Genomic DNA, 144179 nt, shown 5'->3' on the forward strand with positions numbered 1-144179 from the left:
TTCACCTATCAATCAGTATACATTACATCACATTAATAAAATTGCATTACATTGTATAATATCACATGATACATCACTATGGCACTGATTACATTATATATAAGATCAAATAACATTCTGACATTGTAGGCCCAAGTTTAAATCAGATCATATATGATCACATTTAATTATGACTCAGTGAGATCACGTGTGAGAACCAATATATAACACAGATAGAAAGCAGGACCTCGCTGACATATGCAATATGAAAATAAAAGAGCAGCTTCCAGTCAGCCATGGCTGTTTCACAAACTGTATCCTGGTTACAGATGCTTCATGTCACCTGAGGCCTAACCTGGCACCACAGGAAGCCATTTTTTTCCATTATGTCTTCCTGTAAAGCAGCCCAAACCCTGCTCATATATTAAGCTGATATGAAGAGATTACTAATGAGTGACAGAGACCTAACAAGCAAATTAAAAAAAAAACAACAACAATAAAAAACAGGTTTAGCACACAAAACCTGTGATGAATTCTGTGCGTCCTAAATCAGATCCTTGTCTTTGAAATGTTTATTTATTGAATCGTTCTCTCGTCCGAACATTTCAAGACATCCAGGAGGGTATTAATGGGCCACGCTGTTGTGATTCAACCAATGACGAGAACGGCGGGGAAACACTACACAGAGAGCGCCACTGGCAGCATGAATAAAAGGCAGGCAATGCGCGCAGGAGGGGAGGTCCGAGGCCCCGGGTAGGCTACGGGAAAAGGAGGTAGAGGCGGAGTCTGTCTGTGAGCGTATATGCATCTGTGCGCTTCCTCGCTCACCCCTCCTCTTTTTTTCTTTTTTAAACCACCCCACCCCCACCTCTGCTGCCCCCTCCCCCCTTCACCCCCCTTCCCCTCTCCCCGACCCCTCCTCCTCCTCCCCTCCTCCCATCGTGCTTGCCCGCCCCTGAGTCTGGAGCAGCAGCAGCAGCAGCAGCAGTGGAGCTTCACTGCCTCTCCTCGCCTCACAGTGCGGGAATATACCAGCGGAGAGCAGAATGGATACGGAAGGGAGCCAGAGCAGCCTGTCCTCCGGCACGGACAACTCCCCCCACGACCCCTGGTAACAGCCCGAGTCCGTGCGCCCGTGTTTCGCTCGCCTCTCGGCCCGGTTTGAGTTCACCTTGGACTTAAGTTGAGTTCAGTGCGGGGAGCGAAGCCGCGCCGAGACAAAAGACAAGCACGCTGTGTGTGTTGTGTGTATGTGTGTGTGTCTTTCTCTCTATGTGTGGGATGGATAGACTCAGCGGAGGAGACGCAGACGCACCGCTTGCTTTCCGCCTGTTATTTCTCTCTCCCTCCCCTCCTCTTGTTTGTTTATTTTTCTCGCTTTTCCGCCAGAAGGCCACATTGTAACTTCTCTTCCATCATCTGGAAAATCCTCTCCTTTTTTTCCTCCTCCTCCTCCTCTAGGGGATTATAACGGCCCGACTGGCCGATTGGTGACTTCGCAACATGGCCGATGCTTTCTTCTTACTTTATTGATGCTATATTACGCACAGATCCTCCAGATTCCCCCCTTCACTCCACGAATGTGCATGTGTTGTGCTTAAAAGACGCTTTGAGAAAAAAATCTGTGACTTACGGCTTCTGTTTCTCTCATTCAGCAAAATGTTCATCGGGGGTCTGAGTTGGCAGACAACACAAGGTGAGCTGTCCCGCACGCTACTTTAATAAGTCTGGATGAAAGCCTCCTGTTTACTCCTTTTTAAATATAACGTTTGCTCTAATAATAGCTGTGGCGATAACATGCGAGGCTTCTTGAAGTTTTAAGGAGAAACGCGGTGAACAGTTCAAATCAAAGCCTCCTATTCATTAAGGATCAAGCTCTAGGTTTAGAGTCGGGAGACGCAGGAGATTAATCGTGCGCACACGACGACTTGTCTGCCTTCCTTTCCTGTGCACTCGTTACACTCTTAATAACCCGAGGAGGGCATTCAGAGTAGAAAAAAGGAAAAAAACACTAAAGTGATCGATTAATCAGCGTTAAAGCTGGAAGTTGGGCTCGTCATCATGGCCCACGCTAGTGTTGTTGTTTTCCTTATTGGTAGCACTCCGCTCAATTCATTCATTTATTCGAAGAGCCGTGAGCGCAGGCTGACGCACGGGCACAGTTTAGTCTTGTTGCGACGGCCCGTGTTATTATCTCCACTGCTGCTGCTGCTGCTTCTGCTGCTGCTGTGTCAAAACAGCGAGCGTCACCAAGTGTGTAGCTTTGTTTGTGGTCCGCAGGGCCTAATGGGGCTGGTTGTGCTGAATGGCCAAAGAGAGCCCGGTGTAAAAACCTCGGCAGGACACACGCACACAAACACAACGTGGTCCGCCCGACCCCCATTGTCTCTCTTCAGCCACTGCACAGCACACCAGGGCCCTGTTTAGAGAGAGGTCCTTCTCTCATTCCCTTCCCCTTTAACGGTGTCTCCCCGGTGTCTTTGCAGAGGGCTTGAAGGAGTACTTCTGCAAATTCGGCGAGGTGAAGGAGTGCATGGTGATGCGGGATCCCGTTACCAAGCGGTCGAGGTAAGAAGGAGGCGTGTGCGCTCCGCCGTCCTATCACCGGATGCCTCATGCTCTTCCATGCTTTTCCATGAGAGCTGTCGTGAGTTTGCATTCTGATTTTGTCACTTGCGTGTGCTTTCTCCCCCCCCCCGCGTTTTACAGAGGGTTCGGCTTTGTAACATACACAGAACAAGCCGGTGTGGAAAAGGTTTTGGCACAAAACAGACACGAGCTGGATTCTAAAACGGTGAGTTCTTAAACTTTTGAAGTGGATGGTACAACTTGGGCAACTTTTCTTACTCTGGGAGTGTGTAGCCTGTTTCTTCCCCCCCACCCCTTCTCTCTCTCTCGGTGCATTTTACCTCCAACCCTATGGCTTGTAAAGTTGAGGAGTGCATTTTGGAGCCCACACCCCTCCTCCTCCTCTCCTCTTCTGCTCATTTCCCCCTCCAAATCCTGGTTCAGGGCGCCAACATGAAAGCGTTCTTTCTTGGTCTTCATTGCCATGGTTACCTGGGGACCTGAATGGGGTAGGAGCCCCTTTGCAAAAACCCTCACAGGTTTTTATGCACAGTAGAGAGTTCACAAGTTTTTCCCCTTCTTCTTTTTTTCATAGGAAATAGCAAGTGATAAGTTTTTTTTAGTGGCACCTCTCAGAGTTTTTTGGGGGTGGCAAGAATTGTGGGAGTGGATTCCAAAACTGATGGCAGGGAGAAGGAAGACTGTGGGGTCAGAGCAGCTGAATTTAAATAGTGATGTAACTCCGAGATTTGTGAGTGTGTGTCTCTGTGATTTCCCCCTCCTACACTGCTTAAACATGAACAAACAAATGTGGGCAAATTTCACAAACCACTCACCAAACCAGAGGACAGGCAGCACCCTTGTGTTCAGGTAATTCATATTTTTGCGAGAGACAGTGACTTGGGCACGAGTGCGAATCTCTTTGGTTTGTTTTGGTAAGAATCTGAGGCCCACATTTGAATATCTATTAAAGTGTGAATGCCTCTGTCTTGGTAATGCAGATTCTTTGTAGGATTGGCGACTGGGTGTGTCTTTGTCAGCTTGTTGTCTTTCCTAACCACACGTATGCAGACACATACACACAATAGGATCATTTGAGAGTGAAAATCGGTGGCACAGAAAGTCAGCAGGGCCCAGGGGCAGAGGAAAGGTAGAGTTGGTTAGTTTGTTGGAGCAGGCCTGTTGCTGGGGGTGACGCCAGCCTCAGGAGACGGTGCTGTAACTGCACAGCCCAGTGGGATTTATGTCTCCATAACAACTTCTCAGCTATTTTGCATTGACTTAAGGTTTGGTTGATTGGGTGGCACAAAGATAGTGTCAAGTTTTGTCGGGCATTTATAAGTACGCAAGATTATGATATCATGTTTGTTTTTTTAAGTGAGACTCTTCATAATTTAGAAAGTTTAAAGATGCAGTTTCGTGAAATAATCAGACCTTCAAGCACCACCGCTGGAGGTCCTGATATTTATTACAAAATGAGCGCTGCTGCTGGTAATCTCTCCATATTTTTTTTTTATTATTCCTTTTTCACCTTGCTTGGAAGTAGGTTCTAAGAAGCTGCAAAATATTACTCAGTGAGTCATGTTACCTCTTAAAACTAGGTGCTGCCAGAGCCTTTGAGAGCCAGACCCTCTGTATTTGTGTGTGTGTGGGATGTGAACGCTGGTTTTGGACGCCTCTGGTAGCTCAGCTTGGCAGGCCACTGGTGGGGTTAGGCGTTGCCCTATTATAAACCAAAATACGGCATAAGGCTAAACAATAATAATGTTAATGACTCAAATGCAAGGCTGGGTTGCTCAGGTTGTTGTGGCAGCAGTCTGCGGGGGGAAGCGTGCCATGGTACCATTTATCCAACAAGGCGTTTTAAATGGGGGGTATGGTTGCCATTTTGTTGTTCCGTTTTGGAAATTTGAGCCCAGAATTTATTTGTTGCAAATCTCATATTTGCCAAATTGGGATGTATTTTTTTTTCTTGCCTTGCTTGTAGCTTAATTCTCGAAACGCTACACAAAACATATTTGAGAGAACGTTTTTGCATCACACCTGGAGTCTCCCTCTCCACAGTATTGTTTGATCAGCCTGAGACGTGAAAGAGGCATTCCTCACAGGCACGAGGAAGAATATTTGATGCTGTGATGTGTATGCCTTGTTATTTTGAGCTTTGGTTTGCGAGAAAATATGTGAAAGGCATGAAGCGGAGACGGGCGATGTGAAAAGGAGAAAATGCACAGGGTGAGAAGTCAGGTGCAAACTAACCGGTGCAAGGTCCACGCTGCTTGGTTAGAAGCGGTATTAAACATTTACAGTCCTGTTACATCGTGCTAGCTGCCCTCGGAAAATGAAAGTCACAGGTTAAAATATGAAGTGAACTGTTGTAATTGTTCAGTTATAATGCAATAAGGCTGTCTGTTGTGTTCAGTGAGAGGGTCTGTCGAGGTTGTTGTTTTGGTTCGAGGTTAGATTTCCTGTCGGGGGCAGAGTGTGGCCTCGGGGCATTGGTGTGCTGCTGTATTTCCCTGGCCAGAGAAGAAGGGCACAACTGGTATTTGTTTTCTTGGAGAAAATGCTTCACTGGAACCGGTTACGGGAAGAAGTAAAAGACGAGGCCAGATATTCTCTGAAAAGAGACCACTTCTCGCTCCCTCTGTGCGGTGATTTCAGATTTTTAAAAAATTGTGGTGAATTATGGTTTTTGGTGATTAGTGTGATTATTTGGCATTTGCTATTTCTTCACAGGGAACTCTGTCTCTCAAAACGACCCCCTAAAAAGCCCAGTGTAGTGCTGAATACAGGTTACTGAAAACATTTTTAATAGAAGGCACAGACAGATAAGAAACACACTGATTATTTTTATTTTATGTGATTTGTTTTTAGCGCAAGTAAGCTGGAATGTCCTTTTCAAGGTGTTTTATATAGTAGGTGGAAATTGCTGCTTTTAGCACGACTTGTCTGCGAGGCTAAAGAAGTCGTCAGCATTGTGCTAATATAGCCGCTTTCATCTGTAGCCCATGACATATGTTAGCAGCAGCCACTGTGGGCCACAGGCCCCATAGCCTGCAGTTGCTAGTGGTCTAACACCTGGTTAGTGGAGAGTTTAAATGCCAGGATGGGCTGCTCGCTCCTGATTGGAAGATTAGCTGTTAATGCTGACGTGCACGAAACAAGGAGAAGGGGGATGGAGAAGGTGAAGAATAGGAGAGAAGGGAAGGCACTGTGCTGTAATTAGTATGGATCTGTAAAGCAACTAATCGGATTGAATGAAACAAACTGGATTGGGCTCCTGAGGTCCGTGCACGACATCAGATCCGGGATAAAGCTTGGAGCAGCTCTGAAGGTGGAGCGAGAGAGCTCTCTTGTCATGTTAAATGTACACAAACCCCCACCCCCCACCCCACCCCAACAGTAAACACAACCGAGCACAGCAGCCACACGGGTTAGGCGCTCACATAGAGGGTTACAAGCGGTAGGGACGGGGTTAGGTTGGAGGTCCTCATTAGTGAGCTTCGTTAACTAATTACTGTGCCATTCTTCAGCTGTGCAGATTGACCCGGCTGGCCTGAGCCCAAACCAAGTCTCCCTCTTACACTGTGTGCATGTATTGACATGTCAGCCCCTTTCGTGTCCTTGGGTGTTTATAGTTTTTGTTAAGCTCATATTGATTATTTTGTCATAATGACGGTAGCCCGTGGTGTCTTTTTATCAACGTGGTTGCCCTTTTCTTGCGAGAATGTCTTGGAAACTCGGCCAGTGTATCAGAGCTTGAATGTCTGTGTGTATATGCTTGTGTTTTCACCTATGAACTTTGCACGTATGTCACTTTGTATCCTCGTGTTAGCGTTTCCACTCTCGCTGCATTGTTTGGGTGCTTGTGAATGTGTGTGTGTAAGTGTATATGTATGTGTGCCTGTGGGGGTAGCACGGGAGCCCCAGTTCCTCTACGGGCCCATCTGTTTTGTACTCTTTGTCCTGTTAATTAATGAAATCAGAGGGGCTGCCTGCTGGGACTGCCCCACTGCACCACCACACTGGACATGCCCGCTTTCTCTTGGGCTGACTCTGTTTTCCAAATGAATGCCTTCTCTTTCTCTCTGTGCTCTCTCACCTTTACACGTACGCATCTACTGGTTTGACATTTTTTTTAATTTTTTTTCAAAATTTATTTATGCTTTGATTTTTGTTTTCCAGTTTGTAACACTGGTGGACACGCCGCGCCCTGCGAGGTGACTATTGGTCGTAGATTAGAGTAGTCTTAAAAGCTAAAACCACTAAAATCATACTGCAGGCTCTGCTGTCACTATGCTGCTTAGAATGAGCGGAGGTTGGATGTCATGAAGCAGGATGTTAGACCAGTTCATGAACACTCAGTTATAACTCTTGTCTGTCAAGTCTGGGAAAAGCACCTTTTTTTTTCTTTCTAGAAAGGTTTTCACATTTTTCTTGAGTAGTTACGCTTTCACCAGTATGATTGGGAACGCTACGTGGCCGAGCTTCTTTTCAAATGTCAAGCCACCGAAGAGCTATTTCTGAGTGTTGCAAACAGTGACCTGGCTAAGTCATTTCACTTTTTGCTTTGTGGCCTATCTGTCTTCCTTGAGGCTAATCCGCCACTCTGATAGATGCTTTAGTTTTCATTTTTATTATTGCCTCCCTCTGAGTACTGCCAGATGTAGAAATTACATGTTAGATATATTCTGTTACTTCACTGAAGTGGAACGATTTTTTTTAACAGCATGGCATGACAGTAGCTGTAGTAGCACTGCTACAGATATTACATTAGGCCTAACGTAGCCTAGCTGGTAACCTTCAGTATTTTGAAGAGCTTCTGATAATTTACTAGCTGTAACAATACTGTTAATTTGTAAAAATGTGAAGTATGATGGGTAATCTGATCCTAAAATTTATTAGCAAGACTGCTACATCAGTGTGATCACATATCTTGATTTCTTAGGTATTTAATTAGCCCATAAAAAAATCATAATTTGTGTCCCGTCTTCCACCCCTCACCCCCAATTGGTCGCGTCAGATAATTGCCCCTTCTAGAGCCTGGTTCTGCTGGAGGCTTCTTCCTGTTAAAAGGGAGTTTTTCCTTCCCACTGTCAACAAGTGCTTGCTCATAGGTGCGAGGGTCCTCTTGGCGATTTCTCTCTATTATTTTACATCATAAAGTAATTTGAGATGACTGTAATGGTGATTTGGTGCTATGTAAATACAGTTGAATTGAATTGAGTCATGCAAACATACTGATTTCACACTTCTTAAAAGAAAGGCGGTTTCCGAGAAAACTTAACTAATCAACATGCTGCTGGATGAATAAAAAAAAAGACTTGGACATTAGTGCTTGTTTACAACTAGCTTATAGAAACTGATGTTTTTTTCTTCGTGTGTTTACAATGGTGATAACAATGGACAATGTGGCTCGTGTTAGATGTCTGACCGCTGTCATTCTCAGCTCATGCTCTGCCACATGATCGCCTCAAGGCAGCTCCTGCCCTCTTGTCGTGTTAAAACAGTACAAGGCAGGTGGGCTGAACAGAAAGCCCGAGGCAGTGACCTCTCAGCACTTCAGTGCCAAGAGGAACAACGGACATTTTGCCCACGTACGCCAACCGGTGATGTCATTAGGATGTTACAGACGCTTGGAGTTGTTTAATTGTGATAATTATATTGCGCTGTAATATAAATGAGTTTCTTTCCAGTAGTACAGTTGTACTATAACTTATATTCTATTGTTTTTAGTAAACAGTGAAACTAGTGTGTAGAAATTGATGCATCTGAGTTTGCAGTATTTGGGCTGGAATGATGTGAAGAAAAGCTTTGATATTAACTCCAAGTTTATACATATCATCTCTCATTAAATACATTTCAAACATAGACTCCACAAAAACGATGTTTAATTATTTTAAAAACATTTTTATTGAACAAGGTCAAATGCTGCCATGCTGAGTGTGAATGCGCGGTGTGAGTAAAATGAATTCTCTTACTCATGTTCATCGTGCTTGATCACGGCAGTGACCCGATGTTCAGTTTATAAGTCAGTATTATTTGTGACACATTTAAATAAAAATGGCTAAAAAAGCTGAATCATGTAGCGGGCAAACGCACACATCTGTAACACTGTAATGTCACATTTGGTCCACACTGACACAGAAATGCTGTGTTGTCATTGTTTGTGAGCGCGCTCGGTTGTAGCGGATAGTCGCTGGTGGCTTCGTGCGTCCTTGTCACCTTAGTCTTTGTGCGCTGACCAGCTGGAGGTGACATGGCTCTTCTCATCTTTGTGTCCCACTTTAAGGTGTAAAGTCCCTCTGCAATCCCTTCCAAGGACGCTGCAGCTGCATCTTAGTTACACAGCGCTGTGCTCTCGAAGCGGCGGCAAATGTGAAGCACTTAAAGGTCCTCGAAGGATATATGTGTCAGTAGATTTGTCATCAGAAGCAGGGAATTATCACAGGGGAGAGATGAAAGGATTGTTTGAATATTGAACGAACACCCTCCTTTGTGTCGTGCGTATTGTTCACATTAGAACTAATTATTTTAAGCTATTTCACAGGGCACTTTTTACTGCCAATATCAATTCAATACCTCTGATAGCGGCTGTGGGAGACACGAGGGGTTTCGCTTCACACATCCAATTATTAGAACAAAGATGAAACTCTAAGACCATAATACACTACAAGGTCCTGTGACCTAAAAATCATCTCACTCGTCGGTTTGAGTGAGAATAACACGAGATTCCGCACAAATTTAAAATGCCAGGCCGAGCTTTGCATATTTAGCATTATTAAAGGCCAGCTCATTCAAAGCTCATTTACTTCTAATTTTATCTGTAACCTTGACCAATGCTGAGACATTCCAGTGGGGAGGAATATGGATACAGTCAAATCGAGCTAATCCAAAATGGAGCTTGTCAGGATTTGTGAGATTTAGAAAAAAAAAAATCTATGTGTGATATATTCAGAATCTTAGATGCTCATTTTGGATTCAAGACTGCCCCGCTCTGTGTAGTTTGTGGCGAAGATGCATTTAGTTGTGTCTCAACACACAATTCAGAGAAAGTACATATTCCTGTCTCACTGTGTGTTTTGTTCCTTATGCGTGTTTGTTTAGCTGCCGTGTTTGGATTTTCGGGGGCTTGCATAAACAAGGGTCTACTATACATATTCGCGGATTAGCATACGATCTATTTCTGGACCTGTAGTCCAGACTTAGAGGCTCTGTGTTGTAACAAATTCTAGTTAGTTAACAGGGTGATAATTCATTGACGTGCGCAGCGGTTTTTTGAACAGGAACTTTTGAGCAACAAAACCAGAGCAGGTAGAGATTCGGTATCATTGCTGGGAAAAAAAAAATCAAATGTCAGATATATTTTAATATCGCTTTCCTATATATATATTATGTGCATTTCCAGTCCCGCAACCATTCAATGACACGTTTGAGGCTGGATAACTTGTGTTTATGGTTGCCAGCGATCCAAACTTGCTTATGCCGTGTCTGTTATTAGTATGATGGTACTTCCTTTGTAGCCTTACTGCTCCCAAATCCTTAATAAGTCTGTTATTGGAACAGAGTGTGAATTAGACATCTCTGTGGTCTAATTGACCCCAAACATAATAGTACGGAGCAGAACATGTAGTAACGCGTAGAAGGTGTGCAGCTTGTAAATTTCTTTTTGGCAAATGTAGTTGATTATATGTTTCCTGATGACCAGTCGTAGATTATTTATGCATTTGCTGCCTGTTTCTGTTACAACAGAAAGAGTACAGCATTGATATCTATATATTTTTTTTTATAAACAAATCAAATGTATTGATTTATCACTTAAAAAACAACAACAAAAACTCATCATGACTCATCTTTTCCCTACAGATCGACCCAAAGGTGGCGTTTCCCCGCCGGGCTCAGCCCAAGGTGAGTGCACCCTGAAGGAGTTAACAGCAAGGAGGAGTGGAGATGATGTCATGTGTCACCCCTAATAAGGGAGCCCTGGTTGGCTGGGATTAGAGTCAGGCACATGATCTAATTGGAGCTACAATCCACTTGTCCAGCCTGACACCATGACCCTGTGTACACAGGCTCCTGCACTGCCGCCTGTATACGTGCACACACGCACACACATGCATTTTCTGGCTCACACCTAAATGGATGCTTGCACCGATTATTCACCTGCGCACATGCTGCTCGCATGCACACGCCTCAGAGGCCTTAAATTGACATCAATTAGTCTGAATTCCAAGAAGAGCTTTAAGCAACCTTTGAGATTAGACAAACGCCAACCAACACAAAGTGTCTTTATCGCAGGCAGCTAGCACAGACCTAATGTTATTAGTGATAAAAGATACCTTCTTCTTCTTTTCCTTCTGCGCTGTTAGCTGGTGACCAGGACAAAGAAGATCTTTGTCGGAGGACTGTCAGTCAATACCACCATCGAAGATGTGAAGCAATATTTCGACCAGTTTGGAAAGGTAAAAAAAAAGCACAAACCTACTAAATACTTGCAACCATCATGCTTAAGCCTTCACTCTGAAAAGCTGTCTTTCAGCTGGACTGCTGCTGCTCAACCTTGGTCTGACCTTGACTTAGCCTTCACAGATAATACCCATCATATTAGATATATGAGCATTTTAGTGGTTTTTAAGTGGCAGTTGATAGATAGATAGATATGTTGCAAAGCTATATTGTATCAATAAAGGGACAACAAATATCAATTTTTTAATAAATCATTATCATCTCACCTGATAATAGGGGGCAACCTTTTTGCAAGCAGTTGCACTCTGACTGGGACTGACTGGAATCACTCTCAGAGAGGTTTTTAGACATTTGCAGATAATTGCTATTTAATTTATAAATACAGACAGATTGTGTCGGCTCAACTGGCTGCCAGCTGTTTGTATTCTGCAGAACAGGAAGGCTGCTGAGCACAAATGCAATGGTTAAGTGTGTGCAGGCAGCAGACGATATGTGATTTTTTTTTTAAATTTATCACAGTTTATTGCTGTTTTATCAGAAACAGATTGTATATAACTGCAACATTATGACTTATGGCAACATTTGTGGCAGGTTTAAGTGACGGTGTTGGTGTGCTTGACATTAATAACTGAAGTGAGATGCCTTTATCTTATTGGATAAAACAGATATTGGCTGTCTTGAGGACATAATTTGTAGTTGAAAAAAGGGTAATAAATCACAATATATGTTACTACAAAAGCTTAATATCTTATCGTGAGTGAGATATTGTGATAGTATTGTATCGTGTGGGTGTGTGGTGTTTACATCCTCTACTTTTAACCCAGATTTCTTAAGGTGGATGCTAATATTTTGTCAGCATTTGGCTGCTTGCAGCTCCTCTCTTAGTTTTAAGGAAGAATTAGCTTTTCGATTAGCCTAACAATTCATCCATTAACCAACAGTTTAAACTTTTTATAATTTATGAGCGTTAAGGTGTTTCAGAAACATTTCAATCAGTTATTTTTGAAGTGAATCATTTTTCAGTGGTTTTCAAGCTTACTGTTAGCTTCTAACAAGTTTTCACACTATAAGTGGGGAATTGTTGTGTTCAGGTGTTACAGTACTTTGATCAAATTACTTGATAAAAATTGTATCAAATTACTTCAGCTTGCCCGCAATCTGTCCGTGTACCTTCTGGTAGCTGCATAAGCACACCCTGGGGTACCTCTGGTTGGGCTTGGCTGCTCTAATGGACTGCATGCCTTTGATAGATTATATTCATCTACTGACTCTGTCCAGCTAAAAGTTTTTTTTAACTTTCCTTTTAAACTTTTTTTTCCACGGAGAAAAAAACGACTTTTATGGCTTTTGTTTTAAGCATGTCCGTTTTTCGGTTCAAGTCGAGACACCTTAAAAAGAGAAAGCAGACCTATTTTAGGAGAAAAAGTGAAACGAAGGCACGCAGTGAAAGTGAAAGAAACAAATGGTAAATGGTGTGCTGCGCTGTTATACATCCTTTTAACCTTAGCTAGCTTCTTCAGAAGTCCTTAGAGTGGGTTTCTCTAAAGAGTGCAAATATCAAAGAGGGGAAACAAAGAAAATGCTGTGTGGTCATCGGTGGTTCTGCTCCGTCAGCTTTAGCATGACTTAGTTTGTTAGTTTATCTCTCTTGTTGGCTGTTTTTGCTCTTTTCTGATCACATATTAGCATTTCTGGCTTCTGCATTTGGCCTGCTTAGCTCTTTTGAAAGAAATTTGGTGAAAGGCAAACACATGCTGTGGAGACAGATGAGTGGCCGGGGGTAGAGGGAGGTTAAAAAAAAAAAGCAGGAGGGGAAGAGGGAGAGGGAGATGGCAGGGGACTGAAAGGGAAGAAGAAACCCCCCGTGGAGAGAGAGTGGGAGGGGAACTCAGAAAAAGGTTGAAGGGCAGAGGGAAGGAGGAATGCTGAGATAGTAGTGAGGGGCAAAAGTGATTATTAAAGGGGGGAAAAAAGGACCAATCTGATGAGAAATAAGTGTGTTAAATTATCCATAAAGCGTGGCATGTTGGGTTAGTTTTTAGCAAACTACTGTGTGCGCGAATGGAGATCAGCCTTTTCAGTATTAACTAATCAAATGCAACAGCTGCTCCTGTAACAGCCCCCCCACCTTACCCAAAATCAGTACTTCAGACACCCTCCCATCTCACACACACAAACACACACCCTGCTCTAGTCGCTCTCAGCTTGTTGCCGTGGTGACCTGCCTTCGCCCATTGTCCCGCTATAATCCAGTGCTTTTTTTGTGCGTTTCCTTTAAAAAAAAATGTGCGAGAAGTGTGTATTTGCATGAATGGAAAGACGAGCGTGCTCGTGAAAGTGTGACAGTGGCATCGTCGTGGATGCGAGCTTGCATGCATTTGTGCCCATGCAGACGGAGAGCGAGGCTCACAGCCGGCGATCCAGTTGTCACAAACATTAAGTGTGCGCCTCTGCCGCCGTTGGTGAGCAGGACAGTCTGAAAATGAGCATTGCTTCAGGATGTGGGCCTAATGGGTTGGAAGAAATTAACAGCACGAAGCTCCTTCTGCCTCGTGTCTGCCTGTGTTTTCTCTCAGTTGGCCTCTGACTCATGCTTGAGGTATTACTGTATTTCAGGTACTGGTTCAAATTTAAAGAACGCCGTTTAATTCCGGCCCGCGTGCTCACGGAAGACCTGGATTTGCGAGCGTGTGACCCGTGGCACCGATTCAGGTGGCTGTTGTGACATGTGACACGTTTCTCCTCGGTGCACTCGCTTAAAATGGCTGTTTGCAGTCTGTGTGCCGAATCATTTCTCCCCGGTGATTACAGACACTCATATCTAAGACAACACTCCCTCCGCAGGATGAGGGAATATTTGGACTGTTTGGACACGTGAGACCAAAGCTGTATCGTGGATAGCGGCGATCCCACAGTGCATTCCTGCTGAGCGGGAGGTATTTCTTGTTTATTATCTGAGCCTGGTTACAAGGTGCAGGTTTGGTTGGAGCAGGACTCAGTGTCCTGTTTATTTTCATACTGTGGTACCGCCTTGCAAGGAAAACACAGAATGCACTCTGCATTTTATGCAAGTCTTTGATATGTGCCGAAGTTGTTGTTGTTTTTTAGCAAGCCTCTAAGAACACCTAGATAAACTTCACTACTTGGACTAGGGTGGCTGCTTGGTTGTTGACGCGTCAGGTGTTCTGGGCCAACCTGAGGAGTCAGAGGCTTTTGTTTACATGTGATTTCCTAGTTGAAAAAATCTGAGGGCCTCTTGCTAAATGTTCCCAGGCCAATGAGACTGCAGCAGCCATGTTTCGATTAGAAGTCTGAAATGAGGGTCTTGTAATTTCCCTCAAGCTCATGTGGCTCTTTTTTTTTTTTTTTTTTGGCCAAAGCTGAATATAAGATCTGTCCACACACAGAAGTGTGTTTAACATTTCAGGCATTAGCATTTCAGGCATTTTGGGTGTACAGTCAGTTAGGTTTAATCCAAAGGAAATCTCTGTTTTCATGCCTGTTTACCCTGCCTCTCTGTATCCTACACGAAAAGCCCGATGATTTCAAATCTTCATTTTTAAGTAAACCCAGAGAGTAGGTTAGCAAGCAAACGAAGGAGCGGATAGGATGAAAAAAGCAGCATGGACAGGGCAGACGGGAAAAGTTGGGACTCCACTCACCCATGTGAGCTGGCGATTAGAAGGCTTGACTGAACACTTTGTCTGCTGGCCTGTTTAGAGAGAGATGGCCGGAGAGAGCGAGCGAGAATGAAACGAGGGAGGGAGATGTGAGGAGACGGCGGGGAAAAAAATGTGAATGCCACCTTTCATAATCTGGCAGAAAAGTGTAATGGACTTGTCAGCAAACACTTGTTCTTCAGTACAATAGCGGTACGCTTCACTAAAAAGCGGTTATTTTTAATGCCGCTCTCGGGAAGCAGCTCGAGATCTCGGCTGACCCTCGTTCTCTGTACATCTGAGAATGTCAGAACTATGAGAATATGACCTTAAGTTTACTTCGGCTCTGCATGCATGCTGAGTAGTTAGCGATAGAGCTGCTGCTAAGTCAATCTCAGAACTCACAGCTATCCAATCAGATTGTCTTACAGCACCCTGGGCAGTGGACATCGTGAGATCTTCTCCTTATTGGTTTTGGCAAAGGCGAGGGGGGCTGGTGTGTGGCCACAGTCTGCAGATCTTTCTGTTCTCATGGAGGACAATTAGCAGAACCATGTTTGCACTACTATACTGCTTATTATCTGTAATTTTTTTTCTGTTTCCAATACCTAAAATCTCCTCTGGCTGGCAGGGTTTGCTAATCTCTTCCAGAATAGATGTTGCTAATGCTAACAGGAGGACTAGCTGTGAGTGTAACTCTACTCTTATGATAACATGTTGGCCTGCAGCTGTCTACTTGCTGTCCTCTTCCCTGGCTCTCTGCTGTGTCATTGAGTCTGGATGACCGGAAGGCTGGAAGACATGAGGGGGAGAGGAAAGGAGAGGGGAAGGGAGGAGGAGGAGGGGGTTGCAGGATAAAAACTGAATGAAGGACAGCAAGAGGAGCACAGGGGGGAGCTCTGTGTGTGTTTGCGTGTGTGTGTCCCATGCTATATGTTAACAAGGATGAGAGTGAGGAGGGCTGTAGACGCAACCTTGATCCTCTTTGCATATATCATTTTTCACTTTCGTTGGTGCAAACACTTGCACAGGCTTGATCTCAATCAGACGAGAAGGCGTGCATGTGTGTTTTTCATCTGAGATACGTTTTAGAAATCAAATGACCTGCCTACCCAGAGGCCTCAGGCACTCAGGTTACACTGGTTTGGGTTTCAGCACGCGCTGCCTAATGAAAATAGCCATGTGGTAGGGCTTTGGCATATTATATCATCGTCCCCGATAATATGGTTATTTTTGCTGATATAAAAACATCATATCGCGATATCATACATGCTACAGCAACGCCATATGGTCCCCAGTGCGAGCAGCAAGGAGACAGGCCCAGGCATGTCTGACAGCAAGAGCGGTAGCTAGAAAAGCAGTTGCTGCAGCACCCTCCAAGCAAAGCACAGTACTTTGAAAAAATGTGAGAAAATTTGACCCACTAAAGGTGGAAATAACAAACATGGCAAAAACACACCCTTGAGTACAAAGCAGGCTATGAAGCAGGAGGTACTAGCAGCCCGTGATGTGGGACCCAACAGTAAACAAATGACTCAACCGAGCATGCTAGAGCACTCTCCATATGACAGGAAGAGCGAACGGCGGATGGAAATTACTGATGCGGTTACACGGTGTTAGAGCAGGGCTTTAAGCAGCTGATTAGAAAGCTCGACCCTGAGAAACAACAGGTAGAAAACACTTTCATCTTTATTGTGTGACAATACTGTGCAGGCTGCTGACAAGTTGCAAGGTTAAGTTACTGTGGTTACTGTTAAACTAAAGCACGACGCAGTTATTTTATAGTTTTACTTAAATGTCCCAGGGAAAGCACAACCTGGGCTAGTTTTATGCTCACGTTTGAATTTCTGCTGTGTCACTGTATGTACTGCTGTGTCACTACCATTGCACTGTAACGCTCCTGCAGCTGCTGCTGGCACCTTGTTTCAATAGATTCACACTTGTAATTAGGAAGTGTATCATCAGTGACAGCAGCTCATTGGAAAAGAAGGTTGGTAAATGCTCTTCATTTACTTACACTTACAAATGCTGCCGCCTGCAAGCTGCGAGCGTCGATACGAGGTTCAGTCTTCTTTTTAAATATATTGTTGTTTTCTTGAAATAATCATGATATAATGTTGAAGCTGTCCATGCAGTCACGCTCATGTGTCTCTGTTGTTTTGCTGCTAAAGACTGAAAATGTGAAAGTTTTTACTTCCACCTTGATCCCAGGCCTTGGCTTCTCCGTGTGTCTCCTTATGCCGTCAGAAGCTGCTAACTTTCCTGCCAGTGAAGGACGAGGGAGGGAGGGAGGGAGGGAATGGGATAAAAAAAAAGGGGGGGAGGAGGTGGAATATGAATAGGGCAGTGGAGTGAGTGCAAAAAGGAAAGTGGAGGGAGAAGGAGAATAAAAGGAGAGCGTGTTGACAAAAACCTCAGCTCACTTCGTTCTCTACTCTATAATCCAGAATGCTCACTGGCAGGCTTCCTACCTGCCATCAAGACTTTTAACTTTTATCAATCTTTTTATTGCTGTTATTCATCACAGCATTATTTATCAGCCCTTCTTCTTTTCTCTCCAGCCATTGAAATGAGCTGGAGTGGGTGTGTGTGCTTGTGGGGGGGGGGGGGGGGGGGGGGGGTGAATTCTTCTAATTGAAATTCTTTGCATGGTCTCCATGGGAATGGTAAACTTTGCAGAGAGGGAAAGAAAGACAGCGAGGGTGAACAAATGAAAGCAAAAGAAGGGCGAGAGCGGGACAGAGTTTGTAAGAACTTGGGTGAAGGACGGAGGCAGAGCGAAGAATGGGGAACATTCAGCGCCTCTTTTTTTACCGCTGATATATTGCATTTCATTTTATTTTTTTACACGGCGCCCTCTTTCCCCCTGTTTTCCCCGTCGCTCTTCCCCTCTCACCCTTCCATTCTTTTTTCTTCTCTCCTTTGTCACCTGTCACCCCGCCCAAGTCTCTGCCCTCCACCCTCTCCATCTGTTTTCCCCTCTTACTCCCATGCTAAAGAGGGACAATGGCACCCCATGCTGTGTAATGATGTGCACGCGCGCGCGTGTTAAGATGTCCGAGCTCATCTATTCTGTGCTTTGTTCTCACAGGTCGATGATGCCATGCTCATGTTTGACAAAACAACCAACAGACATAGAGGTGCGTACCCAGAGTCATACTCAAATGTGCACCCGCCCGCATTATGTTGATACGCTAAAGTGCGACCACGATGGAGTCATTAGCTCTGGTGATCTAGCTAAAAAAAAATTCAAACAAACAAATTTTTCTTAACGTTGTCTTTCCTCGCTCTCGCCTACTTCTGTTTATACAAAGTCAGGATCTAAGTTAAGACAAGTGGGGAAGGGGGGAGAAAGAAAAGAGCAGGGTGGAGTTAGCCACGCCCTATCCCCCCTCTCCTCCATGATGCTAACACCTTAATTGACAAGCAAGACCTGTGAGGTTGGCCTCAGCTCTTTGGGTTGCACGTTACAAAAGGGAGACATTAAAGTGATCACATGTTTTCTGATAACTGTGCTCGTTCTTCCATCTCATTATAACCACTCATATCCAGAGCCCGTGTAAAGGTGGAAAATTCAACATGCTTTCAAATGTTGCTCAAATGTTACAAGGGTTTCTTTAAGAGTTTTTTTTTTTTCTCTCGCTCTTTTCCAGGTTTTGGTTTTGTTACCTTTGAGAATGAAGATGTGGTTGAGAAAGTGTGTGAGATCCACTTCCATGAGATCAACAACAAAATGGTACGGACGTGAGCTGTAAAAAATATTTAGAGCGTGGTTTACTCGGTGGTGTAGGGATTTGTTCCCAGTGTCCCAACTGCCAGACCGAATCATGTGGCGTAACTGTTGTGTGTCTTTATTTCAGTAGTTTTTTTTTACTAACTCCCTGTTTTCTTTGCTTCAGGTGGAGTGCAAGAAAGCCCAGCCCAAGGAGGTGATGACGCCGACAGGCTCAGCCAGAGGCCGTTCCAGGGTGATGCCCTACGGGATGGACGCTTTTATGCTGGGCATTGGCATGTTAGGTAAAGTATTAAACAAACAGCAAATGCAGTATCTGAAAAAATCACTGTTAATCAAGTGCTAGCACTGACTGACACCATTTTTCTTTACGAAGACAGAAATAACAGATTATGCAAGTATGTGTGTGTAGCTTAGTTTTAGATTGTACTTATTCTAAAAATACTCAAAAAAGTAACAGGAGAATAAACTCAGACATCTAGAATGTGGAAAAACACCGAAACGAGACATATTTCTGTATGTGTTGCTGATCAGAAATAACAGAAAAGGAACCAAATCACAATATTGACTCAAATTTCAGTAGTGCCTTGAAAATGTCTTCTGTGCATTAATTTAGCTGGGAATAGCTCAGCAATTTGAACGCATTTCTTAGGTTTCCTCATTCACACTGAAGGAGCTGCTTTAAAAATTAAGAAATGTCATATTGTAGGTGCACCCTCCGTTCAGAAATATTTAGGCTACGTAAGCTAAACGCCTGCTTTCAATGACGTTATTCTCTGTGATGTATCGAATGTTTAGAGGTCACGGACTGAAGGGCTCCACACGCTGGAGTAAAAATACAGTATGAAGAGATCCTCATTGAGAAATCAAAACCGAGAGCTACATCAGCTGTAGTTTGTGGTTGTTTGATGCCCTCTACTGGCAAATTTCAGATCGTAATACATAATCTCAGTAAGGGCCTGTAAATGTAAGTGACTCATACTACTAGGTCTGGCTCATGTGTAATTCATCTCTAATGACCCCATTTCCCGCAGACGTTAAGCTAATGTGTATGCCTGGATCACCAAGTGTCCGGAGCTTCGCCTTAAATTTCAAAATATTCCGAGGTTGATTAAAATGAACCCCGGATGAGGGAAAGCAAAATCAAATAAATGACCTTAAATCACTCAGTAGTTAATAATAGCCATCTTTACTGTAACTCCTTCGTAGCTGCACTCTGTTGTACAAGAGCAGAGGAAATTAGCTTATAGGAGATCGCTTAGCTAACTGCCACTGCAGCAGGTGAATGTATGACTGCACTCTTGAGGTGGTTCCAAAAATAAACCTGGATAGATCAGATGGCTAGATCTGCCTGTGTGTACTCATCGTGATTTCTGCTCACACACCAAGCAGCCTTCCCTAAAACTCATTTTCTGAGTTCGCCATCATGCTCCTTTATACAGTCAATTAATCCTCTCTCTCTTTCTCTCTCCAACAGGCTACCCGGGTTTTCAGACTGCTACCTACACCAGCCGCAGTTACTCTGGTATCGCGCCCGGATACACCTACCAGTTCCCAGGTACGTCTGCATAAGCCACACAGCTCACTGACTCTCTTTAGGCCTGCAGACAGGGACAGAGTAAAGGCTAAAGGCTACAGGCTGCGGCATGCTGACAATTTTTAACAGTGCGAGGCGAAACATGTATGAACAGCAACGGCCACGTGGCTAGAGGCTCATGTGCGCGCTCAGGTTCGCGTGTCATGCCGCCTTCATTTCAGCTGCAGCAAGTGTGATTTTAAAGTGCTCTTGTCTGTAACTTAAACCCTCTGCACTTTCTGAAACATTGTCTTCTGTTTCGAATGTTAGTTATTGATGTTTTTTGCCTTTCATTTGTGATATTGAACCTTCTTCCTCTTATATTCTTCTTTGTTTATTTGATCTGCTTATGTAAGCCCCATTCAATTGGCCGTATCGCCCCTCCTTTTCCTTTGCTCCCACCTTCCTGCCTGTCCTTACAGTAGGTTTTCTTTTTTTGTTTTGTTCTGTTTTGTTTTTACTTTCTGTGCTCGTGCATCTGTGTTGACATTGTCTCTGTGTGCGTGTGTGCCTTTGTAGTATGGCTGGTGGATGGCGACTATTTACAAAGACATTTTTCTCTCTCTGGATCTTCTCTGTTTCTAGAATTCCATTTAGAGAGGACCCCCCTCCTGACATCATCCCACCCTCCTGAGCTGGCAGGTGAGTGTTGCCGCAACCCCTCTGAGAACCTAAAAAGAAAACCCGAAGCTCTTTAGCAGCAGAAACCCAAGTTAAACCACGAAGACCATCTTTACTAAATGCAGTAACCCTGAATCACTGGGACACTTCTTCAAAAACAAAAGCAGCATAACCCAAAAAACAAACCTGTTTACTTTTACTTTTAAAATCAGATTTAGATTTAATTTTTGATTTAAGAAATAGTCCGCCTATGTACATGTGAGGCAATCCAGCAGCAGGTAGAAATAAGGTTCAAAGGTAATGCAAACGACCTTGTAAGACTTTTCAAGAATCAAACTTTAAGTAGTTTCTGTGAACATATTGGTTGTTTTTGCGAAGCTACTGTGGAGGTCGCCTTAAAATGTCTTTTTCCCTTAAGCACCATTCCCAAACATACTGTGAGTAAACTAAATCCTGGGTTAAAACAAGGTCAAATTGAATTCACAATGTTATTAAAAATAAAAATATGAACCCCCAGGTATTGGTTAGCACTGTTATAGTAAGAAGGTTTCTGGCTCAGACCTCCTGGCCGGCTGGATTCTGTGCGGAGTTTGCATGCTGTCTCCTCCCACAGTCCAAAGGACATGCATGTTAGGTTAATCTGTGATTGGCCATAGGTGTGAATGTAAAAGTGTGTGATTGTCCGTCTCTCTTTTCGAACCCACTGACCAGTGACCTACCCCAGGTCTACCATGCGTCTTGCCTAAACTCATCTTGGGTGGGCTACAGCCTCCCATCAACCTTCAACTGGATAAGCAGTTAAGGAAATTGATGGAGCGATTTATGGATGTACACTAAACGATCTAACGAGTTCCATTTTGCTTTGAAGACTATTTCTTACAGAGGTGACAAGATATGATGATATATTGGGCTAAAAGCTTTTAGGTTGCTCCTAACTCTGCCGGTAAATACTTTTAGCCTTTGGATGTGTTGTGCATGCAGCCGATCTACAAGCAGCTGTGCCTTTACACTGACATCTAGTGGCTCTGAGCTGTACTTACATTTTTACTTGGAAACGCCATCCTCCTTGATTTTAGCCATCATTTTGTGTCTTATTTAATGCATCAAGCCAGATGCTATAGGATGTTGGATCATTAAACCTTACACCAGTGGTATTTAAATGACATGTCAGATCTCTGGATCAGCTGTCTGTTCAGCCACACTGAGCTGTAGATCATGACATACGTGTTGTGTGACAGTTTTGTTTGTTGTGTAATCCTCAGCCATTCCCCTGACTGCATACGGACCAATGGCAGCAGCTGCAGCAGCCGCCGCGGTAGTTAGAGGTATGTCCCTGTTTGTCTGCGAAAGAGTGTGAACAGCAGGAGTGTGTGCATGTTTACAAATTTGCATGCTCGCCTTACTCACAATGAGCGCGTGCGTGATGGCCTGGTTGGAGAAATAAAGGAATATTTTTAGACATGTGCATGTTTCTATGTGTGTGTGTGTGTGTGTGAGAGAGAAAACCCTCCAGTGTTTAAGACTGACTTGTCTCTCCTGCCTCTCAGGCTCCACCCCTTCACGCACAGCTGGCTTCCTGGGCACCAGCAGCCCTGGACCAATGGCTGACCTGTACGCTGCAGCCAATCAGGACTCAGGAGTCAGCAGCTACATCAGTGCAGCTAGCCCGGCCCCCAGCACAGGGTTCAGCCATGGTATAGGGGTAGGTCACATGCTCCCTTCCTCACCCACCAACTCAGACTTACATGCATGCATGAATGCACACGCGTGTTGACAAAGCTGCTAGAAGTGTATTCATCTTTGCCTCTATGTGTGTGTATGTGTGTGTCCTCAGGGTCCTCTGATTGCTACTGCCTTCACTAATGGCTACCACTGAGAAGTCTCAGGTCACCGAGGGATGGGAGGGCGTCTCCTCTGCTGATGAGCCAATCACAATGCTGACTGCCCACTGATGGCACAACCTGATTGGCCGGCCACCGGCTCTTTACCGGGCTCTCCTGGCTCCATATGGCTCCGCCCACCGACTGAATATCTTTTTAAATCCAGAACTCTTGTTTCTGCTGTACTAATCTCACTTCAACATAACTTCCCTGTTTTCTCCTCTTTTGTCCTCATCATGTAGTCTAATAACTAGAGCCCACCCCCTCTCCCCCCTCAGTTATCCATTTTTTTCCTTTTGAAGCTGAGAAAAAGAAACTGCAAAAAAAAAAAAAAAAAAAAAAAATCTCCGAGGAAACATTTGTCATCGTTGACAAAGACACAGACAACTATTTTGAGTTTTTATTATCGTCATTTTAAACTTCACTTCCATCGTGAATCCTTCCCAGCTGTCGTGCTGATGTTAACAGAAGCAGAAAGAAGGCAAAAAAAAGAAAGCTGTGCGAGATGAGATGGGTCTCAAAGCCGTTTTTAGCAAAGGAAGAACAAATCCAACACAGTCCTTTTTTTAACTCGAGTCTCACGGAAACATGGAGGGAAAAAAAAAACAACCAACAACAACAACAAAAGTTAAATGTATATTTTGGTAGTCTCTAAAAACAAACAAAAAAAAAAACCTTTGTAATATTGTTATTAATATTGACATAATAATCTGTAAGGTATTTTATTCTGTAATTGGTTTTAAAGCAATGTTTTTATGTCTTCCTGTAAAATATTGTAAATAGACATTGGGTGAGGTAGGGTGGGTGTGGGATGGGTGTGGGAGGGAGGGGTCACTGAACCGGCTGGCATGTCATTGGTTGGTTTGGAAAAGGGTTAACAGCAATTTGACTGGATGTCATTTACTACTCTCTGCGGTCATCTCACTACTTTTATGGGTATGCATACGCCATTATGTGTACACTGTGGGGCAGTCCACTCTAGCGTCACTTCAGCGCAACGCTATCCAGGATAGCTGTTGGCGAATAAACTTCCAGGAGCTTGTCTGACATATTTTTTTCAGTTGACACATTTTTGTTTGTTTGTTACCAGGTCATATTTTTGTTTGTTTGCTTTAAGTCTTTCAAAAAAAAAAAAGAGAGAGAGAAAAATAAGCGAATTTGTCTCTTGCGTCTTCGTGGAAAACAGTTTATGAAACCACGATGGGACTTTGGATGATTAACAACTTTAAAACAGGAGAAATAAGGGGTTTCTGGCGATTCGGGACTTGACTTCACTTCCTGATTTTTGAAAATATTATATATATATTTTTTTGCGCGTTTCTCTTCTTAATGTTTTTGTTTATTTTATTTCTTTTAAGAAAATTCTTTTATGCGGTGTTCTCCACCGTGACAAACAAATGAAGGACATTCTCAGAGAAGCAGTTGTAGAAAAATCACGATCATGTTCTTTCCTCTTATCACTATTGAAGGTGCATGTGATTGCGTCTGTGTGCGTGCGTGCGTGCGAGTGAGTGTTTGTGCGCATACATCAAGGTGTAATATGGAACTACTTTCGTCAGCGAAGGAGCGTTTTGCCTTTTTTTCCTTTGGTACTGAAAAAAAAAAAACAGAACGTTTGCCCTGCTCCATTTGGGTTCATCTGCTCTTCTCCCCCCTGACTCTCTCCCATTCCACACTTCGTTTTAATAAATTTGTGCACCTCTGGAACCAACAGATAACTGTTTATATATAGTTGCTGCTCAGTGTGGTGGTGAACAGACAGGGTTTTGGGCAGGGAACCAGAAATGGAACAGGGTCTCGCTCCCAGTCGGCTCTGATACGGGGGCCTCAGTACAAGACGGCGCTGGCTGGCAGGAAAAGTCAAAAAGCTGGAACAAATTCAACCTTTGCAAAAACAAGTAGCCTGTTTGTTCAGCCTTCTTGCTGCAGCCTGTTTGATGTTCAGCACAGCAGAAAACTTCCTGATCCAGCCAGTAGTTCCTCTGTCAGACGGGCTGGGACATGATAAAAGAAAAAAAAAAAAAACTACTGCTGGACACCAACACTGTAACTTTTTAACTTACAATAAAGCAATAAGTTATTTTTTACCTTACAAATGAAAATAGTACTATTATTGGTAATAGCAGACGACAAGTGGATAATTCTGCGGCATTAAGACTTATTTTCAGAAAAAAAAGAAACTATATTTTTCTGTTTTGAGATCTTGTTCCCCTTGTATATTGATTTTAATGATGTCTTTTGTTGTGCTGTTGTAAGGAAAAGGGCCAATGCTTTGAATGGAGTTTGTAGCTCTACATGAGCTCGGTTAAAGTTTAAGATTTGGGCTGTCCCCCGCCAAGCTTTACAGCAATGCTTTTCTTTTTTTTTCTTCTTTTTTTTTCTTTGTTTTTTTTCCTGACAGTTTCAATTTGAAAATCCTAATAAATTATTCTAAAGTGTTTGTGACTCCTTTTTTTTTTAACCCAACATTTGTTCACATGCGCACTGAAGTCATGTGAACTGACCTGCGTGTTTGAAATCTTAAGAGCAAATGCCGCCTCTTAAATTGGTATACTGGCACAAATAGTCGGCGTATATAACTGCCAAACTTCAACTGCTGAGGCTGAAAAATGAAGCCAAAACATGAGTGCCAAAAGTTGCAGTTCACAGAATGGCCATTTGACGCTGCATTCGCTCCCTTAATCAAATGCACAACCTTACAGTAGGGATAAACATGTTTGCAGCCTGGTGCGAAAAACATTTTGGTCTGTGTTAATTTAAACTACTAAACGCTGGACTGTGAGTCATTCCAACATATAAACTCCACCTAACTCCAGTGATGAGTAACAGAGAATCCTATCTTTAGGCACATTGTTACTAGCAGCCTGTCACAAAAACACATAATTCGTTCCCATTTTTTAGTTGACTCTATAAAAAATACCAAAGATAACATAGATTGACAGACATAGACATATTTTAGCACCAACACCGTGATTCCCAAGCCGTTATTATCTGAAAACTTGGCATATCTCAGCAAGGTGTGCTGCATGTCTGTAAAAAATTTGTTGAAAGCGGTGGAGGACAAAAAAGGAAGTGGCCTAAAGAACTATCTACAGCAGATGAATAATACCTGAAAGTCATGTCTATAAAAAACAATTCAGCCAAGACCTGACATAGGACCTAAGAGATACAGATCTTGATCTACTGTTAGCTGAAGCCTCATCAGAAATGGTCTCAGTAGAAGGAAAGCTGTCAAGAAGCCATTTTTAAGGAAGGAAAACAGAGAAAAAACAACTGGTATGAAAATCTGTCAGGCATGGTGGAGGCTCTGTCATGGTTTGGGGCTACATTTCAGCCAGTGGTGTTGGGTATCTTGTCACACTTGATAGAACTACGAGTGCAGAATAACAAAGTTACATTTTGACCCACCACAAAGACTCCTGTAGACTACTGAACGAAACAACAAGAAGTCTTGCAAGAAGTCTGCATCCACTTTTACCTGTAGTCTATGAAAATCCTCCCAATTTTGGTGGGTTGAAGTATTCATAGACTTCCCTTCAGTAGCAAATTTAACAACAGAACTTTCACCAAAACTGCATGGATAGAGTTGACAGAGTAAACAAATACAGTGAATATGCCTGAAGGACTTGTTCCAATATTCATAATTTTCACGGTCTTTAACCCGACAAACTAAAAAACAGGGTGCATTGTTTCATCAGAAGTTCCATGCATGTGTCGTGCTGTGCTAACAACATGAATCCATCTTGCAGTGCAGTGACTATGTTTGTGTGGGCTGCCAGCAGTGGTAAACAGTCTGATCCCTCACACTTCTATCAGGGTCAGAGTTCTGGATGGAGGCCAGCAGGGTTAGTGATCCTCTCCCAGCTCTGCTTCGCCTTCTCTCCCTACAAACTTCATTTTTTCCCAGCTTTGAGGAAGGATTAGACCCGGTATACAAGACCAGACTTTTCAAGCTGAGTTTTAAGCTGTTGGTTTCATTATTTTTTTCCAAAGTTAAAAGTTAGACTTAAACGCCCTCCTGCTGTATTTAGAACACTCTTTTAGCTTCTGTTTTTTCTGTAACATTTTTAAATTTCGGTTTTTCACCTCTCGCTGTCAGATTCGATGGCACTTGGAGTGCTAAATCCACAGTTAAAGAGCTCCTTAAGTGGGAGCGAATTTTTCGACAGTGGTTATGTAGAGGAACTACCACCACCTCTTCAAAGCTACCTTTGTTTGACCATTTTTACATGCTTTTGTCCTGCATACCCCGTCAACATTGTGGCTTTGGTCTTCTCTATCATGGTAAGTATAAACAATAAAACTTGATGGGGTTTTAATATCATGTCAGACCATGGGCGGGCAATTAATTTTCCCAAGAGCCCACAGCTAACGACTGATAGTAGCATCTACTCTTACCAGTAGCAGTTTATAAAGAGATAAATACTGAGCAGAGTTCAGCTTATTGCTCTGGTCTTCCACAACAGTTCCAGTGTGTCACGTGGCCCCTTGGGAGAATGAATTGCCCACGCCTCTGTGTTAGACTATGCATGCTCTGTGCTCTAACATTAAGGAAATAATGAGTCAGAGAGAAATGAAACATGTTCTTGTCCAGGCTGCTTTAAATGCTTACACAGTGTTCTGATGTGCTGGACCCTAAGATGTAACCCAGTCACACAGACACCTGCTCTGCCCATCAAACAAACTTACTTCATCTTCTGCTTTGGAAAATTACATTTTCATGCTGCCTGTTGATGGAAATAAACTTTCACTTGGCAAATAAAAAAAAACAAAAAACAAAACCACTGATTAAACTTTTTTCGTAGACTTTTCAGAGAGCTCTGCGTACCACATTTTGTGTTTTTAGCAGGTTTGCCGGTGAGTTTTTACTCTTTACAGTGATTTCTCTCTTCCAGTCTAGAAACAGTTATTACAGCGGAGACTACGAAGGCTCCAGGCGGCTGGGCAGGAACGCGCTCTACGTGGCTATTGCCTCAGTCATCATCGGGCTTCTCATCATCGCCATCTCCTGCACTGTTCATTTTACCACAGTAAGACAGCCTCAGCACTGTTACCACACATAAAAACTTCTCAAGCGAATTTCTAAAAACTTTATATTGGAATATTGCAACTATAACTTCAGACATGACCCTACACATAGCTAATTTCATGAGTTATGTTAGTACTATTATTATTGTCATGCGTATTAGTGAAAGTCAAGTCAATGATTTTTGACTTGACTTGAATGAGGGTGACAAATACAAGCCTAATCTTTTATTGGAACCTTAATATTACAGAGCAAAAGGTCACATTAAATATATATAATATACACTGCTCAAAAAAATTTAAAGGAACATTTAGATCTAATGTGTTAGGAATTAAAGGACGCCACATCGTTTGATGGTACTGAGTAGCTCGTGTAGCCCCCCACGTGCTTGTATGCGTGCCTGACAACATCAGGGCATGCTTCCAATGAGATTGGAAGATCTGGATTAGGACATCACTGAAACTGTGGACAGTCTGAGATGCAATCTGGTGGCACTGGATTGTCTGAAACATAATGTCCCAGAGGTGATCTGTTGGATTTAGATCAGGCAAGTGTGGTGGCCAGTTAGTGGTATCAATTCCTTCCAGGGAACTGCCTGCATACTCTCACCATATGAGCCTGGGCATTATCGTACACCAGGAGGAACCCAGAACACTGCACCAATATAAGGTCTGAAATGTGTCCAAGCATTTCATCCTGATACCTAATGGCAGTCAGGATGCCGTTGCATAGTCTGTAGAAGTCTGCGTGTCCCTTGATGGATATGCCTCGCCAGACCATCACTGACCCACCACCAAACTACTTATGCTGAAAATTGTTACAGGCAGCATAACATTTTTCAGGCTTCTCCAGACCCTTTCATGTCTGTCACATGTGCTCAGGGTAAACCTGCTCTAATCTGTGAAAAGCACACGGCGCCAGTGGTGAACCTGGCAATTCCAGTATTTTAGGCTAAATGCCAGGTGTGCTTCATGATATTGGGCAGTGAGCACAGGGCCCACTAGAGGACGTCAGGCCCTCAAGCCACCCTCATGACAACTGTTTCTGATTGTTTGGTCAGAGATATTCACACCAGTGGGCTGCTGGAGGTCATTCTGTAGTCCTCATTCTGTTTCTTCTTGCACAATCGAGCAGTTACTCCTGCTGACGGGCTAAGGACCTTCTACAGCCCGGTCCAGCTCTCCTGGATTCTCCTCCAAGCTTTTGAGGCTATGCTGAAGGCGCCTAAAGGTGCATTATATTGTAAGGTGGACCCTACAATAGTACATACAGAGAAAAACCCAACAATTATACGATCGCCTATGAGCAAGCGCTTTGGCCACAGTGGGAAGGAAAAACTCCCTTTTAACAGGAAGAAACCTCCAGCAGAACCAGGCTCAGGGAGGGGCGGGGCCATCTGCTCCGACTGGTTGAGGTGAGGGGAGAAAGAGGGCACAAAAGACATGCTGTGGAAGAAAGACAGAAATTAATAACAAGTATGATTCGATGCAGAGAGGTGTATAAACACATAGTGAGTGAGAAAGGTGATGGAAGAAGAAATACTCAGTGCATCATGGGAATCCCCCAGCAGCCTACACCTATGGCAGCATAACTAAGGGAGGATTCAGGGTCACCTGGTCCAACCCTACCTATATTCTTTAGCAAAAAGGAAAGTTTTAAGCCTAATCTTAAAAGTAGAGATAGTGTCTGTCTCCCAAATCCAAACTGGAAGCTGGTTCCACAGAAGAGGGGCCTGAAAACTGAAGGCTCTGCCTCCCATTCTACTTTTAAATACTCTAGGAACAACAAGCCTGCAGTCTGAGAGCAAAGTGCTCTAATAGGGTGATATGGTACTACAAGGTCATTAAGACAAGATGGGCCTAAATATTTACGACCTTGTATGTGAGGAGCAGGATTTTGAATTCTGGATTTAACAGGAAGCCAATGAAGGGAAGCCAAAACAGGAGAAATCTGCTCTCTCTTTCTAGTCCCTGTCAGTACTTTTACTGCAGCATTTTGGATTAGCTGAAGGCTTTTCAGGGAGTTTTTAGGACATCTTGATAATAAAAAATTACAGTAGTCCAGCCTGGAAGTAATAAATGCATGAAGTTTTTCAGCGTCACTCTGAGACGGGATATTTCTAATTTTAGAGATATGGTGCAAATGGAAGAAAGCAGTCCAACATCTTTGTTTAGTAATAAAAAAAATCCTGTTTTGACTGTTGTCCCTGTTGTGTACCTGCTGTTAATTTAATTAACATCAAAGCAGCTGAAACTAATTAACAAAAGCTTCTGCTACTTAACTGACCAGATCAATACTCTGATTACAGAGTGTACCTTTAATTTTTGGAGCAGTATACAACATGTAATGTATATCGAATAAATATAATATATAGATTTAATTGTACATGGGAGACTTGCCACTACTGACTATTCACCACTACATATAATATAGAAAAATTAGTCATTCATTTAATGTACTTTGTGTTGCAGATGGATTTTTAGTGCAGTGGATGCAGAGAGAGCAGAGAGTTGAAGACTCATTACGAGCTCAGGTGCCAACGAAAGGATTCAGACTCACCTCATGTTTACTTTAGCCTGTACAGTGCTTACTTTACTGTCTATGTTGTTCCTTACAAAAAAGCAGTGAATGTAAAATCTGGTGGGCGTATACACTTCAGTGACTAATGTCTTTCCAGATTTGATTGCAAAAGGCAGCTTTCCACAAAGGTGTAAACAATCCACTGTTTACTGTTGCTCATAGCTCGAGTGATAAAGATCCTGAACGTAATGCCTTCTTTAATGATAATAAAACCAGTTATGTTAAACCACAATGGTGGATAAAGAATCTGAACAGACAACAACTGATAACAATGAAATATGAAAATAATTTAGGCGTGTAGAGTATAACTTACAAATGTATCTCTCCGAGGTAGAAGCCCAATTGACCTTTTTAAGAACACAGAGTGTCTTAATTAGCTTCACTGTATTTATAGATAATCCCCTGCTGTGCATCAAACCTGGAATTATTATGAAAATTGTTGTGTAAACAAACAAATGTTATTTTCATTCCTGTAGCAGTTACAAAGAGCATGTGAAATATGTGTATCGCAGTGCAGCGTATCGGCGGCCACCATGGTTCACACAGAGACTTTTGGAAGAATAAATAATTCATAAGAAGAATAAATTAATTTTTCCTCTGATGACAGAAATGTTAAAACACACAATTGTGAAATCAAATCCAGTCACAAGTTCTGCTTCTGTAGCTTTATTTGCCTAGTGTGATGATTGATTATAAACACAGCAGTTAATATAAATGTAAACCAATGCTGGAAAAATTATATTACAAGTTATATCCCTGACTTTGTGCCTCGTGTTTATGATTATCTACAATTGCTGGTTTTTTTATTGTATTTTTTTTGTTTTTGCATGAGACTTAAAGATGTGTTACAAACTTAGGCTGTGAGGTTTAAAAGTTGCTTGCATTTACCAGACAGGAAGGGTCTGATGAGAGAACTCATGAAGATACTACACAATGGGAAATAAAGTATCTTGTAATATTTTGGGGGGACTTGCCCCATATTTGGACTGGATGTTAGAATATTTGGCATTTGGTGTTTACTCTTTTTCTTCAGCTGTGTTCGCACGAGCCTGCTGCCTAAATGCATTTTTAAAAATATATGTGTATTAAAATCAGTTCCAGACATTTCTTGCCACTTGTTTAATTATTCTGTCTTGTTGACCGAAGAGCTATTGCTGCAGTTGCGTTAGCTGACATGTGCAACAACAGCTTCCTGTGTGGTCTGTCACGACTGAGTAAAATTTGGCATTACAATCACATAAAAGTAAACTCAAACCAAGCATCATGTTACATGCATTTGAGATCTCTATGTCTGCACCCTGTTAGACCCTACGACCTATCGCTTTTCAATAATTTACCCTGAATTTCACAAGTTCACAACTTGAGCCTTGAACTACGACCTTCCATGCCGGGACTTTTCCCTGTAGTTTGATATGTCGCAGCATATGCCCAGCTAAATATAGCAGATCTGCCCTCTGTGTGGCAGATTGCTCAGCCTCTCACATGGTCAAACAAAACTCATCCTTTCATGAAGCAACATAAAGTGGCCTAAAGGTGGGAGGGAATAAAGGGATGATTCAGACGGGTTTAAGCGGGAGAGTCATGATCCTGTACGTCCATTTCAGTCTCAACTCATGACTCATAACTGTTTTCTTGTTGCTACTGAAAAACAAGCCTTTCAGACTGTTTTCATATATTGCACAACTATCTGCAGGGTAATGATGCTTTCCCTGGTCCCCAGGGAGAGACGAATTACACATACATGCTCCACATATAGAGAAACTAAAATCTGCGGTTTGCAATTTGGTTTGCAGTGTTTTTTCTTCTTCTTCTTTCAAACCTATCTCCTACTTGCAGGTGCAATTCATAGCAGTCCCTCTGATGTAACAGGCCCGCTGCCAAGTTTCAGCAGTTATTCTAATGCACTTAACAAATCACTTTTGGCAGTAATCTTGTTCTATTATCTCCCTTTACTTGAAAGAGAAATGCAGCGTGATTGTAGTGCAACCTCTTTGATGTCACACCAAAGCAAAACGCGAAAGGACGGGATGGAAAAAAAAAAGATAAAATGAGCGCGGGGATAAGGCGACTTGAAAAGCACTTTGTAAGATTATCAAGGGATCAAGACAGACTTTGTGACAGGAAAATGACGACCATAATATGTGCCGAAGAAAATTTCACACATGCACAATTAATTAAAATAGTTTCCATTTATATGTTTCATGTTGCCTCAAAAAGAGATTATGACTTCCATCTTTGTGAGAGCGCTGCTTTTATTCTTCTGCACAAGAATAGTGAATCATATTATTTTTCAGCTTGCATTCACATCAATAATTCATCATGAAGCTGTACTGTTGTGTTGTTGGCCGCATTACAGCCGGTAAATTTGGAGAGCACTCCATGACTCATGCGAGGTGCGCATAAATAGGCCACTCAAACAAGTCGCTTCCATTAGCACTGCATAGACCCTTCATGTGTGCATATCGCATGACACATTCCTCCTATCCGGCAGCAGTTTGATCTAGTTGGAATAAATGAAATAGGATCACTGTGGGAACGATGCTGTGCAAGCAGAGAAAGAGCGATATGCATTTAGATACCTGATATTCAAAAACGAAAAGGTCCTTTCTTCTTTTTTCATACTAAGACTAGAATTTCTACCATGCATCTGCCAGCCAGTCAGGTTGAATTCATGTCCGCTTAGTCACATATAGTTTAATGATGACTGAAATTTAATATCGTCTGACTATTTCAGAAAGTGCTGATCTGCTGGGATCAGCACAAAAGTAAAGAATCAGAAGAGCATCTCTGAATGTACAACATGTTGAACCTCGAAGCAGATCAGCTACAGCAGCAGAAGAGCACACTGGGTGCCACTCCTGTCAGCTAAGAACAGGAAACTGAAGCTACAGTTCACACAGGCTCACCAGAACTGAATAACAGAAGACTGGAAAAATGTTTCCTAGCTCGATGAGTCTCAATTTCTGCCACAATATGTGGATGACAGGCTCACAATTAGGGTAAAACAACATGAGACAATGGATCCATCATGGCTTGTATCAACAGTTCAGGCTGGTACTGTCATGTAATTGTGTGGGGGTTATTTTCTGGGGCACCTGAATGCCAATTACCATTGTTTAAACACCACAGCTGACCTAAATATTACTGCTTACCACATGCATCTATAGGATAGGTAAAATGGGAGATTTCCATCTGTTTTCTGAGTTACAGAGTTTTTACAAACATTATGATGTAACTGATGGCCTTTTCAATATGAAATGTCACCACTTTTATCCTATTGGACATTTGTGATATTAATTAATTCTTGTGTTAAAACTAAGAAAGTGTTTTGTTGACCCTTGACAACCAAAACCAAATCAGTTCTTCCTTTTAGTGATGGTGAATGACTGTCAAATCTGATTAATTATGATTATAATTAATTATTTCTATTGTGTTCCAAAGAATGGGACTGATGGATGGGTGAAAAAATGGGTACTGTTGATAATTTTCAAAATGTATACTGTTTCTCAGAATTAAAGACTTTTGCCTCAATTTCTTTTTAAATTCCATTAGGTCACATGCTTTGGGGTAAATGGCATAAGCTAGATAGATAACAAATAGACACAGTAGCCTATTTCAGATACATTTGGATCATGAACTTTAATATCCATTTCTCTCGCAGCTCTATTTTTGCTGTGATGCTTTCACTGTGAAACCCTCCACTGGTTTGACCAGACAGCTTAGACTGCCTGTTAGCTGTGCTCTATTTAAGGTCCAGTGGGTTTTTATAGCTATAGTTTTACCTTCTGGAAATGTTGTCGGGGACACTGTGTGAGCATCAAACACATGAGTAAAGTTGGGGGCCTGACCTCATCTTTACCCTGAATACAATCCATAATATCTGAAGAGTGCTACCTTGAACGCCATCGTCGTTACATTTAATGCTAACTGACTAACAATGAAATTGAATTTGTTGACGCTGAAGGTCAGCACATTTGATAAAATACATTTGCAGTCGTTTGAGAAAATGTCAGCCTGTATTTGTAGAAGTCTGCTGTGTTAATAGGGGAGCTCAAAGACACCCACGTCAACAATGATGCTGCTTATGCCGACAATGACTTTGGCCTCGTGAAGCACTCCCAAGTCCTGATCATTACAGATGCTAATGGTAGTTTAGGTGGATGGTTGTTGAGAGAGATGATTACCCTGTTATGTAAGAATTTAATAATGTAATGTGCTCAGGCTTATGAAATGGTGCTGAAAAAAATGTTTGGGTCAACATTTTTTTATACTATTGTCATTTTTTTGTTCATTTTTTATGGGCCTGCAATTTTTTTTTCCAACTGAGACTAATTAAAAAAATATTATACTTTAAGCACAAACCAAAAACTTTTTTTCTGACGTGCTGCAATTTGTCCTGTGCATGAAAACTGTGATCACACAGAACACAAACAATGGCTGTTGACATTTACCATGTGTGACGTACGAGCAGTTAGATGCTAAATTCCACCACACGGAAAACTTTTTATGGCAACCGTACAACCTAATGGTCAAGTAATAGATTTAAACTGTGTTTATTACCTGGGCAAGCAGTTAAGATGAAACAACTTTGTGGTCTTTAGCACATTAACTCCCCTGTACAAAAGTTCAGATTTCCTTGAACTGTATCCTTTGACTGAACCAGTGTTTACATTTGATCCGCTCACCACAGGCTTGTTCAAGTAAATCAACATGCAGCCATTGTTCACCTGTTATAAGGATATTGCTCACATAGCCCAGTTTTAGACACAAACTCCCTCCAATTAGTCTGTCATCCTCATGTCTGTATGATCGCCCACAGCAATCTAACGAGAACAAATTCATTCATTTATATATATTACTTTCACAGCTGGACGTATGAATTGCATGCAGCTATACAGGCAAGTTCACGATTAATCTTGAGAACTAAACACCATTAAAAAGTAGAAAAGCACAACATTGCACCTCATTGGCTACATTTCTAGTTTAAGTTTTTAATTTCAAAAACACCATCACTACTGTAAATGTGATATTGATGAAGCAGCCAGTGTTATATGTCCCCATCGGAAAACAGAATCACAACCAAGTGTGAGTGTGAGAAGTCAAATTGCTACTCAAAGCAAAGATTTATAATGTACTACTGTACAGTACTACTGGGTAAGCATAATTTTTTAACATTCAGGGTTAAAGTTGTGAAGGGGCATATTTGAACCTAACTTTAGTAAAAAGGGCTCTAAGGGAAACCCTGCAATGTTAAAAAGGCCAAAGCACACACAACACTGCAATCACCACAGTTAAATAAAAGTGGAATCGCTGCATGTGATGACATAAATGTATGTATTAATCACAGTGCTACCTGGGAACAAACTGTGCCAGCACAGTTGACTGGGTGTGCTTGGCTGTCCTGTATCTCTGCTACGTCATCACACTCTACACAAAGGCAAATGCAGGCTTAGACTAGCACGACTTCACTGAATTAAAAAGTGCAGCCAGTTTGAAAACAGATTGTTTGTGTGAACTGCACGTCCTGCAGCCTTACAGTTCCATTCTGATAAGTTATGTTAATCAACTCTACGTGTGTGGGCGTGTTTCGGCTCGGTGCGCTGCTACAGCAGCCCCCAAGTATCTGTGCTCCAGGAAATTACAAAAATTATCATGCAAAGGCTGTAACTTCTATTCAGAGACAAACATGACGATGTATTGCATACATTACACATAAAAAGTGGCACACCAAAGTGATAGAAGTACATTTTAAAATACTTAAATCTTACACTGCTTGACTGCTGAAAAAAATGAGACACACCACAGACAAAGTCAAACTTTCAGTACATTCAGGAAGCAGCATGCGACTGAAACAATGACTTCATGAACACCTTATTTAAGGATAACTGTGCTTTTTTGGGTATTTCGTTAAATTAAATGAAAACTTAAATTAGAACGGTAACCCCACTGAACCATGAAATACAAATGCGCATTAAACAGAGGTGGAAAAGCCACACTGCAGGTCAGCGTGAAAGACACAGAGAAAGTTATACAACTTTATCTCTCCTAAACAGTTCTCAAGATTGTGCAGCACAGCGCACTGCTATCTGGACAACAGTCAGCAGAAATTGAAAGCCTTACGAACTACATGTCGTGATGTTTAAAAGCGCAACAGCAAGACTAAAATTAGATCTGTAAATTACAAGGCACAAATATTTAATCTGACAATATGCGGCATGTTGTTTGAAAGAGAAGCCATTAATAGGACAAGTGCGTATTGTCCACACACTGAAAGCAACACCTTGTAGACTGAAAAGCCATAACATTTTCAACATACTGGGTCCTAATCAGGTGAATCGCCAACAGTATACAGAAAAGCAAACAGAAAATAGATACGAAATCAGTTACTGCACAATGCAGATGCTTTTGTAAGCATGGTAAAATCTGACAATGACTCCACAATTCCTTTTGCAACACAGGTCCAAAGCAGCACCCTAAAGCCAGCAGTAATCACATTTGTTTGCCCTGTCATTATTCTTTTGTCCTGCAGAGGGGCCCCAAGCTAAATGCTCTAGTGTCTCTAGCTTCTGACAGTGAGCCATGAAAACAGAGGACGGATTCTTTTATATTAGTCTGACTGAAATGTGTTAACGTTAACGTGCGCTTAGTCATCCACAGCAAACTGTAACATTACGATTCTATCAACCAGAATTGGCTGTAATCAGACAAGTTTAATCAAGTAAACCCATCATACATTGCTATAAATACTTCTTACACCACACTGACCTCAAACGTGTCAAACTTGGAGTAACCTGAACAATAAAAGATCACGAGATGGAACAATTTGACCGAATCTGCAGCAGAAACCTGTTTTTGCAACAGAACACGATCTCCTCGTTTGGTGTCTTGTTACATGAGGGTATGCTGTGTGCGCCACAAATGCTGCATTACTGATTGTCTCACTCTGCTTATTCAGATATTTAGTAGTCTTGACTACATCTCTGTGTTAATGCAGCTCATATGATACTGTTACTTACAGGAATTTTCAACCGCAGTGATATGTTGTCACTTAGATTGTAGTATTGAGATAAGCTGCAAAAGAAGAGAACATATGTTCTGACTTAAAAGTTTATTTTTTTTCCACTTGGAGTAAATCATATTAAAAAAACATAAATGGATCACTATTACACTCCACGGGGTCAGGGACACTTGTAGGATCAAAGTGGACAAGGTGCTGCTGGACACTTTCCAATTAGAAGATTAGTTATGAGCATTGTGCTCGGAGTTCCACAAACCATGTCTATGATTGAGTCTTAATTTAGGTTCTCCTTGTTTGATTCCCAGTTTCCTGCTTTTGACAGCTGAAATTATTTGTTTGGCCATACTGTGAACTGCGATGCAAGGCAGAAGTCATTGTTTTGTCTGACAGGCAGCTTTGCTTGTTCCCCGTAACAACCTTCACACCCCCTCCTCCTGTCTGCAGCAGGAGGCCTGTGTAATTACATCCAAACCATTCCCCTCTCCCTACGCTTGATATCACTGCTGACATCCACTTGCACAGCCCCTCCTCTCGCGCTCTCTCTCTCCCTCTCGCCCCTCTGAATCTCTGCTGTTGGAGAGCTCTCTGGCAGACAGTGCGCAGTCCTGCCTCGTCTTCAGTTGTCTGTAGTGCAGCGGAGCAGGTGGAGAAGGAAAAGAAACAGGGGAGACAGAGGAGAGAGCAGAGAATGGCAGACAGCTGGAGAAGGAACTGTTATCCATGTGAATAATGGAAGATGGCTGACTTATACGCTGGGATATTTATTCAAAGAACAGTAGAAAAACTGATGCCTCAGTGTGTCGGGTAAGTGTGCAACTACTGTGAATGTAAGACTTTGCTCCATAACAACACATAGTGTGATAAAAACAAATTTGAAAGTCTTAACATTCTTAGTGTTTTGAAGTTAAGATTGTTATTAGAATTATGTTTTCCATAGGACTGGGGCCAGTTGGTGCTATTTAAGTACGCAGCGAGTTATGAGATCAGGGGGAGATCACCAGTTGTGACTGAGGTATCCTCCTTAATCACTAAAGAGTGAAAAAAATGGAGCTTCCTTTCCACCTGAGGATTGAAGGCTGCACCAAATCCAGATCAAATGCTCTGTGACTTTATCAGATCCACCTGTCACACTCTGCAGGCAGCCAGGTCTCCAACTGCACATGTGGGGGTATGAAATCAACTGACGCAGGGGACTCTGATTAACATGAGACTGATAAGAGGTGATAGCGAGTCTAGGTGTGACAGCGCTGTCACTTCCATGCAGATATTGGAATTAGAAGGGCTTCTCAATAGTTGAGAGACAAGCAGATTTAAGACTGACTGATAGAAATCATGCTAGATTCAACTGAGTCACGTGAATAACACACAGAGGGTTATATCCATGTGATTCACTGGGTTTGAAGAGGCGTTTTTTTCCTCACGGGAAGTGGCTGTACTCATGCTATTCAGCACTAACTTGAGAATGCAGAGCAAAGATCAGGACAGGCCTCAAATACCAAGATCAGTGATGAGCGACGATTGTAGTGCCTTAAACTCTAGATGCCTCTGTGCTTTTACACGGCACTGATGATAGCAATGAGTAAAATGAAGTGACGTGTTTCATTTACAATAAAATATTCACAAATAAAATGAATTTTCATGTTTTTAGAAAGTAACAAGATTCAAAAAGCGATCTTCCAGACAACACTATTCACGTGCAACATAAGTTCACTGTTCACTGGTAAGTGCTTTTGCAGTGTAAACATATTGACATGCTAATCCTCCAAATGGGAAAATAATGGGAGTGAATTTCTGTCTGGTTAATGTGCATCTACATTAGCAAATGGTCCACCTTTATTAAAGATATTCAGTTGTCAAGAAAGATGAGCACAGCAACCATGTATGCATGTATGTGTGAGAAAGAGAGAGAGAGAGGGGGAGAGAGTAGGTTACCACAACTTTATTTTGGTGAATCAAAGTGCACAGTGTGCAGCGAGCTTGTAGCATGTGAGTTATGCAGGGAAACAGAATGCGATTAGTAGGAATGCACAGTCCATTGGTTGATTTGGATTAGTAACAATCACAAACTGATATTATTGCTTCAAAAGCAGCGCTAACTCTATTAGCTGTGGTTGTGGAGCCAGATGAAATCGAATTCTCGTGTGCAAGCAGAGCTGGTGCATGTGAAGCTACAGTGGCCTGCGATCAATTTGCATCAACCTAGCGGCGGCTGTATAAAATTTAAGCTTAACACAGTAGATATGGTGTGCATAATTGTGTACAAATGGAGCATATGCTCCCTTTCGCTGCCTGCGTAGCCACTCAGCTGGAAGGGAAGGCTTTCATATAGCTCCAAACAGATGTTCCATTCATACCAGGGGTGGCTAACCATCATGACCGATATAATGCTATTTCAGTAATTTTGAGTTTAGACCTTGTAGATGTGTTGTTTTTAGTGTTTGCATGATTGAAAACAGTGGTGAGGTTTACCTAGCTACCTTGCCCAAGAATCCTCTGGCCAGTAATGATTTAGTGTTTACCAGTAGCATTTATGAGCTAGTGTTGAGGTTCAGCATTTGTTTTGAAAGTAAGTTCAATATACCACTACAGTACCATTGTTCTGCATGGTTAACTGAGAAAATCCTTGGTAATAGTACTTTATATATAATATATTAATACTCACAATAAAGAAGATATCTGGAATCCACCTTCTAAGTTTAGTTGACTGTTCTTGGGGAAACAAGGTGACTTATTATATGATACAGTAAAATTTACTCTGGTGATTTTTTAATCTTTTTTTTTTTTTAAGTCAACAGTCTTACTGAACACTCTTTCTCACTTCTTCCTCAAAGTAGGGGATTTCTGTCTGTTCAGGCAATACAGTGTGCTTTTCTGTTTACTAAAAATGATGATTAATTTGGTTAATAAGTGTGTAAAGAGTAGAAACAAACCATATTGTGTAGTAGTAAAAAATTAGCATGCTGGATTACAGTTTGAATGGCTTTTTTTTTTTTGAAAAATCAAAGTCAAATCAAAATTGCCATCAGTTCAGTCATGAAGAGAGCATTTTTTGGAGTCAGTATTCTTGCAAAGGCTTTCCTCAAGTTTTCTTTCTCAAATGGCTCAAAAGGATCATTGATCATCAAGTAAAAAGTCATGAACCTGATCTTCGAATCCACATTACCTATCCTGACACAGATCACAAGATCCAGCCTTTGAGATATATGAGTTTTATTTTAAAATACACTCTCTAGGACTATATTTTACTGAAAATAATAATTCAAGTTTAGTGAAGAAATAAAAAACTGAGGTACAGATATGAGCTAATTATCTTTTTACAAAGTTTTTGTGTCATTTTGAAATGAGACATCTAAGGAAATGAGCTGATGCATTATCACAATAACGGTCCACAAAATGGAAGGACACTGACTGACCTGAATTCATTACACTGTGAGGAGGAGGAGCGATGCCATCGTTTTGACTTCAGACTTTGTTTTTTTCCCTCTTTATTTAATTGTTGGTGCCTCCCATGTTAGCTTAACCTGTATTCAATTAGTTCCCTGTTTGTTTCTAATCCTGTCCCTATCACTGTTGTTTATCAGGTTGCCTGCACAGCCTGTGTTTACGCCTGCTTCCTCTTATCTGCTTCCTCTGTTCTCGTGTGTCCTTGTGTTCAGCTCCTTGTGTGTTTTTGAGCGTGTTCATGGTTATTTGGGTTTACAGCAAGTCAAACTGAAATTAATCTTTTGTTTATACATCCTGCCTATGTGTCCAGTGTTTTGATCCTCATCCCTGTGTTCTTCTGTGCCTGTGTGTGCTCTCAAATGCTGACTTCTATTATAAAAGACATTAATTAGACGGAGATGGCATTAAAAAATAGTACAAATGTTACACATATATTAATATATAGTATAAAACTGATATAAAACAATGAACAGCAAGGAGAAGGAGACTGATTGAAAAGATTGATGAGTTAACTGAGACATACTGTGCTCCACTTTCCATTTCATGCTCCACAGGTGTTCAATTATTCCTAATTGTTCTATTTGTTTCTCTCTTACAGACAGTTGCAGGCGTTTACTGGAATCATAAGCAGTGTTTTGACAATACAGACTATTGTGAAATCATCACTGCCAGAAAGTGCTGCGAGCCTCCTCTGTATGTCGGAGCACTAGTGTGTCACCCTAAAGAAGCTATCAGGAAAAACAGAACCTTGAGGAGCAAACATTCATATCTTAAGTGACACATGCAAGCCAACTTTCCTGTGCTTGTCTTCTCTAAAAATTCTGCACAATACAGTGTGCGCTTTGTGGAAGGGAACACTCCACTTTGATGTTCATATTACATATTAATTTTATCCCACAATAATTACCATAATTAACTATATGATGGAGATATATGTTAAGTTCTTCTGTGGACATCACCTACTATAGATTCATGCTTTCTAAATAAATATGCTGCTGTTTGGTCTTACTAATGAACTAAGGACATCAAGGAGCCAACTTAAAAGCTCAAATTTAGGTTAAACGTCACTGGGAACTGCTGTCCAGTCTTAAATATGGAATCAGAAGGAAGCACAGGACTGTCCACAGCTGCACTGGTGGCCATCGCCTGCAACACCTTTGTTGCCATCCTCCTTCTCCTCCTCTGTCTAATCCTCTACCGAGCCTGCAGGGTTCCTTCTAGCCCAGAGAGGCAGCCTGTGCTGGCTCCAAGTGAAGCAGAAACCCAGCAGATGAACGAGCACAAGTACCTGTTAACCTCCTGACTGATGAAGAATGAGTCAAATGTAGCAACAAGCTATGACCTCAGCGTACTCCTCCACAGGAGAGGGAAGTGAAGGAGCACTGAGCCTGACTGCAAGCAATAACGAAGCTTGTCCTCTCCTAGTGTCAAAAAAAAAAAGAAGAAAAAAAAAAGAAATCAGCTGTCGCTCTAATATCAGAAATGCCTCACAAAAACAGAAAGGATGAGTTGTTGTGGAGTGAGAGAACTATTTTTAAACAGCGATCACTTGTCAAATCTGGTAACTGGTTTGACAAAACACACGGGGGAGTGCCGGTGCGAATCTGTGTTTAACGCACACACAAAAAGCCTCGAGAGGAACACATGGTCACAAGGATTTCTGCAGGTTACGTACAGACTGAGAGAAAGGAGGGTTCAGTACATGAAGAATGACTAGTACTTGTTGGAGGTTTCTAAATATATATCCTCTTATTTCATATGTTGGCCTGAAAAAAAAGAGAAACAGTATGTTACTCAGAACAGGGACTTGAGCCCGTGTGGAGTCTGTGTGTGTCACTGTCACTCATAAATATCAGTGGACTGTGAGGCACAGTGCTTTTGCTATGGTGTTGTATAAGAACTAGCGATGCTTAGTTGAAATAGCAGCCCTCATAGTGACATCTGCCTGCAGCCATGTGTGACAGGCAGCTCGCTTTGGACAGAATCACACGCTGATCACGTAAAGATCTTCAGTTTTACCAACATCCCATTGCAAATTATTAAGACTCAACCACTTCTCCACTATTACAGCTGAGATCACACGTACATCAAAAAGGAGTAAGAACGAAAAGGTTCTCAAAATATATTCCTACTCCATGCGTGAAAATATACCTACTGCTAATAGACTCTTTTTTATCATTTTCTTTTTCATATGAAACACAATATGAGTAAATGGATTAAGTTTAGAGAAAGTCATAAAACAAAGAAGTTCATATCTTTAAACATATATTAGATATTATATAAATACATAAATATATTGAGGTTGAATGAATCACCGATTAACTGATCAACAATTAATTACCACATATTCCAGAAACTTGCTGAATATCACGTAATAATGATGCTTAAAAGTCAGTGCCCTAAGGGTGAAATTATTTTCTGGACATGCTAGCGAAGATTCAGTGAATTTATGACCTTTGTAGTAGAAGTGCTCTCCCTAAAGACTTGACCACACTTCCATATAATCCTCATGTGTTATACACGCAGCTGCAAGAACCCAGAAAGCTGAAAATAAGCAAACCTGGCAGTGCTTTAGCCAAGCTTCCACCCTTTATGCTTCCTATTAATGCAATAACAACATAACTGTATAACTGCAGCCACATTCTCATTACTACAACACGGGCACTCTCATTTATTACACATCTGCAAACATGAGATGATCAGGCAGCGTTCTCCAACCACACTTGGAGAAATTGTAATGTAATGAATTACTCATAAGGGAGAAATTGCTGGATGTGATCACATCTAGACCCAAAGGATAAAGGAACTCTCTGTGGCAGAAAGACAGAAAGAAAAAGAGCTTGGGAGACAAAGAGCAAAATGTTATTCCAGGTGAGCATTAGAGCACTGGGCGGCGCTTTACTGCAGATCATTAAGAATGAGAGGAATGAAAACAAAAAATAAAGGCAGAAACCATTCAGTAGATGGAATATTAAAAGGCTACCATCCCTGGAACGGTGCCCAGGACAATGTGTGCCAGTTGTTTGGATGTGGTCCACAAGTGCCCAGTCTAGTAGCGTAATTTATCTCCCTGTCCAATGCTGTGACTTTCCCCCTTGCTATTTAGCTTAATTAACTTGTACCATACATATGAAATGAGCTTTATACATGCCTGCAGAGGAGGTCAGACATTTCATAATGCCTGGTTAATGTGCACCAAGAACAGCAATTTCAACAACAAATATGATGTGATTATGAATAAATGATGGACATCTTAACTTAAGCTGGAAGAACACATTTTAATAAACATATACATATCGGTTTGTTGTCATGTGATGTTTACTGAATAGTGTGAACAAAATGTTTTTCATGAACGGCAATGAAACACTCTATTTGTGTTTGGCTTAGAAGCCAAGGTGACCACCTTAACCCGAGTTTTGGTCTGGTTCTCTTAGCAGGCTGAGGAGCTTCTCCATCTTCGCTACCTCCACTTCTGGTCCCTTAGGCAGCTCATGACCTTTCTTGGCCTATAGACATTATACACACACACACACACACACACACACACACACACACACCACACACACACACACACACACACACACACACACACACACACACACACACACACGTACAGATGAGAAATTACTTGACCTTATACTTACCAAGCACTGTGGGAAACCACAAACCCAGCAGGGAGTTAAAAAGGAGGGCAAGATAATAAAAGCAGACAAAAATTGAAATGGATGCAGGGTCAAAAGTAGCAGAGATTTTATGTTAGTCTATTGAATATAGTGAAATCTGCTATGGAGACACAGAGCTACTGCCTAAAGGGCAAATTCAAAGCCATCTTCCAAAGTTATGGTGAGATGACATTAAATCCTCCTGGGTGTAGTAAAGCACAGCCTCTTAAGAGCGATATAATATGGCACAGCTTTAGTTCTATTTTGCTGCAGGAGTTAATTTCACTTCTGTGAGAGGATATTTATTAGAACTTATCAAAGCTCCTCTACAATTGTTACAGGCTTTACTCATACTTAATACGGCTTTGATTTAAGAGGCCCAACAGAGTAAACCTCAAAAAGCCACAGGTAAAAATAGAATGGCATGTGGGCACATTAATAAGCAGATGCAACAGTATGTATTAACCAATGATATACTTGTATCCATCTGTTACACTGTAACTACCAATCCACATTAGATATTACTTCATCCAAATCATTATATTCAATAAAAAAGGACATTTGTTGATTAGGCCATCCCCTGCAGGTATTGACTACACTCTTTTGCAAACCTCTGTGTTGCGATGAAGTTCAAGCCTTCTAAAGTGCTGTGGTATTTTAAATAAAAAAAGAGTATGAAATGATGAAAATGGAGGACTTTGTATTAAATTTATATAAAAATTATATTAAAAAAAGTGTCATTTTTCAAAAACCTATGGAAATAACTATGTAATCAATTCTGAAGCGAAGCATCTCGTGTGAACTTTTCATCTTACTAAAAGAAAACAGTAAGACGTTTGACAATTTGTTTACCAACTCAAACACCGTTAATATTAAAAGCAAAAAAATGTATGTGCTGTACTATTTAACGTATCTGTATGTAGGTGGGATGCAGTGAATATTTCTAGAACTAGTCATAACTGAACATAGTGAAAAATGACAGCTGAGCAGCTAACGCCTCAATTTAACCCTGGAAAAAATATATTTGCTGTATATTTCGGTGTGGCTATTTTGACATTTGAAATAGTCAAAGGTGTTCCTCTGAAGAAAGACCATCATATCTCAAGATAATATATCTGGGCAGTGATGAGTTTTCACAGAGCAGAGTGAAAGGCTAAACTCAAAGTGAATAAAGCTTCAAAACTGATCTCAGTCATAAAGGTTTTGTCTCAAATTGAATGTATCCGGATTTATTTTTCCAAATACTTATTTTTCTGGTTATTTTCCAAAAACATAAAATGGCAGACTTGTCTGTGTATAATATGAATGTGTACTAATTTTCTCCATTTACTGTAAGGCCTTCAATTTGATGTCTTCTCATTTTCTGGCAATGCTACACAAATTATGTAGAAAACTAAATTTTAATATGGAAGTTTTATTTAAGAGGCAATAACGATAAGTCATAAAATACTTCATAATGCGACTTTTATGATCGACCCATCACTGATTTGTGGGCATGAAAGTAGGAGGCTGAGATGAGATGAACGCATTCATGTTGAAAACAGCTAAACAGTGTGTTGTACTGAACATACACAGGGTCATTTGATGTTAATGGACTCACTGAGTAACACGGCAGAATCTACTGGACAGTACAACAATTGTATGTAATGCTGTCTAGTTAGTGACTGTTTATTGCTGAGATGTGCATTGCATATTTTCTATTTTGGACACTAAAAGCTGCAGTTCATTCTGGAATGTCCAAACAATGACTTAGAAACTGGGGAGAAGAGAAGAGCACTAAAAGATAACAGAAGGGTTGGACTGGTTTATAGTACTAGAGCCAAGACTATGATCTACTTTATAGAAACCCTTACAATTGGTAAGTACAACACATTGGCTAGTTTGGCTAGACCACTTTTGGGTATATTTATAGGCCATCGTGCTCATCGTGGTAGTTTTGGTAGGCTAAGATATGAATTTTACAAGATATATTATTGATAATATTAACTGTGGGTGTTACTGTCTTATACTTATTTGCTTCAGTAGCTTCCAAATTGCTCTGAGCCCTGTCACTGGTGCTGAACTGAGCAATTATTCCCCAATTGTATGCTTTAGGGCTACGGTCTTAGGTCGCTAATGAGGTAGTGTTGTGAGTGTGTGTATGTGTGTACATGCCTTATTATGCTGTACTTTTATAAACCGTGTTTATGCGGGCAGGTGAAAGGGACCTGTTTGTGTTTTGGCGATACCATGTATAATGCAGCATGCATATTACACTGGTCATTAGAATTTATTCTATTTTACATGCACCATTGTGAACAATGCACAGGAAGAATAGAGAGGCTGTAGGGCTGACTTTAAATGTGTCCTGACTCCTGATTAAAGTGTTGTGACTCAGCGTGCCACCCGGTTTCTTTTATGTTCAGACAGAGTGATGTGATTACTCCACAGCCCATTAACCATTAGCATAAGTGGCAACAGCGTCTTCAGGGACTTATAAATTGTGAGTTGACCAAAGTAAATTTTTGATTTATTTCATAGCTACAAGTTTAAAAATACGAAAATGAAGAGCAAAAAATACTTTTTTACTCTTCATTTTCTCCGTAATGTTTTAGCACTCTATGCCCTCACCATTTTAAAATCCCAAACTCAGAGCACAGAAAAAAAATGCTGTAAGCTTTCTTTTATATTGTAGCTTTTCATACACTCATTCATTTACTAAGAACACTACACAATGAGGCTAATTGTTAACTGGGATAAATATAAAGGGAAAAAAAGCAACAAAGGCAATTAGTAATGCTAATGGAGGGTGGGGGTGGGAGAGACTTGCTATTTAGTAATATTAGCTCGGGGTCAGGACACTGGACTGAATGAATCATTTGATTTGCTTTAATTGATGTGGAACAAGTGGAAGTCGCGAATGGTGCGGTAAGCTTGTTAAGACTCTAACCTTCGGCTTCTTGCGGAGGTTGGGAGAGAGTTTGAAGCTGGTGACATAGCCTCGGTCATCACCCACTATGATGACAGGATGGATGGGATTAAACTCGACGTGGGTCAGCTTGGTCTTCTTTTTGTCCACCACCAGCTGCTGGCAGATCGCCTCGTATTTGTTGACGCTCAGGTCAAAAACATGAACCTGAAAAAGAGGAGCGATCATATTAGTGGTACAGATTTATCAATCTTTTAATAGTTGTGACCCTCTGATTAATTGACTCACATTTCAGTGGTAGACCAAAACAACAATGTTTGTGTGTGCAACAAACCCACATCTCATAAACTGAGAACAACAATAGGAAGTATTCAGATATTTCAAGTAAGTAAGGCCTGCATGTGTTTCTTCTTTGTGGTGGTGCACAGTTCTCTGCAGGGAGGCAAGACTGACCATCTGGTGAAAGGAAGGGTGTTCCTAGTAATTCAGTGAGTGTGCATTGCTGTCCACATGAGCATGTGTGTTTTGTGCACTGTGTTGGCAGGTCCAACATACCAAGTGAGTTTACAGCCATTGTTATCCAGAAGAAACCAGATCACAGATTTCTTTCTGTTTGAGTGCATTTTAGACGATTCCACTGCAAAGCGCAGCCCACTCCTTTTATCAGAAAGATGACTGTGCGTGGATCACTTGGATTCACACTGTCTGTGTGCATCAGTTACACACAAAGTGTCATAGTCATAATTTGTAACCAATCATCATACTCCACCAGGGCATGGTGACTTTCTGCAACCTCTTGTCACTGCAGCCATTAACTACGGTGTTTTTGCTGTTCACATTTAAGCACTAATGTAACATTAGTCATGCCTGATTGCAGGGCACAGACTACATCTGTAATTCATGCAAGAACTTGAAGCAGAGAGACATTTTACTGTGATGAATTTATACTTCTAAAGTGCCAAACCTATACTGGAGAGAACAAAGCTTTATGTAATAAGGATTTTTAATAGTTTAATAGTTTAACCACTGTAATCATTTCATTGCAGACTCGGTGGTAATGAAATCAAATGTGCAAAGGACTAAAATGCCTCAGAGCAAACTTCACTTAACTTGCATTGACAATTACATCACTTTTTTTTTCACTTGACCAATCCAACATTTTTGATGGCAATCCAAAAGTTGCACAAAAGTTATGCTAAATAGAAAGATGCAGCAGTCTGTGTGCAAAAGGTTAACAGCAGATGCACGGGAAGCAAATATGGACTTGAAGGCTAATAATGTGCAGATGAGTCTGGACTTTTTATTATTTCATGCTGACACTTTATTTCCCTGACAGTCGGCTCAGATGGAGAGGCAGGGACAGATAGAGCGAAGAGATATTTGTTTGCACCACACAAGTTTGTGTCATTCTTACACCTCAGCCCGCCAGGCAAGTCATTATCCTTATGAACCCATGCACACAAGCAAGTACGCACACATGCTCTCTCTCTCTCTCTCTCTCTCTCTCATACACACACACACACACACACACACACACACACACACACACACACACACACTGCCTGACATTTTATAGTGTGGAGACAACAGCAGCAGGTCAGGTTGTCATCAACAGTATATACACGTCAGGGAGGACACAACTCATGCTGAGTCACTCAAGGCTAATCAGACACTTGTCACAGAAAATTGCAAATGTACTGCAAGGAGACTGGTATCCTAGGGAAGATTATGCCGATTAACATCACGCGCTGAGAACCCAACAGTGAATGTGATTCTGCTGTCATTTTGTCATTCTTTAAAGTCTGAACTATTAGTGCCTGCATACTCAGTAATCATCAAATATGTAGAGCTGTTTATGCCAAAGCATCCCTAAAACCAGTCTAACCAGATCCATTCAATTTTGAGCTCAGCACACTGGGAAAAAATGGTAAATTACAATCTTGGCACTTTTGGTTTCTAAAGAACAGATATTATGTGAAATATATGCCAACTCATGAACTTAAAATGAGTTTTTAAATGGTTAAAAATAGCCTTTGATCCAGTTTTAAAGACTAAAATAACCAAGAATCACAAACAAACGTTCTAGATATCTTCTTTCATAGAAGATATTTACAATTAAACAATTAAAGTGTTGATATATGCATTGCTCCCACGAGTAGCAATATGTATAACTAAGATTACAAATTGTGAATTTGGTGTGAAAATGGATGGTTTCTCACGTAAATGTCCGATCAAGACTTGGGCTTGGATGTAAAATCATTTGCATAATTATGATAGTGGGCATACTACAGGGCATATTGTGACCGAATCCTGGCACTGGAGAGGACGAGACACACATGCACACACTGCCACATAAGGTGTCTCTCAAATTGCTCATCTCTCATTTCCTCCCTGTCACTCTCACTCGACTTCACACTGGCACGCTGGACAGGAAATGTGTCAGACACAACACTCTGGACTTTTATAATGTGGCGCAGGCTGTGAAGACAAACAGATGGGGACAGCTTGCAGCCACACTAAGAAAATATGTGGAGATAAGCAGCACAGCATCCAGTGAAATTACTTTTGGCTGAAATCAATAACTACTGGGAGAGCAGGAAGCGCTTTTGCTACATGAAGCCGTGTTTGAACAAACTTGATTGCCTGAGGCTAGGCCGAGGGCTTAGCCAACTGAGTCTATAACTATATTATGAGGATAATAATAAAGTGGGTGGCAGGTGGTAGCTGATGCTGCTGTTTGTTATCTCACATGTTCAGTCTGGAAAGTGTCAAGCTTAAGACATGGGATAACTAACGTTATTGGCTTTGTCAATCTGTTTCGAACATAGGTAACCTTCACATCTATGTACCTGATGACAGCTGACAGGTTCAAATGTCATTGAATTAAAGGAAAGAAGTGCAAGTCTAAAAAGGGACTTCAGGTAAGCAGCACGTGTGGTGGCTGCAATCACAGTTTTCAGACAAGCTTTTGGTTACTGGTTGTGTTCTCATTCTCTGCAACTCTAAACTATGAATATATTATATTTCATATGTAACCACACTGTTAATCAATTAGCTTGACACAGTTGTGATATCTACATTTTTCTAGTCCTATCAATTAAGCATTCTTGATAAAGCTAAGGATAATCCACACACTGTAGTTTAGACGAGTATTTCTTGGGCCAAAACATGCAAAATGTATTAGGCTCATGCTGCGGGTTGCAAAATTTAGGAAATAATGTAGAGAGACTCTTACTGTTCCATCTGTTGTTACAGCAGCAAATACAGTGGACGAGTATGGAGACCAGGCAACATCCCCAACCGCTGCTTGTAGGTCAAAGACGAACATTGGAGTGCTGGAAAAACATCGAAACATTATATCAGAGAGGGAAATATGATTTTCAGTATACCGCATGAGACACAACATGTCTATAAAATTTAAACAAGAACACTTACTTGTTAGAGTCTACAGAGAGAAAGACTCTCCGTGTAAAGGTATGACCTGTTGCCATAAAGAACAAATTGGTTTCGTAACATAAAGCAGAACTTTATTTCTATGATCCACCTGTTTCCAGACACCGATGCCTAATCAGGGCCAGTCAGAGAAAATGTATGGACATCAAACAGAAGGTTGCTTCACCCCATTTCTCCTCATTATTAACTTGTGGAACACTACCGGAAAAAAGATCATGAAATGAGATATTTCTAAGAGTTGGAACTGGGTACCTGCAGGTCTTGTTTAAATATTGAGAAGAACTTTGCTAACACGTTAAAACAATTTGCGCATGCAGCATGTGGGTAACTGTTGTTTGATTTACTACGGCAGGACCTAATTATCTAACAAACACCTGAGACAGCCTTCTAGGCAGCTTCTGCAGTGAAGCAGAGCTCAAACGGCTCTGCTTAGAGTTAAGCATGTTTACTTTCAGCCAGATAAGACAGAAAAAAAAAAAAAAAAAACCAGCCCAATTTTGGGTGTTGAAAAATGCTTCAGCAAATCAATCCATGTCAAACAGGACAGCAAACACAGCCCTAACTCCATACTTCCTGAAACTTAACAAATTGTGTTCCTTTATTACTAAAAGCTATGATCTGCTGTTCACAGTTCACAGTTTCCCACCACCCAAACTTTTTTCTTTTGACTACAGACAGTACACCCAAATATTCACAAGTTGGACAAGTAGTGAAGTAATATGCGTGGCTGGTGGAACTAAAAAGGATGCTCTCTTGCCATTGTTTGTAGAAGCCGTTGTAACTGATTACTTTGCATCCTAGGTGACAGACACAATGAGTGTAAATCTGTTGTGAGTCTTCGATGCACAACATGCACATGGCTAGGTGTAGAATATGTATAAAATAAGGTGCAAATTGTTAATAAATCTGACACAGACTCATTAATGAGATGTTTGTTTACAGCTGAATAGTACTGCACACTCCTGTAAATGAAGAGGCAGAGCTACCAGGATTCAAGGTTTTCATCCAAGTTGTTAATTACAAAAGTGCATATTTTGCAGACTTTTTATGTGATTAATAGACTTGATGCATCACATTTATATAGCGACAAGGACCTCAGTTCATTTGGGAATAGCTAATGACATCTCTGACAGTTTCACAGGATAGATGAGCCTCAGCAAAAGCAGGGCTCCCACACCTCCCACCTATGTGGTAGAGTTTACGAAAAGTTGTTTTAGCCATATCTTTTTTCTCCAGAAAACAATGTCCCTTGTATCTTTAGGGTACTTTATTGCAAATCATACTTGAAAGCCCTATCTCTAATAATGGGCTGATGATTACTATCATTATTCATTCAAGCAGCCTGTGTTGGCAAGTCGTGGGAGGCACTTTGGATTAGTCAAATAAAGTCAGGAAATGATGCTGGGCCATGATGGCTATAAGGAGGTAATAAAGACTAATATGCAATACAAAAAGCTTGCAGGACTGATAATTACCTTTTCCTTCTTCACTGAATAGACACAGATAGATATTTTTAAGCGAATTAGTAGAGTTGCTAAGGATGATGACATAAAGATTTTACTTGTACTGCTACTCTATAACTAACTGCAACATATGTTTCCTGTTAAACAAAAGAATGTCTCATATATTTTCCTTCAGTTAGAAGAAGAATGAGGATGAATGAGATTATTATCATGTCGTCTTCAGTTTCCTGCTGTTAGGCGACAGAAGTGTCACCAGGTGTGTTCTTCTGCTGCTGTAGCCCATCTGCATCAACTGCAAATAACTTGGTTGTGACGGGTGAGTGATTGTTTGAGCTACTGTTCATTCTTCTGGCATCAACAAGGCATCACTTGATATTTTTCAAATTATTCTCCGTAAAGCCCAGTAGATCAGACACAGTGTGTAAAGTGTCTACAGTGCAAATGATGTCATATTTACAGCTGGTGCAAGTATCTTTCACAGTATCACTTTGTTTGAGTCTTACTTGATGGTATGGTCCCAGATTTTGACAGTCCAGTCTGAACTACAAGAGACGAAAACCTTTGGATGGAAGTAGTTCCACTTTACGGTATCCACCGCCATGCTGTGGGCATCGTAGGTCTCCAGAAACTGGCTTGAGTAAGTCTTAGAGCACTGAGAAAAGAAGGTAAAGTCTTAATTTGGGCCACATATACGGTATAAACAAAATGTAGTATTTTCATTGTCTGACATCACCAACTTCAGATACCAAAGTTTGAATAACAAGACTGTGCTGAAGGATTGTTGAATAGTCAGAAGACAACTACAAAACAACTTACTGCATTACTATAAAGGTATCTAATTAAAGCCAATAATTTTAATATTTTGATTTTGTTGAAATGTAAACATTTCCTTACTCAAAAGTGGTAGTTTTAAGGACTCATATACCTGATTGGTGTCTCCAGTGTATTAAACATGTGAAGAGTCTGTACCTCCATGTTTGTCAAGTTTGTCAAGATATTTCAACATGTCCATGACTTGAGCTACATTTCTAAGATGAAATTATGAAAAACCTAAAATTGAATATTTCTTTGAGAATATTTTACATATCTGGGTAGAGTTTTTCACTGACAGCTAATATAAAAAGTCTTTCAAGTACAATAGCTTGTTTTAATCTAGAGTAATAATTACAATTCACTTTAGCTCAACTTTGAATTACCTTTTAGATTTTCAATGTTTGGCATTGACAGAACAGAATTTAAAAAGAGCCGAATAGCAGCAGATTTATAGACAGGACAGGTTAGACAGTCTGGGATAAAACCAGCTTTATAGGGTGTTGGTAAAACTGTTGAATTTCTGAGCGCTGGTAGATTGTTTGTTGACCTGCAGCTAAGTGAAAGATTTGTAATCTGTCCTCTTCTGGGGCTCTGCACCTTTGAAGCTTGAGGAGACAGAACATATTTTATCATACAGGCCATGTTTTTTTTTTGGCAAGTCTGCAAAGAGAGGAAGGTGAGAAACATGGTGTACGGATCAAAATGTAGAAGATATAATTTTGTATATACTTATTGTTCGTATTATAATTTGTAAAAAAAATTCAATCAAGTCAAAGTACAACACAGCCAGCTAGTACATTAAATTAATGGCTGGTTTTACTTATGGATCAGGATCAAACTCAAACTCAGGATCAAATGTTAATAATTTATTATCATAAATAATTTGATTTTACAATCCTGTCTTCTGAACAACATGGGAACAAGCCTGTGTGAGTAATTACAGAGAAATGACAAATTATCCTCATACATGATCACACTGCATTCTCTTTATGGCAATGTGAGATACTTCCCACTATGTTAATTTTCGTCAACTTTTGCTCTTTGCATTAATATCTAAAGTGTTTAAACAGTTCTGTGCTAATAAATGAATATCAGGGTCCAGGAAAACTGAAAAAACAGTTTCAAACTGAGAAAACATTTTACTGATGTCCTAAAACTGTGGTTCCAAGCCAAAAAATGTTCATCTCCCACCTTCAGGGTTATGGGTTTTGAAATTATCGCATTCACAAGATTTTCAAAAAAGGTGACCTCTGACCTCTCAAACTCATAATTTTTAGTAGATGCACCTATGATATCAGTTTGAAGCTCCGACATTATGTCACCTTGTTCTCAAGTTATCACATTCGCAAACTTAGGTGTCCACGCCACCTGCCCGCCTGGTGGGGTGATGACAATACTCCATCAGCCTTTTACGGGCAATGAGTAGAAACCTTCGAAACCAAAGTTAAACTGAATAAAATTATAATGAGAAAGATTGCATCAGAACACTTGTATTTATTTTCCCTACAAAAATCAAACAAGAATCATTCATTTAATTTATTTAACACTATATTTTTCACCTGGATGACTGGCCACCTGCAGTGGTTTATACCCCTGCCAGTGGAGCTCACCTCACATTCGGGGGCCAAATGTCCTACAGTAACCAAACCATGCAGGGGAACAGCATAGAGGACAGAGGAAAGAGGCAGTTAGCCCAAAACTACTTAAACTGTCTGAAGAGGACAGAGAGCCTCTTCTTAAGGAGAGACATTAACTGCTTAAAATTAAGTCTATGAAGTTCCCAATCGTCACAAAACAAATTGCATGTTCAAATGTCTAGTTGTTTACTCCTGAGCACCAAGTGTACCAAGAACAAAATGAGAAACCATCCTTCAGAACAGATAGGGGCGGATGGTGTAAAGCCATGATTATCCTTAAGGGTTGTACAGACAGACAACAGCAAGATAAACTAAATTACCGCATCGTTTGATCAGAATGATAGCAGGGTGTAGCATGTATTACAATACCTTAGAATGCCTTCATCTATGCATATAAACTTTGTTTAGCAATAAGGTTTATAATCTGATTTTCATATGAATTATAATGTATGCATTATAGACGCACACAGCTATAATGTGTACGTTTACTGATTCATACCTAATGAAAACCACTGCTATGGCTCTTCAAAATAGTTAAATGAACTGAATAATTCCATTTTGTCATTTTTAGGTTAATATCTGTGTCTCAATCTGCTTTGTGGTAAGAACTGAGCAATTTTATAGTAATGGGTGTTACTTTTATGGTCAATGTTACAATACACAATTTCCAAAGCATGGTGTTTCTAAACAATAACCATGCAAAAAGGTGATGCTTTGTAGTTAATATGCAACCCTTTTAACATAAAAACCAAGGGAGTGCCATAAAAGATTAATGTTAATAAGAATATATTTATTTTTATTCGTTATAAAACATAATACACTGATTATTATTAATATGGCGATTAGATGAAAATTTGATTTTTACCTCTTATTATCTTGAAGTAGTTTTACTGAAACATGTTATGTGGGTTGTAAAATGGAGAATTGCCCTTTTCTAGTTTTCATCGCAACCTTTTTCCAGACCGTTGTTTACTAGCTTGTGCGCCCATCAACACCTCTCCAGTAACTGTGACCAAAGTCCTTCTCTGGTGTGATTCTGGTGAGAATCTGGAAGGAAGTGTCATTTTCATTCAACAATCATTATCTTGGAGCACTGACAAGGATGGCACGCACACAGCTCTCTAAACAATGTTTTAAGCAGGTCACATTTACCAGTGAACAAAATCTGGCCTTTTTCTTGGATTTAGCCATGTGGCTACAAAACCTGCATGAAATCCTTGATACATACCTTGTGTATTTTTCCCTCCTCTGTTCCAACTAGGAACATGTAGTCAATCTGTTTGTGGAAGTCGAATGATGTACCAGACGCTGTGAAAAAAGAACGTTAAGGACCATATTTAGACACATTATTACAGACACCACCCTGATATACCAGACTGAAAGAATGTTGCATTCTTTTACCATCAATACAGTAACAACTATATTTGAGTGAAGCTTTACCAATGCTGGGAGCCTGTGCACCTTCTGTGCCCTCAGAAACTGCACCATTCAGTGTCAGTCTGATGATGTCTGTGAAAACCAGCTCATTCTGCAATCATGTAAACACACAGTGATTCTTCCTTAGATATATACAAATACAAAAGCCAAAGAAAACTGCTTTTGTGCAGTGCACATGAGAAATTTGAACCTAATTTGAGTGCAAGCTACAGATATAATGCGACAACAAAATGTATATCTCCTCGGCTAACCTTGACGAGTGTCCAGGACACAACTCGGCCATCAGACGACACAGAATAGAAATTGTAGTTGTTGTCCATATCATCACTCTGCCAGCGGACCTAGAAAAAAAAAGTACACTGTATTGGGTTGCAGTAGCATGAATGGCATGAGTGAAAGTAGGTTGTTCTTAGTGCTATTTTCAGCTCTCAAAATGGCAAAATGCATAAGTGGACACAAAGTAAGCAAAGATGTGACAGAAATTAGACTGAACAGTGCACACATCCTGAATTTCTGTCACCCTATCCACCACTGTCATGCCATCCACTCGCACCTGCCAGACAGGATCTGTGTGCTTGCCAGTCTTGGCTGTACTCTTGTAAACGGGCTCCTGTCCCTCCTCCTTCAAGCTGTAGACAGCCACACAGCCATCGTAGAAGCCCACTGCCACCAGGTGGGAATGCTGTGCATGAATGTCGAGGCACATGACACCAGAACTGGTGGGGTAGATGTACTCTGGGAAGGCAGGGTTTTTCAGCGAGTAGAAGAGAAGCATGCCACATCCCTGTCTACTGAAGTTGTCTGGCCAAGAGAGGGACACAAGTGAGTGGTTTGCAAAAAAAGATAGATTATTAATTTACAGCATTTGTTTAAAAAAGAAAGAAAACATAATTTAGATAAATTTAAGTTGTCTAAGACGGTGACAGATGAGGTGCTTACTAACAGCTCTCTGCCTTTGAACTTACATGATCCCAATCCCACAGCAAAAAGGTCCTGATATTTATTATTCCTGTTAAGGACAGGTGACTCAGTATCATGCCAGCAGAGGAAACAAACAATCATTGAAATCCAGTCATCTCTCTGAGGTAATGTTCTAGAGCCAGTGAGTCAACCTACCAGCAGAGGGCAGTGACAGACAGTGTCTTGGCTTTGTCATATTGAAATTTCCACAAGGGGAGAAGGGTTCCCTCCTGCTCCCTAAACTCATCAGAGGCATCCTCAAAGTATTTAAAATCTGAAACGGTATAGAAGGAGAGAAATTAGAGGAGAAGAAAAGAGATGAGAATGTCCTTGCTTGATTATGAAATCAGGCTGTAGTTCATTGTTCTTTATCTGTTATGTACGATAACAAAACAAACCTTGTGCTATGTCATCAAATGTATTCTGACTGATCGTTCGTTCAAGGATCTTTGATGCCATGGTCCATTTGGTGACATCTTCACTCTATAACAGAAATGTGACATTACACTGGATGAAAACATTGCAAAAACATGCAATAAACAATAAACATGACTATTATGAGAACATAAAAATTATGGTGTCATTTAGTGATTTTGTTTTATGAGTAGCTCAGTGAAAACCCTTAGTAATGCATTAATATGGTGTTATATACATGGTTTGTATGGCAGCAAGATAAAGCATCTTTTGTCTGCTCCTTTATTCCCAAAGGGTTACCGTGGCAGCGGATGCCCTTCCTGAAAAAATCCCTAAGGACCTTGTGTCACCTCCCAGATTTTTTGATTGTTAAATGAATGTGTAAACCATATTAAATGTAAATGTGCTAAAATACAAATATTAGATGCATGTTGAGTTTAGGCTGTAAAGTTTTTCAGTCGTCAACTTACCTGAGTCTCCATCAGCATCACCTTTTTGCTTTTGCCATTATCTTTTTGTGAGTGCGTGCCTTTCTGCTTCTCTTTGTTTTTCTCTTGTTTCTGCAGCTCCTGCACGTATGCATCATAGATCTCCCACTGCCAATAACAGAGTTATTACCATCAAATGATAGGGGAACAAATATTCGCTGATGCTCAACAGAGAGAAAACAAATGTGGCCTAAACATATCCTTTGATCACATCAGGGAATCCAGTACCTGATTAGCAGTAGCAGAGAAGCTGCTTCGTGGAGGAGGTTCAGTCTGGCAGATTCTATCCTGCAAGGAAATTAAGAATGACTTCACTGAAACTTTTGAGTTTATGTTAATCTCTCTATCTACTCATTGAAACTGTTTTTAATGCACTTTATTATTAAAAGCAAATACTTCAACCATTGCACAAAATACTGGCTTTGCCTCTCCTACCTACCCTCATTGGATTATTGAGAGTCTGAGAGGCTCGATTACTGAAGTTAAACTGGTTAGTCACTTTTGGCTCTTTCTTGTTGATTCTGGAGACAGCACTGTCTGGTCTGTCCTCATCGCCAGCTTCCTCCACGTCCCCTCCATCCACTACAGGATTAACCTGTGGAAAACCAACAAACAGATATATGTAGCGCAAGTCAAACTTTGACTAATTTACGCTTTAAAGAGTTAAGTTTAGGAAAAGATTTATTTTATAAAAAATTTTTCACCGAGGCTTCTGCTTTCTCCTCTTCAGACTCTGCTGTGGCATCAACTGTTGCAATCTCTAGACACATAAAAAAAATCTATTATATCTCTGATATCTCACTATTGGGATCTCACTTTTTGCGAAACAGGGTATTTCTCACATTTTATGTTGCAAGGCAAAAGCGACACCTTGAGGCATCAAGTGTCAACTACAACAGAGGGGAAAATATAACACTACAGGCAACAAAAACAAATTCTGAGAATAAATCATTAGTTTTTGGGTTTGTTTGTTTTTTTGACTACAGAGTGAAAGCCTTAAGCAACTGTCATTTCTTTATATTTTGTTTTTCAATGAGCCAGACTTTCTCATAAGTTTTTAAAGTGGTTTTAAGCAATATTTTCCAAAAGAGGTATGAGCTAAAAACTTGCCATATCTCAGCATAGTGTGCAGTGTGTCCTTAAAAAATCAGAGAAAACTGGACAAGTGGAAAGTGTCAAGAAGCCATTTTAACAACACAAGGGAACTGGGGAGCAACTTATACAAGAACTGCATTAAAAATCAGTGGAAACAGGTTTTATAGAGTAATGAATCCCAGTTTTAAAGTTTTTGGTGACATCGTCATCACTATGTATGGCGGAAGTCCATTACTATACTGTACTAAATACAGTATTGTTTTTACTACAGCTACTACTACTACTGCTATATTTACTATATGTATATAATGTATTTCCATTTCCTTTTCAATAAATGTTCAATTAATGTCTTTTCCCCCCCTGCAAAATATAAAGAAATACAGGGTGGTTAAAGACTTTTTGACTTATCTTATATATCATATATATAAAGTAGAGCAAAATCTATACATATTATCCTCTATTGTAGGATGTTTCATTAAATACCTTGAGCTAAGCCTTCCTTGACCCTAAGTTTACGAGCCTCTTCAGAGTCTTGATGCACAAGGCTGCCCTCTAAAACACAGTGAACCGCCATCTGATCCACAACATTGATAGGCTTGTAGGAACGCTCCTGAGAGAAACCCGAAAGAAAAATATCACGAAATGTGCTTGTTTAGTCTGGTTATAAATTAAAAGAGAGAGGAGAAGTGAATGCATGGGGACTACCTGCATAGATTGTATCAAATTATTTGAGATGAAACAAATAACACTTGCGGCAAACAAGTTATTCTTATGCTAAACGTAAGAGGCTCACAGTGAAGCAATTATCAGTCTACAGTCCACATCTTAATCTGTATTTGGTATACTTTCATTGCATCTATAAACAGTGATTTTGATTTTTCCATCCAGCTTCTTTACCTTGAAGCTGTAGCGGACAATATTTTGAGGGGCGTGTGGGTTGTTTGCAGTCAAAATCCTTGTGATGTCCTCCTTCAGCTCCTATTCATTATCAACATAGAGAGATCCTTAACACAAGGACAATTAATTTAATTATAGCTAACAATTTTAATATAGGCACTGAATGATAAAGAACAGCATCAAAGTCTGCGCAAATTTCTTCAGTTCAGCCCACATGGTTGTCTTAAACCTGAGAAATTAGTATTTCCATCCTTCTCTTACAGCCTCAGTAAGCTCCATCTGATCTGGAGGCCTCACAAGGGCTTTCCCCTGAGACCACTCCTCCCATCCAGTCCCCGTCTCCACAGCCTCTTCCTCATCCTGTAACGTTGCATAGAGAAGACATTTATGAATAAAAATCACATTATGTTATGATATAGTATATTCATCACTCTTCTCTTTCCGTCACCCAAACGCCAAAACCTATCCAATAAACACACCCACCTTTTTCTTAGTGGCAGCTTTCGTTGACTTTGCTCCAGGTACCTTCTGAACGTTTGACCCCTGTGCGAAAATAACCAACAATCAGCTATACGGTGGGTTATATTACAGTAGGTCCTTAACAATTGCTTTACTTATCCGTGAAGCTACACCATGAATATTCTAGTTAGCTAATTCAGGCCAGCTAAACTGAGCTGACGTTTACCTTCCTTGCAAACGCTGCGTTGTTGTTAGGCACCGGCATTTTCAATTTGATTTTTAAAGCTAGTTTAGAAAGTTCGAAAGAAAAAAGGGAAAAACAAAACAAAATTAAACTAGTTAAAAGCTAAAAAAAAAAAAAAAGAATAGAAAAGAAAGAAAGAACAAGGGGCTGTCTGCTAGTAGCCTGCTGCTGTATATAGGTTGTCAAGACAACCAGTTTTGGTTGGCGCAGAGCCGGAGACTGCTGGATGCGTTCAGCCTCAGACAACAGTTGAACATTTTTATTATTTAACTATTTTAGCAGTATTATGCAAATTTTATCAGCTAAAGGAAAACAATTGTGGTCTGAATGCTTTTGACATAACTATACTAAATAAGGAGAGTATGGAAAGGAAACAAGTGTATTTTTATATTAAATTTAAAAAAAAAATCAAACAAACCCCCTTCCCCCTCCAAAATCCCCCCAAAACAAAAAAAAAAAACACAAAAACTGACGTTTTTTCCCCCAGTTTTTTCAATTCTAACTGAAAAAACGAATTTGGTTCACGGCGCATTTCCAGTGGGGATCTCATCTCTGATTGGACGGTTTTTGCCTGAATAATTTATAGACCCGGAAGTGGGGCGGTACTGCTGTTTTGCTGTCGAGTCACCTCTGTCAGGATGGAAGAAAACGAGCAGCTATCATGCTGATTAACGAAGGATGCCGACTGCCGACCACCATAAACCTGGCATAGTTCGAGTACATTCGACGTACAGCTTAAACCCCTGCATCGTTTTCTGCGACGCTTTGGCAAAATGATGGAAGAAATCGACAGGTTCCAAGTGCCTCCAGTTAACGGAGAGACACAGCCTCTGGTAAGAGACGAAAGACAAATCCCCCCACCCAAAAAACAAAATACAAATCTCATGCAAATCAGTTTATAATGTAGGCAAAAGGGTAAGTTTTAGTGTCGCCTGTGTGGTTTTATAGTGATAGCCGTGTCATGTAATCTGCCTCTGAGCTAGCCGATAAAAATTTGGAGCTCTGGGACAAGCTGGCTCTGTGGGATGGGTGTAAATCGACCATCTATAGATGGAAAGGAAAGGAACGCGTCTGTTGGTTTCTCGGTACGATAAATATATTAGCATTGCATGTAATAACTGATAGATGAACAAGCCGTTACTTTTTTTTCTCATAGCAATTAAACTGCGCACTTTGCAGAAATCGTGATTCTTTCAAATTCACGTCAGTATGCGCTTGTTTACATCAATAGCTGACACAGCTCACTGTTTTCACATTTCGTCATTTGGTGACGTCTTATTTGGGTCGGGATGGGTGAGTCCAAATGATCGCGTGAATCCATACCCATACTGCGGACTGAAGTGTGGTAATAGTTGGCTCGAGCAGGCCCAAAGTAAGAGGATAGTCCCTGCATATTTTACCCACTGACAAGTTTCGAGACCTGTCAGAAAAATTGAAATGGATTTACTTCAGTACCAGCAACTCACGTCATTACCGTTTCCTTCTGCTTATAATGTTTTTCTCTCTCTAGATTTGAAATAAGTCGTGGTCACTATTGACAAATTGAACAACTGGCCTCATTCCCTGCGTTCAGTTTTGCGTTCATTTTTAAGTGCTTTTATATCAACAGTACATCACTGCCAGATATTACTAACACAGAAGCCTTCTTCTTCACATGTGAAACAAAGCAGCCTCAAACAGCTGCCCTTTTTTTCTTTTTTTTTTTTTCTTTTTAAGCGTTTGCCTCAGGGGGTTAGGCAAAAGCAGTGCTCCAAGTCATACTGTTCACATTATACCCGTGCTTTTCCAGCCTTACTACCCCTGAGGAAATCACACAAGAACAGGCTTCCCTCACAAAGTCTCGTTTGCTTTGTGCAGCAGCGATCACCTTGCTGTGTTAAGATCAGATCCGTCTGCACTCGTGTTTGATCCAGAGAGGTTTCCTTGTGAAGCTGAATCAGAGATGGCCCTGCTTAGGCTGTGCATACAGTGGCATTGGTCAGCACGTGCCCTAAAAGTCTTGAAATCACATTGTGTATTCCTTTTCATCTTTCAACTGTAAAAGGCGATGTGGGTTTAAAAATATTATTTTATAGTTCAGCTCACGATCTCAGCCACTGAGCCACATATGGCCGTGCATTTTAATGCTAATAACTTCATTGTGAATGGGATGCTTGAATGCTCATGGCACCTGCCTCTTTGTCAGGACTCTGTTTCACACAAATAAATCAGATTAATACTCAATTTTGAGCCGTTTAATTCCTTTTCTATATGATATTTTTTCTTTCAGTGGGAAAAAAAAGCAACTTCCCTGAGAACTTCCCTTTTATGCTCTTCAGCACAAGAACATCTGACAGTGATTACTGTAGGCTACATCTATTTATGGAAGATTTCCCTGCAACGCACTGAGACAGCAATATAGTCATCACTGCCTTGCATAAGGAAAGCATTCAGTTGTTTTAAAGGCCACCTGATGTATCAGTCTTAGCTGCTATTGGCTAGTGGATGGCCATGATGCATAATCCTAGCAATCGCTTGGTGCTTATGCCGTGTCAGCAACCTTGTGGCACTTCATCATCACAGGTAGAAAAGAGGTTGCAAGCAGGACGACAGAGTGAATGAATGTGTATGCGAATGCATGATGAAGGTCAGGCCGATGGCCCGTGTTTTATTGTCATACATATAAATAAATATAGTGTCATAGATCATCCTTTAATCTTTCATCAGTAGTTGTCAGCAGTCAATACAGGGTCTTTGGGGAATATCTATGCTCTTAATGCATGTTTTATAAGGTCTAGTTCAATTTAATCTCATCTCATTGCATCTCATTGCCACCTAATATCCTCCACAATGGCTTGATTATCATTTGGGTTTGGAAATGTTAAATTCAATTCTTTGGGCCAACTTTCTACCTAATACAAGGTGTTCTGGGTTGTCATATTCCAGGGCCTGTTTTAACTTGCTTATCGTGGGTACCTGCTACTTGCCGTCTGTAATTGTGCTGTCCTATTTTTTAAGAAGTGGCAGGGATTTCTGTCACAAACAGCTTAATACCGAATCCTATTCATTATTCACTGGCAGGCTCTGCTGAAAAATTTCAAAAGGATTTATTTGACAGGCGGTGTGACCGTACAACATCACAGCATCTTTCTGTAGTGGAAGGAAAGCACGAAGAAGCAAAGTAAAAATCCGGTGGGTAAGCCTGAGGTTCTAAGGGACGGGCCTGTCACAGAACAGAAGATATTTGTGCTTGTTATGGTGGGAATACCTCATCTGTGTGCTGTGATTTCACAACCTCCTTTAATGTGTGTATCGTATCCACTATTGCAGTTTTCATGATTTTTTTTTTTTTTTTGGTTTTAATGGTTGCGCTGCTGAAAATGCACACACAAACTGCTCTGTTTTACAGTTGTTTGGAATTTGGATCTAACATGCATTGCGGGTGGCTCCATAGCACATTGGGCTGCACTTGTTTCACATTTGTCTAATATGTGAAAGATCCCTGGTTTGATCCTGGGAGGAGACACAAATCCCCTTTGGAGTTGTGTCAGGAAGGGTATCCAGTGTAAAAACTCCTCAATCAAACATGCAGAGCTACCTGCTATGGGTCACTTGTTGAAAATAGCTTTTTATCCTTTAGCTTATCTTTTTCTTGAGGTCATAATTGTAACTTGTCAGAGGACAGAGCTGCTGTTTGTCTTTCTGTAGATGCTCTATTGAAAGTGCACTGGCATGCTACATCCCAGTGAGGTTTGCCAGCTGCACTGCTCAGGAAAAGACAGCAATCCAGAGAGTCGTCAACACAGCACAGAAGATCATCGACTTTGCTCTACTGTCCTTGGAGCTCTACATGTCCAACTGGCACAGAGTGCATAATATATAAATAAAATGCAGACGTGTTTACTGTAAATGCAAAACTGTTCGCTGTATATAATTTGTAGATGAATACTGTGCTCCTAAAATGAGGCAGAATAGGTTTATCTTATCTAATGTTACATAATTGCCAGCACTGTCTGCTTACTCAGCTTTTTTCACCCATAAACAGCCTGATATGTAACTGCAAAGCATCTCTTTTATTATTGAGCAATTCTAAAAATATTAACCCATTACATTTTGGTGCGGTTCTGGTTTGCATTCTTTACAATTGCAAAACGCAGCATCATGTCCTCTCCGAGAAGAACAGTAATCTATTTACTGTCTCTGCTAAATGATTACAGATCAGCTCTATTTGTCTTTTAGAATTGACCTGAACTGGTATAGTACTGTAAGTGTTTTAGCCATCCACCACTACTTATTCATTTTAAATTGTCATAGCATATTCAGACAGGGAGCATACGCTATTTCAGATGCACCACTGGTATGAATTTTTTAACTTAAAGTGTCAAATTTCAGCTCCAGATATTTACTTACTTAAAGCCTTTTTTAAATATAGCACCCGTTTCTCTGGAGAGTATTCAAAGTTATCGAAAACCAAATGCCTGGTAGCCTTCGTTCATGTGGCCCGCCGAGTCCCACACAGCGCAACAAGGGGAGGCCTGTGGGATCAACATAATGTGCAGCTCTGTGAGGAGAGGAGGCCAAGTGCAGCCTAGCTCCCCTCTCTCAATCTGGCGAAAGCGTGGCTTCAACAGCAACCCCCTCTGTTCTCCCACAGCCAACTCCCCATGCAATCACCACTTGCTCACACATGAAAGAGAGAGCTGCTAACATAGGCCGAACACTCAAGCCTATTGATGCTGCAATCCAAGCAGCGATAGAAGGCTGCAGGAAACTTTCCAGGGTGCTTTACCCGAGTAGGTTCTAAAGCAGGCTGATTTGCCAGCTTTGTTGGTTAGTAATAAATCAGACAATCACTCTCGTCTGAGTGAGTTGACTGGACTTTGTTCAGTCTCACATACCTCTACAGTAAAGAGTTAAATGCCAGTCGTAAATAAAGAAACACAACCTAACACATCTTTCTTTTTCTCTAGGACCCCGCAGCATCTTCCACCTCAGAGGCAGAGCCTGACACTAAGGGAGAAAGTGTGGCCATGAACTACAAGCCCTCGCCGCTGCAGGTCCAAATAGGTATTGTAGTCAACACACCGCAAATCAATGCATGACATGTCTTCATGTTTATCATTTAGAAATCAATTACCTTTGCTGTGGGATACCACAGTATGCAGGTTTGCTTTGCTGTGTCATCCAAAGTCAACATGAGGCCATAAACATCGAGCACCATGTGATATTTCTTATCTATACTGGATGTCAATGAAATTATTTTCCTTATTATTTTCAGTCTTTCTTACTGTCTAATAACTACAGAGACCAGCTGTCTAACGGATGCTGTGTGTGTTGCCACTTCTTCTTGTTGACCTTGATGTTTTATTGTTTTTTTTTTTTGTGTGGCTAAACAACCAATCAAAACTTGGCTCATATGGGACAGTCCTAATAGATGCCATATTAAAATGACCTTGCACCGCACAGTAGCCTTGGTTCACTACACTGTGGCATACTGTATTATATAGGCTGCATTTGGATAAAGCAATTTTGACATGAAAACAGGAAACTCGATTAAAAAAAAAAAAACAGTCAAGGAACAATGCCAGTGTTTTTAGCTTAATTGGTGCATTTACTGATGACCTCACATCCTGTGGTTGCCCAGAGAAACAGAGGGACCTTGCCAGGAAGGGATCGGTGAAGAATGGCACCGTGGGAAGTCCTGTCAATCAACAACCCAAGAAGAATGCCAGGACAAGGTAGCGGCTTCCACTGCCTGTTTGTTTCTCTGTTATTCTGACCCGCTCAGCCACAAATGTTACACTTTGCGCTCATTAGCATTTATATCTATCTTCAGTTCCCCATTCAGGTCTGAAGCTCAAAGCGCCTGAAATGCAAAACATGAGGACTGTGCGTCCTCTGAAAAGGCTTTATTTGCTGCAGGGCTGCTTGGGATGCCATCAGACTCCTTAATGCTATAGCAGAATGCAATAGGGCTTTTTAGCAAAGGCAAATTTGGTGGTTTGTGAGTGGGAAGGCTGATACAAGTGTTAAAACATTGTGAGTGAAACAAGTGCAACCCGCAGTATTACTGTCGCATCTGTTTAATCCCACTCCCTGGTGGATTAGTGGAACTATAAGAAAGGCTACCCACTGATCTGAACCCACATTCTCTCAGGCAGAAAGATAATCTGGCACTGCCTGCAGTTGGAAAGCTACAGATTAGCCTCATTTTAGGGGGAAATGAATGGCATGGATGATGGATGAATGGCATACATATCACAAATATCAAATGCTGTTATTTGATTCTATGACTTTTACATTTGCAGGTATTGCAGGTAATGTTGTGTTAGATTTCTTCACAAATGTGAAGGACATGTGCTGATTGCTTTTTTTAAGTTTACTTCTAATATAGAAGTGTGCTCTTCTCCATTCTCTTTTGAAGGCTGGTGGTGCCAAACAAAGGCTACTCCTCCTTAGACCAGAGCCCAGATGAGAAGCCTCTGGTAGCGCTGGACACAGACAGGTAGGTACCGTACGTGTTGTCACGTCGACTTAATTAAAATCTTTTTTTTTTTTACAGACAGATTTTTAGGAAGAGTGCAGATGAGCTAAAAAGACAAACTGCCTTGTAGAACTTGTATTTTTTGTAGGCTTTTCTCTGTCACGTCGGCATATTAATCCAAAGAGTAACTTGAGAGAGTCCCTAACAGCCGGTATCCTAAAAAGGGGCAAAGCCTCTCCCAGGGCTCCGGATTAGAGGATAGCGGGGTGAGGATTTGGACAGGCAAAAGCAGCTCAAAGAGAGCGCTCACATCCACCCTGTGCCAGCAGGACAGTATTTGACACAGATGAGTCCCACCCTTCGCACCCCCTTGTGTTGCTACATGTGGCAAACCCGCTCTTGTAAAACGAGCTCTCTGATAGCCAACAAAGCTTACATCATGTATTGCATCATATACTCTGTCTGACAAGCTTTCTCTGACTCATAGCCTCGCGGGATGCCCATTTGTTCATTGTTCACATTTTAGATTCATGTACACGTCCTTCACTCAATGTCTCCCTGTTTTACTCTCTCTATATCTCTATATCATCTTTCTCTACGAAGGCAACAGGACAAAAATAGACAAAACCTTTGTCTGAATACATTTTGAGCTTAAATATGATACAGAAATGAAAGAAAATTTAATTTACTATTTTTAATTCCATATTTTTTCATTGCCACATACATGATACAGTCATTTTTCCTAAAAGTCTCTCAGCCAAATGCCTCACAGTCGTTCTGCTGTTGTTTGTCCAGCATCACTCAACACTTTAACACAACCTAATGCAGGCTATAATATTCTGTTATTTCTTATCTCCGTCATTTGATAAATTTCATGTTAGTCACGGACCACTTACCAAAGATGTTGTATCGCATTCTAATTAACACTTTTAGTTCCTTTTTCTCACTGCAGCCCTGATCAAACACACATTTTTAATAGTTTCTGGTCCTCTAAAGCCTCCACTGACTCTGCTAAATATAGAGTAGTTATGGAGGCGTTGGTTATGCTAATGATCAGATCTCATGAGTGCATATCTCATCGTGCATGAGTGACATTCATCAGGCTGTAATAAGCGATTTACGACAGCTTTGTCTTAACTAAGAGTGTTTAACATGAAACTAGGAAAAAATGTTTCTGTGAGGTCCAGTAGTTTGGAAATTTCACCACTTTGTGTTTCCCTTCAAAGGTTACATTCAGATTTACTTTGAAAGATGAATATAACAGCTTTAATTAATATAATCCCTTTTCAAAAAGAAATGTGCTGCTCAGGTAGTGTAAACTGCATGCATTGTGTTGGATAATAGCTTCTGAGTTTCTAGTGGAACTGTGGAGGTTTGCAAGTCTTAAAATTTAAATATCTTTATCTGGAGAATAAATAACCCCAATAGAGGCTGTAAATGTGATACGGGCAGTCATGAATCAGTAGACTGAGTTTTGTTTTGTTACTGCAACCGCTGCGACCGGCTTCAATTCCCACTATTTCATTATCACTACAACTTACTGTTACATAGACGCCCCCCACCCCCACCCCATTTTTAATGTCTAACCACTGATGTCGTGTCTTGCAGTGACGATGACTTTGACATGTCCAGATACTCCTCATCAGGATATTCCTCAGCCGAGGTGAGATGTCTGAGGGACCAGGTATTTATACACATATTATATTGTTTCACAGCATCGTGTGGTGAAATCACGAAAACCGCCATGTGATCACACACTTCCTTTGTCACACCAGATGTCTGTGCGTATGTGCGTCCATTCAAGTGTACACTGGCGTCTTCGATCTTTCACTCACACTCACCTGTAATGACTTCTCCATAATTGTCATCCGGATAGATTTGTTCCTTTTCATTTCTTCCACTTAGAGTAGAATAAATATATAAATTATTTATATTTTTGGGGTTCTTGACTCAAGCCATTACATTAGTAAGTTCTCTGTACTCTGCTATATTTCTGCTTTCTGTGTCTTTTTATTAATTTAGACTACAAAGATTTATTTTCTCTCTATTGATCTATGCTATATATTTCTAGAATCAGCATAGAAAGTTGATGCCTGATACTTGTTTCTTCGGGTTTCACAGCAGATCAACCAGGACCTGAACATCCAGCTCCTGAAGGACGGTTACCGACTTGATGAGATTCCTGATGATGAGGATCTGGATCTGATCCCTCCTAAAGCAGTCAACCCCACTTGTATGTGCTGCCAGGCTGCTCCCTCCACAGCCTGTCAAATCCAGTAGCACTAACCCCACCTACACAGTCTCCTCCATGCCACCTGTACTGAGGCCAACAACTGACCAGAGTGGCAACAGAGGAAGAAAAATTAAAGGCTGGCAAAGGCACAAAGGGGAAAAAAAACAACAACCAAGGGTTTATAAATGCGAAAATTGAATATGTACAGTATCTGTGCATGTTCCTCCTATGGTAGGATCTGTGCATCTTACTTCTGCATTGTTGGTTCAAAAGGGACTCGACTGATGGCAGAAACATTACCTCTAAGAGAAACACACGACTTTGTTTGAACTTCCATCTCATGCTTGTGGATTTTCTGGCTTAAACAGACCGCGATGGTGCAACGCTGGTGAAGAAAAAAAACTGTAAAATGACAGGAGCTCAACCAAATACGTGTGATGGTGACAGGTTGTTATTACCGCGTCATCCGCCCATCCAAGCAGATGACTTCTTCTACTGATGTACACAAAGGACAAGAAGAGATCGGAAGCTTTGTAGTGGCCATTGTTTTTCTTTTTCTTTTCTTTCAGCCAGTCTGCTTTGTCTTCCTGTGTATATATGTGTCAAACATGATGTGTGCGATTAAGCCCAGGAACACCGTGCTAAATCATCCAGCTGCCGATAAAACACTAATGCTATAATAAAGTAGTAATCCAGATTCCTTTCTTTTTATTTATTTTTTCTTTTACATGTTTATCTTTAACACAAAGATTGTACTGGGCCGTTGTTTTATATTTAGTTTAAAAAAAAGAAGCAGAAAAATGCATGTTGCCTGTTAACACTGTGCCCAGATGACCAGCCTGTGCAGATAATTTATCCGTTTTTATTGAGCCCTTAGCACATCCTTGTGCTGAGGAGACATTAATGTGCTTTCAGAAACATAGTTAATCTCATTTAGGTTCACATACTGTAATATCAGTAAATCTAGTGAAACCGTATAGTGTCAGCTCAGCGAGTAAATGTGTACTTAAAGTGTGTTTGTCTGCATTAGCCTCCCTAGGTGACGGTTCACATAAACTTAGGAAAGTAGTAGAAAGAAAAGGGCTTGGAAATGGGAAATACATTGGTAGGGATGTAGTGTTGGTCACACATACAGGGTTCTGAAGCATGTTGAAGTGATCTCATAATGCTTGGATGCTGATTTTCTTTTTTTAATCTTATATTTTTCCTCTATTTTCCCGTCATTCTTCTTCTTTTTTTTTAGATAGGAACATTAACATGCCATCCCTTTTCATTTTTACGTTTTTTTGTAAAGTATGAAATGAGTGCATATTACTTGAGTAACAATAGAACTCATTGATGTGGGGACAGGATCTGTACATGTAGCATATGTTGACAGTGCTTTATGCCATTCACTATTTTCAGGTTCTATAGAAACTGTTTATTTGTGGGGCGATCGTGGCTCAAAGAGTTGGCAGTTCGTCATGTAACCGGAAGGTTGCCGGTTCGAGCCCCGGCTCGGACAGTCTCGGTCGTTGTGTCCTTGGGGAAGACACTTCACCTACCGCCTGCTGGTGATGGCCAGAGGGACCGATGGCGCGATATGGCAGCCTCGCCTCTGTCAGTCTGCCCCAGGGCAGCTGTGGCTACAACTGTAGCTTGCCTCCACCAGCGAGTGAATGTGAGAGTGAATGAATAGTAGAATTGTACAGCGCTTTGAGGGCCCTGAAAAGCGCTATATAAATGCAATCCATTATTATTATTTGTTGTTTAAATGTACTGAAAGAGCATTCTTTGTTTTCCTTTTTTCTTTTTAATGATTTTATTACTCTGAAGATTGGCAGAACTCTGCAGACAACATTTATTTTTTGGTTGATGGTAAAAGTCACTTGAACGTGAATCGACTCCAAAAGAAATGATCATGTAAGGTCGCGCCAGCTGCTTCAGAAAAATTAAAGTAATGAGCTTTTAGAAGTGTACCACTGTTCATGATCATGAAGCATTCAGAGACACCATCTCTTTAAAATAATTTCAAAATCGATGAGCTCTACAGCTTGAATGAAACGTAGCTGATAGCGTACATGTGAGTCTGTGTGCACTTTACATTCAATTGCAGTGTATAGTAACAAGAAGTACTGACGAATATTCAAGGAGTTACAAATACTGCGCATCTACGGTGCAGAGCCTCATTTTGAGTCTCTTGTTAGATGTGCGGCTGTGTTTCTGGGGGTTCTGTCAAAGCTGATAATGTGTTGATTTCTTTTATGTTTTTCTGTTATGATAATGAAAGACTACAAAAAGCACCAGTAACAATCAAGATCTAAAAGATTGATGCGATTGGAGATACAGTGTGTAATGTTTACCTCCTAAAGGACTCTTGCTTTGTGATCTTGCTTTTGCTTTTTGTTGTTTACGTTTAAGTACATGGTAGTGGTGGTCATCAAGAGATGAACCTTTGCACTGTACTATATATAAGGAAGTAGTACCGTATTTATAGCATAAAACAACTAAAAGTTGATTGGATAGAGATAACTAAAAAACTATTTATCTGAAGTAACAATTCAGAAAATATTGCTTATTTCCCTTTTGTCCCTGATAGAACCTCAGTGTTCCTGCAGCATTTGATTTAGAAAAGTGCACACTAAAAATAGTTTACATTTTGCAAAAAGGTGCCATGTGTTTAGACAATAAAATCATGTGCAAAAAGTAGAAAAGTCCATCAACAGCACAGTAGGTAATTTAAAATGTCACCAGTGTAGCTAGTAGGTGGATGCACAGTTAGCATATATGATGAGGAAGTGATTGCGTGTGACTGTGGAGCTGTATTTTTTTTTTTTTTCCACCATTAACATCATCCTAATGGATTTTCACACAAGTCATCACAATTATCTTCTACCGATTGCAATACTTGTGGCTGATGTATAAATTAAGGTGTAGCTGACTTCTTCACTGACTTGAGTTTAGGGTAATTTCTTGTAATTGATGCTATTTATTTGCAGTTGTGTGTTTTTTGTTTACTTTCACATGTGGGAAATAATTCATACACAGACTGAAGCTTTTTATTTGTTGTTATGATGATTGTGAACAGGTTCCATTTAGATTTTAATAGTGTTAAAGTTCTGTGTATAGTACAACATATCGAAAAAAATAAAAATAAATATTAGATATCTCAACTTTGATGGTGCCGTGTGACTCTGTAATATCCAGTTATATTCTTTAACTTCTTTAGACTCTGGTAGTTTTCCCTGCAGGAGATGAAACAAACAGCTACTGGCTGGAAGAGTTTCCTTGCCTTCCCTGCAGAGACTCTGCTGGTAATGGGTGATTGCCTACTGAAGTATATGACATTATGTCCAAGGTGGGCAAGGTGGGGAGGGAGGGAACAAAGATTGATGGAGTAGTGAGTGCGGGGGGTTGGGCATTTGTGATTAGCTTTGAGTTGATCCCTCTGGAGCAGATGGTGAATGGTGGCTTACCTAGATGCCTTGAATCCCAGGAGTTAACGGTAGCATGTGTCCATGTGGAAGGAGTAACACCGAAGTGGAGGAAGGAAGAAAGAAAGCCTCATGAGAAAAGACTGCAGGAGGACAGGTAAGGAACATTTTCTGTTAGTGACTGACTTTGTGTTCGGAAATGTCACTGTGAACAGAGAAGGGCTCCTTATCGAAGGAATTCCTGGTTAAGATTCATATACTGGTTAGTAGGTGATGATGAATACCTCATTTTCATCCATCTAGAAACTTGTATGGTATTTGTAAAACCTGTGGTGAATAGGGTGATTACTGTCCCCTTATCTGTTCTGCCTTACACTGTTGGCCCTATCAAAGACTTTATTTAAACACAAAATATTATAATAGATATAATGTGCAAATGTCTTGAGTCACCCCTCATTTCTTTATATCTAACATGTGGAAACATAAATGGAAATACAGTTTAAAAGGCAAAAACAGTTTATACAATTCTAACCAGCTTGAAAGTTAATATTTGGTATGACCACCTTTATTCTTCAATACAGCCTGAATTCTCTTAGGCAAGTTTTCTTGTCATTTCTTTGAGTTATCTTCAGGAATAGTTCTCCAGGCCTCTAGAAGTGCAATCAAAGCTCTTTTTGGATATTGTTAATATTGAGGTCAAAGCTCTGGGGAAACCAATCCATGATTAATAGTGAGCCATTTTGTGTTTTTCTTTCCAGGTATGCTTTTACTGCATTGGGAGTATGTTTGGAATCATTCTCATAATGCTTTTCAAATGGTATTGCATGGTGGATCAAAATCTGATGGAACTTTTCGGCACTGATAATTCCATCAGTTTTGACAAGAGCCCGAAAGCATGACAGAGCCTCCACCATTTAAGCTGTAGGCTTGTTGTACCTCTTACAGGTAGAAATCTGTACATATTAATGATGATTTGAACCAAAAATTTACAATTGCCACTGATTTTGCTCACAGTTCTTGTATAATTTGGCACACCTCAGCCTTTTCTCCCCATCCCTGGATTCTAAATTGCTTCTTGACACCCATCCTTCCACTGTTGAGGATTCAGTGAACAGTAGGCCAACTGAAGGCCAACTGATGCGTCTCTTGAGTTCTGTGTCAGGTGGATTTAGTGGATCTTGTGTGTGTGAATGTGAGAGTGAATGAATAATGGAATTGTAAAGCGCTTTGGGTGCCTTGAAAAGCGCTATATAAATCCAATCCATTATTATTATTATTATTATTATTATTATCTTATCTCTTAAGAACATGACTTCCAAATATTGTTCATCTGCTCTAGATAGTTTTTAGGCCTTCCACTTTTCCTCCACTTGTTCAATTTGTATGTTAGTGTTAAGTGGCTTAGCTCTTAAAATAATCAGGTACAAGGACTGGTTTCAGTATAAGTAAAAACAAGCCACTGTCTAAAGATCTTCAGAAAGCATGAAGAATTATTGCTAAAGACCACTTTAAATCAAAATTCCAAGAACGTCTGGCTTTGTGGAAGCAATAAATGAAGGGTGGCTCCAGACTTTTGTACACCACTGAAGGAAGTCTGGTCTCTTATGAAGTCTAACATTAACCATCCTCCCTAGCCTGAGATCACAACTGGATGCCACATCATGTTGCAGAGCACAGCTGCCATTGCACTGCTGCTTTGCGTGCAGTCTCTGCATGGCTCCGCTCTCCCTGCCGTGTCGTCCTATGAGTTCACTGCCTATAGGATGCAACAGTACAACCTGGGACAGCATAAGTATGGTAAGTTCAGACACACCTATATATTATAAAAAAAGAAAAATGACAAATCTGTAGCATAAAATTGCTTCTAAATTTAAAGTCTTGCTTGTTTTTTGTTTGACCTTAAATGTGCCATATGATGCATATTCAAGCTTTGGTGCTGAAAGGATATTTTGAAATCAGTATGTTCCAGGAAGAGAGTTTGTCTGTGCTAAACTCAAATTATAGTTTAACCTGGGTGCTCATGAAACTACTACAAATCTGGTAACCAATTTTAGAGCATTTTATAGGAATATAGGAAAAACTGGATAATTATATAGAACCTATTCTGAGCATAAATTATGTTTCAAATTCTAAGGAAACCATTTTCAGTGTATTTTTTTTAAAATGTGCAGATTAGCTGGAAAGCCGAGGCAAGGTCTTCCAACAGGATTTTTTTTTAATCTAAAAATTACAGCTGACTGAGGGAACTAATATTTCTTGACCACTGAGAGCTTGTGGTCACTGCCACTGGAAACAGATTGGTTTGCTAAAGGCTTTTTTTCTGTGTAAAAAAACAGGAAGAGGAAGCTGCGTTTAAAGTAGAGTTTCTATGTTGCCCAAGTTGGTATTTATGTATCATTTGCCTTCTCTTGTCTCGTCCGCCGAGGCTGTCGTGGAGCCATTGTTGTTGCGGAGGCACGCTCAGCAGAAGAGCCGTCGCTAACCCGCCGCTGTGTGATAATGAAGGTGGAAGACTTCACTACAGAAAAATACTCCGAGGCCCAACGACAAAATGCAGCTGCCATCCTGATCCTGCTGCCCCAAAATATCTCCAGTATCCCTCACAATGCAGTAGAGGTAATAAATTATAATACTTAAAAGCATTCATTCTGTTATAGACACATCATTCAATTACTAAGGAAATCAGAAGAAAACAGGATTATAAGGAAGATATTAAGAAACTCTTAATCAAGATTACAATTGTTTCTCTGCCCTTTGGTTTAAGTAAAGCATTTTGTCTCTCAGTCATTTATGGTGAGTGAAAGCGAGACCTTGCTTAAGGAGACCCTCATGCCAGTGTATGTGGCACCTGAGGATGAACAGCTGCTCTGCATGTATGAGGAGGTGAAACAGGCTGCAGCCACCCGGACATCATCCATTTTTGTCAGAGGTAAGTGATACAACAACGAGATACATGCAAATGCTTAATGGTGGTTGTTTGGACTAATGCCCAGGGAAAACTAAAAAGAAAGTTATGGTATTACTCACGGTTCTGGTGCATTTCTTCTTTTGTTGACAGTCCTCCGCAGTATGGTCACGGCTACAGCTTTTCAGATTTTAGTGATCAACAATGCCCCAATTAAGGCCACCACTGACAATGCTATAATCACACTGGAGGTGAGTTTGGGACCCAATAATTCCTCATAGAGGAATAAAATTGATTAGATCATCCAATATCAGTTAAATAATTTTCAATCTGCTTGCAAATGCACTTTGGTTCTGTGATATATGCCTGGGGATGTTTATTTCAGGGAGTTCTTCTAGGAGCAGTAGAGGATGCACCCACTATCGTCATCGCAGCCCACTATGACTCTTATGGGCTTGCCCCTGTGAGTCAAATCGTAAAACACCTCTAAAATTAGGTGTAAATTTTAGCAGATAGAGTATCAGACTGTGCTCGAACCATAAATGGATATGTGCTTGTGTGCATTTTACAGTGGTTGTCTTATGGAGCAGACTCAAATGCCGGTGGTGTCACAATCCTAATTGAGTTGGCCCGTCTCTTCCAAAAACTCTACAGTAGTCCCAGAACCAGACCACAGTAAGTTCCAATTCATTGTAAGATTACAAAGCAAAGGCAAAGTTGATAAATGTCTCTACAAAGCAGATGAACACGCAGCAATTCCAATGAATTTTCCCGCTGTGCCTGTCTTTGAACAAGATAATATGCTGCTGGATAAAGATACTGTATTCTGTATGGAGGAAGTATACACTGAAAAGTAAAACAGGAAAGGAAAATTAGGGCCTCGTTACTCACTACTCAGGGACCACACCTATCTTCAAACTTAGCTTTCATTGTAACCTCAGCTGTGAAAGCTTTTGTAATTGCATGGCTCTAATGATGTTGCTTTGAGTGACTGATAGTGATCGGAAATACCCTTGAGGAAAACTAACAGCCAGTGCAGGTCAGTTATAGTTAATAAGTTAAGTTGTTGAATAATTTTGTTTTTTTTGTGTGTGTATGTGTGTGTTTTAGATTTAATTTAATGTTCTCCTTGACCGGAGGAGGAAAATACAATTTCCTTGGAACAAAGAGGTGGATTGAAGAGAATTTGGACCACGCTGGTGAGTTTTCAGCTTTGCCACTCACTGAACATGAGTGGGCTGTGTGCTGTATGTGCTAATCTGAATTAAAACACAAAATGTCAGGTTTTTAAAGCTAAATATTTTCCATCCAGAGTCCAGCCTTCTCCATGACAATGTGGCATTTGTCCTGTGCTTGGATACACTGGCCAACGGCGATGAGCTGTACATGCACGTCTCCCGCCCTCCTAAACCCGACACGCCAATGCAGTCTTTCATCCAACAACTGGAGGAGGTAACCAGCGGAGCTGTTTCTACACGTGCAAGAAAAGCAACCAGATCTCATCAGTCTTAGTCATTTGTGCAAATATCTTATTTAATTGCCCTCCAGGTGGTTTCCTCCAGATTTCCCTGGGTGAAGGTGGGGTTGGTTCATAAAAAGATCAATCTTGTGGAGTCTACTGTAGCCTGGGAGCATGAGCGCTACAGCCTACGCAGGATCCTGGGCTTCACTCTGTCTCATCTGGAAGATCCTAAATCTGAACTTCGTGGCTCTATGCTAGACACCATGCAAGTTTTGTTTATGGATATTATTATTAGTAGTATTTGAAAGCATTGAGGCCCAGGTTGTTTGTCCCTGTACACCACAATAGTGTATTTTAAGTAAAAGAATTACGGTAATGTGTGAATAAAGTCAGCTTTTCAGCTTTTACAAAAGGTTTACACCGACAGACATTTATTTATATATCCAGTGCTTCAGTTTCAGAGGCTCAAAATTAATTAGACAATACACTGACAAGCAGTCTCATAGCCAGCTGAGGACTGTTCCCTTGCTTTTCATGACTAATGAAGCAGATATAATATCTCAGTTTGACTCAAAGCGTTCAATTTGTTTTATAGTGTTTCACTGTAATTTTTAATATAAGACTCAGAGCAATATCAGTGGAGGTGAGGGAGGCCATCATTAGGCTGAAAAATTCAGAACTAACTATCATAGAGAGAATGCACAGTATATTCTTAAAAAGGCGTGGGTCTGTGGTTTGGTTAGACCAAAAAAGGCAGCTAAAGTACATGATCACAGAATTATTTCCATGGTTAAGACAACTTCACAATATCTAACCAAGTCAAGAACCCTTTTGAGGAGATAGATCATGGATCAATCTACAATCTAAAGAAGCCTTTGGGATGGAAGTACAGAGGGTGAAAATCATTGGTTATAATAAAGAAAAGGGAGGCCAGATTACTCTTTGTCAGAAAACATCTGAAACATCTGAGCCTACCCAGTTGTGTGGGAAAAAAGTCTTTTGACAGATGAATGAAAGTCAAACTTGTCCCAGAATTATGGGAAGAGAGAAGTGCAGAGATGGATAGAAACAGCTCGTAATCTGAAGCATCTGTTAAACATTGTGGAGTCAATGTTATAGCATAGGCACGTGTGGGAGACGTTGGGACTGGGTCACTATTGTTTATTGATGATGTCACTGCTCATGTAAGCAGCAGGATGAATTTGGAAGTGTACAGGGCTATACTCTCTACTTAGATTCAGCCAAATGCTGCAAAACTCATTGTTCACAGTTCAGCTAGGCAGATTTTTATCGTGTAAAACCCTCTGAATCAAAGTTGAAAGCCTGCACTTCAAACACGTCTTGATTGTTTGATTTAAAATCCACCGCGGTGGTGTACTTAAGCAAAATTACAAAACTGTGTTTCTGTCCAACACATTGTTGAGTTAAGTGTATTTTCACAGGGTATTAAAAGATATTTACTCATGTGACTATCACCTCTAGGTCAAAAGTGGATTTCCGGAAACTTAAGCGAAATGGCATCATCATAGCAGAAGCGCTGGCCCGCTACATGTACAATCTCTCTGACAAGGTGACTGAATGCATGAAAACACAGCATACTGAAAATATAATAAAAAAATTTCATTACGTCAGCATTGCTTTAAAATAGCCACGTTAATGTGTCATAACTGTGTGTTTATTTTTCACAAGGGTTCACCAAAGGATGTGCAAGTTTTCAAGGGCCAGCTGGTAAGTTCCCAGTTATTTTGATTGGTATGTACAGAGAAGTGCTGACCTCTGGTGTTAGTTTAGAGACATGACACAGTGTTTGAGTCTTTCAGCAGCTTATTCCTCATGATCATCTGAAGGTTAGGGATGGATCACTGAGGTTATTTATTCAAACATGTTTTAATGTCATTTCTTAAAGATTTATATCTACATGTAACTGAAAAAGTCTAAACAGAGTCTATTTTTTAAATCATAAGAACTGATGCATGCAGAGTAGAAGCTGAGTTTTGTGTGATTTCTTTTTTCCCCTCTGCAAAACCCACATCCAAATCTGTAATTCAGGACATTCAGGACAGTCGTATCTCCAGTTTGATGTCCTTCCTGACATCAGTCCCTCGGGCTACTCAGCTGCTGGATAAGGAACCCAGTCATATCTTGCTGGTCAACTCACTGGAGCACGAATTCAAGCGCTATCTGCAGCAAGTCCACAGACACACCTTCCGACAGGACAAGAGGTAAAAAATACAGCTATCTGATTAGAAAGCACATCTTTTCAATCCAATCGGTCATACCACGACAACAATAATAATGATCAACAACATTTCTTCCTGCAGGGATCCTGATATTACCTTCTTTGATCAAATGAGCCAACCAATAGTCATGTACAGGTCGATATTGGTATTATTATATCTGTTTTTAAATTTTAGTGTATATGTTAAATTTAATTAGCCATTAAACTCTAATGTGCATTTTTTTAATTCAGAGTGAAGCCTGCAGCCTTTGATCTGTTCCTGGGAGGCTGCATTGCTGCTTACCTGGGTATTGTTTACTACGCAATCCAGGTGTGTTAATGCACTCTTTGACGTCCATATTATATTATCTAATCATACTGTATTCCATATTTCCATGTAACTGCACTGTTTACAAGGAACTGTAGACAGTGCAGCTACAGCACTGTTTATTCGTCATTCTGCGTAGTCTAAAAGCACTACCAGGTTAAAATAACCTATTCTTTCTCTTTTAACAGAATTTCGGTTTTCTCTACACAAAACTAAAAGCAGCAGTTAAAACTAAGCACCACTGAATCCACTACGACTACGACCACCGACTCCATGACAAGCGCTTTGAAGTCAGCTCTGCACATGTTGGACATTTGCCGGGTGTGCAGCAGGAAGCCTCTTTGCATGATCACATGCATCTCATATAAAGTGGGAATTTACTTTGAAATGTAAATTTTTTGTTTGTTTGTTTGTTTGTTTTTTAAAAGATGTTTGTACCTTTCATTACACTTGAAGTCACTTAACTGTGAAAATTACTTACATTAACAGGCTCCGAATGTGCCGTTTGAAACAAAATGAAACGAAATAAAGAAGTTGTTTCAAGCTGTATGAAAACTGTATCAAAGCTGGGAACGCACAGCCCTGGATCTGATTTGAGCTCCTGTGAAGGACACTCCTGCCAGATCATTACTATGATTCCCCATATCCTCTGCTCTGCATCTGTTCGCGTGGATTTGACTGGGCTTAACATGGCTGTCAAACGAGGCCCCAACCGCTTCACTAGATGAACAGCCAGTTCCTGTCACAGATAAGTCAGTGAGAGCGCTGGAGACACAAAGGCACCCTACAGCGCTTGGTAAATTATTAATGCTTATGTGGCAAGCTGACAGTGAACAGAGGTGACACTGGGTGGTGGTGGTTGTGGTGGTGGTGAAGATTTTTAGAAGCCCCATTTCTCTGCTGTTTCACTCCTTTTCTGCTGATCTGATAGCGCTGAGTTTATTTTAACTACGAGGCAGCTGAACGGCCAGAAGTGTTGGAGATCAGTGTTGGCTTATTTGTAAAGGCCCCTGGGAGGGAAATAGGTCATGGGCTCTGACCCCAGGTATGTGTGTCTCTGCAGGGGGCTTGCAGCTAAGGAGGATTAGTGGCCGAGTGCTCAGGTAGCACAAAGAGTTTTTCTGCTTCAGCAAGGATGCCCTTAATCTGCTTTCCTTCCAACAGAGTACATTAATCAGAATAGCTCCAGGTTAAACAAAAAGTTTTATCAGTTTGGAGGTTGACAGGGTTTCATGCAGGATTTATAACTACTGATGCAAGAGAAATGTCATGTTGTTATATAAATATAGAATAAATAATATATAAATATGACAGTGAAATAGGTGGTAATCACACTCCAGGAACAATAAACCCCCATAAATATTAGACAATATTTCCAAACAAACAAACACACAGACAAAGGTAATACAAAGAGGAGGTACACTGTTTTCGGGGAAGGGGTGGAGTTAGCAGGTGTCAGGGGGAGGTGAGTGATGCTGCATGCTCCATTCAGGCAGACTGATCTGGATGTAAGCAGTGGAAAAGTAAGTAAGGCAGTCAGTGAAGATGGTTCCCCAACTATACATCACAGTGTACAATGAACAGTTCAGATCTCCAGGCACAGTGAAAAGAGCTCAACTTCGACCGACCTCTGCCCACCGTAGGAACAACCCTCAGCCCCGGGCGGTAAGACACACAGCTTTCAATACTGCCTACGTGATCTGTGTGAATGAAAGGCCGGAGTGACTGTTTGAAATTTTGGAATTTCTTTATTCTTTTTTTCAAATTTGTCTCCAAAATTAGAAGTTATACTATATCACCCTGGGTGATTCAGAAAATCTGAAAAATATAGCTCATTTCAGGCAGACAGGATTATCTGAGGCAATTATACCTACTGCTCTATGCATTGTATTTTGTTTGGCTATATTAAAAAAGTGTCCTACTAATTGACTGGTTGGGCACCTTTTTCTGTGAATCATAACAGCTGTATCCTATCTATTATGCAGGAATTTCTCCGTGCTTATTTATTCATGCAAGGATGAATAGAGTTAAGAAAATTTACATGTATGTGTCCCATTTGTTCTTTGCCTCTCAAGGACTTTCTGTTTCCCAGGAGCCTTCAGTCAAACAATAGGTCAACCCATGCACTTCTTCATCCCTTGCCCCCTGTGGACTTCGGCCGCCCTCTTTTCCCCCCTGTCAGACATTTTTCATTTCACGGTCCTGTTGCAACTTGTTCTGACAGCTATCTAAATACAACCGACAAAACACAACACATGCCCCCTGTCAACCCATCAACAGTACAAGCCATGCCCTCTGCTGATAAACTGCAGAAACTACAACTGACCGAGCCTTCCCCAAGCACTGACATCCACCTCAGCACTGCTTTGAAGAGCCCACAAAGGTAAATATATTCTGTATATTCCATCAACAGACCAGAGATAAATACTCAGTGATTTAGAGTGATTCTCTTCACAGCAGACTGGGTTATCAAAAGCATGTCCATCCACATTCAACACAACAGCTCAGGTAGGCAAATAACCTTTGGCCTGCTCTTATGGTCTCAGGGCTGATGAACATTATTGATTGATAACCTAGTAATTCTATTAAAAAACTGTTTTTTCTTCTTCTTTCGAACAGGCAAAATACAGCTGCTCCGCTTCAAACAAGAGCCCAAACTCCTGCAGCTCCTTGCAGCTTTGTACAGACAAAATACCAGAGGTGCTGTTCTAACAGCAGCCGGGATAACAGGTGATTATTTAGTCGAATGTGATATATTGAAATATATCCCCCTTTTTGTTTTGGTGCATTTAATAATAGCTGCTGATAATCTTTTTTCTCTCTTTTGGTTCCTCAGCAGTGGTTGCTACAGCTGTTTCCATGTGGTGAAGCCCTACCAAGCTGGACACTACATCATACACCCAGAGTTTGTGTCTGAAAGCCTTTATTAGGATTATTAGAGCTCTGGTTTCCAAGATGGTGACCCGAAGAGGTCCACGGAGAGCCTGAGGCTACTCTCCAGCAATTGTTAACTTTTCCTTAATTCTCTGTTAATTAACCCAGTGAGACAAGGTGTAAGAGTGAATCATGTAGAGTACAAGCACAGCTGTTATCTCATTGTGTAATGCAAGGAAACTTTTGCAGTTAAGTGCTCAATCGGTACCAAAGATCTTCTCATGGGATGATTTTGACGATCAAATGAGGCTCTGAGGCCCTAAGGTGCTGTACGTGAGTTTTTGTAATTTTAATCTTCTGAGGAAAACGTGTGTCAATCTTTAAAAGGGAATCAGTACAATGATACAGTATGATGCCGTCTTCAACTACCAGAGCAAATGCAGTGAAAGAGTGTCACTATCGATGCAAATAAAGGAAGCATTACCCTCTCTTTGTTAAGGATCAACTCCTCACCTCTGTATACACTGCACTTTTTTGGTGACTTTTAGGTTCATCGGGTTCTTTGTGAAGTATTGCGTAATTTGCATGCAACACTGTCACATGCGCAGCAGAATGAGAAAACACAGAGCGCTGCTTTTCTGCTGAACTACATTTCCCAGGCGTTTATGGACGTGTGCAGGGCGGAGACCCAGCAGCACGCTTTGATTCCTTTCACGGGCTGTTTGTGTGAACAGAAGCAAACAAGTTGTACTTTGAGTCGACGGGGGGACTGCTGCTGATCGGTAGGCAAAAAAAACAAAAATAAACTATAAATGTAATTTAAAATCTAACAAACCGAAGAGAAAAGGGCAACAAGTGTGAGCGAAAATTATAGTGCACATGGATTACGTGTTATTTTTCTTCTTTCTCGTACCACCTACTAAGTCGCAAAACCAACGACTGCTCTCTATACATCGACAGACATGCTTAGAAATGCGCTGTTGTTGTCTGTAGTGCACGATTTATGCAGTTAATAAGAGACAGATATATAAGCAAAAACTCCACAGCACACAACAGTCAATTTTGCACACATGCACGAGCTTAGATTTAGACTGATGGAGGGTTTCTTTCTCATATGGCTGCTCTGATTTTATCAGCACTTCACTGTTTGTTTTTCCTCCATGTGATGGTAGATAGTGAATCAGCTGAAATGGTGCATATGAGCCCTCTTGATAATACCTTAAACAAAAAAAATGCAGTGTAAAGCTTTTAGAAGAAGAACATGCTGTACTTGAAAACTTTGAGTTTGTTTGTGAGAAGCCGTTGAAACTGGAGCAGGAAGGATTGGCCACATTTTTTTTTTTTAAATTTTAGCTCCATAAAACTAAGCAAAAATCATTTGGTCTACACACACATGCATATTTGTAAGAAATGGAAAGATGTCACTGTGGCCTCTTGCACAGTTTTCCAGGATTGTGTGGATGAAAAAATTAGGTACTTCTTGGTGGAAAAAAAACTATTAATGTTGAACAAAGTGTTGGTTTCAGCCTGATATGATCAATATCAAATCACAAACTGTCATAGGTTAATTTCTTTAACCCACCCTTGTAGTTTTCCATTACAATAAAGAAGAAATAACTCCTAGAAATGGTAAATCATCTTCTGACTTTCTTGGTAAATTTCCTAACTGGGTCCAGCAGCTTGATTGAATCTCAGAGCTACCAGCAGTTAGTTCTCTGTTAATTAATGATAGGCTTATGTTATCACTACTGCTGTTGGGGGAAATCTATACCAGGGCTGGTTGAACACAGAATCAGTCAATTAGATTGCTAATTAATAGCCAGCATTTGTTTATTATCGACCTCTGCTGCCAGGGCAGAGCATGAGCATCAAGTGTAGTTAGGACTAGTGAGCATGTAGCTGAGTTGGAGAGGACTGAACTCCGCTAGATCGGCTGTGCATTCTTATCAGATCTCCTCTGATTAGTTAAAGCCACAATAACTAACATCAGCCATTAATTAGTTTACCCATAAGAGTTTCTGCCTTCCCTTCGCTGGGAGGTGCACTACAAATGGATCTCTGTCTGTTTTCTTTTTGTTAGACTTGTTTACTCTGCTGTCAAACTTGCACCGAATGATGTGTGGGTTACTTGGAGTTTTGGTTTGTTGGGCTTGATAGAACACAATGTTTAGTATTCTTTACTTTCCTTCCTGACATTGGCAGAGGTTTAAGGCCCAAATCCCCTTTTCTGCTTCTGTGCCTCCTTACATACAAATGAGTATTCTTTCAATTTTGAACTCATAGGTTAGAATTACTGCTGGGAACATCTACTTATTTTTTTTTATGGGTAATTGGCAGTAGATTTGTTTGGTTAAATCTCAAACACATCTTTAAAGTTTACATTCTGACAGCCTAATACCTTTAAGTGCTGTGAAATCACTTTGTTCAGCAATGCAGAGCATGTAAGACAACCCAGGAAATGTAGTGGAGGCTTTGAACTGACAGGGAAACAAGGACTGAGAGCACCGATGGGGCTGGGGTTGTTTTCCTGGAGGTCCTTTGATAGTTTCATTGGTATAGTCTGACTGTTTGCTACTGAAAGAAACATGAATGCACTAAAACCCCTGCTCATTTTTCTTATAAAGAATCAAAATAGTAATTGAAGTTTGATTTCCTCAAAATACTGTGTTAATATAAAATCTACAAATATTGCATTGTCACCAATTTTTTATTTTTTTTAAAGACTGGTATATCGTTGTCATGGCAGGAAGAAAAACAGATGTGACAAGCTTCCAAGTGTCAAACAGAAGAGGTTTCCTGTAAAACATATTGATGATCTGTGGAAAAGCTACTTTGGAATTTGCACATTGAACAGCACAAACATGTACCAAGTGGTTCCAGGTGGAGCGGGGGGCACAATTACAGATGTTATCCCCAAGCAGAAACTCAGCAAGGACACTCGACCCTTAGTTGGAGCTGGAATAATCGGGCTAGTGCTGGTGATTGCAGCTGTGACTGCGTGGTCTTACTACATAGCCTCTTTACGCAAAGCAGAACTGCTTAAGACTGAGCTGCTGGATCTGAATAAAGATGGCTACATCATCCGAAACCAGGGAGGGTCTATCGTTTTCAGAATGGATTTCAGGTTGGTATTTCAATTTATTTTATTTATTTTTTTGCTATTTAAGTTTCCATATGCAGAAAAAATGAGACCTTTAGATGTACAAATCCTTTATTTTAAATATGTGCTGAACTTTTTGTCATTTAACCGAAATGTGAGATTTGTGTAAAGAGATAATGCATATAATTATTTTTGAATCTTGACAGGTCAGGAACCCTTGATTTAGATTCCTGCTCTAAAGAAGGTGAGATTCTGAGCTGCGTCCGCACCACAGACAGAAAACTGATTTTTTTCATTGAGACAGTACGGCCCAAGGATACTGTCCAATGCTACCGTGTGCGCTGGGAGGAAGTGGTTCCTGATATTCCCGTAGAGCATGCAATGACATACAAGTTTGCACACTGGTATGGAGGCGCAGTGTCAGCAGTTCAACACTGGCCTATTTCTATTTCTGGCCAACAGGCTCCAAAACCATTTGTTACTAGTGACATCTACTCAAATCGTGATGAGTTTGGTGGAATTTTAGAGAGTTACTGGATTTCATCTAATGCCACTGCCATCAAGATCAATAACTCTGTGCCCTTCCATTTGGGTTGGAATGACACAGAGAAGACCATGTACTTCCAAGCACGGTATAATGATAGTTCCTTTAAGCCAAACCCAGGGGAGATGCCATGTGCGGAACTTAGCTACAGAGTTTGTGTGGGATCGGATGTAACATCCATACACAAGTACATGGTCCGCAGATACTTTAACAAGCCAAACAAAGTGCCTGCCGAAGTTATGTTTCGCCATCCCAGTTGGTCAACATGGGCATTACATAAAACTGACATTGACCAAGAAAAGCTTTTGACATATGCTGCGAACATTCGCAAGTATAACTTCAATTGTAGCCAAATGGAACTAGATGATGGCTATTCCCGCCACTATGGGGACTTTGAGTTTGACCCAGTTAAGTTCCCCAATGCCTCTGCTATGTTTCATAAGCTGAAGTCAGATGATTTTATGGTGTCTCTCTGGATTCACCCTTTTGTTAATCATGATTCAGAAAACTTCCATACCTGTGTGGAGAGGGGATTGTTTGTCCGAGAACCTACAGGCCAACTGTCAGCCTTAGTGCGTTGGTGGAATGGCATTGGTGGCATCTTGGATTTCACAAACCCTGAAACCCGTGATTGGTTTGCCTCCCAGTTACGTTCACTGCGATCCAGGTATGGGGTGTCCTCTTTTAAATTTGAGGCAGGAGAGGCTAACTACTTACCATGGAAATTTAAGACTTTGGAATCCATTCGGGACCCGAGTATTTTCACAAGACGTTACACAGAAATGGCAAGCCTGTACAATGACAGAGCTGAGGCGCGCAGTGGTTACCAGTCCCAGAACATATCCTGCTTTTTCAGACCAATTGACAGAGACTCAGTTTGGGGCTATGAGTTGGGTCTCAAATCTGTTATTCCTGCAGTGCTCACCATCAGCATTCTGGGCTACCAGTTCATTTTACCAGATATGATTGGAGGGAATGCGCATGTGAACCGCACATATGGAAATCGTGGATTACCTGACCGAGAACTTTATATCCGCTGGTTGGAGCTGTCAGCCTTCATGCCCTCTATGCAGTTTTCTATTCCACCGTGGGAGTACGGCGATGATGTAGTTGAAATTGCTCGGAAATACACCGCCCTCCATGAAAGTCTTGTGGCACCAAGGGTCCTGGAGCTGGCCAGCGAGGTGCTGAGCACTGGGGACCCAATCATACGACCAGTGTGGTGGATTGCCACAGGTGATGAGACAGCCTATAAAATTGACTCCCAGTTCCTGATTGGGGATGACCTCATGGTAGCCCCAGTTTTAGAGCCTGGAAAGCAAGAGAGAGACATCTACCTCCCAGCTGGCCATTGGAGAAGCTACAAGGGGGAGAGATTTGATATCAAGGAACCATTGCACCTCACAGACTATCCTGTAGACCTGGATGAAATTGCCTATTTTCTTTGGGTGTAGCAGCAGGTAAATAACAGTCTTGATTATTTTACGCTCCGATTTGCTTGTGGGACAAGCTTCACAAGTCCTTTTATCGATCGATGGATGGGTGGATGGATGTTATATGGACAGATTTGTGGGGGAAAAAATGTTTTTTTTTAAAATATTTTTATAGAAATTAAAATTTTAACAGCACATTACTTTACAAATGTGAACATTGTCACTCAAAAACATTTAAAACCTCATCATCGCTGATTTTTTTTTTCTCCCCAGTTTGATTTAAACCAATAATTACAACATTGTCTTTAGTATTTTATGGTATAATGAATCATAGCTTAGTGTCATTTAAACTGAAATCGTATAACTTCTGGTGTCTGGCAGAATTAATCTTGTAAATGGTAAAATGTGATAGACACCGATCTTTTATGTTTGTATGCTTGCAATATTAGCCAACAATGGCCACCATAAGCTACTTGTCTTACCAGATCTAGCAAGACTAATGTGCCAAACCACTTATTATTTTACAGTAACGAAGGTATGTTTTAAAACTCATTAGTTAAGCATATTTTTATGTGTGTCTGTAAGATTTTTAAAACTATCTGTGTTGCTTAAAGCCACATACTTGAGACATTTGTTAAAAAGGGGATTTACTAACTGTGAAAGAAGTTAAGCTTAATTGCCAGTGAATGCTATAAAGTTGTTATTTGAGCCTCGCAGCACTTTGAATTTCAGCTTAAGCCAAACAGACTGTGGTGGGAGGATGACTGAAGGGGTGTCGTTATTGGATACTTCTCAGGAAGTTATCTTTAATGCTTCATTCATTAGAATCAGTGCTTGAGGTTTAATCATTACAAAGTGCACAGCTCTCACTAATGCAACACCGAGTCATGTAAGTACTCTTAGACAAGAACGAGACTCCTTTTTATTAAGCTTTGATTGTTGTCCTTTCTGACTCAGGTAATGGTTTTCTCAGGCCGTCTGAAGTATCTCGCAGTTCTTTTAATGATCTTGGCTAAGCTTGTATGCAGCTAAAAAGGCAGTAATACTTTCATGTCTTATGCAGTGTTTGCCACGTCCAAAATAATAAGCAGTTCTGTAGCATTTTTTTGGTATAATTTAAAAAAATTAAAATGATAGGTGTTGTAAATTTAGTGTAATTTAATAATCACTTGTAATGCTACAATGATTTTATTTGTAATCTTGGTTTGTTTGATTAATTAAACGGCAGTGATGTGCCCTGTTATTAATAATTATTTGCAAAGTGATTATTAGATTTTTTTTTTTTAAATGCATTTATCACAGCCCTATTTTAAAAGAAATGTCAATACAGAGTAAAGAGAATAAAAGAAGAGAATGTTACTATTTGCTAATTACTTCAGGCCCATATTTAATTGGAGGTGGTAGAATGACACTTCTTTAAACTAACTAGACCAAAAACATTGTTATTGTATCAGTTAATGCACATTATCTCTGCTATTCAAGGAAGAAGAAAAAATATTAAGCAAGATCCACACACATCACTACTTTTTTTTCATTTAAAATGAATGAAGACAAGTGAAACCTGTCCTGTGTTCTTGCCAGTCAAAATTGTACTCATTTGCCTATTAGCAGGGCACAGTTTAAATGACATTTTACTCAATGCTGAACACTGCACACAGTTTTCTGGGCAATGTATGGCTTTTATTTTTATTTTATTAATATTATTTTAAGGGAAGGCCTTGGCTATTTCAGTAAGATCATGGAGAGTCCTGGTGCTAAACTGGCCTGCCTATACTGGAGACCAAGGTTTTGAGCAGCTGAAATTATGTGTCAGGGGAAAACAAAGACAAAACATTTTGCTTTTAATTTGCATCATCATTTGGTCTTCTGAGTTCAAGAAACGGGGTTGATAAAAGAAGTTGCTTAAAACTATTGCTCAACTGTTAATTTAAAAAAAGATGTATACAACTCACAAGGCGCAATTTTATATAAATGTATCTTGTAGTTATATAAATATTACACAACATCTGAACTTTTCTGGAAATGGGAATGTATTGATTGTGAGGTAATATTTGTGATGTGTAAATGGGTTGAAGTGTAACGTTAATGTTGCAGAACACGATGTCTTTGCTCCTCAGGCTTTTCTATCATTTTTTTCACTATGTAGCTACAAATGTCCATTTATTTATTTTTCCCTCCACCACAGTTATAGATCAAAGTACAGTATGTAATATCATGTATGCTATTATCAAGAGGTGCAACAGATATTGATCTTCTCGTCAAACTAGAATACGTTAAGTAACATATTCCTCTGACTGGCATATCAAAGGCTATCCAAGAACCCAACCGTGTTATTGGTTTTGTCTGTTTCATTGTCATTTGTTTTAAATTTTGACATAAATTCAAAATCCTTTTAAAATTGAATAAATGGATAAATCAACTTTAATGATGTCCCTTTTTGACTTCCTGTGGATTAATTTAAATATTCTCATGGTTTCTGTTTTTGACCTATTATGGGTTCATGCTGAACTTTTGCCATTTGAAATGTAGCTTCTATGTTGACATCCACTGAATTTTGTTTTTGCCTTTTGACATCACAGCTGTTCTACCTATTTATAGCAGGTCTCACTTAGCATCTGGGCCAAGCCAATCTCTAAGGCTATTTCTGTCTAAGACCATCTTGCCACATAACAAGACTGAAAGCTGAATCTTTGACTGAAGGTTTCTTCTTCCCCAATGCGAAAGGGCAGCATATCCAATGCCAGTTTGTATGAATGTACAGCACTGTGTAAAAGTCTTGAGCCATCCCTCATTTATCCCTCAGACTTGGTTTCAGTCCAGTCCTTGTGACTGTTTTTCACTGGAATATATTTTTGTTTGTTAAGCCACTTGATTCTTATAATTCTGACTTATAATCATTCAAGCACAAAAAAAGCACATAACTCAAGGGATGCACCAGTGTTCACTACACAGACAACTTGGCATGAACCGAAAAACAAAACCTTTTTCTAAATTGTATCTTTAGGCACTTTGTTGCTACAGCTTGTTGCAGAAAAACAGAATTTGTTGAATATATGAAAAATGCCAAAGATAACACAGGCCGACAGGCATAAAATACATTTTTTGCAACAAGAAAAAAAGAAGCAACTGGCCTAAAAAATTACAGCAGAGTGTCTAAAAATCATGTTCTTAAGAAATAGGAAAAGAATCCAGACCTTACACATGACATGAGAGATGCATCTGGCCTTTCAATTGATCCATCTACTTTTTTCTGAAGGCTCATCAGAAATGGTCTCAGTTTAAGGGGGGTTGTCAAGAACCCATCCTTAAGCAAGTGGAACACAGAGAAAAGGCCGAGGCATGGTAAATTACACAAAAACTGGGCTGAAAACCAGGGGCAGCGAGTCTGATGCACTGATGGATCACAATATGAAATTTTCAGTTCAAATTGTCAGTATGTATGGAGTAGGTCAGAAGATGTACAGCAGTTAGTGTCTTCTGAGCAACAACAGAATAACTGCTCTGTCATGGTTTTGGACTGCAGTTCATCCAGTGGTCTCAGGATCTTGGCAAAACTGATGCAGAAAAGTACTGCCAGATTTTGATCCACCATGCAACACCATCTGGAAGGTATCTAATTGGCAGCAGCTAAAAACTTGACAATGATCCCAAACACACTGACAGTACAGTAAAAGCATACCTGGATAGATTAATTGTCCTCCCTAGAGCCCAAACATCAACATTTTGACGCAGTGTGGAATAATTTTGACAGAAAACAGAACAAAAGGCAGCCGACATCCAAAGAAGAGCTTTGAATGTCCTTTGAGAAGTATGGAGAACTATTTCTGAAGACTGCTTACCAGAAAGTTTAGCTGAAAGACTTCAGGCTGTGTTGAAGAAAGGTGGTGCAAACTTGCACACTAATGCTTTAAAGAATCCAGGCTTGTCATATTTTGTGCTTGAAGACCTTTTGCATGAAAAAAAAAAATCAATATTAAATTGTTAGATATACCTGACAGTTGTTTTTAATCCCCCAACAATGCCCGTCTGACTTTTTACACACAAAATAAATAAAATCTTAAGGATACAAGCATGGAAGAAAAATAATGTGAAATTTAGGTCAGTAAGCTGACCATGCAATCAGCAAGCCAGTAACAACCTATAACCTCTTTTAAGTCTGCAATACATGAAAACTAATGTGCTGATCAGTTCAATATTGAAAGAGACACCCTTGAGGGACTTTTCCAACTTTTTGAAACCTGCTCATCATGGGGCAATAATGACAAGGTGATGAAACCATTCTGCGGGTTATTTGGAGGCTGTGTTCAGATCAATAAATCATCAGGTGGTTCATGATGTGAGGCCAGAGAGCAAGTGATATAAAAGTGTATGACTAGACACCAAGAATAAGAAAGATAAACTTACTACACTGTGAGATAGAAGCCACAATATTTATTACAATTACGGCATAAAACACGACTGCTCTTTCTGAGTTCAAACAGTCTGGCATCTCCATTCCTCATAGCTAGAGTCGATCTTTCATATGTTTTGGGAATTTATTCCATTTCACAACAGCGGGATATGCTTCAGAACTACTTCGCTTTATTTGCCAATGTCTCATCTGTCTTCAAAATTGATCTGGACTTGCAGCCTGTGCAGGGAGGACATACATTCATTGATTAGCTGTCTGTGCGCTCCCCGGATCAATATTATTTGTCAGTGTTCTTTCTACAATCATATTGTTTGGCTGTGCCTATCTTTTCATAGACTGAACAATAATTTATGTAAGATCTTTAGGAGCTTTAGGACCAACTGAGAGATTTCTGGGAGAAAGGTTGGAAAAGGATTAGAAGTGGAGATGCTTGTATGCAGAAGAAATACCAGTTTAATGAATTATCTTAAGACTTAGTTCAGTGTATGGAAACATACCTTTTAAGGTTTCCAAAAGCTGTGTGTTTATATATTTTTAAAGATACTTAAATGTTGTTGTTCACTGTATTTTAATGTGTTAAAAACAAAAGGAAACAGATTTAAATAAAACAAGCTCTCTTAAGAGCTTTTAATCAAGTTTCTTCCGACAGTAAAAACGAACCTAGACGTGAAGACTGTTTAGGCCATGTGCTGCTGCGGTTGCCCAGAAGGGTGCAGTGTAGCTTCACTGATGATACCTTTTGCTGACATGTCAGTGGACCATGGTCCAGATGTTGCACCTATACACACGCACACACACACACACAAGCGTTTGCACACATGAGCAGACGTGCGCGCACACATACAACGAGAAGGACACAAAACTGGCAGAGCCCTCCCCCTCTTCCTTCTCCACCTGTGAGCCCACCTGTGTGTCCATCTGCAGAGGAGAGACGCCAGTTGTTCTGGTTAGGAGCCAGTGTGTCTCAAGTACCTTCCCATATCCTCTATAAGACTTCAGTGAGTGTGTCTGCTCTCTGTCCTACGCAGCAAAGCACATACTATTCATTATAGATTGCGCTCTGTGTATTAAATCAAAAACATCTCTCTCACAGAAAAACCTAATACTTATAAAATGTTAGACATTCCTTGGGTTATTACATCCAGTTGTTGAGAAAATCTGGCAACAAGGACATTACACGAAATACAATTAAGTTGGAAAATTGTCTTTTCCCCTCAGAAATGTTTGCATATATTGCTGAAATGTTATTATTCGACTTACTGTTAATTAACCACTACAAAAAAAAGTAATTAATGAATCGTATGTTTTATACATTTCTAAATAAGGTCACTCATTCACAAAAATAATTTTAGGTGAACGCACTTTGTCTGAATTATTGTCAGATCACCCATAGTAACCGAACTGTGGAGGTGACAGTGACAAATAAGCCTCACTTTTATTAAAAAAGCGTTCTGGCTCCTTGGAGCTAAATGTGGAATGAGCATTTATCGTAGATGACCACAGGGGAAATAAAACCTCATGGCCATCTCTTGTGTGAAGTGAGAATCTTTGTCCTTAACCCAAGATTTTCTCTCCGTAACTAGAATGACCTCGCATCTGGTGTTGCCACGGCTTGTCTGACAGGAATATGTCTGTCCTCGCTAGGTAACAAATGAACCCAACACCCCAGAGACTGGTCTCGCATCTGTTTATCTTTTTCACCTGTCTGTTCGATGCACTGCATCAGGCTGACACTCCTCTGCAGCCTTTGTCGATTTCAGAGCATGCCTCTGGCATTACAGGGACATAGTCAGTGCTGATAGCAAGATTTGTCAGCTTGAGGGTTGATGTGATAGTAGAGCACAGCGTGCAAGACCAATTATGTATTGAATAACTTTAATAAGTTAATATACTTCATGGCACTTCCTTTTTTTCTGCTTTCTTTGGGATTTGTGTTACGCACTGAATCAATAGCTGATAGACGAATAACCATTGATCATGTAAAACAAACAACTGACAACACCTTTAGCTTCACAGTATTGATAAATAGCATTTTAGCAATGTTCTGAAAAATACATTAAGCTCTTAATGGAATATTCCTATGTTTTAGTATACTGTAATGAATTATTGTGTAATATATGTAAGAAAATAGTGACAGAATTGTCTAATTAAGGAGTTAGGTGAAGACAGCCGACAGGGCACCTCCTCTGTGCCACGGTGGGGGTAAGAGGTGGAATGAATTGTCTAGCACGGCAGAACGTATGCGTTATTGAAACACTGAGTCGCCGCTGCAGCCTTGCACAAGTTTGTTTGATTGATACTGTTTTAGCACACTTATGTCCCCTCACGCTCATGGGCTTTACCTGAGAAGAAACCAGGGGAGTGGGAAAGGTGCTTAGGTGGCTCATCTAGGTTTTGGAGGAAAATTGGTGCCATCCATCAAATACTGCATTTAACAAATGCTAACGCAGGCCTGACCAGCAAAGGATTCATATATGAGGCAGCGAACTGGGAAACATGTGAGGTGCAGGCACTGCTGAGGGTCTATCAATCAGCCAGTCAGCTCCTTTATTTAACAAGCAAGGGCCATAGACCCCAAGGGCCACACTCCATATTCTGGCTGGTTGGGCATGCAGTCTTCTCCTGTAAAAGGAAGAAAAAAGGGGAACAGAGGGATGAAGGGAGGAAGGAAAGAGGAACATGAAGGGATTGGGGTTGGGGGGGGAGGGAGAGGGAGAGGGTGATGGAGGTGCAGAAGGGTTTGGCCTGTGTCCCCTGGTGTGCCGGTGCGCTTCATCTTCTCAGTGCAAGGGGCTGGAACTGCTGCTTGATGGGATTTTCAGCCCTGTGGCCTCCGCTGTCCCAGCATCCATCTGGAGGGCTGCCGTGTGCACAGCAGAGAGCCAGCCACTCAGCGACACAGCCATAAAGAACAACCCGTAGGCCAGCCAATGCCACTGATCTGAGGCTCGCAGCTCTGTTCAGCGGACAGGCCAACACTCAGTGGCACACATTCCTGTCAGAGACACAGGCTGATCCCTAAGCTACTGTGTGCTCAGTGGAACCGAAGACATGCTCTGAGAGGCAGCCCACATCCAACCACCGGCTCCTTCAAAGCTTAGAAAATTAGAATTGAAGAAGGACTTCAGTATTCAGCATCCCTAATGGTGTGGAGAGGACTATCTCCCTCTCTCTCATTTTATCTTTCTCTGTCACTGAAATAGGATATATACAGTGCGCTATGCTATTGCTATGTGCGCCTTTTGATTTACTTTTTCTGTTTTAGTTTCTGTTCAAACGGTGGAAGTTTTAGCGGCACCTCGCAGGCTTCAAATGCATGCATACCGGTCACGCGGATTACTGATTTGAATAAGCTTGGCAAGAGGCTGGCTACAGCAAAATTTTGTCTAAAGACAGTGCTTCCTTTGCATATGACACTGAATCCATTTCTACACAAAAGTTCAGTTTAACACCACAATGCTCAGCACCCAGGACAATAATATCAGCAATATATAACTGAAAATCAACACCAAATATGCAGACAATCATTACTGCCTCTCATTATTGGATCCAATTTATGTATGCCCCAGGGAACAGAGTTGCAAATATTGCTTTGGTACTGTGGAGAGCTGGGTTACTGTATACACCACACTATGTGTTGAACATGCATTCAAGATTGAATGTGATACACCTGATAGTATGGTGTGGAAAACTTTGAATTGAAAATGTTTTGTTTCTTCTCAGGGCTGCGCGGCATCATTAGCATATTCTCTCTCCTCCCTACGACTGTAAATTCACTGAATGCAGCCCTGTGGTGGATAAGGTGGGCAGACGGCAGACTGTATAAATAAACAGAGTCTGTCTGAGGGCAGCACTCTGGCCCCCACCTGCCCACCATCAATCAATATTACAGCGGCCACTGGCAGCCCAATCGCCCTTTTATAGGCCTGTGAAATGATCAAACATCTGCTCATAACCATGCTTCATATATGGATGGATCATGCATACAATATCAAATCCTAAAACAGCATGTAACAATGACAGTACAGTAGATATATCCAAAACTATGTAGAGTAAGGGGGTGTGGGATGAACGGCCCTGAGATTGATGTCATCAATTACTGCATCAGTGGGCTTTTCGAAGTCTTCCCAAATTCAGAGAATGAATAAAGTCTTGCTTTTTCTCTGCAAACACATCTCAATGTTTACCGTTTAAAAGTCAACCGTATTGATGGAAGCTCAGTGCACATGATAAAAGTTAAAGCCAGTAACTAGTTTGGCAGCTGAAGTAGACAAAGGTTGCTGGGGCCTGGTCCACGGAGACGAGGAATGAATCCAAGTGGTCCAAGGTTAATGGTGGCTTGGAACAAAATGGATTCAGTGCCAGGGGCGTGCTGACAGGTGATTTGACATGAATGAAGGTGGGCCATCAATCTCCTGTTGGCCCTGCTGACCCTCCCCCGCCCAGCCATAGCAGCTAGGGGGCGCCAGGTGTCATGGTGCCCTGACCTGTACAGGTCTCCAGATAGCCCACCTGCTGTCTGCCTAAAGCTCCCCCTACGGCTCGAAGAGACTCCCATCACTTCAAGCCTGGCTGGCATAATGAAACTGTGATTGGAAAATAGTGAACTGTGACAGGCATTAGTAGACTCAAAGTCTTCTAGCCAAATTCAAACCCCTCTCTCCAGGTTTCCTTTTACAGCCCTCTCTCCTCTTGAATCGGCGTGACAGTTTAATGGTGCAAAAATGATAATCTGCCAGCCTGTCTTTAATATGCTTTTATACTCTCCTTGGCCATTGTCTCGTGTAGACTCACTCAGCCTGAGGAGAAATATCAGGTAAACTGTTAAAAAAAAAAACGAGACTCGTAGCCTGAGTGTCAGTACATGCATTTGTGTACATGCACTCCCCCCACTAAGACGTCCGCCCCAGGTGGATTCAGCTCCGCGCTTAAACCTGGCATAAATTCTCTGTCACAAATCCCTGGGGCAGCCGGGCTTGCAGGCACAAAAGCAAATATTTCCGTTCCTGATCATGGCCGATCCCTTTTAACATCCACACCCACTGACCACCCTTCTCCCCACCCTCCTTTGAACCTACCCTAGCACCGCCAGCCAGCCATTTGTCACAAAGTAATTATAGAATTATCGATTGGCAAGCAATTAACACCTTTCTTCTCTTACTCCACCCTCCTCCATGCCCACCCCACCCCTCCTTCCACCCCATCCTTTAATTTGAACTTGTAAAAAAAAAAAAAAAAAAAAAAAAAGAAGTGGGGAAAAAGCCGTTGGAGTAATGCATTTAATCCTGCTGGCATTTCCTCGTTCTCCTCAAATTAATAGGGTGACGGGGACAAAAAGGCTTTTCTCCTTCTTCCCCTGTTTCCTATGCTATTTTCTCTCCTCTTCTTGCCTGCTGATCTATCTTTAACAGACAGGGAGCTGCTCAGAGTACAGCCAAACACTCCATTCAACTTGGCGTGATGCATATGCCATTAAACCTTATTTTGGAAAGAACACTTTACATGCTTCATTATAACCACGCAGCTCCTGATATTATGGCAATGTGAGTGGTGTTGAACTCTAAAAGGGTAAAAATACCTGCGCTGACTGTTCTCTTTATATTTAGCAACCTTTGCAGCTAACTCATGTTACTGTCCTGTTTTCCGGCTGCCACTGGTAGTACTGGATCAGATGGATGTGCAAGCAGAACAGTGTTACTGCCGTTTGGCTAAAAGGTGTCTGAGTCAGGATGGATGTCATGGAACATCACCTTATATAACATATGGATAGGGAGTTGATTCCCCTTCTGGCAACTTTGATAAGACATTTCTTTCTAAAGCCAGAAATGTCTTTTTCTCCTCTGTGCATCTCTTAGTTTCCTGGCATTTATAATATACTTGTCATATCCACTAAAGGGATTTAATGTCATTTGTTTTACATTTAATGTCTTCTCACTCCATTACTAGCATTCAGTTGCATCTAAAATGGAGCATAATCTGTATTCTTAAACTGTGGATCAGGCCCAAAGTGGGTCACAGCTCTACTTTTAGTGTGTTCCCACAAAGTAAAAGTACCAATAAATATTAATGAGTCTGTATCGTAGGATGAGAGACTAAATTTCTAATTTGGGGTTCTGCACTAAAAAAGAAACCCCTGAGTTACGTGATTTAATTTTCCTCTGCCTTCCCAAGTCGAGGGGTGGGTGTGGGGTTGAAGGGGTGTGACACTACATCTAAATTGCAATTGGTGTCATCACGCTAGAGTGTTTTTTCTTCTTCTGTGGGGCAGAAGAGATAGCGCCGCTGTTCTCACCGATCACACAAGCGATAACATTATTATTTATATGGATCAGAAAACCTTAATAATGTAGCTAATTTTTTCACTATGGAAAAAGGTGAACTGAAAAAGGAGGAAAAGTATGATCAGATTGGATTTATATGGATTATGCTTGGTGATTTACAGAGTTATAATAAAAACCATTTGGGTTAACATTATAATAGTCTGAATTTAAGCACTCAAGTGTACAATAAAATAAATATTTAAAACAATACTTGCAAATGCAACACACTCAATTTCACCCAAGAATCTCACTTCCTCCCACCAAATGCCGATAACATAATGTGAATGGCATTAATTTGACAGCAATTTAGGAACAATTTGAAGGCATTTAGGGAGCTTTCTCTTTCATGCTCTAGTGTTGATCAATATTTCCCCTCAGGATGTTATTCAAACACATACAGCAATATTCCCCACTGAAAAACACTGTGATATTGACCTGTTTTTCCTTCCCTGCAGCCCTTTTTATTTTCTCAAAGAAGGGCTAGCCCAGGAGACAGACATTGTTGTGGTCCTCTGCTCTGTGCAGATCTTTTAGCTTTTATGGCTCCAACATCGTGGCTCTCTGTCGCACTTTCTTCAAAGTGGGCTCTGGAATACATTCACTATGCTTGACATTTGAGATCGTTTTGAGAGAAAACTACTATCTGAGATTTTTTTTCGAGCTACATCTATTTAGAAATGACATTTTCAACATTACATCCTGTTTTCACATTCACAAGTACACAATTAATGCATTGGAGGTATTTAAAATTAAACCAATACAGGCTTACCTAAAGCCATTTAATAACTTATGTATCACATTCTAATACTAGAATTAACGTTCAGTTACCACATTCAACCTTGGCTCAATCTGTACTTTTGTGCATGTTATTTTAGCTTAAATAAAGCTGCACTGATACATGACTCTATCTATCTATGAAATTATATATTTGAAATTATGTATGGGTATGGGTATAGGGCAGTAGCTAACACTATTAATCTTGGTTAGCAATCTGCATTCAGAAGCTGTATGGTTGCAACACATGGACACATAAGTGCAAAGTAATGGACTAATAAAAAACTAGAATTTGACTCACCAAAACAAAAAAAAAAAAAAACTTCTTGAAAGGTCTGTAGCACACAGCATACCATACCATACTATTAGTTAGATTAGCAATTAAAGTGCTCCAAAAAACACAAACACTCAGTGGGAAGGTCCAGTTTAGTTCCTCACAGTAGTGGCCTACAGACACCAACGGCCTGCAGCTGCCTATGTTAGGACACCTGTCAATCAACCACATCCCTAACTGAGGTATCAGGTGGATGAGTTATCTTTTGATATCATGTAAAATATCTCTGTGTATGTGTTTGCAAACTCTTCTAACACATCACGAGCTAATCAACCAAAATTGTCATAGAGGTACATATCAGGCTTGATTGTATCAATCAATATATGATCTTATGATGACATTGGGTTGCCAAGCAAACACCCGTGATCAGGCTGAAATGAGCCAGTTGTAGTGTTTTTCACCTACAGCACCTTAGAAAAACAATTTTATTTCTTCCGTAACAATGTCTTATCTATATCCACAAAGATTGATTTATGCATGTCGGCTAGCAACTACCTAACAATAAAGATCAGAAACAAGACAATACTGTTGTTATGAGGGCAGAAACTATCCATAGAGGTCAATATTGTTGCAAAGCTGGCCATTTAATATGGGAATCTATGGGAACTGACTTCACTTTTGAGCCAGTCTCTAGTGGCACCTAGGGGAACTGCAGTTTTTGGCACTTTAGCGTTAGCTTAATTTTCCACTTTGGAGGTCGCTCCTTTGGGTGTTAAAAGTAGTTAACACCATAAGTTACTATTACATCTGCATTTGCACCTGAGTCTGCATTTTAGAATGTTTTAACTACTTTAAAACTACTGTTTTTGTTTAATCTCACCACTGTCTTTAATCTGATTCCAACCAAAAAAGCTATCGCTGTGTACAGTGGAGTATTTAGGTACAAACTCTCTGTTTTTCTGAAAGGGTTTATTCACTTTAAAGTAATGCTTTTTCTTTGTCTGCTCTATTCTGCCCTTACAGCTCACTACAGTGCCCCACTGAGGCCAAAAAGAAGTATTGCAATAAAGTGGCATGAAACAATCATTACAATGACAGATGAATACTACCAGCGAATAGGTTGTAAAATAACTCCACACACAAAATGAGATTATTTAAAAAGACACATACCCTAACTGAAAGTTCACAAGACTTGCATTGTATTAATAGTGCAATTTATTGAAATAATCAGTACTGGTGATGGTGATGATCTGGCACATGGGAAGAACAAGACGAAGGTTGCGAGTAGAGTGACACACGAACACATGCTGGAAAAACTGGATACCTGAAAAGGAAAGGAAGTAAAACTGGAAAAGGTGCACAACATCTGGGATTACAAAATACAACAAAATCAAATATATTTGTACGATAATGGAAATCATGTGTTATGACACAGTGGTGGTCCTAGCCTGTTTGGCGCACTGGGCGAACACTCCCTCTGGCGCCCCACCCCACCACACACACACACACACACACACACACACAAAACACATTATGGATTGTACATTAACGTAAAACTTGTTGGAACCATACTGAATTTCACCAGAGAAACGCACATACATGAAGAGAGAGAGAGTATGCAAACTATGCAAACGGCTACCAAACAGCCATCATAATTCGCCATACAATGAGAACAGGACAAATCAAGAATTGACAATAACTAATTAATATTGTGCTGAACACATGCTCTTTTCTACTCTGGAATATTCTCATCAATTTTCTTGATATTTATTTATAATCACCTCTGTTAATCATTGATATTTATAACTGAGTGATCTGTATATATTAGTGCTATTTCTTAAATGTGTAAAATCTGTAACATAATGTATTGTTTGGAGTTTAGTCTGTTACTGTTACTACTTTTACCATTTATTTTTGGAGCAACTGTAACCCAAATAATATCCTTGGGGATTAATAAAATATTCTGAATATGATTCTGATTGTTTCAGGATGACCTGCCATTATTCAATGACACATCTGCTTACCTGTATCTTTTGCTCATTTCTCCTCCTCTTCTTTTCTATTTTTTTCTAAACTGAGCACCTGATGGCTTTGAACTTTTCTTGTCCATCTTCCATTGCTTTTAATTTTGCGCTCCAGTATGAACACCTATCCTCCAACCCGAGGATCACCACATCATAACCTAACAGACCTACACCTTAGTTCACAGATTCGCTTTGTCTAGAGTTTTTTTCTGGGATGGGACAACCCAGGGTTCAAATCATGAATACATAATAATACATAATGGACCTGTATTTACAACATTATGAATGAAATGTGCTCTATTTGGAAGAAGCAGCCGCCCCCTCCCCTTTCGGTGGTGTGTGAGACTTTAAATAATCAAACTGTAAATTTTAAATTGTTATTGATCCCTTTACCCCTGGTCCTAAAGTGTATATTTATTTTCTTACTCTTCTTATATTTATTGTTTGTTTTCTTGCACTGCTGTAACTGGAGCCTCGTCGTCTCGTCTCTCTATATACTGGACTGTATGTAGTGGAGATGACAATAAAGTTTACTTTGACTTTGTTAGGTGTGGCTGTGTGCAGACAGGAATAGGACCCAAGGTGCAGACTCCAGAGACAGAACTTAAACCAAAACAGCTTTAATGCTGAACTCAAACATAACATAACATAACATAACTGGGGAAAAAAGGTCAAAAAATAAACTAACACCGGCGGATTGACAAAACACACAGCAAAATAAACGGTAGATCGCGACACGGACACAGAGAAACACAAGGCTTAAATACACAGAGGGAGCAATCAGGGAATGAGTAACAGGAGGGAAACACAGCTGGGGCAAATCAGGCCTAACGAGACAAGGGGAAGCAAAACCAGACACATTGAAAGTCCATGTCTGATGTTAAAGTAAAACAGGAAACACATAACACAAACTGAACAAAGACACAGACTCGCACGCACTGCAACAGAGGGAACAGAGACGTGGGACCAGGGCAGACACAGACACTGACTGGACACGGGGATATAGCCACTAAGGACACACAGAGACGCGAACTAGACAAGGGGATACAGCTGACAGGGGAGACAGAGCAGCTAGAGAAGACAGAGACATAAACTATAAGACAGAACTCAAAGAAACCAAAGACTAGAAAGTATAAATAATATAATAAACTCAAAACCCCTGGGTCAACGACCCAGGCATCCTAACAGACTTCAGCAGCGAGCAGGCGCACCGCGGGCTCGAAACAAACCAAACAAAGAGCCAGAAACAACAAAACAAAACACAGGAACAAAGTCCAAAACAACAGCACCAAGGCCCAGGCATAGTCCAAAAGCAAACAAACAAAAGGGCTCACGAAAGGCGCATAGGCCCAGGCAACAGTGTCGAAAAAAGTTCAGGGGGCCGGCCCCGAGGCTGACGGCACAACAGTCCAAACCCGGGCAAGTCAGGGGGGCGGCCCGGAGGCTGATGGTCCAAGAGCCCAGAAAACAGGTCAGGAGGCCGGCCAGGCGGGAGGCACCGGTGGCGACGGAGCAGATCAGGAGGCCGGCCGGGCGGGAGGCACCGACGGGGACGTAGTTCAGGGGGCCGTCCATGACGGCAATGACGTCCAGTCATCGGCCGGACAGGCCGTGCAGGACGAGCAGGCCGGACAGGCCGTGCAGGACGGACAGGACGTGCAGGAACAGACAGCATGGAGACCTCAGGAGCAGACGAAGCTGAACACTCGGAGGCCGGACCAGGCGGAGCTGCAGACTCGGGGGCCGGACCAGGCGGTGGAGCCGGTGGTGGCTGAACGGCCTCGCCAGAACCATCAGCAGACACTGGGACGTGCTGGCTGGGTCCTCCCGGACCCCCAGCTGACGAGGCAAGAGGCTGAACGGGCCCCTCGGACCCTCCAGCGGAAACAGGTGGCTGAACGGGCCCCTCGGACCCTCCAGCGGAGACAGGTGGCTGAACGGGCCCCTCGGATCCCCCAGCAGGAAGAGACGGCTGAAGCGGTTCCTCGGACCCTCCAGCGGAGACAGGTGGCTGAACGGGCTCCTCGGACCCTCCAGCGGAGACAGGTGGCTGAACGGGCTCCTCGGGCCCTCCAGCTGACAAGGCGTGAGGCTGAACGGGCTCCCCGGGCCCTCCAGCTGACGAGGCGTGAAGCTGAACGGATGACCGAGGAGAGGAGCGACGGTGGCGTCGCTTCCTTTTAGACGAGGGAACAGGAACCGGTGGAGAAACGGAGACCTCCTCCTCATCCTCCGACCACACAGCCGCCAGAAAAAAGGCAGGCGAACAGACAGGCGAACAAGGTCCCGGCTGGCGTGAGGAAGGGGAGGAAGCCTGCAGTGGCGATGAGGCAGAGTGTGCGTTGCCCTGCGGCAGCGGTGGGGAAGATGTAGTGAGGGAGAGAGCAAGCTCACTAGCCCTGACTTGCTCTCTCCAGGCAGTTATGGTGTTCCCCAACTCAGTGTCCTTAGCAAACTGGCTAAGCCGGGGATTATGCCGAATGATGGCCTCCACCGCGCTCAGCCCCACTGCCATGGTCCTTAAATCCGAGGACTGGGCGATGCGGTCGAGCAGGCTCACCAGCCGCTCCATCTCGCCGCTGAACTCTGAGAAAAAGGAGTCTGCAGGGTCCATGTTCTGGTCGCGATCTTCTGTTAGGTGTGGCTGTGTGCAGACAGGAATAGGACCCAAGGTGCAGACTCCAGAGACAGAACTTAAACCAAAACAGCTTTAATGCTGGACTTTAACATAACATAACATAACATAACATAACATAACATAACATAACACAACACAACACAACACAACACAACACAACACAACACAACATAACATAACATAACATAACATAACATAACATAACATGGGGAAAAAGGTCAAAAAAATAAACTAACACCGGCGGATTGACAAAACACACAGCAAAATAAACGGTAGATCACAACACGGACACAGAGAAACACAAGGCTTAAATACATAGAAGGAGCAATCAGGGAATGGGTAACAGGAGGGAAACACAGCTGGGGCAAATCAGGCCTAACGAGACAAGGGGAAGCAAAACCAGACACATTAACATCAGACATGGACTTTCAAAGTAAAACAGGAAACACATAACACAAACTGAACAAAGACACAGACTCGCACGCACTGCAACAGAGGGAACAGAGACGTGGGACCAGGGCAGACACAGACACTGACTGGACACGGGGATATAGCCACTAAGGACACACAGAGACGCGAACTAGACAAGGGGATACAGCTGACAGGGGAGACAGAGCAGCTAGAGAAGACAGAGACATAAACTATAAGACAGAACTCAAAGAAACCAAAGACTAGAAAGTATAAATAATATAATAAACTCAAAACCCCTGGGTCAACGACCCAGGCATCCTAACAGACTTCAGCAGCGAGCAGGCGCACCGCGGGCTCTCGCGCTCACTTTTCGCGTATAAAATTTCGAAAAAACATCGGTGCAAATTATAAGTCTGTATCATAATGTCTGGTGTTTTCGTGTTTGTTGGTTTGTTTTAATTTTGTTTTATTTTGCGAGTTGGTTATTAGACGCCCTCTCCTCCCTGTGCAGCAAGCAGCAGGCGCACCTCGCAAACGGAGGGCGCCCTTACTCCCAGCAAATGGGCGACAGAAAACCGATCGGTACCTACGACATTCCCGATATGCGCTGGCATGATGTCGGGGCAGCATGAGTACGAGTATTTTTTTTTTTTGCCGATGCCCGTGATGCCGCCCCGGGCAACCGCCCGTGTCGCCCGTATCAAAAACCGCTACTGTTATGACACATTATTTGACACCCCTTTCAATGTGGACAATGTCCACGATGCCCACATTGAAAAACGTGTAGATTTTAAAACGACGATGGCTTAAAATCATACACCAAAGTAAGAACTAGATAGACTATTAAATGAAAGAAAATGTATTGATTTTTGTTGTTAGTATTCAATTTAACAGAAAAGTTCCCTTTTTCAGTATTAACCATATAAAAAAAAAAAAAGCATATTATCCAGGACAGTGTTTCCCAACCACTGTGCCGAGAAATGATCAGGTGTGCCGTTGAAGATTATCTGGTTCGGCGTAACGGGCAGATTAATTACATTCTCTTCCACTAGAGGGCAGTACAACTGCCTGCTCTAATTAAAAGGGTCGCCAACTGCCAGTAAAACAGAAGAAGTCCAAGAAGAAATTACATAATGGCCATGCTGTGGGTGAGACAATGCAGCAATAAATATTTGATAGAGAAATAGATAAATATTAAAAAATAAAAAATAAAAAGTAGTCAATCTGACCTGGGTCATGGAGAAAATTCCGACCCAGATGAAGGCCCTAGCATGAGCAGTAGTCCGAAGAAAGCAAAAATGGCTCCAAAAGGTTGGGAAATACTGATCTAGAAATTACTGTTAATTTCTGTCCCTAATTTCTTTATTTCTTACAGTGTAATCCCAGTGAACAGCACTGAAGCGTTTCTTAGATTTTATTTTTATTTTTTTTACTGCAGCAGCCATTCCTTTGTAATGTGAAAAAAACTGACACATTTTGTTTAAATAGCACTTTCTCTTAAAAAAACACATCTCATCTATTGAATGTGCACTTAAATCTCTTTACACTGAAAGTCAGGGGAACAATCTGGAGGTGGTTTTTAATGGGTTATTAGGCAGTAGTTTTACTAGCACGGCTGGTGCGAGTCTGACACCTCTGATTTCGAGTCCACCAAACAACCTTTGTTATTTACTAAAAGTTAATAAAAGCTACTTGCAGACTAATTTTCAGCAAACTGATGCTGAATCTGTAACAAAATAATGTTTAGCACATCAGGTATACATGATACGATTACACCAACAACATCAGAAGCACCTTTTGAATTACAAAAGTATTAAAAATCACCAGATTAGCTAATACTGTCTCTTTTTGGTCTAGTTAATGTTTGCTAATAAGATTAAACTTTGGACTGTTATTTCTTTGAATCTACATATACTGATTTTTCAGAGCTTATCTTCTGGTGCTGCTTTTTTCACAGTATTACATCCTGCTATTCATCATTAACCTTTAATTAATACTATTGTGACTACAGGGCACTGTAGTCAATAAAAGCTGCAGTATCTTAATAAATGGCATTTCTGGTTGGAATGACTCCCATCCGCTCGTATTTACAGTCTCCCTTTAACATTGCTGCTAGTATAAGAGATCTCTATAAGACACTGCTTGCACAGCTGAGGTTTGAGGCCAGAGACGCAACAACTTTTCACATTGCTTTTAGGTTTTTTGTGTGTAATGAACATGCAGTGAATTCTGCATTTGTACACGAACCATGTATCACTTTTTATGTTGGTGTAATGACCTACTGAGGTATTTTTTGTGAAATTGTTTAATGAGGGTCACACGGGGGGGTCAAGTGAGAAACACTGGATGGATAATACAGTTGTGGTAATGTTGGGTGTAAATGGGGGCTAACTTGGCATACAGAACGGAGGATCGCAGAGCTGGTCGTGTTCCCAGTCGGGCCAGGACCTGTGAGCACAAGGTGGACACCCCTCATCAGCTCCCATCCCCACCCTTACACTTTCCTTCCAGGCTCTCATTTTCCACATGATTAGCTTGCCACCTGTCCTCCGGCTGGCCCTTGGTCTCTGGGCCGTCCGCATCACGACACCATTTAGCACTGGCAAGATTTTCACAGAGACATACTTCAACACTTCATCCTGCTTCTGATGGTAAGAAGGCCTACATGTTCATGTGCGTGGATAGGTGTACAACGATTATATAGACAGACCTGCTTAAAATTTACAATCAAATTTTCACCTCACATTTCCTTTACATGTTATTTATATTTTATTTCCTGTCAGAGATGTACAGCAACACTCGTGATCTGCTGGGTTTATGGATGGACAAAGGCAAGGAGAAGGTTTAGCCAAAAAATAAAGGACCCTGGGTAACTATGATAATCTCAGCACCTGTTATCTGGAGTTGCATCTTTTGTACATGGCTGTCGTGACAGTGTAGTTCTCATATGAATCAGTGGAAGGCACTGTTTACTACAGAATATCTGCTCTAAACCTCCAAAGCGCAGCTGACTGCTGACTGCTCCTAAGTCTTGATCCTTCTGCATTGATGACAAATGTGAGCAGACTGACTGGCTTTGGGTAAGATCACAGTATTGTCATATTAAAGCACAATGATACTAACGTTGGAAGACTTTGCAGAATTTGTCATTGTTTCTGTGTTAATTTCTCTCATTGATAAATAAGTGTCATTATTTGATTTAAAATCCATAACCCTAATATCCAATCTGCTGTTCAAAGCTTGTCTCGCAGCATAAGATACAGTTGAATACAGATTGTGTTAAAGGTGTGACTCTGACAGAGGCTGATTTTATTCCTCTCTTCTGAATACATTTTCCACCTGTTTGAACCTGTTGTGTGATGCACAGTGGCATGTCACGACACGCCGTGTTATCCCTTGGTAATTCAGCCCGCTGGTAATACATTTATGCTCCGTCAGAGCAAGGGATTGGCCCTGACCCATGTTGGCCTTGCCTCTGATGTTGGTGGCTTTAGACAGCAGAGACAAAAAGAGGGTTACTAAAGAGGAATGGAGGTCATGGAGTGAAATGTGAAACCTACACCATTTAAAATTATGACCAGCTTAGCACATTGGTAAATTGTAGATCTCCACATTCACCTTCAGTTGTGCGTGATTGCACATAATAAACTGCTGAAATTTTGAAATAATAGTGATCCATGTGAATATTTGAAGAAGCTATTTGTGGTAACTGCCATTCACAATTTCACATTATCCACAGTGTGAAATTTAACACAATGAGGAATCTGGAGGAAAGGCTGCACGAAGACAGTAAAGTTGTGTACTGTGTGAGTGCATCTATGCATGTTGCAAACTGATAATCACCCTGTGACAGCAATGCAGTCAGCAAGCCCAGATTTGTTTTGTTTTTTTCAAACCTCTAAGGTCACGCTACTGAACCTGCAGTTGTCAGATATTTTGCCAATTAGATTCTCCATACTATGGAGACTCGACACAAATTCTCACATCAGACTATTCAATACAGATCCAGGCTTAATTGAACACAGGTGGGAGTTTGGCAGCGGGGAGGACGGGAAGGAAAGAAAGAGAGGGAGGAGGAGGGGGGTGTGGAACAGAGTAAAGTTTTTCAAGTCTTTGTCCCTCCTCAATTTGCATGCCTAATGAAGCTGAGCAGGAGTTAATAGCGGGTGTAATGACTTCTGACTGGCTGGGCTGTGGGCTGCTGGTACAAGAAAGGGCTCCGAATGGCTAACTGTGAAGTAAGGTGGGCAGAGGCAGGTAGAGACACAGCAGAAGAAGCAGGAGTCACCCGACATGCAAACTTGAGAAACTTTAGTCAGCATTTCAAATGTAATGAGTTTTTAATTTTGGCGCATGTGTTTGGTGATATGAAGAAGAAAGTAAAGTTTATGTACCAACTTTTGTTGTGTGTTTTACAACTTCAGAAAAGGCGTGTTATCTTTTTCACATTCAGACCTTGTAACTGACTGAAACAAAATTATTTGCTGTATGATGCACGTTGACACTTCCCCCCCATCATTGTCTATGAGACTATATTTGTATTGTGTGGAGGTTGGGAAGTCGATAGCCACGTTCTAACGTAAAATATTTTCACATATGCAATACAGGCCTGAATTTTTCTACAAGTTGTTGATTCCCTACCAGGGGCAGAAGTACCCTAGGGGGTATTTCTGTGCTAGCCATGGGCTATGTGAAAGATCTAATCAGCTGTTACTACAAACAGCCAGGAGGAATGCATAAATGATTAAAGCAGATAAGTAATGAACAAAAGGTGAATAAACAAAACACAGCTATCTAAACGTTACTGGAGTTAAATTGATGCTCTTTTATGATAATGTTAGCCTCTGTCATGCTATGTCATGGCTGATAGGGTGGAGATGGCTGCATCAATCTCTTAACCATGCAGATATATCAAAGTAGGTACAGTTATAATCTGCTGTTTATGATGAACAGCACAGGCAAATACATTTGAAGGGCAAGAAAATTTGAATTGAAGAATATGAAGAATCTTGGTTGCATTTACTTTCCTGTGAAATAAAAAGCAGTGAAAACAGCCCGGTCTTTGTTGTTGTTGTTTTTTTTCATGTTGCACAGTAACTACCATATTAGGAAATGTTTATGGAAATGCAGATTGCGCCATCCTTCCTGTCTCACATGAAACTAAAGGAGCTGAATAGCATGAATAGCTGCTAAATCATCACAGCAACTCATTGTAGGACAGGACAAATAAAAAAAATACTAATAATACTATGCTTAAAAATATAAACAGTAATTAGCGTTTTAAGTGTAATTATTCCTGAACATGCTGCAAAGGTCCTTCCTCCATCTTTCAACTGTTCCCATAGGAGGTCGGATCAGCTGCAGCATCTTTAAACGGTCTAATTAAAATAATTTCCATTCTACTGAGAGAAATGCAAAAAGTGCAGCAACCATCTATGAGCACATGGAGGTAGCCAGGCTGAAACAGCTACCTTGGTTTCTTCGGTAAATGACTGCACATCAAGTAGTCATTGTCATGGTTTTAATCACTCATTCTTATCAGTTATAGGATGAGATGATTGACATTTAGAAGTACACCACGTGGCACATAAATTTCAACTAATTTAACAAATCAGCAACACTTGCTGCATTTTTATTTAATTCTTAATAAAGCTCAAAAGCAACAACTATTTAAATTTGGCATGCTGTTGTCCAAGTGCGAACAAGTGTTGCAGGGAAATGGCTCTCCAAAAACAAAGCTCTCCTGGAAAAAGCAGAGCTTACTGGATGTTTCTTTGGTCCTACTGTATGAGGATGTGCTTGACGATAAGATGCCTGCGGGTGGCCGTGGCCACTTCTGGACAACACTTGATGTTAGTGGGCTTGGCTGTTCCTCTGGTGAGAATGGATCTAAAGAGGACTGTCTCCTGCTGTGTGCTACTTGTGAAAAAGGGCAAATTCAGACAATGTCCCGACCTGATTCTCACTGACGCTGTCTGGAATTCATGTGCATGAGTTATAAAGGCACTTATCTCCGAGGTTTCTTTTTTCGTAGCTTTAGAGCATAACACAGGCATTTCATTTGTGCATTAGATTATCATTTATTATTGTCTAAAGGTTTATGTTTCTATAGCAGCAGATACTTTTTATTTGATCATGTAGTTACGAATGGTATGGAAATTCTGTAAAATCTGTTCTTCCCTGTTTGAGGGAATAATTTATGCAAAGTAAATTAAGGCAAACCAAACGTGTTTGCAAGCGAAACATTTTATGTATGACTGCTGCATTTCACATTAAACGCTAGAAGATCAAGTTGATTAATTTATTTTTTGGGGCTTCTTAACCTTTATTGTTTTAGGTGAGTGGAGAGAAGACAGGAAAGCTGGGGGCAAGGCAGTTAATGACCTAGGTAAATGGAAATTGAGCTAGCACCCCAGCCTTAAGAGGAAAATAACTCTTCATTGTAAAAGTCATATCTCTGTTTTACTGTAAGCCACTCAATTTGCAAAGCGTTGCAAATACTTTTTATTTTATCAAACGCTACATGCATACAGTGCCTAAAAATAAAAATCAGGTAATCCATATTTCCACACCTACCTTTTTTTTTTAAATTTTTGCATCTTCTAGCTGATGTGTTTTCCCGTTTTTTTTGGCACATCTCACCGATAATTCAGGCTGGCACCATCACCCACACTGGTCGCGGTGTGCCAACACTTCTGCTGGCTGTAAGGCACACACATGTATCTACACACTCATACACGCACTCAATCCCGATGGCCACAGATGTAGCGGTTGACCAGCCCATCTCCACCAGGTGTTGCTTTATAGCTGTGTCACTTTGAGCCTGACTCCATCTGCCACACACAGCGGGAGAAAAAAAATCTAAAAACAAACAGCTTTTCACAGCATGTGCACATGCACAAATACACAGAAACACTGACTCATGGCTGATGATATGCATTCTGAGGTTTAATATCAGTTGCCTATTATATGTATGTATAAGTACAGTCAGTCTAAATTCCTTGTAGTTCATTTTATTTTTATTTTTTAACACAGGTGTAGGCTGATTTTGTGATCTGCTTTTTTCTGATACATCATCATCATCATTGCCATCATCTTCATTGTATTCTTTCTTCTTTTTCCTTACGTGGCAAAGAACCATTGACAGAAAGTTTTAAAAAGTCTCACACTGATTGGATTCTTGTACAAACCACTGTGGAAGTGTGTGTCTGCCAAATAAAAATCAAGCCCCATTGAATTCATTGGATCAATCCAAGGTCAAGGCAGTCTGCGATGTCAAATCACTGTCTATTTCAGTTGGCTGCGACAGTTCTGAAAATAACTATTGTAAGACATTGTCTCAACCTCATCTGTGCCAATTTTGGAGAACTTTTTTTTTATTTCATGGAAGTTAAAAAGGGTAAAAACACTAAGGGTAGCAGCTTTACCACTTTGTCAGCACCACAACATAATCCCAGTAATCCCAACGTGCACAATCAAGCTCTAAACTCCTTCAATTCTAAGCCCACAGAATTCATTAAAAAGGCGACATTTTGTAAAATTAAATTATTTATGATTATGGATTCGAGTTTTCCGAGACATTAGTCTACCAGTGCTTCTGTCATAAACATAATTGTTTTATCATAATTAATCAGACTCTCCAGTATCACAACAATGTTTACTTGCAAAACTGAACCTGCGATCTGAGTCAGTGGCACCAAATTTCTAATAGCATTGTTTGGGCTCAGCGATCCGTCATCTCGCCAACAGGTAATGTGATAGCAGAGGAAACAGGCGATGCAATTAGATTTGTGTTGAACAGTGGGGCGTGTTTTTCTCCACTGCTTGCTTGAATTTTTAATCAGACTTGTTTTGGAGCACACCTGAGTTGACACAGTGTTCCACAGTCTGTGAAAGAGCAAGAAAGTTGACCCCTAAAAGCGATCAAGAGATGGAGATGCTCATCCGTGGCTCATGCATATTTATACTTTATCTAATTATATGTAATGAGAGGGTGTATTTGATCTGCTCAGTGCTCTTAATCAAGAGCTCGGGATGATTTCACCAATGGCAGACATCTTCTAAGCACTTATGATAATTTGATATTTGATATCTCGAGGAACTCTGGGGTCTTTGTGGGACTAACTGCTCATCTTCTTTGTTTAAGGCTTACATGACCAATTATGTTACTATTTGAATTTTAATTTAAAAGTTTTAAAGCATTAACAAACTGCAATATTATCTCACATCACATCTTTGCTTTCATTTCTTTTTTAAATTCAAATCTGTGCTAGTACAAGTGTGTGTGTTTACTAGAAATCTCCAAAGGACAATATAAGTACATGCTGCCACCTGTGCATGTTTTTATGTGAAATCTTCTTTTACGAATTGTAAATCTTCTGGGTTAATAAAGGTAAATGCGTGTTGTTTTAGCACAAATCAGTAACATAACATGCTCAAGAGCATAGAAACAAAGACTGGAAGGCCTGGAATGGTGATGATACTTTTTTTAATACACTGGAAAATCAATATGACTTTCAAAGAAGTCATGTTGAGGTGTTGAAGTGAAACTTCAGTGTTAGAATAGAACAAGAGCTCAGAGACAAAACACTACTATCTGTGAGTGTAGGTGCTGTGGGTCTCAAGTAGAGAACGGGTCACCTGTTACAGTTGAATTGCTGGCTTCTTGTGTCAGTTTGTCCTTCAGCAAGCAAAACACTCAACAAATCCCTGAAAATAGGAGGTCGAGCTCAACTCATTTGCTAGACATTAAGAGCAGTGTTGATTCTCTTTCACATGTAAAGGAAGTGGTTCAGGCTCACTGTGATGCTTCCTGGATGACACCTAGTTGAGGTGTTTTACGCATGCTCCAGTCAGACGAGGCCCCGGGGAAGACCCAGGAGACACTGATTAGATTATTCTTCTTGGCTGGCATCATGGTGTCCCATGGAGGAGGGAAGTATCTGGGTGGTAAGGCCTGGCTATCAAACTGCTGCCCTACAGAATTGGATTTGGTTAATTTACTCTTTTTATAAAACACGACATTTCTGCATTAATAAAAAAGGTATTGACTAAAATATCTGATGTCACTTTTTCCTTTTGACCTAATGATGAGTTGACACTCTCCTGGTGATCAAAAATAATTCATATTTACTTGTATCTTAAGTTTTATTTGTGTATTATAAGAGAAAAGGAAGTGTGCACATCTTTCCAGATCAAGCTGATCACCACTGCTGTAGTCCAAAGAACAAAGTTTCTGACTTTTACTAGACTTTCAAGTAGAGGGGAGGGGGAGACTTTGATATTTAAAATATATTGTATTGTTAGGTAGTGCTGAGCATCCAAGATTTGTGCCTGAATCTGCAGCAGTAGGCTGTTGCTTTAATGGGCTCTCTCTCAGTGGTCTATCAGACACAATCATCATATTCAGCTGCCTGTTAAATTCACTTGTAGCCATGTCGTCTGGCTTTATGTGCAGATTATTTTGGCTTTCCTGACAATCTTTCTGATTTAGCTCGGTCTTGAGAAGAAAGAGTTTTTACCCAACAATGAAAATCATATCTACTCTACCAGGTGTTTGTTTTGTGCCGATAATGGCCACAAGCTGGAAAACACTGGTCAAATAATAAAGTTGCTAATCTCATGAAACAGCAAGGAAGAAAGTTTTTATTAGTAGGGATAAGGCTCTTGTACTCCACTGTATTGATCAAAGAGAGAAAGCAAAGCAAAAAAAAAAAAAAAAAAAAAATCAATATCAAATATGCTGATTATTGATTTACTTGATGGTTCATCTGGCATTTAAGCTGCTTGGCACAGCAAAGAAGAACATGTGCCCATCCCATCTGTGGCAGCCAGTTCCCCTTCCCTATATGCTTTTATCTCTTACCTGCTCCCACTGTTAGAAGTGTTCCTTAATCTAGCCTTGCTTGCAACCTGTCTTCGTCTCTTTCTTCCCCTGCATCTGTCCGCGTGTCCGTCTGCCAGCCCTACCTCCCGCTCTCACCCTACCCCCCTGTCCTCCGTCATGAGGAGATGAATGGTGCTCTGTCACTCGCCAGGCTCTTCAGAGGGCCGGCGCTCCGTATGAGGAAAGTGCCAGTCATTAACAGGAGGGGGAGGAGGGAGAGAGGCAGGATGAAAAATGAGTTCATTTACGGGCAAGTCCTGTGAGCCGCATAACGTCAGCAGCAGCAGCAACCCCCCCTTCACCTTCTCCTCCCCTCTTCCTCCCATCACTTTCTGTAGGTGTGTGTGTATGAGTGTGTGTGTCTACATGAGGGGCTGGGGTGAGAAGGAAGGAGTTAGGAGGTGGCGGTAGGAGTTACTCAGCAGATTTTCACCCGTGTAAAAAAAACCCCCAAAAAACAGAGGCCACTGCCTGTGAGAAGAAGCAGACACAAGATTAAGGAAGGTAAGTTGAAGTGGGAAGAATCTAAGCACAGAGGAAAAGAGGAGGAAGCATTACCAGGTCGGGGATTAGACAAAGCCTCATTATTCAGATTGGAAGGGCCAGAATGAATTTTAGCCACAGATAAATGCCTCTCACGGCTAAGTAGCTGCATAAAATCTAAAATGCTAGGTCAAACTGACTTAATTAGATTGCTGTTACCTGTCGGAACCCTAAAAGCTTTTCAATAATACAAAGTGATAAATATGCATGAATCACGTCTCAAAGTTGTATAAAGCAAAGATGTACTGTGCTTCTTTAGGCTGAGATAATATTAGAGGTAGACAACATTATACAGCAACAAGCCTAGAAAGGCTTTTTTGAGCGTTGTGGTTTTTCAGCCACAGTGAAAAGCAGACCGTAGCTTGTATGCCAGGTGGTAGGCAAGATAGATTAGAAGGTAAGACATGACAAAACTGGTTTAAAAAGGAGGGCGTGAAGGCTTTAAAATGGGACACTAATGTGTCAGGTAATTGCAGCAGAACATTTAAAAACAAAACTATATTTTTGCCGTACGACTGCTTTGCAGCAGCCTTGAACATCATATACGGTAAGGCAACAAAAATCCTGGTCTAGTTTATGTTCTTTCATTAAGCATAATTGGAAAGGCAAATTTAAGTAAATTTCCTAATAAAACATCCTTTGTGTTCGCCGCTATTAACACAAACTAGGCAGGTTTCACCTGTGTTTTTGCAGTCATCCAAACAGATCCACCTCAACACAGCTGTTAGTTTCATTTTTTTTGCATTTTGATTAGTTGTAGCTACTCTGGTTGTTGACTGGTTATGTGCAATATCAAAGTGTTGTCTTTTTGGGGAGTGGGTAAAAGCACCTGCAGTACATTATTTAGACAACCGGAATACATAGGAAGTCCACAGAGTCTTTCAGTTCCTCCCATGCATATATTCTAATTGTCATTTCCAACAGAAGGCAGAATAATGTGAATTTTATAGTGCGACTCTGTCACAATTAATTCACAGCAAACGCAGTCTGTCACCGTCAGCTGCGAAAATAAAAGACAAGTTGTGGCTTCATGGGATCCACAAAACCTGCGACTTCGTAGTAGGAATTATGCCTGTGCATGGATTGCACTCTTTAAAGGTGGCATAATGTAAAAATGATGAAGAAAGATGGATGCAGATGTTTTGATGTTGCGGAGAGGAGAGGAGCAATACTGTACAAGATATTTTGCTCTTCAGCTACGGACAAAAAAGTAGTAATTCATTTTTGTAAGACAAGCTCCTTGTGGGAACTGGACTCTATCAATGAGGTTTGTTGATTTAATGTCATACTGGGTCTAAACTATTTCTACATTTTGAGGTGGCAGGAACATTTGTGTTCTGGTTCTAAGCTCAGATTGAGGGTGTCGTTAGTGTTAACAGTTTTGCTGGTATTTGGCCAGTCTGATCGCGATCAGTTTAAGATCCCAGCCCATTATAGACATGACATGCAAACAATCAAACATAGAAAACTGTTGAGATATATCTTCAAATAGGGATGCATATAAGGCAGTCATATTGGTGCACTGATGCATGTCCACAGATGAGGTTCACCGCAGTTTTAACTGTGTGGTGACAGGAGTATCTACCTGTTACCACAGCAAAAATATACGTAAGTGCTCTGTTCAAGTGCTCTTCATTTTTTTTGGGTGTGAAATCACAAGATTTTTAGAGCAGTTTTTAAGGATTTTTTAAATCATATTTTAATGCTGCTTTTATACATTGCTGTTATTTTCAGGTGACCACTGGCAACTAGACAGACGCTAAAAAAGGCCAAATAACTGCTCCAAGATGGCAAAACTTCAATAAGAATTCATTTTGTAAAGCTCTGTTACTCCAGAGAATCTCATCTACATTTGCCTGTTTTTTTTAGTTACAATAAAGTATCTCCATTATTTGTAAGCAAATTGTCGACTGAAAATGATGCTCAAAATTACAGTTTAGCTTCCAGATTCACCACAAATCAGCTCTAGTGTTTTCACCTTGCCTAGTGTGCATTTGATAGACTTACAACTCACTGAGTGTTTACCAGCTGTAGCAGCCCTGAACTGTATCTGACCCCCTGCTCTAAACCACCTGGAAGGAGAGAACATTAAGACAATTTCTCAGTAGGGATTCATAAAATGCTACATCATTATGTTGTGTATAAGTTCTGGTCCTTACTGCACGTAACCATCTGACCAGTGGGCACTGGGAAGACTAAGTTCAATATACATCCATCATTTCTCTGTCATTAATCAGCCCATGACACTCCTGCCTCTCGGCATATTGGGGCCTACTGTAGACATTCAAAGCGGAACTGTACAAATCTAAGCTCTGAGAGAGTTAACGAAAAACATAACAGTACTTTCTCATCAAAGCGTTCATTAAAAAAAAAAAAAGGCATTTTCTTTTCTCTGCAGGTTTACTCAAATTTATGTCAATATGAGTGAAAATGCACAAAATGTTAATCCAATTTTTTAAAAAAATGTCCCAAAAAGAGTTTCTTTTTGATTACGAGCATAATAAAGATTTAATTTGCTTTCTTGCTGTGATGTGTAGACAGGCAAAAAGAGAGGACTGAGGAAACCTTTTCAAGTAAAGCTGCTGAGATAAGAACACATTGCAGGTGTGTTGTGCTTTGTGTGTGGCGGTGTTCCTCCGTAATTTAATTTCATACATCATAAATGCCACTTTGACACTTAGTCAGGCATGTGGCGACATGAAAGCGGAAACCATAAATTAAATCAGAGCCATTTCCTCTTTTTTCTCTGTCCAACTTCTTCCTGATTTACTCTGCTTGGCTGGAGAAGACCGAGGTGCTGGAGCACTGATTAATGTTGCTCTCTGAGTGTTGAGTGCAGTCACTGTAGTTTGTATTAGTTAGAGCTCACACATGTCCCTCTATGTAGTTAGGCAGCGGCTAAGAAAGACAGGGAGGGAAGGAAAAAAGAGGAAAAATCTCTATTCTCTCTCTAAAAAAAGAGTGCATTTCCAAAAGAAATCTCACAGTGTGAAACTATTCCTGCACAGTCTGAACAATGTGCTTTTCTAGAAAATTCTGTTTTATACCCATCTCCTTGCTCGCTAAGAAAATTCTCATCAAGCATGAATGCAATACAAAGTTCGGAGCTCTGGGACTTATGGATACCAAGAAAGTACAATATCTCTTTCTCTGCATCTCCTTTTATCAGTATCCTGCTGCTGGGATGCACAAGCCATTGCACTTCAATAGGCTCCACTATTGTGAAAGATCGCGAATGCTTCTTGTTGCCTGACTAATAGCACTAAGCTTTTTGACGATGGTTTTAAGTGCAGCATAGATCTTCGGTTTATCACCCCTGTGCTCAAAATGAATTTTTGCCACTCACAAGTGGATACCCCTCCTCCGCAGGAACGGCAAACCTGTGTTTATGAGTGAATTTCCCCCCAGGGCTCTGCCATTATGTGCTGCTGATTTCCTCCAGCACTGTTTAATTTCAGGCTCCAATTGGAAGTACACATTAAAAGTTAATGGGTGAGGTGGCTATTGATTTTAAGATAAATAACACGAAAACAATACAGACCAGCTTCTGATTTTCATTTACCTTTTCATTACTTGATACTCTCTCAAAGTTTATAGCAGCCTTTCTTGTTAGCTGCTTTGTCTCCGTGGCGGCTCTTCTGTGCAAATGTTCTCTGCGTTTCTTGCACGGGTTACAAATCATTTTCACTATTTTGTAGTTTCTCCTCTCGCCTATTTCGCTGGAGTATCAACGAGACGGACCTGCTGGGAAGAAAATCTGCCCCAAAGCACCGAGGCCACATATGCATGCTGGCTGATGCAGCTGCGTCTCAGCTCACGCTGCTGGCTGCTCCCTGCCTGTGTAGCCAGTGGTCTGTCAGGCAGCGAAGCAGGGGAAACGGTGGGATAAATGATTATTTATGATCTGCCACCTCCCATCCTCTCAGCTATCCCTAGGCCCTGTTCATTACTGCTGCAGGCTGCCACTGTGTGGGAGAAAACATGCACACACGCACGCACACACAAATGCTAAGCAGCATCTGCACAAATAAACTCTTGCTCAGGCAAACAACACACACACCATTCTTTTCTCTGCCTTTCTTTTTTCCCCCTCTCCCCCATATCTCATTCCTTTCACTTTAAAGCATCATATCTCAGGCGCAATCTGCTATCATGTCACTTGCACCATCATCCACAGCAGAATGGGCACTCAACTTGCCAAACTTTCCCGCCAGCATGCAGTCCGCTGGGAAGCAAAGACATCATCGCATACACTGCTTTGAAAAGCAGCTCTTCCACTACTCATGCTCCCTGCTTGGCATTAAGTGGCACATGGCTGATGAGTCTCTGTGGTTTTGTCTCTCTCTCCATGCATCATGTTTTTCATTGTCCCAGACTTCCAGCAGCTGGACCTAATAAATCCCGGGAAAACCCAGAGAGCTCAAGGTAGCTTAAATAATTGATCAGACTGAGCGTGGAGGCTGGCAGCCAGCTTGCCTAAACTACAAGGAAATCACAATAAGACAGAGAACACTATGTCCATGTTTCCTTGTGAAGCTTTGACTTGTGTTCATGGTTGTTCTGTGTGTGCCTTCACCACAAAACAAATAACACAGGTGGATTTCGGTAATACAACTTTTGGCAACATGTGCACTTTAAAAGACATCCAAAGTAAAAGAATCACACTTTTCCACCCACATCTGCCTTACAGCAAATATCGGCGCCCGCTTCACTTTACAGTGATCTTTACAGAAAACGAGTAAAAGCAAACCAGTCCCTTAGAGGAGCTTTGACGTGTCAGTCTATTAGGCTGTGAGACCTGCAGAACACAGGCTATTTCATGTTTTAAAAGCTCTGTGTGACGTCTTGTCTATAAAGAGGAGAGTTAGGGTGTGCTTTAAATGGAATATACATCACATACATCAAGAACTTGTTAAGAGAATGTATATATAAGTCCCAGGGCTAAAGCGATATGTTACAGCGAGTCCATTTAGTTGAAAATACATTGTTGCATGCTGGACATTGTAATTGTCCACTGGGCATTGGAGACCAGACTGTTGAGTCTATAGGTAGAACCCTACCATGATAACTCACAGTAAATGTCCAGAGCTGACCATTTAACGGGGCGCATGGTCTTGGAGTGTGGTGTGTACAGATGATGAATCAATATAGCCAATGATGATATATGAAGTTCAGCAGATGTGTGCAAAAAGACGCTCTGTTAGGTGGTGTTGGAACGATAAGCAGCAGCTGGATGTAACCAGGACTCATAGGTGGCACAGAGAATAACCAGGTGTTTGTTTACACACAGTGAAGATGCAACATATAGATGGGAAACACATAAAAGCACCATTAGCCACTGGTTGTATGAGATTGCTAGCAGCTTCAGCGGGCCACACTTTACAGTATGGACTTCCTGCAGACGCACCTCTAGACCCTGCTATTTAACAATGTAGGAATAGTATAACATGATCTACTTTGTTATTTACGTAACCACGTAGTTTGCCAATTATTTATATCATCAACCAGGAATAGGAGAACATGAAAAAATCATTAAAGATAAAAAAAAAAAATACAGCAAAAAATGCACAGACAGTGACTGCAGTGGATGCTTTTCATTATTTTTAACACTTAGCTTTACTTCTGCTCTTTGAATATTGTAACTTCACTCTCCTCTGTGGCTGGCTTGTGGACAGATAACAGCATAAGACCAGTTGTAGCTCGTATCTTTGACACTGCCCTCATCTGACCCTCTCTTCAGAAGGATGGCCAGTCTGTAGCTGCCCTTGAACTGGTAATGGACTGCCCACGCATTATAGTCCTTTCCTACTATACCTACTCGGGCTGGTTCAGCACAACACTGCTCGGCTCAGGTTAGGGTTTAGGTTTTTCCATTAGGTGGTAGCACTTGGTACTAGGTATTTTTTTAGTTGCTTCTCGGTCGGGTTTCCAAGTAATCTGAGGGATGCTACCGATTACCGATTGGCTAGTCAGTGGCATCACTCGATGAGCCATTAAGGCATCTCCTTCACAAAAATCAAAACCGCCTTGTTTGAAACCTGGAAATTTGGGAAATAGCTACACAAAAACCAATGTGATTCCCAAGTCTGACGAAAAGCCACAGACTGAGCAGCAGGTATACCATCGCCTTGACGTCCTCCATTGTTGTGGCGTTCATGCCGCATACAGATGACGTCACAGGACTTTCGCTGCATGTTATAACGTCCCTACGCAGATTAGGTGGTACTTGATTGTAACGGAAAATGACCAAAACCAAGTTGATCTGAGTCAAGCCGTGTAGGTTCTAGTGGAAAAGGGCTATTTGTAGTGCAGAGGTTTGCAGATCCACATCGAGCCATTGTTTTTGACATGTTTCTTTGATCTTTGTTACTTTTTGTGTTTCTTACTTCTCGATGTGAACTCCACTACATTTGTCATGTCTCCTGCTTCAGCCAGCGTATCGGCCAATCAGCATTCACCTCCCACCAAACAGTCAACTGTTTTTTCGACGATTCCTTGCGAGGGCATAGCCTCTGCATAGAAGAAATTCCCATAATCTTGCTCTCTGCATAGCCATGGATCTTCACAGATGGACACCAATGTGCAAACACTAGTCCAAATTATAAAAAGCAGACACAACAAGAGGTAATCTTTCATTTAATGACTTCAGCAGGAATTTTACAATTAGAAATGGTATCTGTCGGTGTAGCTAAACCCAGTGCGGCACTGATGCCAGGCCGTCATCCACTTAACCTGAGATGCAGCTATCAATGTCATATGATATAGCAAGGATTAGATAAAACACAGGCAATCTGTGGTTAGTTATTTCTCCTTTTAGTGTTCATAAATTACCAAAGTGCAAATCAATGTGATGAGTTAGTCATGTGAGTAATGAAGAAGACTTTCATTACACGGTGCTCGCAGTGAAGTCTCCCCCCATGAGAAGAAACCGGGCAGCATTTGTTAAAATGGATTGGTGGTCTATATATAACCCTCCTGACTCAATATCGCCTCTTTATTACTCCTTAGGGTTAACTGCCTAAGGTGTTTTTTTTTTCTTTAGGAAGTATATTTGATTAATATACAACCTCTAGCGCCACAGAAAATACGATATTCACTTGAAACTAGGCTCCCGGCCCCAAAAATGTTCCCGTCTTGGAAAATCCTGGGCCTTACAGCTGAATGTCAGAAAAAATAATGTCCCAGAAACTGGAATTTGTGGAGATGGGCCCTAATGAAACAACAACAACAATAACAACAAAAGAAAAACAGCAGCATTTTTATTTTTCACAAAGATCCATTGTTCACTACAAGCGACAAAGCCCACTAATGCCTTTGATCTGGGTTCAAAGTATAAGCTAAAGTTCACAGACGTAGAAAGTGGAAGTAGACAAAACAAAGTTTCCTCTTTATTTCCTGTTTTCTACCGATTGCCTGTGTTTGTTCCTTTCAATTATGACCTCATTTCCTAATATTAACAAAGCTTCAATGCAGCACTATTTGCAATACAGATCATATTTCCCTCATCAAGGCACTTTTTCACTTGAAGCTCACCAAACATTTAACTACAGCATAAGTGATCAGATGAACTGAATGAACTGGTTTTGGTGCAAAAATCCTAATACCAAGCACGTTTGTCTTTTAGGCATTTAATTCAGTGTCACAACTGATGTTTCCTCAAAGTGAAGATATAAGAAAGCCGACATAATAGCTCATTTATGAGATGCCTTTGAACTTAACTGCACTCCCTCTCACCTGTTGAGAACACCTGGCAGTGAGTGATACAGTAAATGGGCTGTGGGAGAAAAGCTTGCCTGTCACCTTTTCTTGTTCCATATCCTCTTTCCCTACCAGGACAACCCATCAATAATTACACACAAACTCCCCCTGGCTTAAAATCTTTTATGCTCGCTCCTTCCCTTCTCACTTTCCATCTCTCCCTTTGATTTTCTCTCCTCTGCATGTCAACACAGTCAGGTCCCTTGGCACCAACAGAGCTATCCGCTGTTGCATCCTCCCTCCCTCTGCCCTGTCCCATTACAATGACAATAACAGATAAGAATATTTATTATGTTGGCTCACCACTCCCCGTTCCTCCAAACATCTCTCAGGGGAGCGGCTCCTCACTATCACCCTCAAAAGCCTCATTCAGTTAACAGAAAAGAAAAAAAACCCACATCCACCCCTGGCCTTGATGCTTTCCTTTATCAGTCCAATGAAAGAAGAGCCAGAGCATGAAGGTGTCTCATCTCCTCTGCTCCTTTTCTTCTCTCACAGCTCTCCCTCCCCACTTTTAATTTTCATCTCTTTTTTCCTGCTCATTTCAGAAAAAAGGGGAAGGAAGAGAAGGAGGGAGGGAGGGTGAGCAAATGAGAGTGGGACGCTAGCTTGTGATAACTGCCATGCAGAATGGACATCTCCCTTGTTTATTGGCTTTTGAAATTCAATCCATTGTCTGGGACTGGAAGTGATAAAGGGAGTGGAAATACAGACGCTCTTATCATGCCAGCTCAGTGAAAGGAACTTTTTTTCTCTCCTCCAGATGCCTCTGTTTGTTGTGGGGTACGTTTGTTGTGCGCGCATCGCCACATCCGAATAATGGTGTCTGAAAAATGCATTCATTCAGCTGATTATTTGGACCCTGCTATGCCACTTACTATTGTGCCGCATCGTTGTGTGTAGTCATCACATTTAGAGGAGGCACACAATTGAGAGTGGTCACACTTGTCTCATTGGCTTTTCCCTGGATGTGTCATATTTAAGGCTTGAAAACAGTATGTAGTACAGTCTCAGAGCATTGTGGCCATTTTGTTGACCATGCTGACCTTTCATCTCTTTTGTAGTGTGCGATTAAACGTCTGACTCATAATGTCACTGAAGTCTGTGGTTTTTAGTCTGACAGTTTGGATGTTACCTTCAAAAAAAAGCATGCTGTTTCTTCACTGATCAAAGCTCGTAACATCAGAAACACATATGAGTGTGCGCAGTAACACATATTTAAAGGTAAAAAGTTTAAACTAAGCCCTGTAAGGTTTGGCTGTTGATGAATCCTTAGACTGTATATAAGAGATGGACATGAGCTGAAAAGTGAAGCCAACTTGGAAGTCCTTGAAGCCTCCATTATTTCTTATGGACAGCAGGGGGCGACACCTCTGCTTGTAAAAAGAAGTTAGTCTATGGGACTTGATCTATGACCTCATTAAAGACTTTTAAGGTGACTTTATGCTTTTAATTGTTTGTCTTGTGGTTTTTAAAATAAATAAATAATACAATTTCTGCATAGATAGGATGACGGAGGGTGGTATTTTGGGGTGGTGCTTTTTTATATGCGGTGTCCTTGCTTTTTAAGGTAGACCTAAGCCTTGCTCAACATGCTTGGTTTCAAAACACTAGCATAATCAGTGTATAAGCATGGCAACTAGGTGCATGCTGCACAGTCCATGCTTAAGAATACTGTACTTATTTATTTTCTTCCTGCAATGTTCAAAGGTGTTCTCGTTTAGTGTTGTTCCAGATATCGTAAAAACACACCAAAGGACGCTTATTTGCAATATATATACTACTGTGATGGAAAAATAATAATTCAAGACACTGCAGTTCAACTTCAACATGGGAATATATGACTTACTTTGTTTTTTTGTTTTGCTTTTACAAGGAGTTTGGTATAAGGCTAAAAACATTTTAGCTGGGCTTAGAAAACTATTGTGGTTGGGTTTAAACAGAGCTATCCTTCATTTTTCTTTTAAACATTTTCTGAAGCCAATACAACCTAAGAATCTGTTAAAAATAAAACTATGATAGAGAAACTGTAACTTCCATTGAATGGGTCCCTTAGTTTAAAAATCTTGTGACGAGGAATTTATGTTTGCAGGAATATTCATAATGCTTATAATACAGTCATAATTTGCATTTTGATCGAACTAGTTTGCTTTTCTCAGCACTTGTTTTGGATTAAAGTTTCACAAAATGAAATAAAAGCAAAAAAAATAAATAGTGAATGTATTAATCAGGATACCTGCATTTAGAGTACTTCACAGTTTGCCTCATTTGAGCTCACTCAGACAAAAGAAAGTAAGCTAGTACGTGTGGTGCCGAGCATTGGTCTTATTAACTAGCGAGTTTCCCATCTTTCTGTTGAAAGTGTTTCCAATTTATCTAAGACAGTTATATGACCAATGTTGACCTTTTACCATAAAACCTTTGATAGTGGACAACAAGCAAAAACTACTAAAATGTATCTTTCATCTACTTGGTCATCACCAACAACTCTCTAATGGTCTTCATTCTGCAGCCACCAATAGAAGTGTAATTAAGCCTAATTAAAGCAGTAAAACATTAATAAAGAGTGGACTGTTTGAGAGGGGAAGTCAAATTGGTGGATTTGAGCCATCAGTTGTACTACAAATGTTCCTTCCTGCTGCTATCAGACACTTTAATGCATCTACTTGGGTCAGACCGACACACACCGAACCGGACTGAACCCAGCTCGCTGTACTCCATCACGTTTTGTACGCCACAACATATATTTGCACACCTGTGCACTTATAATACCTGCAATATCCCAGAATGATTAGTGTTAATACTTGTGTCCTTTTCTCTGATTCTGATTATGACCATTAGTTTATTCACTACCTCCTAATAACGTTTTTTTTTTTTTTTAGATGATTACTGATTATGTGATTGATTGGGACCAAACAACTAACCTCTTACAACCAAAAAGCCTACTGTCAAGTAAATTATATACACATGATATTGCAATGAAAGGAGTTTGACTTAAATAGAATTAATTTCTTATTTATTATGTGTTGATTGTAAGTATTTTTTTTGTATCCACTGATATGTGAGCATAAAAAGCAAAAGAACAATACTGCACTCAATACAATAGTATGGCGCTACAGGAAATTTAAGAAGTGTATTTATATATTATACAATCAAGAACTTTGAGCTTCCAGAGGAAAGAATGTTGAAAGAAAAAAAAGGCGAGGTTGCCAACAGAGTTTTGTTTAAATCAAATGGGATTTAAGATATTACTAAAGGCTTAGTTTTATTACCCACCAGCCTTCTGTGTTTCTTTTAGGAGACAATAGTGAAGTCATGTTTTCCCCTTCTCAGTGGATTTAGTCTCATATAAATGGAGTTTCTTAGAACTAATTTCTACTTTAACATTTTCTGTCAGAGTGGTCCTTGAAAAGCTTGATGAACCCCAGCAGGCAAAGTCATTGTTCAGTCTGATTGATAAATTCCATGTAGACCAAGACAGTGGAAAGAAGAAAAGAAGAGTATATCATGTTGACTCTTTACCTGCTTTTCTCTGGATACATTACCTTAATTAATTAACTATTTTCATAGAATAACAACAGCAACAACAAAAAAAAGTCTTTTCAGCGGCCACAATGGATGAAGTGATGTGACATGACAAAATATATCAGCGTAGGATCTCTCTTCACAGCGCTGCTTACCTGCTGTTCCTTCTGTGTCTGCTATGGGGCTCTGTCGCACAGGAAATCACACCCTACTCTCTCTCTCTCTCGTTCACCTTTTCTTCCTCGTAGTCTTCTTCTATCTTCTCCACTCCCCTTTTCCTTTGTCACCCATCGCTCCGATCAGGCACTCCTTTTGCTTCTCCTACCCCCCCCTCCCGGCTCACGTGAGTCCTTGACATGTCACACTTAACCTTACTCAAAGATCAGACTGACCAGACATCAGACTGTGAAATATGATATATGACAGGATTAATGTGAAATATTTTCAAGCTTCAATTAATCCCATAATAGTGCTTTCACATGCTGAATAAAGTATATGATTGCAGTGTTGAGGTGATCTTGAATAATAATCTTGGTAATAGCCGCTTGTGTTGCAAGCAGCATGTTGCCACACCAAGCAGGCAAATGGAAAAAAATATGCGTGTTGATGAGCTTTTTAATTGGATGGTTGAGAAGAGATTTGTTCCAAAATCCCTTGACGCCCTTCGTGGACACAAGGTGTGATGTCACGGTACCATAGAAAATGGTACAGTGTTAAGACGACTTAAGTATTAATTACCCTATTAACTACATAGGATTCACTGACTATATCGGGTCAGCCTCTTGTGTTGAAGCAGACTGTGGAATTAAGAGAGGGCTGCATTAATCCCCTCCTATTTTCCACATCAGCTCTGGCGCATCTGAAAAACATGGTCCATTCAGGCGTTAATTACATAAAGTTCAACAGTGTGTGTGTGTGTGTGTGTGTGTGTGTGTGTTTGTGTGTGTGTGTGTGTGTGTGTGTGTGGTGAGGGCCATTTGTTTTCTGGACGACATCAGCGGTGAAACACATTAATCAATTAGTCTTAGGTGATAAACACACGAAGTGCATCGTCACGTTTCACCTGGGATTCCCAGGTTTCAAGGTTGCTGCTGTCCACTGACAAGCGCACACTCCGTATACACACACAGATCCACACGCACTGTGGTGCACACACAGAGATCTAATTAAAACCATTGTTGTGAATAGATCTGATTCTATTTCAGTGTGGTTAACAGTCCTTCATGGATAAGTAATGAGCTGGTGCCGGCAGAAGGGAAAGCACTTCAACCCTTAAACTCCTCAGCTCTGCTGCTGGACTGCAGCAAGACTCCTTCAGGGGGTTCGACTCTGATATCTACTGTATATGGCAGCGAAATAAGTGTAAATGTAATGAACTGAAATACCTTCTCCCAGGCGGCTGAGTGACCACATTTAACTTAAACTGTTAAAATTATTAAAATGTAATGCATAGATAATACTCATTACTACCATTTGTGCATTTGTGTACACAGAGTACAGTAAAGACAGAGGAAGATTTACACTAATAGGAGAGATTGTCCTCTAAATTGATTAGGCCGTCAATATTACAGGCAAGTTGATTTTCCCTCCGATAAATGTGCACCTGCTGTTGCTTAAAGGTGGAAAGTGACAAGAACGTATAACACGGCCATTTAGTGCAAAGAGGAACAAATGAGTCACATTTTTAGTGCATAAACATGTATAATGAACATTTATATGATTACAATATTAAGTTTAAAGCTTTATGAACAAGCAAAAATTCTGCATAAATCAAGTATGAAACATACCATTTTGTGAACATAAAGGGTCAATTTTGGTTTCCAAATTCATGCTACAGCATTTTGAGTTTGCTGTTATCAGCTGGAATATTCCTTTTGTTTCATCCTCAGTACTGACACTTACATTCCTATGAAATAAGTATGACTATCAGTAAAAATGTTAACTTTGTTCAAGATACTTCTTATATGGAAGACGGGTGAAAAACTAATGGTTCACCATGACGTCACCACAACGCGAAATTAAAGTGTAAAAGCGCACAGCAGCTTTTTTTTTTTCACAGACACCATTTTGACATCTCACACAACGTGTGAACACACAGTGGCAGATAATTGAACGAATGAAGGCTGAATTCCATGTTTCAATGGCCTGCTAATGTGCTGGTGCTGTCATCGTGACACTGCTAAGGCTTACTAGGAATATAACAAAGCAAGTGTTAAACTTTATTAGTACAGCCTGTGCTTTTCATACAATGGCAGATGAAAACACACACACACACAAAAAAACAATAGAGAGGGAGATAACAATCAGCTGTGTTCCCCCTTCAGTCTTATAACACAAGTGAAAATACCTGCGTGGGTAGATCATGCAGGCTGTGGTACAACAATGATTAAAAAAAAAGAATCAGTATAATGTTTGAAACCTTTAGACAATAAACTGATCGTTGCTGCCCAAAGATCCTTTCACTGTGTGTGTTTGTTAGAAGTTAATGATACAACTGTAAAATGGAGACAGTATAAAAGAAAAGCAGGAGGGTGATTGAATGCGCCCCATTAGGGAAGAACAGAAATTTGTTATTGGTCTCGGCAACCCTGGGGATGGACTCTGCCCGGACTGATTGGAATAAATTCTCTGCCGAGCTATTGACAGCAGAGCCGTTGGAAAATAGGAAAATAAAACAGGACAATCTCTTCCTGTCTGTCTGTCTGTTAGTGGAGATAAAAAGTGTGTGACTTTGACTGTGTGTGTATGTGTGTGTGCAGTGCCTCTTCCTTTAACATATTTTCCTCTCTGTGCCTGTCGGAGCAGCGGGGCCACTTTGATCAGAGTGTTATCGGCACTGCTGCGGCCTAATCCGCGTATTTGCTCCGAGTTTTAGCTGGATCACCGCGCTCAAATCAAAGCACTACAGAGTCAGACCAGGAGAGGACAGAGACATGCGGGAACCCACACCTTCAAACACTTATAGTCATACTGTATGCACACGCACTCTCAAACACACGTACGCGCGGGACTTTGTGCTCATCGCGCTCTTTAATTGAACTCGTTTGATCAAAGTCACAAGACCATCCATGAAACACAGGCAAACACACAGCCAGCGAATAAAAAAAATCTTTTTATAAATTAAAGGCTTACTTTCTGTATAACTTCTTTTTGAACACTAACACGGAGTTAAGCTTCAACCGCACAAATAATCTCCTCGTAACACCTCTGAAACTGTTGTTTGCCTCAAGATGAGGCTGTATCAAAAGGGGCTTTGAAAAAAAACTGTTTTCTTCTACCTCAGATTACTAAGTACTGCTAATTACAATGCAACTGCCTCTGCAACATTAGAAGACAATCAAAAGATGATTTTGTGTATCTTCTCACACTGAACAGTTCCTATAATTTCTACTGTTTGCCTAATGACACTCAGCAGTCATTAAAACCATCACCCACCAAAGAGCACTGTGGATAATTTTGCTATGAAATAACAAAGAAGCCAAATATCTGGAGTATCAAATGATTTTTTTCCTTCGTCGTATAAAGCTCCAGTTGTTTCATTGACCATTTCGACACCTTTAAGCATTTCGCTGTTGACTATTTCACAGCTGGTGTTTAGTCATTCTTTTAGAAGCCATTAACCGGCACAACCTTGAATTAAGTTCAACAACAAATTTAATGTTCTGACTCTCAACAGCCCAAATCTAAGAGTATGTAAAAGAAACAAAAAAGAAAGTCAAAGTGTGTTTTTTTTTCTAAATAGAAAAAAAAAATGTAAAAGGTGATGACTTGAACGCAGCCATTTACCAAACAGCCAATAAACGCTGCAGACGTGTGACAGCTCAGATTATTATATCCAACACTTTGACTGCAAAATGATTTCTGGAATGTCCTCTGTTTAGTAGATAATCCCATACCCTTCTGTGTGACCTCCCAAAGGAAGCAATACACGCAGAGAGATAGAAAAACAAAGCAGAGAGGGAGAAAGCGGAGCTGTGAGATAATGAAATAACTTATGGAGATGTGCCTCCCTCTTGGAGTGAGCGAGTGAGAGGTATAAAAAGGGAGAGAGGTAATTGTTCTGGGCTAGCACTATTTTAAGTTCGGGTCAGACTTGGGGCAAGAGTTCTTTTTCGGGGCTTCCGACTGTTGGATGCAGATTTGCAGAGATGCTTTTCTTTTTCTGTTAAATATTACATTTGTGTAAGTGTTGCGCCTTAAAAGGTAAGTTTTATTTTAAACCCTTTGCCTTTCAAATCACTGCGACCCACAGTTTCCTGTAAGTCGTCCTCAGCAATCCCATATCAACAATATAACCCCTATTTATTTCATTCTAGTTAAATTCAGAATTCAAGGCTTTGCTTATATAGCTGAACGCTAACACCTTACCTATTCATGGTTCACTTCTCTGATCTTTTCAGCTAGGCCTTTTAGCTGTTCCCCATTCTTATTTTAAATATGGATGATGCTCCTAAACTGAGGTCTACACCTTCTGCAGTCTTCCCTCCTAAGAAATGTTCAAGCTTTTGGATTTCTACTGATCTTATCAGGAAAAAAAATACAGTGAGCATTTAACAAATGGTCTTTCCTTATTAACTACAGACAGGCAGTTTGTTTTCACTGATAATACTGATGATAATCCAACCTGTTGGTGGAAATCCCAAGTGTTCCTAGTCATGATGAGAGCAGAGCTGAAGCAAACTTTGATGCTGAGCTTTCTGATCCCCGTGAGACTCCCATGTTAATAAATGAGATCTCCTGCAAAGCAATACTGCTTTAAACCTATGTATTATGTATGAGGCAAAGGAGAACGGCGCTAAAAAGGAGGAATCATCTAGGCACACATAAGTGCCAGAATCCAATCTCAGCTCCATTAGTGCAGGACAAATCCTATACAGTGAGAAGGGTTCTCCGTATGTTTCCATGAGGGAGCTCAAGAAGCCATTATGGAAATGAAAGGGGACAAATCACATGTTACAGATCACTGGGTAAAGCAGGAACAAAATCATGGTGCGGTATACTTTGGACTCGAAGACTCAACAAAAGAGGGCTGAAACCTGCACAGTTCCCCCTGCAGACTTCTAATAAACTGTCATAGCGAGGAGAGAAATTCTATTAGTTCACATTTCTGTCATCTTGCATCTTTAAATTATGCCGTTTTGTTTTCCTGCAGATCACAGATTACATCTCCGTCTTACTTTTTCATTGCACTAAGTTTTAGCAGCATGGCATGTTATTTGATCATGTGTCAACACATTATCGTTATCTCTCTGTCTGAGCACAGAACTCATTCTAAGTACGCTCGGAGTCACAACTGCTGCAGAAGGTTACAGTGGAAGACAATTTGTCTGTGTTTTCCAATGAGTTAGCATCCCCTTTGAGCGTATGCTCCATCACTGTAGATACAGATCCTTACAAACAATCTCCCAAATGCTAATTGAGGTAATTAAAGCCGCAGCATCCAGAGGAAACAGGTGCAGGTGGTAGGCATTATTCATGTCCCCTTGCCCTTGGAGGTAACCCTCTCAATCTAGCGAGGTAAACAAGGCAGACAAGGGTGCAGTTTTCTCTGTTTTCTTTGTTAAGGTGAGTACACAAGTAGCTATATTTCCCCCTGGAGTGAGCGCCATTGCTAGTGTGTATGACAACAGCAGATAAGTAATCTCCTCAACGCCAAGAGCTCTTGAAACACAGACACATATTTTCCTTGAGCTATATGTGCAGTTACCTTTATTACGGTGCACTTCTGATCAACCTGATCGTTTTTACATTACAGGTAAGACAAATTTCAGAACCTGGCAAAGCCGCTGGCACCAGGCACATTCAGTTCCCAAGGAAACGCCGTGCCATAATTAATAACTGAAAAGTTGCCCCTTTGAGAGTCAAATACTTTCTTGAAAAGAAATGGGTGAGGCAATTTTTCTAGCCATCATTATAGCCCCCTGCCATAAGAATGTCCTTCAATTTGTCAAGACTTTTTTTTTTAAGAAATGCTAATACCCTGAGCCTAAATGCCAGAGTTAGGTAGTGATGGCGGTAGGGGTCTGACATCATTACAGAATCCTTGTTTATATCAGACAGTGATTAGATTAATACTCATTAGAGAATATTTGTGTCTGCACCCTTCCTGTCCCCCCCAGGCAACCAGGCAACAGGAACCATGACAATTAAAAATGGGAAACTGTCATCCTTCATCACCCCACCGATGTGTTGGCCCTTGAAATAAAAAACAAAACAAACAACTCCCCCCTCACCACCACCAAAACAACAAACACACGCACACACACACACACACACACACACACGCACACACACACACACACACACACACACACACACACACACACACACACACACACTGTGTGTGTATGTTCACATGAATAGGAGAACAAGAACAAGCTCCTTCACCAAACAGCTATTAGAATATACTCAAACTCATTGACAAAAACTAAATCAACTTCTCTCACTATTTATTTCCTAACACCACTTTTGCATCTCTGAAAAAAAGAGAGAAAAGAAAAAAGAGCCCAGCAGTCCGAAAAGATGATATTGCAGCAAAATGGGGAACTGCTACATGGCCTACAAGACTATGGCTACGTTCACACTGCAGGCGAAAGCGCATCAATTCCGATTTTTTTGACCCTATGCGACCCATATCCGATCATGCTATGACAGTGTGAACAGCACAAATCCAATATTTTCAAATCCGATCTGGGTCACTTTCGTATGTGGTACTGAATCCGATACATACCTGATGTTTTAGAAAGCGACTGCTGTTTGAATGGTCATGTCGCATTAAAGCCGTCTTTTACGTCACTGACACAAGTCCAAAACAAGTCTTTATATTAAGGGCCATAAGTCAAACAATACTGGTTGGTCTGGGTCTAAACAGAGCGCGTTGTGTGTGACGTCTTCTTTTGCGCTTTGAGGGTTCACACTAGAGCGCGTTTGCTGTCACATTTTATTTGTAGTGTGAACACGCAGACAAAAAAATCAGATTTGATCAAAAAATCGGTATTGAGCATTAAGACCTTCAGTGTGAACGTAGCCTATTAGACTCGTGAATAATTGTAATAATCATGCTTGTTACAGTTTCATCAGCCTGGTGTTGTATGCAGTGATAGTGAAGAATTCAACGAGCATTTATTTCCTTTCTGTGCCACTTTGTCAATGCAAAGTTTTTTTTTTCTCCCTTGGCACGAAGAAGCTTTTCATTTCCTGCATTCACACCCTCTTCCCAAATCCATATTGCTATCATTTCGATTAAGATTTAAAAAATGAAGCTAATTTAAATTTTGTCACAGTTCCCTTTTGCTTTTGGGTGTTTTTTTGTGTGTGCTTCTTTTGGGGAGGGGGGCGGGGGTTCATGGTCGAATGCCAGGCAAATAAATGAGATGCACAGTTTTAAAATACACTTCTCGATTCAGATAAAATCTAAGCGTTAAGAGGGTTATGAACGCAGAACGCCACAGTAACATGAACATTAAGTTTACCACGTGCCTTATAAAGCATTGGTAAAAATGTAAATTGACAAAGAAACTAGGAATGCTCCCTGTGTGCTTTTGATCCCGATCATGTCCTTTTTTCCATCTCTTGCAACACATGAAAAAATAATGATCTTGATGACCGCAGCATATTTAGGGCTTGGAAAGTCACCACTGCCTCCACTATGCCATTGCTAACTCTATCATTATAATTGAATATATTCAGGCCACTTTTTGAATCATTTTAGCCGGCTTTTGGTGCTCTATTAGCTATGGGTTATGATCATTAGGATAAAAGGAGGTTACTTTAACATGCCTGTGTTCAGAGTGTTTGACCTAAAGGGACAGACTTCAGAGAATTGGGCTCATCAGAGACTGAGGAAAAGTGAAAGTACTCAGTCTGAGGCGACTTTAATTATGCCTGTCGTAAAGCCCCCACCTCCCCTTGCTATGAAGGAGACCAAACTCTGATCTCATCTGTCTGGAAAAGAGTTCCTCAGATGTTTGTCGTGAGATGGCTGCTGGCTGCTGCTTTCTGTGAGCATGTGAATCAGCCAGTGTGCCTGTCTCCCATTCTGTCTGTCACTCTCCAATCTCTGCCTAATTATCCAACGTACCAGGATCTCTGCTGTGCATTCCCCTCTATTTTTTCCCTCTCTTCATGCACTCATTCCACCACAAAGTTTCTGTAACTGGAAAAATGTTCAGTAACACTTTATAACATGGCTCGTGACTAAGGGTGCAACTCCTCTGTAATTAAGTGGAATTTCAATGTAATTTATTTGAAAATCGCAATGTAATTATATTTATCTACAAAAACGTGAAGGTAGGCACCCTAGAATACAGAATACATAATTTCAGCCACTCCATAATATGACCCATAATAAGATATGATTGTTTTTGAACTTTTCCAATGTACATCTTTAAACTTCAGAAATTTAACTTATTGATTTAACACCTGCTCAAACAGTGAGGCCAGTGATAAATGGAATGACTTTGGGGTTTTAATCAAAGACTGTCAAAGTCATTTTGCCTAACAGCTTACATTACAAACGTACAGCAGTTTTTTGTTGTCATATGGTAAAGTGCTGTTGTTAGAGTCTCTTGGATCAATATGCTCTTAACACCATATCTATTTTCACCCGAGAGCAGGGTGGGGCGGTGGAGGTGGTGATGCAGGATTAAGGGAGGTGTTCTTGAAGTAGTAAAGGCCAAAAAGACATTTGTGGATAGCTGTGTTACTTCTAAATCCATCCATCCATCAACTTTCTACTGCTTATCCCGGGCCGGGTCGCAGGAGCAGCAGCCTAAGCAGAAAAGCCCAGACCTCCCTTTCCCTGGCCACTTCCTTCAGCTTGAACTCATCACCCTATCTCTAAGGGAGAGGCTAGCCACCCTTTGGAGAAAGCTGATTTTCACCACTTGTATCCAAGATCGTGTTCTTTTGGCCGCTACCCAAAGCTCGTGATCACAGGTAAGAGTGATTATGTAGACTGACCAGTAAAGAGCTTTACTTTTACACTCAGCTCTCTCTTTACCAGGATGAACCGGTACAGCGTCCGCATCACTGCAGCTGCAGCACCAATCTGTCTGTCGATCTCCTGCTTCCCTCACTCATGAACAAGACCACAAGATACTTAAATTCCTCTACTTGGGGCAGTAACTCGTCTGCGACCTAGAGTGGGCACTGCACCCTTTTGCGGCTGAGGACCATGGCCGAAGACTTGGAGGTGCTGATTCTCATTCTCAGTGTGAGCTGGAGGCTACCACATCCAAGTTGCCTTCTGCTTGGCCTGTGGGCATATATCAGCTGCCTCCGAAGTCCCACAGGCTAATCAAGCCTGATAGGACTCTTTCTTAAGCCTGATGGTTCCCTGCACCTCTGGTGTCCACCATCTGCTTGAGGGGAATGTCGAAGCTCTGCTGGAGGTGAGAGTTGAAGAGGTGGTAGTTGAAGATTTCTGCCAGGCATTTCCAGCACACCCTCACAATACGTTTAGGTGCCCCAGGTCTGTCCAGCCTCCTCCCCCGCCACCTGATCCAACCTACCACCAGGTGGTAATCGCTTGGCAGCTCAGCACCTCTCTTCACCCGAGTATCCAGAACATACGGCCACAGATATGATGATATGATTACAAAATCACTCATTGACCTGTGGCCTACTAATGTTATGTTCAAACATGGTGTTTGTTATGGACAAATTGCAGCTTCTGAGCTAGCAGGCAGTTCCTCCCAATCACATCCCTCTATAGTCTCACTGTCATTGCCCACATGATCTTGGGGCGATTGTGGCTCAATAGTTGGCCGTTCGTCTTGTAATCGGAAGGTTGCGGTTCGAACCCCGGCTCCTACAGTCTCGGCCGTTGTTTTCTTGGGCAAGACACTTCACCCGTTGCCTACTGGTGGTGGTCAGAGGGCCCGGTGGCAGCCTCGCCTCTGTCAATGCGCCCCAGGGCGGCTGTGGCTACAATGTAGCTTGCCATCACCAGTGTGTGAATGGGCGGATGACTGAATGTGTAAAGCGCTTTACTAGTCCTTAGGGACTAGTAAAGCGCTATACAAATACAGGCCATTTACCATTTACCAATGAAGACTCCCAGTAAGGCGACAGAATCCCCACGTGGAGCACCCTTAAGCACCCCACCCAGGGACTCCAAGAAGGCCCGGTACTTTAAACTGTCATCGGCGCATCAGTGCAGACGACAGTCAGGACCCATTCCCTGACCCGAAGGCGCAGGGAACAAACCCTCTTGTTTGCCCACCGCCTCTCATCAGGGGCAACTTCTAAATCCCAAAAGGAAAAGACTGAACATCATTACTCAAACATACCACAGATATAGGTTCAATCAGAATGCAAGGCTTGGTTGCTGAAGCTTAGCTTCAGCCCTATTTCCAACAGTGAATTTTGCTGAAATTAAAGAGGCTCAGGCTGTTAATGCTAAGTGATGCCCTTTGGTTTTGGGTTAAGACCTGCCCCACATTCTCTCAAACAACAAACAAGCAGACAAACAAACAAACAAACAAACAAATAATAATAACTGGCAAAACTCAAGAAATGTCAGTGCTGGTCAATTTGGACGTAAGTAGTGGCCTGACCCATGGCGTACTTGTTTTTTTAAGGTGTCAAAGAGTGGATCGTAGAAGCATTGCCACTTCACTTTAATTTCAAATAAAAAAAGATTACTTTATCTTCTCTTTGCTCAAACCCCCCTTTTTATGCAAACAGAAGCACAAAAGAGCAATTCTTGTGGCCAATTAGCAGAGGTGCACATCAGCCCACAACCTCACTAAAAGCCCCTTTAAATTGTGTTTTGTTTGGGTCTTTTTTCCCAATTTTAACAACCACTATTTCTTATTTAGTGTAGATTAAAAGCCCCTGCTGATGTGCTGATGTGTTTTTTTCTCTTGTCTGATTTCCCTATCATTTTAAAATCTTGCCAGTGGTACCGTGTACAGCAGCCTTGGATTCCTTAATGACATACATTCCTTGCCACCAGCATTACCTTAGTCTCTGATAAAGTTACTACAGTGTAGAAGGTAAAGTTTAGAGGGCACATTTGAATTGGACTTGTCTTATCAGAGCAGCAGACATAAGGCGGCGATAGGGATTTTGATACCAACTCTGAGGTTGGTCCACTGGGCATAACAAGGCCTTCCTCCTGCTTCAACAGATATAATTAGCTTTGAGTTGGGAATGAAATTGTGTTCTTTTTTAGGTCTTTCCTTTTGTGTCCTTTCCCTTCTCTTATTCCCTTCTCTTATTCCCATCCCTTTCCTCTGCACTTTTTCCACTGAATTGCTGCCAAGCCCTGTTTGCCTTGGTAATTAGGAGCCAGCGCTGGCTTTCACGACTCCATTATGAAAACAGCAAACGGTCCAGTGGTTTATTGATAAAGCATTACACTCTGCTGCAATACTGTATGGCGATGTACAAGGAGCCTGCAGCCTTTTCAGGTAGACCACCATACAACCTCGCTCACTGCCAGATGAAATATCATAATGCTATAATAGCCCTATCACATACTCCATATAATACAAGACTGAAATGTCGGAATACAGCACACCGGCGGTATTAGTAAAATTTAATGCAAAAATCCCCCCCAACAGCAACAACCTGAGTTGTGCCATGCTCTGTCAAATGGAGAAAATGACCACAGAAAAAAAAAATATAGCCAATCTAATCTGCAGCAGGCAGAGACAGTCGAAAAGGTAATTTCGCTCAGCAATATGTGAGGACAGCTATTTAAATGTGTTGTTGGTGCTCCAATCAGGTTTCCTGGGGTGCTGTGATATTTAAAAGTGACACGGGTGACCCTCCACATTTGCGAGGTGTCATCATGCATCAATCGGCAAAGTGTATATCAAAGCTGCCCGTAATGGTGTGTGCATTGGGATTTATATTTCCAATTAAATCTGCAAATTATATGATTATCCTCTGCACCGTGCCGAGGCCATTTTGGAAACGGATTGTGCTGTTCATTTTGTTTTTCCACAAAGATAATAGTGCCAGTGGCAAACCTGCTTATGCAGTAAGAATATTAATGTCCGTGGCCTTGTCACACACCTACCCGTGTCTCCAAGATCATACGCACACATGCAACGATACACACAACCCGCTGCTACTCCTGCAGAAACACACAGACGTTCGCTTGTGATGAACTAACGCTTCGGTGTTCTCTCTATTTTTCTGTCACTCAACCTTAAAGACAGACAGTATGTAAGTCCTTATTAGCTGAGATCCAGCACCTGCTGCAGACTTTAATTGCCTGTGAAAATGATATCAGGCCAAGGATCTGCCTGATAAACCTACACGTCGATCTGTCAGACACACAGAACACTGAGACCTTCCTGATGGCCGATACGAGTCTTAAAAACAAACGCACACATGTAGACAAGCTCTTCCTCTCTCTCCCTCTCTCTCTCACACACACACATGCAAAAACACCAGCACTCACTGAAAGTGAATTATTGATTTGAACATGTCAGCTAAAAGACAGCGCAGACCGCCACTGTGGGAAAAGGAAGGATATTTTGCTATTGCTTTGCTATGCTTGACTGCCAAGACAGTGTTCGCCAGAAAGTTTCCACTTTCTCACTGTTTACAGAGCAATGCCTAACAATGCCTACAAGACAGAGAAAGGAATTGCAAGAGTTTAAAGACGCTGGGTGAGTTGTACAATCATGAAGGAGAAGGGATATCGAAAGACGCTGGAGACTGTGGGAGAAATGTAGACTGGAGAGGAAGAAGAGAAGTGAGAAGGAGAATGACAGAGCGAGAACTTTTCCTCACGGGCTATTTGTATATGTATCTCTGGGGTGCCATTTTAGCTTCCACTTCTTTCTTCTTTTTTTTTTTTTTTAGCTTGAGTTAAATACTGTTGGAGTTTTTACTGATTTGCTGTTGACTCTCTGCCTTTCATTACTTTTCAGACTTGCACAGTACAAGCAATAATAGTTATGGCTGTAATTTTGCAAGGGGTGCCAAAATGCATTAAATTCAAAATCCTAAAATGTACTTTTACGTTGGTGTTGCAGTAATTTGCACGTTGTCTCCAGGGATTTGAGCTTCCTCCCACAGTCCAGAGACATAAATGTTAGGTTAACTGGTGAGTATGAATGGGCTACTATGGGCAGCTGTGGCTTAGAGTGGGTTGTCTGCTAAATAGAAGGTTGTTGGTTCAATCAATAACCTTGTGGAAAATGCCAAACCCAGAGTTGCCTCTGAGGAATCCATCAGCGCATGAGTGTGTAGATTTTGGGCTAAGATTGGTAACGTGTTCAGGGTGTACCCTGCCTCTCACAGGTTGGTCAACTGGGATAGACTCCAGCTTATCAGAAGACAATGAATGGATGGAGCAGTGTTTGAGGCATGGAAAATGGATACAGCACAGTCCCTCAGACCTGTGCTCAAAAGTTGAATATTTACTCTCCATAAAGTCTTTGACATGAGATCAGGATGCAAATATCTGTTCTGTAACTGCTAAAAGCTAAACTCTGTAGCTTGGCACTAACTTTATCTCCTGTCGAGCAGTTAGTATAAAGTTAGTTTTTAATTGTTTCTTTTGCTTGCTGCAACCAAAAGCAACACTTGAGCTGTGAGAAATTGTGGGAAAGAGCCAAAACAATACCTGGGGTCAGGCATTCTCCACAGAGGTGAAGGGAACCGCAGAGCTGGGTGATCTTTCTTTTTTGTCATTAGCGTCATTATTTTTTTACCATACAGGGAGCCATTTGACCTACTGTTAGAAAAAAAAAGTTCATTAGTGCAGTTTTAATCTGATCATCTACACAAAACTCTGTGGAGTCATTTATCTTTAAAGAGCTGAGTCACTTCGCCACTTGCATAGTAAACATGTAGTTGCACACAGAATCCAAAGTGCGCTTGCTGAAGTCTCACACTGATTCTGAAGTGAAAAGACTCGTTCAGAACCACCTTTTTTTTTTTGGAGAACATCTCAACACTTGTTGTTTATGCAACAGAAGTGATTTGTCAAGTAAAAGATTTGAATGTGTGTGTATGAGAATAGAGGAGAGAAACAGCTTGCCATCCTTCATGATGATAATCTCCTCTCCTCTGTGCTAATGCACATCTCAATATCCCAGGCAACACAAGTGAGATTGTAGTTTATGACAAGTATGGATTGCATAACAGACGCTGTATAATCCTCACCCTGCAGGCTCGTGAGCATGTCTCCCTTTTACCAAAATGTTCTCTGGTGAAAGATGTCATTACCAATTCTCTCCTGGGTTTAGTGGATTTATGCTGATTTCCATGGCTACAAATTAGTGATAAATGGGAGAAAAAATGAAGGACAGAAAGCAGAGGAGGGGAAATGGTTTGATGCAATGGGGGTATGTTGATATGTGGTGCTTATTCATTCATTATTCAAGCAGCCTTGTGTCCCTCTCATTTCTGAATGTGATAAACTTAATATTTTTGCCATTCTTGCATTGATGTCAGGGAACATGCAGTCTCACATTTTACAAGGATTTGTTGCTCACACAACTCAGGATCTGAGATGAAATAATGACGAAAATGTTAAATGTTAACTTTTAGCTTTAAATGTATTTGAGCGTGGTCACAGCTGCATAAGGTGAAACCTATTTAATTTAACCCTTTTAGCCTGGGAGGAATATACAGTAAAATTTAAATTTGGCACACCAGATGCACATAAATGCAATTGAATGAAACCTGAAAGTCACTTTTAATGCCTTACTTATCAACAGTTTACTGGCACTCTCGGACAGAAAGTCATTTGCAAGGTCACCAAAGTTATAATGCAAAAAAATTAAAATATTCTTACGAACGCTGCGATGAGAGAATAGGACCTGCAGCTCACCATAAATGCTTTTCTTTGATTTTGAATTTAAAATTAGGTCCCAGCAGATATGTGAGTGCTATTTTTATTTTAATTTAAGTGCACAAATGAGTGGTTTGCTCCCTTCTAATTATTAAGCCACGTCCCCTTCCTTGAGTCTATTTCCATTAGAATAGCTTTAAGTCATGTGAACGAGATAAATAAGTACATTCACATTGATTATATTAATTGAAATGCTTATTTATATAGAGTTAAATGTACCATCCAGTGTAAAGCTAATTAACGTGCTACATCTCATTTACTTTAGCCATACAAAAACTGGGATGCAAAACTGACAGGGGCTTTGTGTAGGACTATTTCTTTAGGTGGTCAGTGACTTTGTGGAGTCTTAAGTCACAGTGATGTTGCTAGGCAACAAAGAAATATTTCTGGACAGAGATTGGCAGGGGAAAGTTTTCCCATCTGTTATAAATGTTATCAGCTGATTAAATAGCTGCTATCAGTTGTTATCACTCCTATAGATACTGCCAGCAAGCAGCCTCCTCTACCAGCTGGTTTGCTTAGTACATCACCTCATATAATCACAGTGCCGATGCCTTGCTGAAAAGACATATAGGAGGAGTGCTTTGAAAGCGCATCAAAAGTCTGCATAGGGAGCTCGAAGGGAATGCCAGTGGCATAAATCAAAGGACTTTCACCCGGGAGACTTGAGTATGTGGTGTTTGAATTTAAATGTTGTTTTGACCTGCTGTTTACTTTCATTTTCACTTCATGTTTGGTTAGTTTTGGGCAGTAAACCTACATGATAAGGACGAGGAAAACATCATGGCTTAAGTTAAAATATAGCCTTTTACAATCAAAGCCATGTTAGAACTCTCTGCATGCTACGAAGGGCTGAGTACAAGCACAAAGGTGTAAAAGGTTACATTTTGATTTTATTTATTCAGAATAAATATTATGAAGGTTTCTAGACAGGTAGCTACTCAACATAAGGTCAGCTAAATATGAACACAACTAAAGTTAACTAAACTAAAGTTTTCATAGCCATTCCATACAGCCATCCATACATCCAAATGTTGAGTTGTTTTCTTCCTGTTATTCATTTTAGTGTCATGGGGAGCTGGAGCCTGTCCCAGCTGTCATAGAATGAAAGGCGGGGTACACTTTGTTGTTGGTTTGCAGCATTGCTAACACAGAGACACAGACCACTCACCTCACACCTAGGGCCTAATTAGAATCACAGTTTAACCTAACATGCATGTCTCTGGACTGTGGGAAGGAAGCCAGAGAACTCAGAGAGAACACATGCAGACGCAGGGAGAATATGCAAACACTTAAAGAGGGCCCAGCCGGTTGAGTTGAACCTGAGTTGAGCCTTTTGTATGTTTGCAATAACTATAAATCTGGAAAAAAACCCAAAACAAACCCAACAACCCCAAAACGAAAAACTCACCAACCTAAAACAGGATTTTTTTTCACATATATCACATTTCAAGAACAAAGTACTTTCATCCAGCTAAGCAGCTTTTTTGGCGAAAACACAGCAGGTAAATACAGTATTGTTATTGCAATTTAAACAATCATATAAGATGGAATTGTTAACTAATGAGCACACTAATCATCAGTCATATCGGTAATCTCAGCCTGTTTCCTTCACTAGGAAAATTGGCAAAAATCAAACTGACTCCCAACAATACTGGAACATTAAGTACAAACTTGAATTTTCTACCATTTTCAGTACTGTAACTCAATTTTCATGTACATCTCTCTGTCCTCTCTTGTCCATCTTCAGCTGGTCCAGAATGCAGCAGCTAGGCTGCTAACAAACACTAACCAGTGCTCACACATCACACCTACTCTCTTTCTTTTCTCCGGCTTCCAGTAAAATACAGAATTAATTTAAAAAAGAAGGACTAATAGCATATGAAACCCTACATGGCGAGGCTCCTGCATATATTGTATAGCTGAGATCTTATAACAACAGCCAGCCGCTCCGTTCATCTGATCACGAGCTGATCAGTTCATCTCTGTTTTGACTGTTATGTTAAATCCTAAACTATTGTTTTTTATGTTAGCTTTTCCTAAACCTTTTGTCCATTATTTTTTAGCTGCCCTTGCTTCTTCTGATGCAGATATGGAAGTGTGTATGAGGAATAAATGTTAGAAATGCTAATGTTGTATGTCTGACTGTGTGATTGGGCATGTGCACTTATCTTTAATGTGTTTTTAAAAGTGCTATACAAAAAAAATATATTATTCTCTTTGTTACTAAATAACTATCATCAAATTTCTGAGTGATGGGTCAGAGTTTCCTAAAATATTAGATTTGGAATTAGTTTATTACTACAGCTGTTTCCTAGGGCTGGAAAAGTGCTTTTGTAGCCTGTTCCCTTTGAGCTCAGAGTCCAGTGTGTTTGGGCAGGAGATGTCAGGTATGTGAAGTCAAAATAATTTTACTTCAGTGCCAAGTGCTGAGAGCACATGCTATTCAAGCACGTTCCCTTCAATACCTCCAAGGAAACATCTTTGAAAAGTGTTTTGCAGAAAATATAGCGCTGTGGACTTCGCATTTAGAACTAACCCTTGCAAGTTGTGCTTGGCCCCGCTGTGAGTGAAAGGCAGTTACTGCTTTGCACAGAACTTCCAATCTTGAATAGGGATTAGTCTATGTGGCGTCTAGGTAGATATTTAGCTCGATCTGTCAAGGCAGGGCATAGCTAGCTTTTATCTCAGACAGCACATCTTTGCAATATAATGCTTGCACTTTAATAGTCCTCACTTGTTTTGAATTTGTACAACTGGAAAGCAAACTACAGTAGTAATATCTTGGGTCATTTTAGGTGAAGCCACAGTCATTTTTTCTTTATCTAAATCTCTCATATAGATAATCTAACTGTCCCAACTCAGAGCTGAACAGGAGGACTCAGATTGTACAAAATGATAAAACTCAAGGGAGGAGAGGTTTGGAGTGAGAAATACAGGGGGCAGGTGGTGCACTGGAGACTTGATAGATTCAATTTTATGGCTAAGCGGAATTTAAAATTCATCACATAGCCTATGGTGTAGAGATCACAGCAAACCTGCCTTCTGTACCGCTTTCTTCTGATGTGAACGGGTAGCAGAGGAAAAAAAGCCTGATGGCATACAGGAAAAATAAGTACATTTACAGCAGGAAATTACACACGCTTGGTCGTGGCGTTAAAGGATTAGGATCTGTAGATGAACTTACCGACTGGATTAGTGCTCTTGTTGCCAGTGGCTGCATCTGACTTCTAATCTGTAGCTTTTGTGAAAAAGGGAGCAGAATCACACAAAAACATCAGGGCAGGGCAGTCGTGCCTTAGATCCCATCACAGTGTTCAAAACATGACTCTGTGATT

The 144179-nt window shown here is 40.9% G+C and overlaps 6 protein-coding genes across 9 annotated transcripts; 5 read left to right on the forward strand and 1 right to left on the reverse strand.

Moving 5' to 3' along the window:
- Window positions 1–924: 924 nt before the first annotated feature.
- LOC120731815 (RNA-binding protein Musashi homolog 1-like) lies at window positions 925–23144 on the forward strand. Its single transcript, XM_040029086.1, has 14 exons — window positions 925–1090; window positions 1635–1675; window positions 2466–2547; window positions 2689–2773; window positions 10414–10455; window positions 10917–11009; window positions 17764–17812; window positions 18326–18408; window positions 18572–18689; window positions 19883–19963; window positions 20567–20623; window positions 21865–21927; window positions 22150–22304; window positions 22437–23144. The coding sequence occupies exons 1-14, from the start codon at window positions 1026–1028 to the stop codon at window positions 22476–22478; spliced, it is 1056 nt and encodes a 351-aa protein (XP_039885020.1). The 5' UTR covers window positions 925–1025; the 3' UTR covers window positions 22479–23144.
- A 150-nt stretch (window positions 23145–23294) lies between these two features.
- LOC120731820 (transmembrane protein 233-like) lies at window positions 23295–31046 on the forward strand. Its single transcript, XM_040029091.1, has 3 exons — window positions 23295–26766; window positions 27378–27512; window positions 29980–31046. The coding sequence occupies exons 1-3, from the start codon at window positions 26587–26589 to the stop codon at window positions 29989–29991; spliced, it is 327 nt and encodes a 108-aa protein (XP_039885025.1). The 5' UTR covers window positions 23295–26586; the 3' UTR covers window positions 29992–31046.
- Window positions 31047–43814: 12768 nt separating this feature from the next.
- dnai1.2 (dynein, axonemal, intermediate chain 1, paralog 2) lies at window positions 43815–60744 on the reverse strand. 2 transcript variants are annotated; one of them, XM_040029084.1, is made up of 20 exons: window positions 60463–60675; window positions 60261–60320; window positions 60039–60137; window positions 59778–59858; window positions 59364–59490; window positions 58490–58545; window positions 58225–58380; window positions 58014–58073; window positions 57768–57893; window positions 57282–57366; window positions 57040–57157; window positions 56889–56932; window positions 56477–56724; window positions 56175–56264; window positions 55927–56014; window positions 55715–55794; window positions 52540–52688; window positions 50356–50455; window positions 47142–47327; window positions 43815–44056 (listed from the first exon to the last, which is right to left on the reverse strand). In XM_040029084.1, exons 1-20 carry the CDS (start codon window positions 60499–60501, stop codon window positions 43955–43957), a joined length of 2094 nt encoding a protein of 697 aa, XP_039885018.1. In that variant the 5' UTR covers window positions 60502–60675; the 3' UTR covers window positions 43815–43954. The 2 variants fall into 2 exon arrangements, with proteins under 2 accessions (XP_039885018.1, XP_039885019.1); XM_040029085.1 differs by lacking the exons at window positions 43815–44056; window positions 47142–47327 and adding an exon at window positions 50665–50771 and having other exon boundaries at window positions 60463–60744.
- A 261-nt stretch (window positions 60745–61005) lies between these two features.
- Window positions 61006–69332, forward strand: fam219aa (family with sequence similarity 219 member Aa). Of its 2 annotated transcripts, none has more exons than XM_040029089.1 (6): window positions 61006–61313; window positions 65430–65526; window positions 66104–66197; window positions 66884–66964; window positions 68552–68627; window positions 69065–69332. In XM_040029089.1, the coding sequence occupies exons 1-6, from the start codon at window positions 61254–61256 to the stop codon at window positions 69221–69223; spliced, it is 567 nt and encodes a 188-aa protein (XP_039885023.1). In that variant the 5' UTR covers window positions 61006–61253; the 3' UTR covers window positions 69224–69332. The 2 variants fall into 2 exon arrangements, with proteins under 2 accessions (XP_039885023.1, XP_039885024.1); XM_040029090.1 differs by having other exon boundaries at window positions 61012–61313; window positions 68552–68606.
- Window positions 69333–72538: 3206 nt separating this feature from the next.
- zgc:109965 (uncharacterized protein LOC619266 homolog) lies at window positions 72539–78498 on the forward strand. The gene is made up of 10 exons (XM_040029094.1): window positions 72539–72746; window positions 74224–74386; window positions 75015–75205; window positions 75374–75518; window positions 75648–75745; window positions 75880–75957; window positions 76066–76169; window positions 76605–76693; window positions 76807–76946; window positions 77043–78498. The coding sequence occupies exons 2-10, from the start codon at window positions 74251–74253 to the stop codon at window positions 77259–77261; spliced, it is 1200 nt and encodes a 399-aa protein (XP_039885028.1). The 5' UTR covers window positions 72539–72746; window positions 74224–74250; the 3' UTR covers window positions 77262–78498.
- A 4243-nt stretch (window positions 78499–82741) lies between these two features.
- Window positions 82742–89878, forward strand: myorg (myogenesis regulating glycosidase (putative)). 2 transcript variants are annotated; one of them, XM_040029093.1, is made up of 3 exons: window positions 82742–83158; window positions 85099–85500; window positions 85683–89878. In XM_040029093.1, exons 2-3 carry the CDS (start codon window positions 85238–85240, stop codon window positions 87472–87474), a joined length of 2055 nt encoding a protein of 684 aa, XP_039885027.1. In that variant the 5' UTR covers window positions 82742–83158; window positions 85099–85237; the 3' UTR covers window positions 87475–89878. The 2 variants fall into 2 exon arrangements, with proteins under 2 accessions (XP_039885027.1, XP_039885026.1); XM_040029092.1 differs by having other exon boundaries at window positions 85123–85500.
- Window positions 89879–144179: the final 54301 nt, after the last annotated feature.

Source organism: Simochromis diagramma, unplaced genomic scaffold, assembly GCF_900408965.1.
Source record: "Simochromis diagramma unplaced genomic scaffold, fSimDia1.1 OVJJ01000483.1, whole genome shotgun sequence".
Taxonomy (NCBI): Eukaryota; Metazoa; Chordata; class Actinopteri; order Cichliformes; family Cichlidae; genus Simochromis; species Simochromis diagramma.

Bases quoted from the DNA above. Each gene is read 5' to 3' on its own strand.
- LOC120731815 (XM_040029086.1), top strand. From the start codon at position 1,026: ATGGATACGGAAGGGAGCCAGAGCAGCCTGTCCTCCGGCACGGACAAC. The intron at 1,676-2,465 runs GTGAGCTGTCCC...GTGTCTTTGCAG, and splicing joins GAGTTGGCAGACAACACAAG to AGGGCTTGAAGGAGTACTTC. The intron at 18,409-18,571 runs GTACGGACGTGA...TCTTTGCTTCAG, and splicing joins ATGAGATCAACAACAAAATG to GTGGAGTGCAAGAAAGCCCA.
- LOC120731820 (XM_040029091.1), top strand. From the start codon at position 26,587: ATGGCACTTGGAGTGCTAAATCCACAGTTAAAGAGCTCCTTAAGTGGG. The intron at 26,767-27,377 runs GTAAGTATAAAC...TCTCTCTTCCAG, and splicing joins CTTTGGTCTTCTCTATCATG to TCTAGAAACAGTTATTACAG.
- dnai1.2 (XM_040029084.1), bottom strand. From the start codon at position 60,501: ATGCCGGTGCCTAACAACAACGCAGCGTTTGCAAGGAAG. The intron at 58,381-58,489 runs GTGAAAAATTTT...GGTTTTCCACAG, and splicing joins AGGAGAAAGCAGAAGCCTCG to GTTAATCCTGTAGTGGATGG. The intron at 50,456-52,539 runs GTAAGACTCAAA...ATGTTTTTCCAG, and splicing joins ATCTGGGACCATACCATCAA to CACTCCAATGTTCGTCTTTG.
- fam219aa (XM_040029089.1), top strand. From the start codon at position 61,254: ATGATGGAAGAAATCGACAGGTTCCAAGTGCCTCCAGTTAACGGAGAG. The intron at 61,314-65,429 runs GTAAGAGACGAA...CTTTTTCTCTAG, and splicing joins ACGGAGAGACACAGCCTCTG to GACCCCGCAGCATCTTCCAC. The intron at 66,965-68,551 runs GTAGGTACCGTA...CGTGTCTTGCAG, and splicing joins GTAGCGCTGGACACAGACAG to TGACGATGACTTTGACATGT.
- zgc:109965 (XM_040029094.1), top strand. From the start codon at position 74,251: ATGTTGCAGAGCACAGCTGCCATTGCACTGCTGCTTTGCGTGCAGTCT. The intron at 75,206-75,373 runs GTAATAAATTAT...TTTGTCTCTCAG, and splicing joins TCCCTCACAATGCAGTAGAG to TCATTTATGGTGAGTGAAAG. The intron at 76,170-76,604 runs GTAAGTTCCAAT...TGTGTGTTTTAG, and splicing joins AGTCCCAGAACCAGACCACA to ATTTAATTTAATGTTCTCCT.
- myorg (XM_040029093.1), top strand. From the start codon at position 85,238: ATGTACCAAGTGGTTCCAGGTGGAGCGGGGGGCACAATTACAGATGTT. The intron at 85,501-85,682 runs GTTGGTATTTCA...GAATCTTGACAG, and splicing joins GTTTTCAGAATGGATTTCAG to GTCAGGAACCCTTGATTTAG.